This window comes from Callospermophilus lateralis, chromosome 5 (assembly GCF_048772815.1).
Source record: "Callospermophilus lateralis isolate mCalLat2 chromosome 5, mCalLat2.hap1, whole genome shotgun sequence".
Lineage (NCBI taxonomy): Eukaryota > Metazoa > Chordata > Mammalia > Rodentia > Sciuridae > Callospermophilus > Callospermophilus lateralis.
Genome location: NC_135309.1, coordinates 43,222,706 through 43,364,332, shown reverse-complemented (window position 1 = coordinate 43,364,332; position 141,627 = coordinate 43,222,706). Strand labels below are relative to the sequence as shown.

The following is a 141,627-nucleotide window of genomic DNA, read 5'->3' as shown; positions in this document are numbered from 1 at the left end:
GGGACACTCTCCAACCACTCCTAAAGTCACAAAGTTGCCCCAGTTCCTCAATGCTCTTCTGCTTTGTGAGTGAATAGCAGTCAGACCATGAGCTTAAGGGCAGGGACAGGAATCCCTGCCTCTCTTATTTGCCCTTTCAGGACAATGGTTTGATGTCATAAGCCAATGGCAAGAGTCCCACTTAAGAGATACAATCCACTGCCTTCCAAACCTGGTCCCCTGTACATTCACCCCAGGAGAAACCCTGGCTTTGTCCTGCTTCTTGAGCTAACCAGAAAGTCCCCCAAGATAGCAATGTATGCTGGCATGAATCCCATGGGAAACAACCAATATTTACTCTAGTAAGATCAGACCTGCCCCTAAAGCAATACAAGGCCCAAATGGACAGTGGCAGTTCACTGGGTGAGTCTCAAATCTTCAGTCCCAGTATCAGCCCATGAAACAAGAGAGACAGAGAGGGAAAGAAAGATTAGGGTTGGGTGCACTCAGGCTCATTTCAGAAACTGGACAAACAGCTGAATATCTTAGACACTGGATAATGCTGGAAGACTGTCCTTTAGGTTAGGAGGTATTAAAAAAAAAAGTTGAATTCACTTGATTCCTTTATTCTTCCTCTGGAAGTTCCTGAGGATGCTAGGAAAGGAACTGAGAAATCCAAGAAAGAAGCTGCTTCTATAATTCCTGTGGCCTCCACTCCAATATCTACAATGGGATCTGCTTTACAACCTAAGAATCAGGAATTAGCTACTAGGCCTTGTAAAGTCTACCTTGTGATCCTTCTCATCTATCTGGTCCTTGTCCTGCTCAGGTCACTTCAATTTTATGGATGATCTTCCTTTACTCACAAGATAAAAGACAAACTGCTTGGCCTAACAGGAAAAGCCCTCTCACAGTCAAAGCCTTTTGTGACTCAATCCAACCTTCAGTTGCTCCCAACCATTCACTCTCACTCTGGGTAACTTAGGGTCTCTCCACTGCCCACATTCCTTTCTGCTCCAGACTTTCCTCACCCCACTGTTCCTCCTGCCTGACAGGCCCTTCTTCATTTATCTACCTAGAAGCCCCATGCTGATTCTTTTTTTTTTTTAAGAATTTTTTTTAATATTTATTTTTTAGTTATCGGCGGACACAACATCTTTGTTTGTATGTGGTGCTGAGGATCGAACCTGGGCCGCAAGTATGCCAGGCGACCGCGCTACCGCTTTGAGCCACATCCCCAGCCCCCCCCATGCTGATTCTTAAAGGACAAACTCCAACATAGCCACCTACCATCTTACCCCCACCCTATAAGGTTCCCTTTTTTGTCTTCCCATGCCATCTAGTACTTCTGTTTAAAGCACTCACTTGTAATGACTTGAGACCCTATTTGTCAAACCAGGTCTGATTCATATCTGTGGACCCAACACAGGTCAGAGAGCAAAGGGTTTGCTATTTGAGTTAAAGGAAGGAATAGGGCAGTTCTGGCATGCTTTAAGTCACAAACCAGAGCTAGACCAATGCCTACCTTTCTCTAGAGGCAAAACTGCCAACCTGGAAGCCAGCAGCCCTGAAGCCAGGCCCAGGTCCCACATGCAGCTGAGAGGTGGACCAGTTGGACATCCTCACAGGGCTTCTGACTTACCCACCATTGTCCTGCGGAGGTGGTTTCCGCTGGGAAGGAACAGAACCCAGTCTTGCAAGTGGCCTGAGAAGGCTGGAATCCCTACAGATTCTCTCTTGCCCTCTTGGCTTTCTCTGGGGGCGAGGTGGAGTCTGGGAAAGCAGACTTGGGATAGTATTCCTCCTTTTGGAGAAGAAGCAGTGACCATTACCCAGGTGTATGTCATGGATTGGACATTCCACACACTTTCCCATGCTGTTCCTTCTATCCAGCTTGCTCATCCTACCAGGATCACATTCCCGTGGTGATCTCCTCCTGTGTTCTAAGAGCCCAAACTACTAGCAACTAAATTGAGCCCAGAATCCCATTTCCTCAGAGCAATGGAAACCCAAAGTCATTGCTAATGCCACCTGCTGACAAGATCCAGAACTGCAATCCCAGATGCTTCCCAGGCCCAGGCCACTCTGGCTCTGATGAGCAATTCAGATGACACTTTGTTTCCATCAGTCATTGCCCAAGACTAAGAGATGACTTCAAACTCCAGAGCCAACACTCAATTGCTACACTATCCTGAATTTGCTGCATGGATCCTTATACCCCTGTGTCAAAAGCACAGACTGCATCAGGAAACCGTGGAGGAGGGGGTTAGACACAGTTATAGAAAGGAATCCAGAAATGGAAATACTCCTTCTTTCCTTTTCCTTTCTTTTCTCCTACAAATATTGGTGGTCAATATTTGAATATTCAGCTGCTCTAACTACAGCACCTCAAAAGTGAAAGGTAACTAGAACTGTTATCCTCTCTGTGTAAGGCATAGTGACAAGGGTTTTACACATATGATCTTTAATCCTCCTACAGACTTGTAGAGTAGATATTATGATCCCCATTTCAGAGATGGAAGACTAAATCAGGAAGATTAAGTGATCTGTTTCTGGTCACTTGTCCACTAAACATGATTCCAGCTCAGGTCTGACTCCATAGGCCATGCCTTCTATTATATTCCTATTCATTTCAGCACCAAGTTTGGGGAAAAAAAGAAAAGAACCTTGGCCACTAAATTCTAGAGTCTTATGGCACCTAACAAATTTAAGACAGAAAGGGAATGAAGTATCACTCATTGTGCAAAGATCCACTAGCATGTATTCTGGGGGGATTTCAAGCCTGAACTGTGGACATCCCCCCAAAATGTAGGCAGTCAAATGGCTCTCTCCATTCTGCTTAATGGGAAACGTCATTAGCTAAGATCTGGGACACGCTCACACCTAACACTTGGAGCAAGCCCCATGCAAGTACAGCTGCACAGGAAATGAACTAACGGTTGTGTGAGAAGTGTCTAGTACAAGCCAGGCAGTGGCCAACCAGGCAGTGCATACGAAGCTTCTGTCTGGTATGCTCTTCTGGGCAAAGTATGGGGAAGCACGAAGAAAAGAGGGTAGGGCCTGAAGCTATGGGGCTGTAATAGGGGTGGCAAGACCAAAGAAACGGATTAAGGTCCTAGTAGGCCAAGAAAAACAGAGAGATTGAGATCCACTACAAGAAGTCCACCGAGTCTGAGACGCACACGAACTGGGAGATGGGCCAGTGGAGAAAAACACGAAAAGACATAAGAGACTCTCAAGGAGGGAAACAAATTCACAAAGGGAGGTCAATGAAGAAAGATAGAGGGAGAGTCAGCGACAGAGGGAAAGAGAGAGACCCATTGGGAGAGCCACAGACCCTCAGAGAAAGCCGCAGAGAACTAGACCTGATGGCCTCAGCCCCCTAAATTCCGCGGGTGGCCCGGAAAGGGGTAACACCCGGCGGGACGCGGCCCGAGCCGGCCGCCGCCGCTCACCTGCCATCCTCCCAGGGCAGCTGCACCGCTTTCCTCCGGGAGGGGAACATCGTGTGGGGAGGCGGCTGCACATGGGGCTCGAGCTCGCAGCCCCGCGGACCCGGCCTCCGGGTCCTACGCGGCGCCTCCGCCTCCCGCCCCGCCCTCCCGCCTGCCCCGCCTCCCGGTCCGCCGGGTCCGACACTCCGGCCGCGCCGTCTGCTCTCCGGAGTCGCTGCCTCCAAGGTTCTGCTGGCAGAGAAACGTGGGCGCTTCCGCCGTGGCGCTGGCAGCTACCTCCAGGAATCCCCTTGACGCCGGGAGAAACGGAGGCCCCAGAAGCCAAAACCCTACCCAACAAGTCACTGGTCTGGGACTGGATTTAGGCTCCAGACTTACAAACCGGCGCTTTGGGATAATGTGCATCTTCCTCTTCCCGAATATAGGCGTGGATTTTCGTGCCTCGTGTGCTGTCAGTCCAGGAGGTTAGGTTCTTCCGGCACACAAGGCCCAGCTCAGTCTTCAGTGTTGGGTTATATCGGCTTCCCAAGTGGTAGTTAGGGACTGGATTCTGAATAGAGACTGAATATGTTTGAAACCCCTCTCTACCAATTCAGCTGTGCTTGGGGGCAAACCATAATCTCTATGGGACTTTCCTCATCTGGGCATATAAAGGGTTCCTATTCTCTATGGTGGTTGTAAGGCTTAAGAAGAAAATGCAATCCATTTGGTACAGCGGTGGGTATACAGTCAACGCTATGTAACTAATAGCTGTCATCCAGTAAAGGGGTACTTCGGTGCAGTTAAGAACTGAAAAAGGGAATGAGAGAATGTGGAATTAAGCTGTCTCCCCCACCCCTCCCACCTGGAAAAATAGAGCAGTAGAGTTGTGAGACTTATCTCTTCTGCTCTTCCAAGCAAACTGTTTCCTAATAAATAGCTAACATCTAATAAATTCTTACTATATATAGTAGTAGTGATTGCTATAAATTTTTTACTATTGGAATCTCATTCTGTTCTTGAGTAGGTATTCATTATCACCACTTAAAAGGTAAGGGAACTGAAGAATAGAGAACTAAATCAAGTAGTCTAGTTGCATAATCTATCCCCCCCCCCCAACACACACACACACCCGAAACACAATCTGTGATCTTAAGCACACTGCCTCAGAGAGAACTTTACTATGGGTAGGAAATTAATCATTCCCAGCAATACCTTTCCCTCTCAAACCCCAAGGCATACAACCCAACCTTCCCCATCCTGTGACTTTCCCAGAACACTGCATCCTACATCAGGACGTTGGCAAATTCAGCCTAGATTTGACAGACCTGCAGAGACCAGTTAAGGTCAATCAATGATGGAAGCAGGAATATGGAATTATATAGAGTCTGGACCCTCCTATAGGGGACAGGAATCACTGCATCCTGCTAGTTATTGGCACATCAGGATGAAGTCCCATTAGTGTCAGATTTCACTCTCAAGAAATAAAATTTTATATAAAAATTTATTTTTTTAAAAGAGAGAGGGAGAGAGAGAATTTTCAATATTTATTTTTTTTAGTTACACATCTTTGTATGTGGTGCTGACGATCGAACCCAGGCGGCACGCATGCCAGGCGAGCGCACTACCACTTGAGCCACATCCCCAGCCCATAAAATTTAAATAAACTAATTTTAAGATGTAACATCTAGTTATTAGTCAAGTTGATAATAAGTATCCTTGGTATGCTGAGAATGACACTTCTTCTTTGTAGTTTTCCTCTCAAAAACCTATAACTATCTTGGAGAATCAAATTTTCTTGGGTGCAGTAGTACTAATGTGGCATAATAAACCCCACTATTATGAATAATTAGAATGTATCAATAATTATAACTAGAGCCCAGCATGATGGTGCACACCTGTAATTCCAGATACTGGGGAAAATAAGAGGATCAAAAGTTCAAGTACAGCTTGGGTAATTTAGTGAGACCCTATCTCAAAGTAAAAAAAAAAAAAAAAATTTTTTTTTTTTTTTTTGGTATTGGGGATTGAACTCAGGGCCACTCGACTCCTGAGACACATTCCCAGCCCCATTTTGTATTTTATTTAGAGACAGGGTCTCACTGAGTTGCTTAGCACCTCACTTTTTGCTGAAGCTGGCTTTGAACTTGGCAATCCACCTGTCTCAGCCTCCCAAGCCGCTGGGACTACAGGCTGAACCACCACGCCCAACCTCAAAGTAAAAATTTTAAAAAGGGATGAGAGCCAGATATGGTGGCCAATGCCTATAATCCCAATGACTCCAGAGTTTAAAGGCAAGGGGGTCACAAGTTTGAGGCCAGCCTCAGCAACTTGGTGAGAACCTGTCTCAAAATAAAAAAGACTTGGGGTGTGACTCAGTAGTAGAGGGCCTCTGGATGCAATCCCTGGCACCAAAAAACAAAATAAAGTGGAGGGAGGGGCAGAGACTGTAGCTCAATGTTGGAGAGCTAGCCTAGCACACATGAAGCCCTGGGTTTAAAAGGAAAGGAGGGAGGGAAGAAAGGGAGGGAGGGAGGGAAGGAAGGAAGATATAACCCCATCTAATCATGAGAAAAATGGGATAAATCCATGTTGAAGGAAATTCTACAAAATACTTGACCTCCCCAAACTGTCAAGAAATAATCAAAAAACAAGTAGTATCTGAGAAATTGTCAGTCAAGAGAAGTCTAAGGAGACTGGTGACTGAATGTGATGTAGAATTCTGGGTGGTTTCCTGGGACACAAAAAGGACATCAGGTAAAGAAATTTGCATGAGGCACGAACTTTAATTTAAAATAATGCATCAATATTAGCTTACTAATTTTAACAAATGTACCATTGTAGTGCATGTAAATAGGGAGAATTATGTTCAGGTTTTTCTGTAATTCTGAAGCTGAAATTTATTTTTTAATTTTTTTTTTTAGTGTAGATGGACACAATAGCTTTATTTTTATTTATTTATTTTTATGTGGTGCTGAGGATCAAACCCAGAGCCTCACGTATGCAAGGCATGTGCTCTACCACTGAGCACTTTACTCTTTTTTTAACTCAAAAAACTCAACACTAAACAAAAACTCATCAAGGGCTGGGGTTGTGGCTCAGTGATAGAGCCCTTGCTTGGCATGTGTGAGGCACTGGGTTTGATCTTTAGGACCACATAAAAATAATAAATAAATAAATAAATGTATTGTGTCCATCTATAACTAAAAAATATTTCTTAAAAACCAATCAATAAGTGGACAAATGAACTGCAGACTCTCCTCAAAAGAAATACAAATGACCAACACCTACAGCCAAACTCTTCAACATATAGCCATCCAGAAAATGCAAATCAAAACTACACTGAGATTCTATCTTACTCCAGTTAGGATAATCAAGAATACAGATAACAATAAATGCTGGCCAGGATGCAAAGGAAAATAAAAACTCTTATACACGTTTAGTGGGAATGTAAATTACTGTACCACTATGGAAATCGGTATAGTTTTCTCAGAAAGCTAGAAATGGAATTTCCCTATGATCCAACTATATCACTCCTTGATATTTATCAAAACGAAGTCAGAGGGCTGAGGATATAGCTCAGATGGTAGAGTGCTTGCTTCGAGTGCACAGGGCCCTGGGTTCAATTCCCAGCACCACACACACACACACACACACACACATATACACAGAATTAGAAGTCTGCCTACTTGGGGCTGGGGTTGTGGCTCAGTGACAAAGCACTTGCCTTGCACATGTGAGCACTGGGTTTGATCCTCAGCACCACATAAAAATAAATAAACAAAATTTAAAAATTGTGTCTCCCTCTATAACAACAACAAAAAAAGTCTGCATACTTTACCATACACCCATTCTTTTGCAGGGGGCTGGGGATTGAACCCAGGGGCCCTTAACCACTGAACCACATCCCCAGCCCTTTTTTATATTTTGAGACAGGGTTTCACTGAGTTGTTTAGAGCCTAGCTAGGTTGCTGATGCTGGCTTTGAGCTTGAGATTCTCCTGCCTCAGCTTCCTGAGCCACTGGGATTAAAGGCCTGTGCCTCCATGCCTGGCTTCATATGTCCATGTTTACTGCAGCACAGTTCATAACAGCCAAGTTATGGAATCAGTCTAGGTGTCCATCAACAGATGAATGATAAAGAAAGTATACACAATGGAGTTTTATTCAACTATAAAAAATCAAAATTATCATTTGCAAGAAAATTTACCTAACCTAGAGACCATGGCTTTGCTTTTTTTTTTTTTTTTTTTTTTTTGGTACTGGGGATTGAACCCAGGGGCGCTCTACAGGTAAGCTACAACCCCAGTCCTTTTTGTTTTTTATTTCAAGGCAGGATTCTACAAAGTTGCTGAGGCTGGCCTTAAAATTGAGATCCTCCTGCCTCACTCAGCTGCCCAAGTCTAGTGGGATGATAGGTATATGCCACCGCACCAAGCTGAATGAATGATTTTTGAGCAAAATAAGCTGGACTCAAGGTACTGTGTATTTTCTCATAAGTGGAAGCTAGATGGAGGAAAAATGGAAATAGAAAGGAGTGTGGGGTGGAGTGCCAAGAATGCGGACAGAGACTACTATGGTAAAGGAAGGGGGGTGGTGAGGGTGGGAGGTCAGGAGAAGCGGTTGGGGAGTAAAATTGATCAAATTGTTTTATGTATATATAAGTATGCCACAATTAAACCTACTATTATACAGAGAATATGCACCAATAAAAAAAATTAAATGTGGAGGCCTAGATAACATGAGCTCAGATTTCATACTCCCAGTAGATTCAGTTAACCCCCAAACTTGTCTCCCCATCCCATCTTTTTCACACATTGGCTTCACCTTCCTCAAATTTATCCTCAGGTGATTCTTCTACTTAGAACCTTGTTGGCAGATGAGAGATGTCCAAATCTCCTACTTGGGGATCAAGGCTCTTCCAGTTCAAATCCTTTCCAGTGACAGACTGTCCATCCATCTCCACACCAATTGCTTGCTTCTTTCAACCTCCTCTGCCCTGCAAGTTCCTTTCCTTAGAATCATTCTTCTTCATGCTTCTTGAAGAAATCACTTGTTATTAATAACAAGCCCACCAATATCTTCACCAGCCCTGGGACTCTCCTTTCCACACATACAGCACTTTTCCTTATAGTCACTTTCTTGCAGCAAGCATGACAATTCTACCTGCCTACTCTGCAAAGGAAGGGCACCTCACAATGGATTTGATGCAAAGGAAATGTTATATGAATTTGAGCCCCAACTTCATAATTTGATTGTTGGGTGGTCTTGAACAAACCCAATTCCCCCCTGCCACAGGAAGATATGGAGAGGTTGAAAAGAATAAAGTTCACAGCTGGGGATTCACCTTGGAATATGCTTTGTCCATTGGAAGAAATGACATTTCTGCATACTTTGCAGTGTCGTGTACACCAAGATTAACTTTACACTGGACACGAAATCAATTTTTTCTTTTATTGGGAAACCAATGTAACAAACCTAGACTTGTTGAAAATGAAATCAGTAACTAAGATTCTGCAGGCCCTGTCCCCAACCAGCACCAAGGCCTCTGCTTGGCCTGACACTAGTTCCTCATGCCCCAGAAAGGGCAACCATGTGACAAAGCCAGAGTCAACCTCAGAGCCAGTTCCTTGCAATGTAGCCCCCTCCACCCCACCATCAATTAATGCACACCCTGGATCAGCAGGCTGGGTCTAGGCCAAAGGAGAGAATTGACAAGGTTTCTGGGACAAGAAGTCACAGTCACATCCCAGCCTGCTCAAAATCCCAACTTAGCAAAGGAAAACAGAAGGCTTGCCTGCCCACCCATTTCCCTCCCCCCATCTATCCCAGACAGCAGCCTCAGATCCCTGATCAGTAACACTGTGATTCTAAGGTGCCAATGGGTTTCCCAGTGGCTTTACCAACCCCTGGTGATTACTGCAAAAGGTCCAGAGGCCAGTGGGAGGGGGCAGGCATGTGCCCCAACACCTGCTCAGTATTAGCCAGCCAAGCTGTTGCCTTTAGCTTGTACCTGGGGATACTTGCAGCCCCTCTCCCCTCCAGAACATCTATGGCTGAGAACCAGTCCTCCTGCCAGAGAGGAATCAGTTCCAGGAGGTCCTTTCCCCTCCCTCTTAAGAGGAAAGATAGCCTGTGAGGTATGGGACAGCTACACCAGCTTCTTGGCTTCAAAGAAGCTCTTGAGGTGCCTCATCTGCCAAACACCAATGGCCACGAGGATGAGGGTCTGCAAAATGGACCACCACAGCACCCTCTGGTTGGTGCTTTCACTGGTCTGCCTGAAGCGCTCCTCTCTCCACTGTGGGAAAAAACAAAAAGCGAGTGTGAGTTGGCTGAGGTTGCTAGAATGGTTGGGGTTCTAGCCTGCAAGGATTACCCATGGCTTGCCTCCTCTGCCTAAGTTCCAGCCAAGTACCTGCAAACAAAGAGACACTCTACCTGGGGATTCTTTACCTTCAGCAGTCAATGGCTTCAGTCAATACAATCATTTCTCCTAAGACTGTCTCTAATCTGTCAGGTGCAGTCCTCACCTGGTCCTGGTCCTACCCTGGTACATGGAGAAGTAATAAGGTGGTGGTGGTATCACCCCATGGGATAGAGGTAGCCTGAATTACTAAGGAGTGGGCTTGCTCTAAGCCCTCTGTCCAGGTCTCTCACATTGCTTCTTGAAGATTTTGGGTAAAAGTTACAAATTGGTGGCCTGGGGAGCTGGTTCTGGTCTTTATACATGTTTAGTTTGGCTCACACAGTGTTTTGCCAACATTTAAAACTAAGGAAAATTTCACATAAAAAAAACCCTAGATCTCTAGTTGCTCTTGAGAAAAAATGGAATATCTGAAAACTCAAGGCCCACATTCTGCAAAGGGGCCTCCAGTTGTCACTGAACGTAGCTATTCCTATTAAGATGGGTCACCATCTACTACTCTTTATGGTCACAGATTTATTCATGGTACATCTGGTTTCTGGTCACAAATGAACTTAAGGCTCTTGGTCCTAGGAGCACCTAGAGTCATTGGAACAGCACCCAAGGGCTGAGGATGTGGCTTAAGCGGTAGCACGCTCGCCTGGCCATGTGTGCGGCCAGGGTTCGATCCTCAGCACCACATACAAACAAAGATGTTGTGTCCGCCGAAAACTAAAATAAATAAATAAAAATATATATATATTAAAAAAAAAAAAGCGCTCGCCTGAAACAGCACCCAAGGAGTTGTTATCAACCCCCATCCTATCATTCTGTGTGTAACTGTGATTCAGTGCACTGATTTGATAGCCTCTTAAAAGGAAAACAGAAGGCTTGCCTGCCCACCCATTTACCTCCCTCCATCTATCCCAGACAGCAGCCTCAGGGCTGGGGGTATAGCTCAGTGGTAGAGCTTGCCTAGCATGTTAGGCACTGGGTTTGATCTTTAGCACCACATAAAAATAAACAAATAAAATAAAGGTATTATGTCCATCTATAATTTAAAAAAAATTTTTTAAGAGTCTATATTCTCAACCACAAGATGGATTTAGTAATAACCATCCCACCTTTTAGAACTGCAATGCAGCATAGGTAAGTTTCTTGAGAGTCTCACTGCCAGGCAACACCTGGCTGAGCCAGTGGGCACCCACCAGGCCTGGATGAAGCACTTACCCGCTGGTAGTTCTGCTCTTTCTGAATCTGCTCCACTTGTTCTACCAGCTGTCGCACACGCAGCTGTAATTCACTCAGCTTGTCTTTGGCAGCAATTTCTGCATAGTCGTTGGCATGTTCACCCACCTGAATGTCAAGATGAACTCTCTGGGGACAGACAAGGGAGAGAAAGGGAATCAGGCAGCACAGCCTCATCTTCCTGCCAGAGCCTGACAGCTGATCCCTTAAGTTTCCTTCATTTGTTCATTTAACCAACAGACAGGCTTCTTCAGTGTCCAGCCCTATGGGGCTCTGGGTGCACAAGTAAGAAAAATAAGCCAGGGCTGGTGCTCTAGCCAAGGCATATACAGTCTGATCTCTGTGTCTGTGGGTTCCCCATCCACAGATATAAACAACTGCAGATCAAAACTATTTTTAAAAGATTAGTCAGGCATGGTGGTGCCTGCCTGTAATCCCAGCAGCTTGGAGGCTGAGGCAGGAGGATTGTAAGTTCAAAGCCAGCCTCAGCAGCTTGGAAAGACACTTAGCAACTCAGCAAGACCCTATCTCAAAATAAAATATAAAAAAGTGTTGAGGACATGGCTTAGTGGTTAAGCACCCCTGAATTCAATCCTCTGTACAAAAAAAAAAAAAAAAAAAGATTAAAAATAAAACATGTGGGCTGGGAATGGGGCTCAAGTGGTAGTGTGCTCATCTGGCATGCACAGGGCGCTGGGTTCGATCCTCAGCACCACATAAAAATAAAATAAAGATGTTGTGTCCACCGAAAACTAAAAAAAAAAAATTAAAAAAAAATTCTCTCTCTCTCTTTAAAAAAAGATAATAAAATAAAACATGTGCATAGTGAGTATGTACAAACTTGTACAGACTTTTTTTGGTCATTATTCTCCAATTAATGCAGTATGACAACTATTTTACAAAGTATTTACATCATATTAGGAATTATAAGAATCTAGAGATGACTTCAAGGTAGGCATAAGTTTTATGAAAACACTACCCATTTTACCTAAGAGACTTGAACATCCAGGGATTTTAGTATCCAAGAGGGGCCCTAAACTGAAGGATGACTATACAAAAGGCCCAGTTACTGTGCCCATAATGTCCACTGGAAGCCCAGTATTATCAGGAGATGCAAAATGCAACATACTTATCCCTCACCTACAGTACCAAAAATTCCCAATCCAAGGGCTGGGGTTGTGGCTCAGAGGTACAGTGTTCGCCTAGCATGCGTGAGGCACTGGGTTCGATTCTCAGCACCACATAAAAATAAAGATATTGTGTCCTCCACCAATAACTAAAAACTTAAAAAAAAAAAAAAAATTCCCAATCCTGACCAAACGATAAAGGCTGAATGCTTTTGAGTCTCACATGAGTCCACTTACCAGCATGCCTCCAGCAAAGAGGGAGAACTTGGTGGAATTTGAGTGAAGACAAATCTGGTGTTCACCAGGGGTATGTGAGGTGAAAGTGAACCTGCCCTCGGAGCCATACTGACGGGCCAGGATGACCTGGAGAAAGAAGAGAGGCTTTAATCAGTGTTATGGTAGGGATGAGGCTGAAAGGAAATGGTGCTTAAAGCTATAAGTACCACAAAAGTTGACAAGCAGAGTCTTAAGGACCTCAAAAGATCCAAAGCTGCTCAGTGGCAACTGCCAAATGCTTGCTGAGAACTATCTGGGGCAGGGTTGAAGGGTCTGACATCAGTCTGGCAAGTGATGATTCTTGGCAAGGGCTTCCCTGTACTCATAGCTAATGCATTTTCAACCTTGTTGGTGCGATTTTTTTCTTCTCTTTTTAAATGAAAGGTGACCTAGGGTGACAGCGAGAGTTTTGTTTTTCTTTTTAATGTCCTTGTTTGTCAAAATTAAAAGTTGCTGATTTTTTTTTTTTAAGTGCTCAGTTCTGCAACTAGGTACTACAGTTTTAGGGTCAACAAAACTCACTGATTTTCATCATCGTAATTAATTTACCCATCACACCTATAAAATAAGTGAATTTCCATTTCATAGACTAGGGAAATAACACAGAAGATAAATGACTTGGCAGAGTCGTGCATCTGTCAGTAGGAAGTTGAAGGAGCGGCTAGGATCCCAGCAGCCCAAGTTTAGTCTGCAGAGAAAACCCAGGATTTCCCATAACTCTTTCCCATTTCAGCAGATCCGGAAACTAAGAGGGGCAGTACTAGAGCCTGCCTGGTGAAGGTCTCGCCGAGGTAAGGGGCCGGCTCACCTTGTCCTCTGGATCCTTCACCTCCACAAACATGCCAAGCCCCGGGGTGGCCGGCTGATACTCCTCGCGCTGCTTGTCATACAGCTGTGTTCGGTAATTTCCTGGAGACAAGCGAGGCGAGCCCATGTCAGAAGAGCGCGAGATGGCACTGGGTCCGCGGCCGATAGGACACGGCAAAGCCAGCTCCTCCCAGCTCCCAAGAGCCGACTGTTCCACATCCCCCGCCCCAAGACCACGGTCACATCCCAAACTCTCCCCTTCATTCCCGCACCTATAACCATTGTCTCGTCCGGAATCTCCTCAATAAAGCACTTCTTCTCTGTCTCCCCGATGTGGAAGTAGAGCGTACTCCCGCGGGCCGCAAACCACAGCAGCAGTAGAAGGGTCCGCATCATGCTAACCAGCCCGGTTCCGGGTCGGATCCCAAAGACCCGCATGCCAACCTCCGCAACCATCTTGCCCCACCTGCCCGCGCAGGCGCAGCCTGCCGAGCCACGTAGCCCTGCTGCTGCCACCGCGGTGCCTGCCGGGACCACGAGTTCGGCAAGGTGGACTACAAGTCCCGAGATGCTTAGCGGCCTTGGCGCGGCAGCACCTGATTGGGGCATCGTTTCTACCTTGTACCGAATTGGAACCCCCTAAATAGAAAGTTTCTTTCCTTTGATTCTCTTTAAGCAACTGGACGACTGGTAGTGATTGTTGGCATTCTACAGAGATGAAACCGCTTAAGATTGAGAACGCGGAACGAATTACGAGCAGAAGTAGGATTCGAACCGAGGATTCCTGACGTTCCTTAGCACAGCATCTGCCACTGTTTACCTCTATTTATTTCTTTGTAATGAAATTTTAGGGCCTGGATATGTACCTCAGTGGCAGAGTGCATACCTACCATGCATGAGGCCCTGGGTCCAGCCCCAGCACCGGGGGTGGTGGATGGGGGACGGGGTCGGGGGACAGGACGGGACGAGACTTTCTTAAAAATGGCAGAAACAATGTACGAATTCTCAAAAAAGAAAGAAAGAAAAAAGCCCACCTCTTTCTTTTGTCCCCGGACCATGTCCACTCCGAAATATGGTCAAAACACACACAGCGGATACGCTGCCCGTGCGACGTCTGGTCTCTGGCCGGGTTTTGGGCCCCAGAGGCTGGTGGGTAAAAGGTTTTCGTAGGAAGGTTGAAACCGAGTCTCCCAGACTAGAATCACTGCGTTTGTCTGAATTTTACCCGAATTTCAGCATATTTCCGCAATTCTTAGGAGTTAGCGGTTTATGGTTGTGACTGCCTCGCGGTTTCTTAGAAAATGGAGATTGTTCTCTTTACTTTTTGGTTCTCTTCATTTACATTTGGCCCTAAGCTGAGAACTTGAGTGGAAAAGGGTTCATGTTTCCCCTTCAAAGAAAGTTTTTACCTCGTATTTTTTTCTGAACAGTAATAATATAACGGCAATACAAATGTACTTTATTATGATCTGTTCCTCTCATGAAAGATCATTAAGGTTTCTTTCCTTGTAATTAGGGCATAATGAAAACTCTCATAAATTTTCTAAAAAAACACATTTTTGTATGACATCGCTTTGTTGGTAGGAAATCACAAAATTGCCCTTTCAAATTCTTTTGTACCAATTTACAAGCCCACCAGTAGTGTTTCCTTTCCCATGCCTTTATCAAAATGTTCAAAATATTTTTAGTTTTTTTATGAAAATAGCAGAAAAATTGCATTTCATTAACTTTTAAAATTTCCATTTCTTTGGTTACTGAATGTTTTTCCCCATTTGTTTTTCTTCTGGTTTGTTTTTCTGAGTACCATTATATCTACATGTTATTACTGCTGATGCAACTACTATTCAGAATTAATACAGAATAATATTTTGTAATACTAGGTTGGGTATGTTAAAATTAAACTTTAAAATTGAGATATAGGGGCTGGGGATGTGGCTCAAGTGGTAGCACGCTCGCCTGGCATGCGTGCGGCCTGGGTTCGATCCTCAGCACCACATACAAACAAAGATGTTGTGTCCGTGAAAAACTAAAAATAAATAAGTAAGTAAGTAAATAAATAAATAAATATTTAAAAATTCTAAAAATAAATAAATAAATAAAATTGAGATATAGATTTACATGCAGTTGTAAGAAATAATGCACAAAAATCCATTACTCAGGTTTCCCTCAATAGTAACATTTTGAGGAAGCATATTATAACCAGGATTAACATTGATACTGTTGGAACTAATAAATTCAGCAAAACAGCAGAACACAAAGTCAACATACAAAAACCACTTGCAGGGCTGGGTATATAGCTCAGTTGGTAGAGGGCTTGCCTCCCATGCCCAAAGCCTTGAAGTTCAATCCTCAGTGCCACAAAAACAAAGCAAACAAACAAAAAAACACAGTTGCATTTCTTAACACTAACAATGAACAATCTGAAAAACAATTACAAAAACAATTCCCTTTATAATAGTACTAAAAAGAGGGCTGAGCTTGTGGCTCAGTGGTAGAGCACTTGCCTCTCACTTGTGAGGTACTGGGTTTGATCCTTAGCACCATATAAAAATAAATAAAGATATTATGTCTATCTACAACTTTAAAAAAAATTAAAAATAGTACCAAAAAGAATAACCAAGGAGGTACAATGAAAATACAAAATATTTCTGAAAAAAATTGAAGACTTAAGTGGAAGTATATGTCATGTACATGGATTGAAGACTTAATACTGTTAAGATGTCAGTGTAAGGGCTGGAGTTGTGGCATAGCAGTAGAGTGCTCACCTAGCACTCACAAGGTGCTGGGTTCAATCCTCAGTTCCACATATAACTAAGTAAATAAAGGTATTGTGTCCAATTACAACTAAAAAAAGATGTCAATATTACCCAAAGCAATCTACAGATTTAATGCAATCCCCATCTAAATTCCAGTGATACTTTTATTTTTTTGTAGAAATAAAAAAGCTCATTCTAAAATTCATATAGAAACTCAAGGGACCCCTAATAGCCAAAACAGTTCTGAAAAAGAAAAGTAAAGCTGGAGGATTCACTCTTCCTGATTTCAAAACTTACTACAAAAATACTGTAACAAAGACAGTGTTCATGGGATAAAAACATATAGACTCTGGAATAGAGTCCAGAATTAAATCCTCCCATATATGGTCGAATAAGTTTCAATAAGTGTGCCAAGACCTTTCAATAGGAGGGGGGACAATCTTTCCAACAAATGGTGCTGAGAAAAACTGACATTCATATGCCAAAGAATGAAGTTGTATTCTTCCCTAATGCCATATACAAAAATTACCTCAAAATGGACTAAAGAATTAAAACCATAAAATTTCTAGAAAACATAGGGCAAAAGCTTTACTGCATTAGATCTGCCAATGATTTCCTGAGTATGACACCACAACAGAAGAAAAAACAGACAAATTAAACTTCGTGAAAATTACAACATTTTGTGTATCAAAAGACACTTTGAGCAAAGTGAAAAGGCAACCTAAAGAATGGAAGAAAATATTAGCACATCATATATCTTATAAGAGATTAATATCCAAAATGTACATATTCCTAAAACTCAACAATAACAACAAAAGTCTAATTTTAAAATGAGCAAAAGACACAGACATTTCTTCAAAGATCAACTAATGGCCAATAAGCATATGAAAAAATTCTCAACCTTACTAATTATTAGAGAAATGCAAACCAAAACTTCAAGGAGATATCACTAAGATATTTGTTATCCAAAGAGCTGGAGAAAGGTCAAGCATAATAGCACATGCTGGTAATCCCAGAGGTTCTGGAGGCTGAAGTAGGAGGATCTCAGGAAACTGGGATATTGTACTTCTCTCAAGGGACAACAATAAGGACCTAGTAAGATGTCATCAAGGACTCTGTGGGCCTGGCTACATGAGAGGTTTCTCTACTAGGGGTGCTAACATTTATCCTTTTGCTGAGGTATCAGAGAGTCTTGTATGGGGTTGCCTATCTCTTATTTCTCTTACTAATAGCCAACTTCTTATAATTACCTTCTCACTAGTCATATAATCTAATACCTATATATTCTCACATTCTACCTCATAAACATCTCAGCCAACCCTCCAGACCCCCTTCTACTATTAGAAACTGTAAACCATTACACAAACCTATTGACTGTATAGTAGAAGATAACCAAACTCATCATTTCTGATTATAGTGACAAAACTGTAAATGTAAGAATAGAAGCTAACTAATATATGGCTGCATGTTGGGTACATTGAGTGCTGTAATATTGATCTCTCCCTTAAAAGTGAGGTATTGGTAACCTGTAGGGACACTATAAGACAATAGGGCAAAAGCTGTAATACCTTGGATCTACACTGCAAGAGAGGAAGGCACATAGGTATCATGAAAAAACAAGCGAAGAAAGTGCCCCAGACAAACCAAGATACTACAACAATAGAATCCATAGATAGTGCAGTAGGTGAAATGTCAGAGAAAGAGATCAGAATATACATAACTAAAATAATTTGGGAATTAAAGAACAACCTAAGTGAGCAGATACAGGCAAAAATTGAACACTCCCAACAAAGAAATAAGAGAACAAATACAGGCAACCATCAATCACACCAACAAAGAAATAAGAGACCAAATATAGGTTGCAAGAGATTGCTTCAAGAAAGAGAAAGAGGGCTGGGGATGTGGCTCAAGTGGTAGCGCGCTCGCCTGGCATGCATGCGGCCCGGGTTCAATCTTCAGCACCACGTACAAACAAAGATATTGTGTCCGCCAAGTACTAAAAAAAAATAAATGTCAAAAAAATTCTCTCTCTCTCTCCCTCTCTTTCTCACTCTTTCTTTAAAAAAAAGAAAAAGAAAAAGAAAAAGAAAGATTCTGAAACAACAAACAAACAAAAAACCCCAGAAATCCTTGAAGTGAAAGAATCAATAAACCAATTAAAAACCTCAATAGATAGCATCACCAACAGACTAAATCACTTAGAATACAAAACCTCAGACAATGAAGACAAAATATACAATCTTGAAAATAAAGTTGACCTCACAGTGAAATGGTAAGAAACCATGAAAAGAATACCCCAGAATTATGGGATATCAAAAGACCAAATTTAAGACTTATTGGGATAGATGAAGGTTCAGAGATTCAGACCAAAGAGTTGCACAATCTCTTCAATGAAATGATATCAGAAAATTTCCCAAGCATGAAAAATGAATTGGAAAATCAAATACAAGAAGTCTATAGGACACCAAACGTACAAAATTACACCAGATCTACACCAAATCACATTATAGTGAAAATGCCTAAGCATACAGAATAAGGATAGAATTTTAAAGGCTATAAGAGAGAAAAATCAGATTGCCTATAAGGGAAGACCTGTTAAGTTCTGTAAACAAGTCAGGATGGTACCTGGCATTTTGCCAGAGAAATGTTAGGGTCTGTAAACAAGTCTGGATGGCGCCTAGCAAAATGCCAGAGGGAGTGGTTTGTAAAGTAATGCCAGCGAGCCATCAACTGTGGAGATTCCTTACTGGTTGACTGCTATATCTAGTTTATGCTAATTAAGATAAGCTGTGTGGAATGTATAAATATTGCTCCTGTCCTACAATAAACGGCTCCCATTCCTGCTGTATCAACGTACACAAGTTGTTCGTCATCCCCCGGTTATTTTGCCCAGCCAGCCGGACTGCGGCAAAGACCAATTCAGATTTCAGCAGATTTTTCAACCCAGACCCTCAAAGCCAGAAGATCCTGGAACAATATATATCAAGCTCTAAAAGATAATGGATGCCAATCAAGAATCTTATATCCAGCAAAATTAAGCTTCAGATTTGATTATGAAATAAAAACTTCCATGATAAACAAAAGCTACCAGAGTTTACAGCAAGAAAGCCTGTACTACAGAACATTCTCGGCAAAATATTCCACGAGGAGGAAATGAAAAAACAACAATGAAAATCTGCAAAGGGAAGAACTACAATAAAGGAAAAGCCAATCAAATGAGAAACCAAGTCAAGCTAAATACCAAAAATAAACAAAAATGACCAGTGATACAAATCATGCCTCAATAATAACCCTGAATGTTAACCCTAAACTTACCAATCAACTGACATAGGCTGGTAGATTGGATTTAAAAAAAAAAGACCCAAAAATATGCTGCCTTCAAGAGACTCATCTTATTAAAAAAAAAAAAAAAAAAAGATGTCCAGAGATTGAAGGTGAAAGGTTGGGATAAAATATATCATTCACATGATCTACATATACATATCAAATAAAACAGACTTCATATCAAATAAAGCCAAAGTTAATCAAAAGGGATAAAGATGGACATTTCATACTGCTTCAGGGAACCATACATCAACAAGACATAACAGTTATTATATGCCCCAAACAATGGAGCATCTACATTCATTAATCAAACTCTTTTCAAGTTCAAGAGTAAAATAGATCACAACACAATAATTCTGGGTGACTTTAACACACCTCTTTCACCACTGGATAGATCTTCCAAATAAAAGCTAAACAAAGAAACTATAGAACTCAATAATACAATCAATAAGTTAGACTTAACTGACATACATAGAATGTTTCATCCTTCAATGAGCGAATACATTTTTTTCTCAGCAGCACATGGATCCTTCTCTAAAATAGACCATATATTGTGCCATAAAGCAACTCTTAGCAAATACAGAAAAGTAGAGATACTACCCTGCATTCTATCAGACCACAATGGAATGAAATTAGATATCAATGATAAAATAAAAAATAAAAGCTACTCCAAACCTGGAGACTAAATAATATGCTATTGAATGAACAATGGGTTGCAAAAGATATCAAGGATGGATTAAAAAATTTTTAAAGGTAAATGAGAACACTGGTATAACAAAATCTCTGGGACCCTATGAAGGCAGTTCTAAGAGGAAAGTTCATTGCATGGAGTTCATTCCTTCTAAGAAGAAAAAGTCAACAAATAAATGACCTAACATTGTATCTCAAAGCCCTAGGGAAAAAAAAAGAACATATCAACACCAAAAGCAGTAGAAGAAAGGATATAATTAAAATCAAAGCTGAAATCAATGAAATTGAAACAAAAGAAACAACTGAAAAAATTGACAAAAAAGGTAGTTCTTTGAAAAAATAAATAAAATTGATAAACCATTAGCAATGCTAATGAAGAGGAGAGAGAAAACTCTAATTATGAACATCAATTTCAACCAAAGAAATAGAGGACGCCATCAGAAGCCTACCAAGAAAAGCCCAGGACCAGATGGATACACAGCTGAGTTCTACAAGAACTTTAAAGAACTAATACCAATACTTCTCAAACTATTTAATGAAATAAAAAAGAGGGAGCACTTCCAAACACGTTCTATGAGACCAACATCACCCTGATTCCAAAACCAGAAAAAGACACATCAAAGAAAGAAAACTTCAGACCAATATCTCTAATGAATATAGATGCAAAAATTCTCAGTAAAATTCTGGCAAATCAAATATGAAAACTTATCAAAAAGATAGTGCACCATGATCAAATAGGGTTCATCCCAGGGATACAAGGTTGGTTCAACATACAGAAATCAATAAATGTAGGGCTGGGGATATAGCCCAGTTGGTAGAGTGCTTGCACAAGGCCCTGGATTTAATTCCCAGTACCACCAAAAAAAAAAAAAAAAAAAAGAAGAAGAAGAAGAAAAAAAAAAAAGAAGTAAATAAATGAAATTTGTCACATCAATAGACTCAAAGATAAGAATTATATGATCACCTCAATAGATACAGAGTAAGCATTTGACAAAATAAAGCACCCCTTCATTTTCAAAATGCTAGAAAAATTAGGGATATCAGGAACATACCTCAACATTGTAAAGACTATCTATGCTAAGCCCCAGGCCAACATTGTTCTAAATGGAAAAAAAATTAAAAAAGGATTCTCTCTAAAAACTGGAATAAGACAAAGATGTCCTCTTTCACCACTTCTATTTAACATAGTTCTTGAAACTCTACCAGAGCAATCAGACAGATGAAAGAAATTAAAAGGATACGGATAGGAAAAGAAAAACTCAAATTATCACTATTTGCAGATAATATGATTCTATACCTAGAAGACACAAAACATTCCATCAGAAATCTTCTAGAATTAATAAATGAATTCATCAAAGTAGCTGGATATAAACACTCATAAATCAAAGACATTTCTGTATATGTGTCGATGTAACAAATCTACAACTCTCGTGAGGGATGTTAATATCAGGGGAGTTGTTGGTGTGTGGGGAGAGGGGGCATTATATGGGAACTATCTGTACTTTCCACTCAATTCTGTATATGAGTGTTTATATCCTAGAAGAAACTAGGTATAGAGAAACTAGGAAAACCACCCTATTTACAATAGCCTAAAAAAATAAAATAAAATACTTCGGAATCAACTTAACAAAAGAAGTGAAACACCTCTATATGAAAACTACAGCATGCTAAAGAAAGAAATTAAAGAAGACCTTAGAAGATGAAAAGATCTACCTTGCTCTTGGATAGGCAGAATTAATATTGTCAAATTGACTATACTACCAAAAGCACTATACAGATTAAAAGCAATTCCAACCAAAATCCCAATGACATTCCTCATAGAAATAGAAAAAGCAATTATGAAATTCATCTGGAAAAATAAGAGACCCAGAATAGCCAAAGCAATCCTTAGCAAAAGGAGTGAAGCTTGTGCATTACTATTCTAGACCTTAAACTATACTACAGAGTAATAGTAACAAAAACAGCATTGTATTGACACCAAAATAGACCTGTAGACCAATGGTTCAGAATAGAGGACACAGAGACTAACCCACATAACTACAGTTATCTTATATTAGACAAAGGCGCCAAAAACTTATATTGGAGAAAAGACAGACTCTTCAAAAATGGTGCTGGGAAAACTGGAAATCCACATGTAACAAAATGAAATTAAATCTATATCTCTCACCATGCACAAAACTCAACTCAAAGTGGAACAAGAACCTAGGAATTATACCAGAGACCTCTTGTGCCTAATGGAAGAAAAAGTAGGCCTGTTAGACCAGGACGCAAGAAAAGACCACTGACTCCAATTAAAATCAAATTAAAGCAAGCTTATTATTTCGACCGGCCGGGCTGCCTTGTCCATCAAAATCGTGGGAGCCAAGGATAGCCCCGAGGCTTCTTTCTGGCCCAGTTTTATAGCCCAAAAATTACACAAGGGGGGGTTACAGATAACAACACTCTGAGGAGCATAACAGAAGTTTACATTTTTGCTGGCCCCGGCATCAGAATTTATGGAGATCTTAGAGACTCAGAGAGGGTCATTATCCGGCCAGGGAAGGCCAGAATTTATGAGGCGTCACTAAGGTTTAGGAAAGGGTTGTTATCTGGTCAGGGAAAACCGGACATGGGTGAGTTCAGGGCACGGGCAGGCATTCCAATCAGCTTTACAACATCAACTAATGGCCAGGCCATACAGACATCCTGATATTTTTACAGAAAACAGAAATGAATCCTTCATAACTTGTGAGAAGCTGACTTCTGATCTAATGAGATAACTAGACTAGGTATATCACTAAGTCGCCACCAAGTCATCACCGACCTAACAGGGTCTATCAGGCCCAAAACTCCATCATATCAGATTAGGCCCCAACTTCCTTAATAAGACTCCTATAGCACAAGAATTAAAACCAAGAATCAATAAATGGGATGGATTCAAAATAAAAAACTATTCTCAGCAAAATAAACAATCAGTGAGGTGAATAGAGAGCCTAGAGAATGAAGAGCAAGTCTTTACCATAGCACATCAGATAGAACACTAATCTCTAGGATATATAAAGCACTCAAAAACCTTAACACCAAAAAAAAAAAAAAACAAATAACCCAATCAATAAATGGGCCAAGGAACTGAACAGACACTTCTCAGAAGAGGATATACAATCAGTCAACAAATATATGAAAAAATGTTCAACATCTCTAGTAATTAGAGAAATGCAAATCAAAACTACTCTAAGATTTCATCTCACTCCAATCAGAATGGCAGCTATTAGGAATACAAACAACAATAAGTGTTGGTGAAGATGGGGGGGAAAGGGCACACTCATACATTGCCAGTGGAAATGTAAATTGGTACAGCCAATCTGGAAAATAGTATGGATATTTCTTGGAAAACTTGGAATGAATCCACCATTTGACCCAGCTATCCCACTCCTCGGTTTATACCCAAAAGACTTAAAAACAGTTTACCCATATCAATGTTTATAGCAGCACAATTCACAATAGCTAAATTGTGGAACCAACCCAGATGCCCTTCAGTAGATGAATGGATAGGGAAACTTTGGTATATACACACAATGGAACGTTATTCAGCATTAAAAAAAGAATAAAATCATGGCATTTGCAGGTAAATGGATGGAGTTGGAAAATATAAAGCTAAGTGAAGTAAGCCAGTCCCAAAAAACCAAAAGCCAAATGTTTTCTTTGATATGAGGATGTTGACTCATAATGGCGATGGGATGTGTGTGGGAGGAATAGAGGAACTTGAGATAGGCCAAAGGGGAGGGAGGGGAAGGGAGGGGGCAAAGGGGTAGGAATGATGGTGGAATGAGATAGACATCATTACCCTAAGTACATGTATGAAGACACGAATGGTGTAAAACTACTTTGTGTATAACCAGTGACTTGAAAAATTGTGCTCTATATGTGTAATATGAAATGAATTGCATTCTGCCATCACGTATAACAAATTAGAATAAATAAATAATTTAATAAAAAAAAAAGAATATACAGTGTAAGGGTAAAATTTGTAAGCTGATTCTAAGCCGCAAAGCCTGAGTTAAAGTGTAAAAGACCAGGCATTGTAAAGCTACAAGGCTTGGGTTAAAGAGTAAAAGGCCAAGTATTGTTAAATTCCCCTGCTACCCCCAAGACCTGTAATCCCTGTAGCTGTTAGGACAATACCCGAACTGCCCAGTAAATATTCTCACTGACTCCTCTGGTTGCCTAATAACTTGGGACTCTGTGTAGTATGTCACGTAGGTATTGCGGGACCTAAAACCAATCAGTTTGAATGTGTACCCCGCTTAGAAGTGACCAATCACCCCTGCCCAATCTGTTCCCGCCAATGAATGTACTAATCATGTCTCAGAGTTGTTGTTCAATTTTCCCGTGCCTCATGATTTGTTCTGATGTATGCAAAGCCCCCAACCCTTCCAAAAAGTGTACTTAAGCACTGCTTGACCTCTGCTTGGGGCTCTGGGCTGCTCTCCCTTTTTGAGCGAGCCTGCCTGGAACCTCAGCACGCTGAAATCGGATCCTCAATAAACTCCCTCTTGCTTATTGCATAAAGTCAGTCTCTTGGTGGTCTCTTCCTCCGACGCTTCGCCGGACCCTTACGTTTGGTGCATGGGCCGGGAACTGCGCATTGCCGGACAGGGAGACCCCAACGGACTGCTTTAGGGGGTAAGTAAGTAAGACGCCTCTATTCCTTCTTCTTCTCCTTGTTCTTCCTTTGCGATCGCTCAGGTTTGGTTTTTGGCTCAATGGCGGGCGTGAGCTCCCAGAGAGCGTGAGCTCTCAGAGCCTTTTAGATTGGTTTGGGTTGGCAGCATGTGGCTGCCAGCGGAGAGCGTGAGCTCCCCCTGGCGGTGGCGGACAGATGTGCCCAGAAGCCACAGGCCACCCCCCAAGGGACGCCTTGGGGGACTCGGGGAGATGGAAGTGCCCCCCCATCAGGTAGAGGGAGGAGCCCTCGTCCGGTATATTCTGCTGCCAATTCTTCTGGCCGGCAATTCTTTTTCTCAGGATTGAATTCACTGCCTGTCTTTAATCTCTGCTTCTGAACTTGTGTTAAACGTTTACTGTGTGTCCATGTTTGTGTCACGTTTGTATTGTCCTGTCCCTATCTTTGTTCAAGTAACTCCCAGTATGGGACAAAGCCATTCCACGCCTCTGTCCCTGACCCTTGATCCCGCTCAAGGGCCCAGAATCTTTTTCAGTGAAACGCCGGACCTGGCAGACACTCTGCGCTTCAGAATGGCCCACCCTCGGAGTTGAATGGCCCCCAGGAGGGTCCTTCCACCTCCCTCTAATCCGCAAAGTCAGAGATATTGTCTTTCAGCCAGGGCCGCATGGCCATCTAGATCAACAGCCATGTGTTTTAACCTGGCAGGACCCCTGCAAATCTTTTCCTGCATGGGCGGGTCCTCGCAGTCCACCTGGAGGATTCAACTCTGGGGTATGGCGGACCACTCCTGCTCCTGTTCCTCCCGGCCCCTCCACCCATCTGTCCTCTCCGCCCCTTTGCCGTCTCCCCTCTCCGGAGGGGGGGGGTGCTCCGGTGGGCGCAAGGGACGGGCAGGGTGGGGGTAAGGTCGGCGGGGGACCGCCTCTCCCCCTCCTCCCGGCTGGCAACCGGCTGCCACCGGGTTCATTTCCACCACAGTGGGGCGGGCGGGGTCGGAGGTGAAGTTGGCAGGGGACTGCCCCCCCCCAGTCCGCCGGGCAAACGGGAAAGGCGGCTCCAGCCCTCTCCCTCCCTCCTGGGGAAAGAAAAAAAAACCAAGTCCCAAACCCTCCGAGTGTTACAGCCCCCGCTGCAGCGATCACCAAATCTCGGGCCAAAGAACAGGTTTTCCCGGAGTCGGGTTGCTTGGAAATGCAGCCCAAAGCGGATGGTAAACTTTACTCCTTTTTGTTAAATGAGATTAGAAAAGCAATGTTTTCTTTCCCTCCCGTAGTCGGCTTGAGTGCAAATGGAGATGCCTGCTGGGGATTTAACAACTTTGACATCTTGCTTTGACTTTTCTCAAAACCCTGTCCTCATTATTAAATTGGCGTTAATTGGCTTTGGGGATGGGAACCAAATTTTCAGTTGCAAATTTTGATACTCTGCTTTCTTGGGGAAGCCTAGCACTCTAAACAACTGCAAGCAGAGTATAAACTTTTTGGGAGCTGACTGCTAAAACGTTAAAAAAATGAGGCAAATGCCTGGTGCCTGGGGTTAGACCAAACCAGAGGAACAGAGGAACTAATCCTATAAGTAAAAGGCGGAACTAAGAAATTCCCAGCAGCTGCCAAAGCCATTTTGCTTTGGGGAACTCCTTATTCCTTACCTGCACTTTAAGGATTACTCCACCTCTGTTTACTTAATAAAAGGGACAATAAATGCAGTAATGTGTTAATATTATAGATTGTTTCTTGGGGATGATCTTGGCTGAATAAGTATCTAAAAGATGATTTTTTTATTGTAACAATCTGGTATCTGATTGGGTCTCTAAAACATTACACTATCTTGCAGTTAAAGGTTGGGTTTAAGCAATTGTTTAGTTTGATTTCAGATAAGTTCATGCTAGAAAACTTAAATACTTAGGATAAAAAAAAATTAAAGAGTTTCAATTTTGGACTGGGTAGTCTAAAAAGATTTCACTAGGTATTCCAGTGCATTAACTTGGGCAAAGATAGTAAATTATGATATGGTATCTGTTCCCCTCAGCATGTAAGAGCACTCAGCCGGGGACAGATCTCAGGCCCAAGAGAAGAAAAAAAAAAAGGGGTAAAAGTGTCTTTTTATCTGAACTCAAACTAGACCAAACCGAAGAGTAAATTGTATGGCATTTACTAATTACTGGCCAGTAATCTTTCTAGGACTCTTGCTTTTTCCTAGATTCTGTATTATTTTTTTTTAACCCATGATTTTAATCCTACAGGCAAGTTAATGTTTTCTGATCAGTTCTATTTTTGGTCAACTGTGGAGTTTTTAAACAACTTGAGTTATGTGTTGTATGTCTGTATGTGTGTATGTCCATATATCCTGCAGTGATATGACAATTGACAGATGAGGAGCGCTCATAAAAAAATTAAAAAAAAATAGATCCAAATGTCTTCGATTCCCATGATTCAAACGGTTCAATTTAAATTGGGTAAACAGATAAAATGTTGATGTCTATAAAACAATCTGCTTAAATTCAAAAATTTACAAGTATTGTTTCAAAATGTGAACAGAAGGAGGTTAACAGATGGAAAAGAGAGAAAAACTAAAAGGTTCTAGATATGGATTTAATAGAGGGAAAATGTGTTTCTAGATAAGAAAGTCTATGTGATTAGGTAATTAAGAGGGTTTAAGTAAGTGATAAAGAAGGTTTGTGTAAGTTAGGTATGTGTGTAAGTTTTTGAGCAAGTAATCTTAAAAAAAATTAAACAGCTGGTTAAACAAGTGCTATTATTTTTTAAAAAAAATTGGGCTGGGGATGTGGCTCAAGTGGTAGCGCGCTCGCCTGGCATGCGTGCAGCCGGGGGTTCGATTCTCAGCACCATGTACAAACAAAGATGTTGTGTCTGCTGATAACTAAAAAATAAATATTAAAAAAAAAAGAAAGAAAGATAAGGTCTTGGCTGCTCTTTTAAAAAAAATTTAAAAAAGAAATTGTGCTAAGTCATTTCTTTAAAAGCCAAATTTAGTTAATATAAAATCATCAATGTAATTATGGTAAGTTTAATATGTTCATATCTTCCAGGTATACAAGTCTGTAAGGTAGAAGCTTCAAAAGAGCATTATATCAACCTGGTGTCCTAAAATTGTATGGTAATTTTAGGCTTAAAAGAAAGACATGTTGGAGATTTATTTATATCATTTGTGTTCTACAACTGGGCTTGTTATCAATAAGATATGTACAGTTCTATGTTACCTTTTTACACTGAGATACAATTTAAGTGTATTTTTAAGTTAATGAGGGCCTAATCTGTGTAAAGGTTTTATTGTAAAACACAAAAATACTTTGCTACTTTTCTACAAAATGTTAAAAGCTTTCAGCTTTTCCCTTAATTCATGTTTTAGGTGTGATATTATGTTGTGTTAGCTAATGTTCATGTAAACTTGAGTAACAATTTATGTAGGTTTTATAAAATGATGTCTAAAAAGCAAAGATCGGCTTCAGAACTATAGTACTTGAGATTTATAAAGAGTCCCGCCTTACTTGAGATAAGGCTCTATGTCCCATCTCATGTGAAAAAAAGACTAAAAAAAAAAGAAGAAGAAGAAGAAGAAGTAGGCCAGATTTCAGTACATGTAAAGTTGTGTCCAGAAGTTGGTTTTTGTCACGATTGCCAGGATCTCAAACAGGGGATTATAATGTATAACTCTGCCAAAATTTAAGGTAACTATTACATAAACTAAATATGTTTCTGCCCTAGTTAGTTTTGTTTTGTAGTTTGCTTTTAGATGGTCTAAGGATTGACTGTTAATGTTTTAAAAAGGTACTGATTTAAAAACTTACAACCTGGGTTAATTTAAGATAAGGAGTTACCACCTACAGGATAGAGAGATAGACATTAAAGCCCAGTACTTTTAATATAAGGCTGTTAAAACCTATTTACTAGATGTTTAAGATTAAGTTTTAAAATTAAAGATTTGGCTCTTGCCCTCTGTGTCAGTCTGAATCAGGGAATAGGGGGACTTCTCCAAAGGGCTCTGCAACTCTAGGCCACATAACCTCCTGAACAGGGAGATTAATGAGACCAGTGGAGGACAGAAAGCCAATTGGTACATTTGCTGTGAAGAGGAGGGTCATCAGAAAAGGGAGACATCCCTAATGCTTCTGAGGGAAGCCACATGGTCAAGCAAGGCCTGGACCCATCTTAACGCAAATGGCACTAGCAGAACTGAGAAGCTGCTGTAAGTTCCCCGAGGACTCCCAGGGAAACTCAGCTGACTGTTAACAATAGATGGAAACAAAGGTCAGTTTGACTTGCTTCATCTTAAACACTTAGCAAAGACAGTCAAAGCCTAAATACAGCTGTTCCTGGACATTTTAAATGATAGTAATAGTTAAATGTAACTTCCATAAATAAGTAAACTAGAGGCTACAAAAGAGATTCTCAGACAGGAATGCCTGATAACCATCAAAAGGAACTGCCAGAGTAGTTTTAGCTTAAGGTTAAGGCCTTTATTTCTAACCAACACAGGTAGGCTTAAAGTTTGCTAGTATGGTTATCCAGCCCTAAGTAACAGAATTAAGGTCTCTCTATTAGACATAGAGGTCATGCTATCAAAAGGATTTTGCAAGATCAGATGGCATTAAATTATTAAACTATATCTTAAGGGAAAGAACATCTGTAACCCTAAAAGTTAAATGTTGTGTAACAAATATCCTTAAAGATTTACATGCTCAGATAGAAGCCATGTCCTCAGCAACTTTGTCATGGAAACCATATCTTAGCTCCTGGTTCTTGGTACTTCCTGGTAGAAAACATTGTTAGTCTCTGTCTTTGTCATCATACTCAATAATTCTGTGCTATGGCATTTATTGCTGCATCAGTCTGGCTCCAGTACTAATGAATTCTTGTTTCTCTTATAGACCACCCATCACTCAAATGACCCTCCAGTCTGTTACTTCTCAATTGGACTTTTATCAGGGACCACTCAATAGACCCGATTTTAAGGGGGACTCCAAACTGCTTGCCCCACACCGTCCCTTTTCAGCCTGAAGAAGCCAGAAAGATCCTCTTTGCCCCCTTTCCTTACAGCAGTAAGGAGTTCCCAAATTAGAGGGGGGAAATGAAGCCAGATTTAAAGTTAGGTAGTCAGTGTAGTTAGATTCGATCTAATATCGAGTGGGATCTAAAATGGATGCCATGCTGAAAATGATTCCAGAGAACACAAAACAACTCATAAAATGTGAAACCCTTCAATAATTATGATTCATTACTTTTAAGATTAAAAGTAGTCAGAAAAAGGAGTGGGGAATGTAAGGGTAAAATTTCTAAGTTGATTCTAAGCCGCAAAGTCTGAGTTAAAGTGTAAAAGACCAGGCATTGTAAAGCTACAAGGCTTGGGTTAAAGAGTAAAAGACCAAGTATTGTTAAATTCCCCTGCTACCCCCAAGACCTGTAATCCCTGTAGCTGTTAGGACAATACCCGAACTGCCCAGTAAATATTCTCACTGACTCCTCTGGTTGCCTAATAACTTGGGACTCTGTGTAGTATGTCACGTAGGTATTTCGGGAACCTAAAACCAATCAGTTTGAATGTGTACCCTGCTTAGAAGTGACCAATCACCCCTGCCCAATCTGTTCCCGCCAATGAATGTACTAATCATGTCTCAGAGTTGTTGTTCAATTTTCCCGCGCCTCATGATGATTTGTTCTGATGTATGCAAAGCCCCCAACCCCTCCAAAAAGTGTACTTAAGCATTGCTTGACCTCTGCTCGGGGCTCTGGGCTGCTCTCCCTTTTTGAGCGAGCCTGCCTGGAGCCTCAGCGTGCTGAAATCGGATCCTCAATAAACTCCCTCTTGCTTATTGCATAAAGTCAGTCTCTTGGTGGTCTCTTCCTCTGACGCTTCGCCGGACCCTTACAACAGATGACAGATAAGCTTATGAAAACATGCTCATTTTGATAGACCCAACTTGATCTTTTCTTAAAATTGGGAGCCATCTTGCCACAAAGCCATGAAAAGATAATTTCGGCTTTACTATAAATTACTGCAAATTCTGAACCTGCTTGGAATGCCTGCCTGTGCCTTGAACTCACCCATGCCTGGCTCTCTGACCAGATAGCAGCCCTCTCTGAAACTTTAGTGACACCTCATAAATATTGGCCTTCCCTGGCCAGACAATGACCCTCTCTGAGGCTCTAATGGTCCTCATAAATTCTGATGTTGGGGCCAGCAAAAAATGTAAACTACCATTAGTGTGATGCTTGTCAGAGTTCTGTTATCTGTAACCCCCCTTTGTGTAACTTTCTGGGCTATAAAGCTGGGCTGTAGGAAAGGTGGGGTTGCTGTCTTGTTCCCGCCGTTTTGGGAGGGAGAGGCAGCCTGGCCGGTGGAAATAATAAGCTTGCTTTAATTTAATTTTAATTGGAGTCAGTGGTCTTTTCTTGCATCCTGGTCTAACAATTTCATGTCATGAAGGGATTGTAAATGAAGATAACAACCACTACAAATCTATGAGAACAGCCAAAGTCCAGAACACTGACAAAGATGTGGAGCAAAAAGAACTCTTTATTGCTTGTGGGAATGCAAATTGGTATATCTACTTTGGAAGACATTTTGTCAGTTTCTTACAAAACTAAACATATTCTTACTGTATGATCCAGCAATTACAGTCCTTGGTATTTACCCAAATGATTGAAAACTCTGTGTACACAAGAACCTGCATGAAGCCGGGTGCAGTAATATATGCCTGTTATACTAGCAACTTGGGAGGCTGAGGCAGGAGGATTGCAAGTTTGAGGGCAGCCTCAGCAACTTTGTGAGACCCTGTCTCAAAATAAAAAGGGATAAGAATGTAGCTCAGTGGTAAAGTGCCCCTGGGTTCAATCCCCGGTACAAAAAAAAAAAAAAAAAAAAAAAAAAAAACCACTTTGAGCTGGGGTTGTGGCTCAGTGGTGGAGCACTTGCCTAGCACGTGAAAGGCTCTGGGTTCAATCCTCAGCACCACATAAAAATAAATAAAATCGGGGCTGGGGTTGTGGCTCAGTGGCATAGTGCTTGCCTCACACATGTGAAGCACTGGGTTCCATCCTCAGCACCACATAAAAATGAATAAACAAAATAAAGATATTTTAAAAAACAATAAATAAAATAAAGGTATTATATTCAGCTACAACTAAAAAATAAATATTAAAAAAACCTCTGAATGCAACCTATCAAATCATACAAACACAAAACACACAGCGAAAACCTTATTGCATGTAGTAATGAAAGAAGTGAATATAAATAGTGAAAGAAGCCAATCTGGAAAAGCTATGTACTGTATGAGTCTAATTAGATGATTTTCTGGAAAAGGCAAAACTACGGACATGATAAAAGATCAGACGTTTCCAGGAGTTGAGGAGAGGAAGGAATGAATGGACAGAGCACAGGATTTTTAGGGCAGTGACACTATATTATATGATTCTGTAATGATTTTACATGTTATATGACATACTTGATGATATAATGGCGAATACTGTTAGGTCGGTGGCAGCGACTTGGTGGCGACTTAGTGGCAACTTAGAACAAAGCAGCGCCCGATGAAAAAGAACATCAATCAGATGCCGTCAGAAACGCCTGTCAATCAGCCGGATCTCCTGACTAACGCTTGTCAATCAACAGGACCCCCCTGGCCAATCCTGGAGTTCAGCCAACTCCCCTGAAGAACTTCAAGGGGGCAAGGGACCCTAGAAACACCTTTTCCTGTCCCAAGCCCTTCCCTTCCTGCTGTAAGCCCCGTAAAAGTCCAGTCTGGTCGAGCTTCCACACGGTTTCTCCTCAGACCCTTCCCCTGTCCCCTCTGTGGGTCTGATCGAGTTCTGCCCTGGAGTGATATCTCAATAAAGCCTGTTCAGCGGCCCTTTTAAATCTGCCTCCTTTGGCCATTGCCTGCCCCGACTGATCTGACAGATACATGTCACCATACATTTGCCAAAGCTTATAGAATATACAATATTAAGAGTGACCCCTAAAGTAAACTAAGAAGTTTGGGTGATAATGATGTGTCGATGTAACAAATCTACAACTCTCGTGAGGGATGTTAATATCAGGGGGGTTGTTGGTGTGTGGGGAGAGGGGGCATTATATGGGAACTATCTGTACTTTCCACTCAATTTTACTGTGAACCTAAAACTACCCTAAAAAGTAGTCTCTCTCTTCCTCTTCTTTTCCTTTCCTTCCTTCCTTGCCCCACCCCTCCTTCTCTTTCATAGGTCTTGCTATGTTGCCCAGTCTGGCCTCAAATTCCTGGGTTCAAGTGATCCTCCAGCCCTCAGCCTCCCAAGTAACTGGGACTATAGGTGTGAACCACCACACAGGCTACGTTTATTCCTTTTTTAAAAAAGGCTATCTTTCCTCTGTAAAGTTGCTTTTGCATGTTTTAATGTGAGCCTTGTTAGAGATTTGTCAGTTTTCAAAGAATCAGATCTTTGTTTCATTCATTTTCACTATTTTCTGTTTTCAATTTCATTGATTTCTGTTCTTTATTTTTCCCTTTTTTCTGCTTGCTTGGTTACTTTTCTTCTTGATTTCTTGAAGTGGCAGTTTAGATTCTTTTTTTTTTAAATTCTAGTTGTTGATAGACCTTATCTTATTATTTATTTATATGTGGTGCTGAGAATCAAACCCAGTGCCTATACATGTGAGGCGAGTGTTCTACCACTGACCCACAACCCCAGTCCAAGATTCTTAATTTAAGATTTTTTTTTCTGTTGGGCAGGGCACAGTAGCACACGCTGGTAATCCCAACAGCTTGGGAGCCTGAGGCAGGAGGATCACAAGTTCAACACCAACCTCAGCAACTTAGCAAGGCTCTAAGCAACTCAGTGAGACCCTGTCTCTAAATAAAAAATAAAAAGGGAGTGGCTAAGTGGTTAAACACCCTTGTGTTCAATCCCTAGCACACACACACACCAAAAGACTTTCTGATGGGATTTTTATTGTACTTAACAGGAGGAATGGGAGAAACTATTTCTATTTCAGCTTCCTGGAAATAAAGATTGAAGCTGTTATAAACAAAGTTGAATCTTTATTCCCTCCTTTTTCTCTCCCTAGATGCACCTATTATATCTTTTCTATTAATAAATATTTTTAAAAGAAATTTTAGTTTATTCCTGTAATCAAATATTATTTAGCCATGACAAAGAAACTGGTAGGTCTCTAGATATTAATTTGTCAGATGCCTGTAATACATCATATGTAGAATGTAGCTTTAAATGTAGCTGAAACAAAACCAAAAATCAATGACCTTTCTGAAAGTAGCAGTACTGTCAGGGAAGGGGAAAAAGACATGAGAGAGTGGGGGAGAAAAAGGAGGGCAGGAGAGAGCCGTAGTGAGGTTGATGTGATTAAAATACCATATATGCATGTATGGAAATGTCACAGTGAAACCCATTATTGCATGCAAATAATATGACTTAATAATTATAACTTAAGAGAAAAAAATCCTAAAAAACCAAAAGCAAAATGTATATGTATTTCTGAACGCACACACACACACACACACACACACACACACATAGTGCATAAAACAGTTTCATTTGTGTAAACAGAGGTAGATACATGTACATGTATGTACTTATATACAGAAAAAAATATTTCTGAAATCATATGTAATATACTGGTATCTTGCTTATATTCTATTGCTTGCTTATATAGAAGATAAATGGGGTCGGGTGCAGTGGTGCATGCCTGTAATCCCAGAACTCTGGAAGCTGAAATAAGCATCCCTGGGTTCAATCCCCAGCACTAAAAAAAAAAAAAAAAAAAAAAAGAATGGGCAAGAGATAGGGATCTGGATCTGTGGTAGGAAATAAACTTATTTTTAAATTTTTATTGAAGCATAAAACACATGTAGAAAAGTGTATAAATTAAACATTTATATTTTGGTGAATTTTCACAATCTGAATACACCCACATGAGCAACACCAGATGTCATCAGTTGGTTTAATACAGTCATTGCCTCAGCATCTATTTTAGGTCTAACATAAGTTATTTGAAACCCAGTCATACTCAGTCACCTTTGGCCTAGTGAGAACATCCGCTCCCCGTGTGGTGGTTTGTGATACAGCCAAGCTTATTCCTCATCTCTCTGACCTAAAACTCAACATACCCCACAATAAAACACATATGTACACGTATGTACTTATATACAGAAAGAATATTTCTGAAATCATATGTAACATAAATGATAGGGCTGTGGCTGTGGCTCAGTGGTGGAGCGCTTGCCTAGCATGTGTGAGACACTGGGTTCAATCCTCAGCACCACCTACAAATAAATAAAATAAATGTGTAAAAAGTACAGTACCATTATTTAAAAAAAAAAAAAAAAAGAACATAATGATCAATGCCATAGTCATGTAAATAAGTTTCCACTTTCATGTGTTTTTTCTTTAAACTAACCAATCTGCAACCCCTAAGGGAAAGTCTAATGGACCATACCACAAGTCCCATAAATTCAATCTCTCTCCCTCCCTACCCCACTGGTTGAGCGCTCTGCTGTTTCTAGACATGCACCTCACAGGCACCCCGCTTCTCTTATGGATCTGTGAGTGATTCACTGTTTCTGTTATTTCGTATGTCTTGTCAGCTGCCTGTATCACCCAATCAGCACACACAAACCTAACTGTCCTCCTGATCAGGACTCCCTTAGAGAGTGACTGCCTTGGTAGGAATAAACAGGACACAGGTTAGACAAGAGCCACATAAACAACTTTCCTGGTCATAGGCTACACAATTAAGAATTAGATTCTCTGCAAGGATAAGGAACTATTCCATGAAAGGCACCCTGTAAACACCTCTCCTGGAGCTCCATCAGGGCAAAGGTGGAATTTTTAGTCAATCTTCAGAGAGTGACCTCAAAACCAAATTAGAGGAAAGTATGATAACAGATCAAGAAAGAGTTCGCTTTGAATTATATACTTGTTTCTGCTCTTTAAATATTTTCCATGTGCAGCTTTTATATTTTCAATGAAAATAAAATAAAATAAAATTTGAAAATCAAATTTTCAGCAGGTGCAATATTGCATGCCTATAATCTCAGCCATTTAGGAGGTTGAAGTAGGGCATGGAGGTGCATGGCTGTAATCCCAGCGGCAGGAGGCTGAGGCAGGAAGATTGGAAGTTCAAGGCCAGCTTCAACAACTCTGCAAGGCCCTAAGCAACTTAGCGAGGCACTGTCTCTAAATAAAAAATAAAAAAGAGGGTGGCTCAAGCGGTAGCATGCTTGCCTGGCATGCGCAGGGCACTGGGTTCGATCCTCAGCGCCACATAAAAATAAAATAAAAAAAGATGCTGTGTCCACCAACAACTAAAAAATAAATATTAAAAAACTCTCTCTCTCTCTCTCTCTCTCTCTCTCTCTCTCTCACACACACACACACACACACACACACACACACACACACAAAGAATCAAGTTTGAGGCTGGCCTGGGCAACTTAGCAAGACCTTGTCTCAAAATAAAATGTTAAAAAGGCATAGGTATTGGGGCTGGGGCTGTAGCTCAGTGGCAGAGTGCTTGTCTAGCATATGTGAGACTGGGTTTGATCCTCAGCACCATATAAAAATTAAAAAACAAAATAAAGGCATGCTGTCCATCTACAACTAAAAAATTTTTTTTAAAAAAGCCTTTTTTTACAAAGGGATGTAGCTTAGTGGTAGGGCACTTGCCTAACATGTACAAGGCTGTGGGGTCAATCCATAGTACCATATCCACACAGAAAAAAATCAAATTGTCAATGACTCTTGTAAAAAAAAAGTATAAACCAGTCTTTGAATATCCCAAGTCTTAGAGATAGACCTTGTATAAAATCATGTCAGAAAGAGAACCTACCTTAAGTTTCTGGCCCTTGTATTTCAAGAAATGTCTTGCAAAGACTTGACGTAGTAAGTATAAAGCCAGACTCCCGACTATGTCTAGGACCTATATTGGTCTGTTTTCTGTTACTGTATAAAACAATATCCAAGAGGGGACACTTTATAAAGTAAAAAAGTTGATTTCCCTGACAGCTCCAGAGGCCGGAAGTCCTAGAGTGGATAGTTGTATCATTTTGAGGGCCTCATGCTGCACTATAGAATAGCTGAAAAGCAGAAGGGCAGGTAGGTTTGTGTGGAAAAGCCAAGACACAAGGGGAAACCTTGCTTTATAACAACCCACTCTCACAGTAACTAGTCCAGTTCCAAGAGAACTGTATTTTATATCTCTTAATAACCTAATTAGCTCTTAAACATCCCACTACTTCTCAACCCTGTTACATTGGGGGCCGAATTTCAATATGAGTTTCAGAGGAGATAAACCATATTTAAATCATATTCTACCAGGCACGGTGACGCACGTATGTAATCCCAGCAGCTCAGGAGGCTGAGACAGGAAGATCACAAGTTCAAAACCAGCCTCAGCAACTTAGTGAGGTGCTAAGCAACTCAGTGAGACCCTGTCTCTAAGTAAAACATAAAATAGGGCTGGGGATGTGGCTCAGAGGTCAAGTGCCCCTGAGTTCAATCCCCAGCATGCCCCGCCCCCCAAAAAAATCATATTCTACTGGTCCTTACAGAAACCTTCCTTCCTGTCCTCAGACAGGGTGATTTAAGTGGAGAACTTCTCCCCTCAAGGGTAACTTCCCTCCAGATTAAACAGAAGATGCTGGCCCTTTCTGTATTCAACCTCAGATATGAGAAGCTAGAATCAAGAGAGTTTTTAGTTTCTGACAAACAATGTGCTATTGTTTAGATCTGGAATGTCACCTAAAGGCTTATGTGTTGAAGGCTTGGTCTTCAGCTTGGCTCTATCAGGAGGTGGTGGAACCATAGAGGTGGGGCCTAATAGAAGGAAGTTATGACACTAGGATGGGCCATTGAAGGGGGACTGGGACTCAGTTCTTTCCTCTCTTTGCTTCCCAGCCGTAGTGAAGCGAGCAGTTTCTCCTGCCATGTGCTCCCAAAACCACAAGCCAACAAACCATACACTGAAACCTCCAAAATTGTGAGCCAAAATACACCTTCCTCCTTTAAGTTGACTAGCTCAGGTATTTCGTCACTATAACAGAAAGCTAACTACAGTGCAATGAATGCACGAGTGTGGGCTGCAAGGCTGAATGTTCTGTCTTGCTCTACTATAAAAGTTAATGGCTTGGCACTGGTAAGATTTTACTGTGACTTTTTGAGCTCAGATACAAATTGAAATTGTTAGAAATGAGAAGAACTGTTCTCAACCACTGTTACCTGGAAATCAGCTTTTACTTTTCACTAGATAATGCTTCTTCATTAATTCAACCTAAGATTAGAAGGCAAAATATCTCTTCTCTTTGAAACTATATTAGGATAAGAGGTTGTGAGGGGAATGGGAAAAAATAAGGAGAGAAATGAATTACAGTAGATGGGGTAGAGAGAGAAGATGGGAGGGGAGGGGAGGGGGGATAGTAGAGGATAGGAAAGGTAGTAGAATACAACAGTTACTATTATGGTATTATGTAAAAATGTGGATGTGTAACCAATGTAATTCTGCAATATTTGTAATGTTTTGAATAACCAATAAAAAAATAAAATAAAATAAAACTATATTAGGGGTTTCTAAGACCACATTCAGCTTCAATGACTCACTAGAAGTATTCACAGAATTCTACAAAGCTATTATATTCATAGTTATGGTTTATTACACCAAAACAATACACATTAAAATCAAGAAAAAGTGAGTCTAGGAGAGATTGAATGCAAATGTCCAGTTGGCCTCTCCCATTGGAGTTGAACAAGCAGGGTTTAATTCTCTCAGCAATGACATTTGGCACACAAAGTATTCTCAGCCAAGGAAGCTTACTAGAGGTTTGGTATCCAAGGATTTGGGCATGGAGAGTCCATGTGGTTGATCTCTCCAGAGGCCAAAACGGAAGCAGTGTGGCCTACAACCCCCACCATAAATGAGACTATTAGCACCACAAACTATCTCTCATGGCCCAAGAGCCCAGGTAGAGAAATATATTATCAGTTCTCCATATCCACAGATTTTGCATTTACAGATTTAAGCAACTGTAGATCTAAAAATAAATGCGGGCTGGGGATGTGGCTCAAGCGGTAGCGCGCTCGCCTGGCATGCATGCGGACCGGGTTCGATCCTCAGCACCACATACAAACAAAGATGTTGTGTTCGCTGAAAACTAAAAATAAATAAAATATTTAAAAAAAATTTAAAAAAATAAATGCATCTGTACTAAACATGTGCAAGCTTTTTGTTCTTGTCATTATTCCCTAAATAATACAGTATAACACTTCTTATATAGAATTTATATTGTATTAGGGATTACCAATAATCTAGTAAGGAATTGTAACTGTACAGTATAATTGCATAGACTATATACAAATACTACACCACTTGATGTAAGAGACTTGAGCTGAGTATCTGCTAATTCTCCATGAATCAACCCTGTGCAGATACTGAGGGACAGATGTACTTTTGTGTGTGGCGGGGTGCTGGGGATCTAACCAGTGCCTTCATGCATTCGAGACAAGCACTCTACCAACTGAGCTATATCCCCAGCCCAGACAGCTATACTTCCTTAGGTATGAATATTCCAAAAGCTAGAAATTATCTCCCAGACTAAGATGTCTCCCAAGGGCCAGTTTCTTTGAAATATGCAGGATTTGGACATCCTATACCTGCTGGGCTAAATCTTTATTGCCTAGAAAATTACATTTCAGTAAAGTAATTTCTCTGACAAGTTACATTGTTTGAATCACAATGCCAAGCTACTTTATTCACTTCACCTGGTGCCAAAGGTTAAAGAAATGAGATCTCTCTAGTTCCACACAAATTTTCAGGATGTATTTTCCAAGTTCAAATACAGTAAAAAGCAGCATTTTCTAGGACCTGGACAAAAGTGCAAAGAAAATTTCTGTATTTCTAAATCCATTTAATTGTGCATTTGAGAAATTTCTACCTAACCTTAGGTTGGAAATGATTAACAGACAATGTAATCACATGCTAAAAGGCAAATATCAAGAGAAAAAAGTGAGTAGAATTCTAATCTGGATGCCTATAAATGGCTTCCAACGAATATGTTGAATTAAACTTGTGGATTGATATCAGTATTTGGCACACTGTATGAAAAGACAGTTTCAAAGATGATACACCAGGGGGCTGGGGTTGTAGCTCAGTGGTAGAGTGCTTGCCTTGCATGTGAGAGGCACTGGGTTCGAGCCTTAGCACCACATATAAATAAATAAATTAAATAAAGGTACTGTGTTCATCTACAACTAAAGACATTTTTAAAAATGTTTTTACAAAACCGCTAACCAATTAAGTAAAGTGCAATCCCAACAATTCCTTTGTTTTCATTTATTTATATTCAATTATCATTCCCTTTTGAATTTTGAAATAAAAAATTATGAAATATATTAAGCACCTATGTGTTCTCTTCCATTTTATTCTTGGTCTACAATATTTACTGACTCTTTTCTGAAATAGTTTGATGATCCCTGGTCTATTAAAAGATTAACATGTCGGTTTTATTTTTATTTCACCCAGCTGTCCTTAAGGCAGAAGCTCCCCAGGAGGGGACCCTAATATCAGAAGCAAAATATTTGTTTCACTTCTCCCTGTATACAGGGAACAGTCTGGAGGCTCCTTTCCACCTCTCCTGTGGTGACCAAGCCAATTCAATCCATCAGTATTCACTCAGTGAGGACCTGTGGGTGAGATGGTTGCTGGGGCCCCGGAAGAGGCAGAGAGCTCTGCTAGATGGGCAGTCCTCCAAGGGCGAAGGGTCCTCACCTAAAGCAACTCTGGAAGGCTGTACAGTCTATGGAGCTGGGCCAGAATCCCAGATTCTGGTTAGATTCTAGTGGATCACCACTAACACATGAAGAATACAGTGTGCTATGGCATTATGATGGCTACCACATCACCAAGCAATAGGAATTTTTCACCTTCTTAATAATCTTATATATATCCAGTCTGTCATTGACTGAAACATCGTTACACAGTACATGACTTTTCTTTTCTTTCTTTTTCTTTTTCTTTTTTTTTTAAATATTTATTTATTTAGTTATCGGCAGACACAACATCTTTGTTGGTATGTGGTGCTGAGGATCGAACCTGGGCTGCACGCATGCCAGATGAGCACACTACCACTTGAGCCACATCCCCAGTCCCTCTTTCTTTTTCTTTCTTTCTTTCTTTCTTTTTTTTTTTTTTTTTTTTTTTTTGTATTCTTGATACTCTAGCATCTGGGGTCTCACTGACTAGGAAGGACTGCCCCTTCTTTGAATTAGCTAATTCCTAGATAGCAAAGGACTCCATCTAAAGATCCAACCACTCCCTCTCCTTTATTGACCTCTCACACACCAAGCCAATGTTCCTCTGCCCTAATCAACCCAAAGGTACCAAACAATTCAGGGCAAACCCTACAACCCAGGGTCCACTAGAATTATCCCGAATAGCCAATCCTAAACCTTCTACCTTGCCTTGCAAATTCTTCTCCTATGTGGCCCTGCTCCCCCTTCTTGGAAAGTGACAAATTATCTCTTCAATATCAATCATCTTCTGATCTGTTGGTCTCATTATATCTGAGAGAGGTGAGGGAGGAGCAGAAGAGGGATACAGGATGTGGTATGGATTTTGAGGGGAGGAAAATAGTGGGAAGAAAGGGAGAAGTATTAGAGGGCATCTGGATCACTCTCTGCATTTGTCATCCTCCCCTCTCTTCTTCCTCCATCTCTCTCTTTCTCCTGTCACCTGTTCCTTTCCCTGGGTTTTATCTCATCCTAATGAATGACCTTTAACCTGAAGAATGAGACCTCTAGCATGCATGAAAACCTGGAAAGAAGGTCTCTCTTTAAAGGGCAGGAGGGGTTATCAGAGAATTTGACAAAGAGCACAGTGATTAACAGTAGTTGGTCTGAGATGCTGCATCCTGTGCCCAGGCATCAATCCTCAGATGTGAGGAAAGAGGATTTGCCTTTGGGGAAGCTAAACCAGAAAGGTGGTACCTATATCTCAGGCAAGTCACTGCATTTCTCTACTCTTCCTAAAGAGGTTTTTGGAAGACAGTGGAGGCCTTTGAGAAGACTGCTAACATTTCACTATGGTGAAATATAATGGCACTTTGGCTGGAGTAGAACTGAGACTTGGGTGGGCTGGAATGTGGCATTTGGCCACAGTTTCTCCAACAAGTCCTCTAATGACTTCAATCAGTGACTTCCTGACTCTCAGGAACCAACGTATGGCCCAGCCATTTCCCTTGATTTACCCCACCTATAGGAACCCCACAGCATGGAAGGGAGGCAGGACCAAGCCTCTTGTTAGGATTCAGTCAGGCACGCGTCTATGATTTAGACTGTCTGGAAGCCCTGAGGAGGGGTGGACTGGCAAGGGAGGCAGTAGGACCTCAGAAAATTCACCAGGAGAGAAGACAATTGTCAGGGGGATCAGTATGAGAACCAGGTTCTGAGGGGTGGGTAGAGCAGATCAAGTGACTGGTTCCAAACTGATAGTAGTGGCATTACCACCATTCTAGTTCTGGGTGTTCTGGAGCAAAAAGTATAGGGAAAAAATTCATAGGACACGCCTTTGTAGAGAGGCTTATGAAGAATACAAGGTGTTTTCCCACAGGCCAGGGAGAAGATGAGTGTAGAAGTCCAGGAGGAGCAAGGCCATGGTGGTGAACTTAGGATGCCACCAGCAAACAGACAGAATCCACCCCAAACCAGAGCAGAACTGCATACAAAACTGATTTAGGTGCAGAATATTCTATCCCTGATATATACCCACTACCACTGCTCCAGTTCAAGATGATTAATGGGAACAATGGTGGGGGGGGCATCACAAGAGAATCCAGCTTTCAAATATATGGAGATTTTTTATTTTCCTGTAATTAAGACTCGCCTACTTTCCTCCTCCTTTCTCTCTTCCACACTTCAGTCTCACATTCTTCTTTTGCAGGGATCCAGCTTGATCTGACTGCAGCTATTTTGAGTCATGGTTGAGTAACCATGGCCTGTTTTCCCTAATTGTTTGTCATACTGTAGATAAACAAAATTTGTAGGGTATGTGGAGCTTTACAACTGTATCCTATTACCATCAGCACAAAAAAGGTATCTGACGTCTTCAATGTTAGCTTGAGACAAACCAGAAACTTGGTCACTGTCCTGACTACTGTATAAGACCCCTCCCTCTGACTCAAGTCATGGGGGTCCACCACTCTTGCTGCTGCTCTTGGCCCTGGTTCTGTCCATAAGTCCCCAATAAAGATTGCACTCTGTGTAATCCTGGATTTGTCTGCCTCTTTCTTCAGTCTCTCAGCACCTTCTGCCTATAAAATTTGCTTCCTTTACACTGGATTTTTCTGGCACCACCATCCTTCTTTTCTCTCATTTTAGTTTTTTCCTCTATCCTCTCTTTCTATTCTCTCCTTCCCTGCCTCCCATTTTCTCTCCATATTCTCCTTCTTTCCTTCAACTCTCTTTCTCTAACCAAACATCCACTACACACCCATACTTTCTCTCATTTTGTGCTAGGCTTTGGGGATTATAGAAATATGTGGCAGAATCTCATATCTTAATCTCTTCCAGTTATAAGCCCCTGAGAGTCTTACTTGTGGGTGAACAAATACAATTCAGTGTGATTAACTCTGTGGTGGAGAGGTTTTCAGGCCCTGAGGAGCCTGAAAGTAAAATATTAGAGGGCTTCTGGACTTGGACCTTGAAAGGTGAATAGGAATCGTGTAGGGGAAAGGGGGCCAGAAGGGGGCTGTGGATATAGCCCAGTTGATAGAGTGCTTGCCTCGAATGCACAAGGGCCTGGGTATAATCCCCAGCATTGACAAAAAGAAAAGGGGGGATGGGTTGCCAGAATAGAAGGTGAGGCCATCCTTTATAAAGGACACCACACTTCGTGGAGACCAGCCAGAGTCTTGAGGAAAACACAGATGCAGAAATGATGTAGCTGCCAGTGTCTCCTTTGAATTCCACAAATGGAACCCAGTTTTGGTGGTCTTGGTAGCTAGTATGGTATGAGATCACTATCAAGTGGGAAGATTCCAGAGTGGGGGGCTCCCTGCTCTTTATTCCTAGCCCTGTTATGACTCAAAAATGGGTTGTTCTATTTTCCATATGCTCTTACTACTTGAGAAACCACATCCTAATGCCTGAGTTACTTTGCTTTGAAATATTGATGTGAAGCCTCCGGTGCTTTTCCACCTTATATACACACCACTCACTGCAGGCTCTAAGAATTTTCTATTTAGGTCAGTTTAAAGGATTTCTGTGGACAATCTGACCATAGAACAATGCAATATACAGTGTGGTCTGCGGGCCAGTGCTGGTCCCTGAAGTGTTTGTTAAGGTCTAAAATGAAGTAAGAAATTAGTAGTCACTTTTTAGAAATTTATTATAGAAATTTAACATGGGTGGGGCTGGGGCTGGGGCTGAGTGGCAAAGCGCTTGCCTCACACGTGTGAGTCACTGGGTTCAATCCTCAACACCATATTAAAAAATAAATAAAGATATTGTGTTCATATACAACTAAATATATTTTTAAAAAGACATTTAACATGGCTATAATATCTAAAAACATGGTCAGTTTCACTTATATTGTTTTTCACAAAAATATTGGTTCATGAGAACAAAGATATTGGGAATTTAAACAACAAAAACTTCACACACACACACACACACACATATTTACTACAGTTGGTACTGTTAATTAGAAGCAACCACCGTTCAGGACCATGGACAGCATCCAATCAACGTCCTAAGTCTTTGTGTTATTGTTTCTGCCTTTGTTCCCAGATCCAGCGAAGAATTCTACACACACATCCAATAAAATTCTAACTCCCAAATCCAAGGGATGCTTTTCAGTCCTTGTCTCAACTGGCCATTCTAAAGCTTCTGATTTTTTTCTTTTACACTCTGCATCTGTAATTTTTGTTTAAAAGTTATTTCCATTGAGGAATTTCAAGATGCCCCTACAATTATCAATGGGCCATACCGCTAAAATTTAGGAACAATTCTTGTTAGTTGAAACATATTAATCTTAAAACATTTTACTTACATTTCTAATTTACTTTTAGTGATTCTTAGAGGATAGGAGACAGGTTTTATTCCTCCCCACCCCGCTCCACTACCACCATGTATGATAAAGCCTAACCCAGACTTTGTATAAGTAAATGAATGTCTGCTGCTTACCTTAGGCAAGTTATTACTAAACTTTTCTTTTGAGATAGGGTCTTGCCATGTTTTTCAAGCTGATCTCAAACTTCTTGGATCAAGTGATCTTCCTGCCTCAGAATCCTGAGGAGCTGGGACTACTAGAGCACATTACTGTGTTTAACTGAACTTCTTTTTGTTACTGTTTCCCCAGTTGTAAAATCAGACTAATATTCATAGCATTATATTTAAAATTAAGTCAGCTAATACACTTAGAACTTAGAACAGTGCCTGGTACAGAAAAATACAAGGTATCATTATCAAACTTTGCTGAATAAGCTAATGAGCATCTTTAATCACCAAGCAATAGAAGGTGGAGGACTTCATCCCACCACATGGATAGGGCTACAACTTTATAGTGATGTATTTGAGTCTACACTATGAGTTTGAGTCTACACTGTGAGTTTAAGTCTACTATTCTCCCCAGTGCACTGTGAACTTCAGAATTTCTGAGGTTGTCTTTTTCCTAAGTTTACAATTTGTCACTTAGTCTTTCCTTTTAAAAAATCAATAATTTTTAAAACCATGGTAAATTAGACATGACCTTCACCATCTAACCCACTTTAGTAGAAAGGTTGGTGGTACTAAGTACCTCCACACTGGGTGCAACCTCTAGAACCCTTTTTACCCGCAAAAACTGAAACTCTATACCCACTGAGGAAGAAAAAAAAGAGCAAACTAAACTAAAACAAGCAAGAAGGAGGATGCAAAAATTAGAGTGGAAATGAATGAAACAGAACAGAAAAGAAAAAAACACTGGAGAAAATTAACAAAACCTTATTCTCACAGGAGTGGATTCTCAAAGGTCCTTACCCCATTATTTTCAGTGATGTCCCAAATGTTTGATTTTTTAAAAAAATATTTTTTTAGTTGTTGATGGATCTTTATTTTTTTATTTATATGTGATGCTGAGAATTGAATTCAGTGCCTCATACATGCAAGGCAAACACTCTGCCTCTGAGCCACAACCCCAGCCCCCAAATGTTAGTTCATAAAAAAAAAAAAGATGCTGTTTGATCTCCTGTCTTGTATCTGGGATCTTTTCCACACTGTCTCCATCTGCTATCGCATCTGTGAATCATCTGCTTTGTAGCCCCTGGCAGGTGGCCTCCCCACCAACTTGCCTGAAGTCACTCAAGCCCATGTACACCAAGGTGGCTCAGGAATTCAGGGGAAAATCTGAAGCCTCTCTTTTCACATGCTCAATCATCATCAAAACTTTTCCTACTTTACTTCTGACTTTATTCTTCCTGTCCCTCAAAATTTGTTGGCTTTCTCTCTTGTTTGCTAGACATCTCCAGATGGCCCTTGGCATTCTTTTTTTCATTGGGGTGCTGCTGGGGATTGAACCCTAATGAAGCACGTGTTTTACCACTGAGCTATATAGCCCCAGCCCCTAACACCTGCCTATGTCATCTGCAATTAAATGAAGTTTTACTTTTTTTTTTTTTTTCATTTGGGGGTTGGGAGTGATGATGCCATACTGGGATGGTTAGAACCTTTAATACAGTATTGAATAGAAATGGTCAAGCGAACCTTGCCTTGCCAGGTGTGGTGGCACATACCTGTAATCCCAGTGGTTTGGGAGGCTGAGGGAGGAGGAATGCAAGTTCCAAGCCAGCCTCAGCAAGTTGACAAGACCCTGTCTCTAAATAAAATATAAAAGAATGTTCTCAGTGGTGAAGCACTTCTGAGTTCAATCCCTAGAACCAAAAAAAAAAAAAAAAATTCTTGCCTTGTGTATTATTCAGGTTCTGCAGAGAAACAGAACCAATAGCTAGGCAAGGTGATGCATGCCTGTAATGCCAGAGACTCAGTAAGATGAAGCAAGAAGATTGCAAGTTTGAAGCCAGCCTCAGCAATGTAGTGAGGCCTAAGCAACTTAGACCTCGTCTCAAAATACAAAATAAAAAAAGACTGTGGATGTGGTTCAAGGGTTAAGCACCCCTGAGTTCAATCCCTAGTAATAAGAAAGAGAGACAGACAGACAGACAGAACTGATAGAAGATATAGATACAGACACAAAGATATTTATTTTAAGATACTAATCCACATGATTATGGAGGTTGGGAAATCCCACATCTGCAGATGGTGTTCTTCAATGGCATGAGAACAGGAGAACTGATGGTGTAAATTTCAGATTGAGTCTGAAGGCCTGAAAATGACAAGCACAGAGGACAGGAGAAGATTGATGGAAAATGTCCACAGACATTGGGGAGGGCTGTCTGCTTTACTCAGTCCACCAATTCAAATGCTAATCTCTTGTAGAAATGCCCTCACAGACAAACCCAGACATAATGCTTCATACATGCGAGCATCTCCTGGTCCATTCAATTTGATCCTCATAAATTAACCATCATACCTTGTTCCCAATTATAGAGGGGAGGCATTCATACACTGGATATGAGGTTCGCTATGGAATTTTTGTCAAATAGAAGAAAGTTCCATTTTATTCCTTGTTTGTTAAGAGTTGTTTTCTTTAATTTTAAATCATGAATGGATTTTTTTCTAATGCTTTTTCTGTGTCTATTGAGATGATAATGTAACTCTTTTTTTTTTAACATTTCACTTCTTTTTTATTTATATATACCTTCATTTAAATTTTTTATGTGATGCTGAGAATCAAACCCAGTACCACATACATGTGAGGCAAGTGCTGCACCACTGAACCACAACCCCAGCCTGATACTTTGGTCAATTAATATTATACTAGTGATTTTTGGATATTAAATCAAACTTGTTTTTCTGGGATAACCCATTTTGTCATGATGTATAATCCTATTTAATTTGCTGGATTTGGTTTGTTAATATTTTGTTAAGGATGTTGGATATATGTTCATGGGAGATATTGTCAGCAATTTTCTTGTCATGTCTCTGGCTTTGAAATCAAGGTAATTCTGGGCTTCGTGGAGTAAGTTGGGAAGTACTCCCTCCTCTATTTTCTGGAAGATTTTGTCAAGCATTATTATTTTTTCTTTAAATATTTCATAGAATTCTTGAGGAAGTCATCTGGGACTGGGTTTTCCTTTAGGGATGATTTCTTTATTACCATTACATTTTATTAACATTAGAGTCTATTCAGATTTTCTTGAGCCAGTTTTTTAGTTTGTTTTTTTAAAGGAACTTCCACAATGTTTCCAAAATGGCTGCACTAACTTATATTCACACCAATAGTATGTAAGCAATCCTCTTTCTCCACATCCTTGCCATGACTAATTATATTTTATTTTTAATGCTAGTTTTTCTAGTTGGAGTGAGGTGATATCTCACTATGAGTTTGATTTACATTTCCCTGATAATTAGTGATGTGAGCATTTTGTTTTATTTAATTCTTTACCATTTGTATGCCATCTTTTGAAAAATGGCTATTTAGATCTATTGCTCATTTTTTTAATCCAATTATTTTTTGCTGTTAAGTTGCTTGAGTCATTTCAAAGTTTTAAAATTTTACTTGAGAAACAAAAAATAGAGAAGCTCTCAACTGAGATGGGAAAGGCTGTGAACAGGTTTATGAGAAAGGGAGGGTCAAGAGTTTGACTTTGGCATGTTGAATTGAAGTGCCTGTTAGACCTTTGAATAAAGAAAAGAAACCACTCAAATGCCCACAATATTAGAATGAGTAAATGAACCCTGATTTGGGCATACAATGAAAGACTAAACTGATAAGAATGATCCACAAATACACTTACAATATAATATTGATTGAAATAAGCCAGATATAAGAGCCAACCCTATGCTTCCATTTAAATAAAGTACAAACTGAGCAAAACTAATTTATGCTAACAGAAATGAAGATGATTTTACACTTGACCTGAAGTGAGAAGGAGTAACTAACGCAGGAACACAGGTCTTATAAGGATCTGGAGATGTTATTTTTTTATTTGGATCCTGATTACACAGGTGTGTTTAGTTTTCAAAAATTTGTCAAGGTATAAACTTATGTGTGTTGTAAGTCTATGATAGTTTAATAAAAATTAAAATTCAACCACCCAGGCATTTTTTGTACTTCCACAGCCTCTTAGCTTTTCTCCATTGCAGCCCTTATCACATCTTGGTTACATAATTAATTGTCTGTTTCATATAAGGAGTACCTCCAGGAGAAAGCCTGGCATATTCTTTTTTTTGGGGGGGGGAGGTGCTAGGCACTGAATCCAGGGGTGTTTTATTACTGAGCTGCATCCATGAATCTTTTAATTTTTTATTTGAGACAGAGTTTTTACAAAGTTATCCTTTGAATTTGTGATCCTCCTTGCCTCAGCCTCTGAATTAGCGGGATTATAGACATGCACTATGATGTTCACACAATGGTGAAATTGCCTAATAATACACTTCTCACAACCAGTTCCTGATGTTAAATGACACACAACTGAATTTAGACTCTTTGAGAGGTACTAGGGGTTGAACCCAGGGCCTCAGGCATGCTAAGCGAATGCTCTACCATTGAGCTACATCCCCAGTTCTTTTTATTTTAATTTGAGACAGGGTTCTACTAAATTGCCCAGGCTGACTTTGAATTTTCAATCCTCCTGCCTCAGCCGCCTAAGTAGCTAGGATTATAGTTGTGCACCATATGCTTGCTGCTTAGACACTTAATTCACACACAAACCATAGTTATAAATGGGGATATAAGTCTAACTTCCTCATGAATTTCTTTTTTTCTCTTTTTATTGTTCCTTTTTAGTCATGCATAACATAGTGTCTTGTGGATGTACATGATGGTAAGATTCACTGTAATATTCATAATATGCACGTAGGAAAATTAGGTCAGATTTATTCCACTGTTCTTTCCTTATCCCATTCTTCCTCCCTCCCCTTCTATTTCCTTCATCTACTCCACTAATCTTTCTTCTATTTTTTTTTTAATCAGAGAAAAAATTTGGCCTTTGACTTTTGGGGACTAGCTTATTTCACTTAGCATGATAGTCTCCAGTTGCATCTGTTTATCAGAAAATTCCATAATGATATTCTTCTTTTGGCTGAGTAATACTGCATTGTATGTATGTATATATATCTCACATTTTCTTTATCCATTCATCTGTTGAAGGGCACTTAGATTGATTTCAAAGCTTAGCTATTATGAATTGTGCTGCTAAAAACATTGATGTGACTGTGTCACTATAGTATGCTGATTTTAAGTCTTTGAGGTATATGCAGAGGAGTGGTATAGCTGAGTCATATGGTGGTTCCATTCCTACTTTTTTGAGGAATCTCCATACTGCTTTCCAGAGTGGTTGCACTAATTTGCAGTCACCAACAATGTATGTACCTTTTCCCTCACCTCTTCACCAACATTTGTTGTTATTTATATATTGTATTTTTGTATTAATTATTAATTAATAAATTATTATATTATTGTATATTTTTAAATTATTTTATAAATAAAATTTTAAATTTTATAAATAAATAAATTATATTGTAGTATATTTTTAAAATTTATTTAGTTGTAATGAACACTTACCTTTATTTTCTTTATTTATTTTTATGTGGTGCTGAAGATCATATCCAGTGTCTCACACATGCTAGGGAAGAGTTCTACTGCTGAGCTACAACTTCATCCCCCTCTTATTATTTGTATTCTTAATAATTGCTGTTCTGACTGGAGTAAGATGAAATCTCAATATATTTTTAATTTGCATTTTCCTAATTGTTAGAGATTTGAACATTGTTTCAAATATTTGTTGACTGTATTTTGTCTTTTGCAAAGTGTCTGTTAAGCTTTTTTGCCCATTTATTGATTGATTATTTGTTCTTGGGGTGCAAAGTTTTTTGGGGGTTCTTTGTATATCCTGGATATTAATGCCTAACTGAGAAGTTGGTGGCAAAAATTTCCTCCCATTCTGTAGGTTCTTTCCTTACGTTCTTGATTGTTTTCTTTGCTGTGCAGAAGATTTTCAATTTGATGCCATCCCACTTATTGAGTTTTTATTTTATTTCTTGCACTTTAGGGGTCTTGTTAAGGAAGTTGGTTCCTGTGCTGGCATATTGGAATATTGGGCCTACATTTTCTTTTATCTGTTGTAGGCTTTCAGGTCTAATGCTTAGGTCTTTAATCTACTTGGAGTTGAGTTTTGTGTGGGGTGAGAGATAGGGGTTAAATTTAATTCTACTACATATAGATTTCCAGTTTTCCCAGAATCATTTGTTTAAAGGCCTATATTTTCTCTTTCGTCTAATATCAGATCACTGTATTTATGTCTGTTTGTCTCTGTCTTCTATTCTATTCCATTGGTATTCTTATGTGTGTTTGGTCCCAATACCATACTGTTTTTGTTACTATGCCTCTGATATAATATAATAATATAATATAAATATAAATATAATTTGAGGTCTGGTATTGTGGTCCTCCCTGCTTTGCTTTTCTTGCTAAGGATTGCTTTTGCTATTCTGGGTCTCTTGTTTTTCCAAATGAAATTCATAACTGCTATTTCTAGTTTGGTGAAGAATGTCATTAGAATTTTGATGGGAATTACATTGAATCTTTTTAGTGCTCTTGGTAGTATGGCCATTTTGACAATATCAATTCTGCCTACCCAAGATCATGAGAAATCTTTCTATCTTCTAAGGTCTTCTTCAATTTTCAATTTCTTTTTTTAGTGTTCTATAGTTTTTGTCATAGAGGTCCTTCACCTCTTTTGTTAGATTGCTTTCTAAGTTTTCTTTTCTTTTCTTTTCTTTTTTTTTTTTTTTGAGGCTATTATGAATGGGATAGTTTTCCTAATTTGTTTTTCAGCACATTCATCATTTAAGTACAGGAATATGACTGATTTGTAAATATTGATCTTGTATCCTGCTATTTTGCTGAATTCATTTATGAGCTCTAGAAGTCTTCTGGTGGAGTTTTTTTGGGGTCTTCTAAATACAGGATCATGTTGTCAGCAAACAGAGACAATTTGAGCTCTTCTTTTCCTATTTATATCCCTTTAATTTTTTCCCTTTGTTTAATTGCTTTGGCTAGAGTTTCAAGGACTATGTTGAATAGAAGTGGTAAAAATGGGCATCCTTGTCTTGTTCCTGTTTTTAGAGGGAATACTTTTTAATTTTTCTCCATTTTGAATGAAGTTGGCCTTGAATTTAATGTATATGGTTTTTACAATGTTCAGGTATATTCCTTCCATCCTGTTTTTCTTTCCTAGTGTTTTAAATGTAAATCAATACTGTATTTTGTCAAATGCTTTTTCTGCATTATTGAGATAATCATGTGATTCTTGTCTTTGAGTCTATTTATGTGATGAATTATTGATTTCTGTATGTTGAACCAAACTTGCAACCCTGGGATGATACCCACTTGATCACAATGTGATCTTTTTGATGTGTATGCAATTTACCAATATTTTATTAAGAATTTTTGCATCTATGTTCATCAAGGATATTGGTCTGACATTTTTTCCTGGATGTGTCTTTATCTGGTTTTGGTATCAAGGTGATACTGGCTTCATAAAATGAATTTGGCAGTGTTCCCTACTTTTCTATTTTATGGAATAATTTGAGGAGGATTGATATTAATTCTTCTTTAAAAGTCTGGTAGAACTCAGCTGAGAATCCATCCAGGCCTGGGCTTTTCTTTGTTGGAAGGCTTTTGATGGCTGCTTCAATTTCATTACTTGATATTGATCTGTTTAAGTTTCCTACATCCTCCTGGTTCAATTTGGGTACGTCATATGTCTATAGGAATTTGTCAATATCTTCAAGATTTTCTAGCTTATTAGAGCATGACTTTTTAAAATAGTTTCTGATGATCCTCTGTATTTCAGTAGTGCTTGTGGTGATATTTCCTTTTATCTCAAATTTTGTTAATTTGAGTTTCTCCTTCTTCCTTTTGGTTAGTTTGGTTAAGTGTTTATTGATCTTGTTTATTACTTCAAAAACACACTTTTGGGGGCTGGGGACATAGCTCAGTTGGTAGAGTGCTTACCTTTCGTGCACAAGGCCCTGGGTTCAATTCCCAGCACCAAAAAAAAAAAAAAAAACACCAACTTTTTGTTTCATTGATCTTTTGTATTATTTTATTTTATTCTTGATCACCTCTGATATTAATTATTTCCTATCTTTTAGTAATTTGGATATTTTTTGAGGTGATATGGTGGATTGAACTCAGGGGCCCTGGACCACTGAGCAACATCCCTAGCCCTATTTTATATTTTATTAGAGACAGGGGCTCACCTTGCTAAATTGCCAAGGCTAGCTTTGAGTTCATGATCCTCCCCCTCAGCCTCGTGAGCCACTAAGGATTATAGGAGTGCGCCACCACTTCCGGCTCTATGAACTTTCCTCTTAGAATTGCCCTCATGGGGGACCTGGGATTGTGGCTCAGCAGTAGAGTCCTTGCTTAGCACGTGTGAGATCCTGGGTTCGATTCTTAGCACATAAAAATAAATAAGTAAAATAAAGACATTGTGTCCAACTATACCTAAAACATAAAAGTTAAAAAAAAAAAAAAGAATTGCCTTCATAGTGTCCCAGGGATTTGGATGTGTTGTCTCACTTTTCTTATTTACCTCTAAGTAGTTTTTTATTTCACCCCTTATTTCTTCTGCTATCCATTCATTTTTCAATAGTGTGTTCAGGTGTTAGATTAGTTTCTATTTTTATCCTATCATTGCTTTCTAATTTCATTCCATTATGATCTGATAGAATGCAAGCTATTATTTCTATTTTTTTTTTTTTTTTGGTATTTGCTAAAGATTTGCTTTGTGTCCTAAAATATGGTCTACTTAAAAAAGGGTTCCACGTGCTGCTGAGATGAAAGTGAATGCAGTCATTTCATGGGTGAAATATTCTATACATGTTTGTCAGTTCCATATTATTAATTGTAGTTTTCAGTTCTGTAGAATCTTAGATTATGTTTGAATGATCTGTCTAGTGGTAAGAAAGGTGTATTAAAGTTATCCAGGGCCTGGGGATATGGCTCAAGCAGTAGCGCACCCGCCTGGCATGCGTGCGGCCAGGGCTCGATCCTCAGCACCACATACAAACAAAGATGTTGTGTCCGCCAAAAACTAAAAAATAAATATCAAGATACTGATATTTTTTAGTCAATGTGTGATCTCTCCTGATCCCAATATCAGCACCACTTTAAGAAATGCCACTGAACCCTATTTATTATAATCACTTCAGAACCAAACCTCATACTCTTCAACCTTAGAAGAACATAAACTTGTTGCTATTGTTTTCCAGAGTTACTCAAATTCAGGTATTGTTATGCTCAAATTCAGGGCCCCCAAAAGACCACCAGAGACCCAAGATCGATGTAAGCAGCAAAGAGGTGTTTATTGCGAGCTAGCTCCGCCCTCCGCGCACACACAGCAACTGGTGACGCTGAGAGGCCCCGAGCCCAGGGTTTGCAGCAGTTTTATACATTCTTTGGAGAGGGCAGGGACTTCACATACATCATAGCATCTCTTAGCAAATCATCACACACCGCGGGAAAATAAAATAACAACTCTAAAACATGATTAGCACATTCACTGGTGGGAACAAGTTGGGTAGGGGTGATTGGTCAGTACAAAAGGGGTATTCATTTGAACTGATTGGTTTAAGCCTAGAGGGGTGTACTTGCTGAACTACATGGTTTCCCAACATGCTATCAACCACCATAAACTACTGGGAGGGTTATCTGGCATCCCAGGTATTTCCCTGTCTCATGCTGTTTGGTGGCTGCTAAGGGGTTACTATGGATCCCCACCTAGCCTGACTGAGTCAGGGACACCTGGCACAGCAGATCTCTCCTGTTATTTGTAGATAAACAACTTAGCAGGGTGGGAATGTGCCTAGGAGTGCTCTGTGGGTCTTTCCAAGGACAAAGGTCATGTCCCTTCCTTGGACAGGCTTTGCTCTGAGGTAGAGGCTGGGTTTTCAGTATAGACTTATGATAAATAAAGTTCTATCAATTCTGTTTTTCCTTCACTGCCTCCTTTCTCTATTGTGAGGAGATCAGGACTTGCTGCCTCTCTCCCTTCTGCCATTTTCCAGTGCTCCTCCACATGAATTCCAAACACCAGTGTCTTCAACATCCCTGGAGTCATGCCAAGTCAACTAATAGTGTTTTCTGGAATACATTTTCTACTTCTTATCAAGTAGTTTCAGATAAAACACTTTTTTCACTAGGAATTAAGGATGTAATGACAGTGTGTATATACAAAATTATTTGAGAATTGAGCTGTAAGAGAGTAAAAAGATAGTGAACTATGTAGGGGGACAGAAGATGAAGCTGGCTTTACCTTGATATAGAGAGAAATATAATAGAGCTATAAATATAGTCCCTGGCTATCCATATGTGATTGGTTCCAAGACTCCCTGCAGATTCCAAAAATCCAGGGATGGTCAAGGCACTTATATTAAATGGCATAATATTTGCATAGAACCTACACACATCCTCCCATATACTTTTTAAAGTATTCTTAGTTATACATGGACACAATATCTTTATTTTGTTTATTCATTTTGATGTGGTGCTGAGGATTGAACCCCATGCCTCGCATGTACAAGGCAAGTCCTCTGTCACTGAACCACAACCCCAGCCCACTCCCATATATTTTTAATCATCTCAAGATTACTTATAATCCCTAATGCAACATAAATGCTATGCCAATAGCATGTGCTGCTTGAGCCCCATCCTGACCTTCAGATCATCTTCCTCCAGTTCTTACAACAGTCTCAAAAGGCAGAAATCACTACCTTGACACCTTCAGGAAGAAGACAAGGCTGAGAGAAAGCACAACCAAGTCAATGAACTCCTAGTTCAGAGAAATGACCCTTAGTCCCAGGTATACCTCAGAATAATCTGAGGAGGTGTTGAAAATTAGCTGTGTTTGTGCTCACCCCAGAAGAATTCTGTGGATGAGTGTGAGGCTAGGGATGGCTAGATATAGGTGATTTTCCTTTTTTTTTCTCTCTCTCTTTTTTTTTCTTTTGTGTGGTGCTGGGAATTAAACCCATGCCTCATGCATGCTACCTAAGTGCTATACCACTGACCTACATCTCCAGTTCCACCCACCACAGAGGATCTGTTTTTATTTGCTCTCATTTGTGCCTGCCCCTACCCCAGCCAGGCATGGGGATATGTCAGAAAGCTTCCTCTTGAAAAGCGCGTATGGGAGGAGACCTTATCTCTTCCTCTCTAAGCCAAAGTAAAGCCTCAGAAGATGTTACAATAGGGTGATAAAGGGGAATAGAGGATGTAAGGGACCGGCGAACGATGGAGGAAGAGACCACCAAGAGACCGACTCATGCAACTGCAAAAGGGGGTTTATTGCAGATCCAGCGCGCTGGGGCTCTGTGCTCACTCAAGAAGGGAGAGCGGCCAAGAGCCCCGAGCAGCGGTTAAGCAGTGCTTAAGTACACTTTTTGGGGAGGGCGGGGGCTTTGCATACATCAGAGCAAATCATCATGAGGCATCAACCACTGAAAATGTGTTCCATATGCTTAAAAAATTGACCACTTAGAAGTAGAGAAGAGAATGGAGGTCACTAAAAGAAAGAGTAGAGGGTAGGAGAGAAAGGGAAAGGGTAGGTAACAAATCACAATTACAGGAAGAGATACAGTTCTAATGTTCTGTAACACAGTAGGATAATTAGTCTACAACAATTTATCATCCATTTCAAAATAACTAGAAGACTTTGAACATTTCCAACATATAAATGATCATATCTGAGGAGATGGAAATGCTAATTACCCTGATTTGATCATTGTATAATATATAAGTGTATTGAATTACTATACTGTAGCCCATAAATCAGTCCAAGTATTATGTCAATTAAAAATAAAAATCAAGCCAGGCACAGTGGTACACATCTGTAATCCCAGCTACTCAGGAGGCTGAGGCAAGATCATAAGTTCAAGGCCAGACTTGACAACTTAGTCGGAATGACACCTGGCATTTTGCCAGAGGGAATGGTTGAAAGGTGACACCAGCGAGCCATTGAGATGATGATGGTTAGTTAAACTGTGTATTCAGTTGTATTTTAGACCTTTGCTGTCCTGCAATAGGGCGGCTGCCTCAGGCGCCCCCTACTTTGGAGTTCCCGTTGAGTTCTCACGGGGTTCGGGTTTGAGAGAGTTGGGGTGGAGTTGGGTGGAGAGCTGGGAGAGCTCCCGGGGAGTGTGCGTGGAGTGCTGGTGGAGTTCGGGCAATAAAGCTTCCTGTATGAACATACAAGTGCTTTGTGGTGACTCTTGATTTGTGCCCAGCCAGACTGCGGCAAAAAAGGGCTGGGGAGGTATCCCTGTAATAAAACAACCCTGGGGGCTGGGGATGTGGCTCAAGCGGTAGCGCACTTGCCTGGCATGCGTGCGGCCCTGGTTCGATCCTCAGCACCACATACAAACAAAGATGTTGTGTCCGCCGATAACTAAAAAAAATTAAAAATATTAAAAATTCTCTCTCTCCCTCTCTCACTCTCTCTTTAAAAAAAACAAAAAACAAAAAAACCCTGGGTTCAATCCTCCATATCAAAAAATACCTTATTAATTCAATAAAAATCAAGGAAGTAAGGTGGGGTATAGCTCAGCAGTGTAGAGTGCTTGCCTAACATGCACAGGACCCTGGATTAGATCTCCAGCACTAAGAAAAACAAAAATAAAAAGCAAAAAAAAAAATTTTAAAAACGTGTTCCTATTTGTCATTTATACACAGAAATTCACATTTCTAATGAACTTTTTAAAACTCTTGATGCTTGGGCTGGGGATGTGGCTCAAGTGGTAACGCACTCATCTGGCATGCACGAGGCACTGGGTTCAAGCCTCAGCACCACATAAAATAAAATAAAGATGTTGTATCCACCAAAAACTGAAAAATAAATATTAAAAAAAAAAAACCTCTTGATGCTTGGGATATAGCAACAGGGTAGAGCCCAGAGAGCAAATGTTTTTTTTCCCCAAAAAAATTTTTGCAAAGCTTCTCAACAATTCCAAAATAAAGCCAAGCATGTGAGTCACCATCTTAAATGGTTAAGAAGCATTGATTTGAGAAAATGAATACCCAAGTACAGACTTGAATTGGCATTTGGACCAGACGTGTTTCATCTGGGTGTTAGCCGGAGTCTATGTGTCTATGCCTGGGCCCAGGAGGGGAGCTCCTACTTTGTGCCTGGCCCTTTACAGGACTCTGGGATATAAAAGACTGAAATACCACCCTTACCTAGAGGGTGAGGAAAGCAAACAAGTCAACAGAAATATATTTCTGAATAAGTCCCCAGTAAGTAGAAAGACAAAGCTGAGAGAGGAAAGATATGTGAGGAGTGAGGGTGCTGTGGGTTAGGTATGCTTCCTTCCCTCCAAAACTCATGTTAACATTTGGTTCCCAATGTAACAGTGCTGAGATGTGGTGGGAGCTTTAAAAGGTGGTTAAGGTGTTAAAAGGGATTAATGCCTTTTTCACAAAAAAATGGTTTAGTTCTTATGAGACTAGATTAGTTCCCAGTATAGCGGGTTGTTACGAAGAGGAGGCCTTATGTTTCATCTCTTCTGCCTACATCCACTTGCTCTTCCTTCCACTTTTTGCCATGAGTTGGAGCAACATGAGGGTCTCACCAGAAAACAAGTAGATCTGACACTATGTTCTTGGACATACCATCATCACAGGGCAAACAATCTGGCAGTACCACTGGGGACCAAATACACCACTAACTCATGGCTTTTCCTGATTTCCACATGGTCTGGGGGAGGGTAGTAACAATAGGCTGAAAGGGAAATAAGGTCCTGGGCAAGTGCCAGGTCTTGTTCAGACAAAAGATGGCAGGGCTATCTAGGTGGAATTAAAGATGGAACAGCACTTGTGACCCATGGAAGGGGGCTCCCTGGCTCATCAGGAGAATGAAGCAGCGAGAAGCACAGGCAGGGAAAGAATGTGGAAGGGACAAAAGGGGCAGTAATAAAGGTTGGGCCTTCAAACCAAGGAGGAAGAACCTAGTATGGCCATGCTGCTCCACAAAGATACCAGGCAGGCCTGGGCAAGCTCAAGTCTGAAGCTTCAGGCTTCATAGATCATGATGACCATGAGTCACAGGTCTAGAACTCGGAGGTCCAGAAATTACTCATCTCAACCTATTTAGCTGATCCTCAGGAAACATTCAAAAGTTTTCTTTGTCTCACTCAGTTTAGAACCTGGTAGGAACTGGTGAAAAATAGTAATAAGCAAATAAATATGACACCACTACCAAAGAAAAAGGTATATTCCAAAAAGGTAACTGTTACCTTTTGCTTTGGTAGTGGTGACTGATGTATTTGTTTGTTATTATTAATAATAAGCTTATCGAAAACCTTAGAAGGTAATGCTGGGGAATGAGATGCTTTGAGGAATAATGGATTTAAAATTCTCTAATGTTTTCCTGAGAATCTAGAAATTCACGTACATGCGTGTTCCTGTTCAGAACATGTGCATATTCAGAAAGACTAGGAAAGACCTATGCTTCCACTTCTAGTTGACTTTCAGGCTTTGAGCAAGCAAGAAATAAGAGTTTTTTCATCTGTCTTGCTGAGTATTGAAAGTATGCACCAACCCATACACAGAGCTGATGTGCAAAAAATGGGAGATTTTTATTTTTAGTTCCAGGTGTGCTATGGTTTGGATAAGGTTGACATTGTTTGAGTAGCCCTCAAGACTTTGTTGAAATTTAATCCTGACTGTAAAGTATTAAGATGGCAGAAATCTAATCCAACTACAGTACTTAGAGGTGGGGCCTTTGGAAAATGTCATTTGGAGGAAGCCTCCATGATTGAATTCTGATGGTTGATAAGAGGAAGGGAGACCAGACAGACACAGACACATGCACAGATGCACATTTCCCATCTTTTGCCATATGATACCCTGCATCCCCTGGAGACATTGGGCCACATCTGGTAATGCCAAGAAGGCATGGAAATAGCTGTAAGACATACAGGGAAAAAAGACCTTAGATAACCTCACACAGATTCCCACGGGCAAGAATGTCACAAGGAAGGAAGAGAGCTGTTGTCCCTGGCAAATATGTAGATGAGAATAAGCCAGGACTCGGCACAACCAGTGAGGATAAATGGTCTATTCATAAATACCTGGTGGACAGATGACATTCAGAACTAGATTCCCTCCAACATCCCTGAGTAGAATAATGCCCCTTCATCCACACAGGGATAGAAGACCCTCCGTGGATGCCAGAAATCACAGACAGTACCAAACCCTATGTTTAAGGTATTTTAAACATCTAAGCTATGTTTAATCCTATACCTACATACTTATAACAAAGTTTAATTTATACATTAGGCACAGTAAGAGATTAAAACAATATAGAACAATTATAGCAATACACTGCAGTAAGTTATTTTTTTTAAAGAAAGAGAGAGAGAGAGAGAATTTTTTTTTTTTGTGAATGGACACAACACAATGCCTTTATTTTTATGTGATGCTGAGAATCGAACCCAGGTCTCGCGCGTGCAGGGCGAGCGCTCTACCGCTGAGCCACAATCCCAGCCCCTAAAAGTTATTTTTTTAAATTATGAATTGTTAGCCAGTGAAGTGGCACACTCTTGTAATCCTAGTGGCTTGATAGGCTGAGGGAGGAGGATCACAAGCCAGCCTCAGCAACTTAGTGTGGCCTTAAGTAACTTAGCAAGATGGCCTCAAAATATAAAATAAAAAGGGCTGGGGATATGGCTCAGTGGTTTAGAGGCCCTAAGTGCAATCAATGGTACCAAAAAAAAAAAAATATATATATATATATGACTTGTTTGTTTCTAGAATTTTTCATTAAATATTTTAGAACTGTGTCTGACCACAGGTAACTTGATTAAAGAAAAATTCTGAGATGTCCTAAATTGAATTACAAAGGAAAACAGAGGAAGAAGGAAGACAAGAGAATGAATTAGTTACTAGTCATGGCCTAAAATAACAAGATTGCTTCACATTCCTGATGTATGTGGAAACCTTAACTGAAATCCCATCGAGACTTTTGAGTAAAACTTTCTGGACTATTTGTTATCCTCAAAAGCAACAGGTATTCTTTCCCAGGCGTCTGCCGAAGATGGCGGAAGGGCAGGTCCTGGGGCTGGATGGCCCAGGCCATCTCCTGGGCTGCCTGGCGGCCATTGTGGCCCAACAGGTACTGCTGGGCCGCAAGGTGTTAGTTGTGCACTGTGAGGGCATCAACATTTCTGGAAATTTATACAGAAACAAGTTGAAGTACCTGGCCTTCCTTCCCAAGAGGATGAATACCAACCCATCCCGTGGCCTGTACCACTCCCAGGCTCCCAGTCGCATCTTCTGGTGGACTGTGAAGGGCATGCTGTCCCACAAGACCAAGCGAGGCCAGGCTGCCCTGGACCGCCTCAAGGTGTTTGATGGGACTCCACCACCCTACCACAAGAAAAAGCGGATGGTGATTCCTGCTGCCCTGAAGGTTGTGCGACTGAAGCCAACAATAAAGTTTGCCTACCTGGGACGCCTGGCTCATGAGGTCAGCTGGAAGTACCAGGCAGTGACAGCCACGCTGGAGGAGAAGAGAAAGGAGAAAGCCAAGACCCATCACCAGAAGAAAAAACAGCTTATGAGGCTATGAAAACAGGCAGAAAAGAACGTGGAGAAGAAAATTAACAAGTTCACAGAAGTCCTCAGGACCCATGGACTCCTGGTCTGAGCCCAATAAAGACTGTTTATGCCTCATGTGTAGCCTGACCTGCCCTTCCTCCATCACCACCCTGGGATATGGGGGACCCAGGACAGCTCTCTGGGTGCCACAGGCAACCTGGGACCTGGAAAGCTGAGAGAGAAGGGCCTAGCCTTGATCTCTGCTCTTGTTTCAGAAGGTTTCTAAGAGTTGTATGGTCAGAATTATTACCTGCTTATTCATGAATTTAAAAAAAAAACTGATAGAACTACCAGTTACTTGCAGTATTCAAAAAAAAAAATGAGCTGGAACACTAAAGGCCAGGGGGAGGGTCTCCCTGACTATAGGGGCACCCACCTGTCTTAACTGTGTGGCCATCCTATACTCTGTAACTAACGGAATGGGAGAGCACCTGCTGAAGTGGGCAAGTTTTAGAGGTGCAAAGAGTGGAAAATGTGACCAAGGGGAACAGCACTGCCCCTTTTCCTTCCCTCTGTTTTGTGATCAAAAGCAAATAAATTATTTTTGAAGAAAAAAAAAGCAACAGGTACTTCTTCTTATGGATGGTCCTCCTATCCCAAAACCTTCCCCCTATGGGGTTATCCTCCCCTCTTACCTATAGTCAATTTGGGCTTGACATACATGATTTAGGGTTTCCTTCCACAGATTTTGGTTATGAAATGCTCTTGCCTCTTGGACACAGTGGACATACTTCCATCTGCTCTCTAGTCTTGCTGCCAGTAGCTGTGGAACTTGCCCCTAAGGCCTTATCCTTTTTTTGCTAGCTTCTGTAATAGCTCAATAAACCCTTTTATTTTTGAGATCCCTTGGTCTCAAGAGTTTTGGTTTAACTAACTAAAACCTCAGAAAGTGAAATCATAGATAAGGGGGAGAGGCTACTCTATTAGATAAGGCTCCAGGGCCTTGTATACAACCTCAAGGAACCCTAAATTAGGTAAGATTAAGTTTCTGCCACTCTAGCAGAATGGGTTCCAAAGTAGAAATTAAGATGAGTTATAGAAAACTTTAATTATATTTCTTGCACATGTGGGTTATGAACAGAGAGTCATCCTGACTGCAGTAAATATTTTGAAGAGAGAACCAAGACTTAGAGATCAGATGGATGATGGGGTGGTAAGGAAGAGGAGGTCTTTCCTCCCTTTGGGACATTTGTTTTCCAAGCAAACCAGACAAATTAAGGTTCTTTGGAGAGAATATCTGCAATGTCTTATTCCTTCCTTTGATGGTCTTCCCTCATTGGTCATAACATTGATAGGTTCTATTGTTCTTGTTCAGTTAATTAATTCAGGAGCAAATACTATTTATTCTAATGAAGCAATTTACTTTACCAAAAATTGACTGTTTATTTTCTAGAAAAATAATATCTGATCACAAAATGAGACAGGAAGCTAGAGAAAATCAAGGGCCAGGCTTCCTCCTTTTTCTAACAGCTCTCTTGCAGGAACTAACTGGGATCCCATGAGAACTACATTAATCTCTTCCAAGGGCAGTGCCCTCGATGACCTAACATGTCTCACTAGGCCCCACCTGTTAAAGTTTTCACCACCTCTCATGCTGGAGACCAAGCTTCCAACCCATGGATCCTTGGGGGGACATACTTAAACCATATGTAAACCACGGCAGTTCTTGATCTGCCCCTGTCTGGTAGAATAAATTGTTCATGAAAGGCAGACCAGGATGAAGGTGATATGTTGGATGGTGCTCAGGAAATGCACCAGGGATGTGAGGCTGAGATAGTAGTCTACTGGCATTTCCCCTGTAATTTCCCCTTCCTTCCTCTCAAGCAGTCAGTCCTGTGCCCGTTTCCTTGGGGTGGGAGTGGAGAATAAATCACAGGATGAACTTGCAAACTGCTATGATTTAGCTGAATATCCTCCCAAGGTCCATGAGTTAAAGGCTTGGTCCCCAGGGTGGCTCAACTTGGAGGTGGCAAAGCCTTCAGGAGACAGGGCCTAGTGGGAGGTCCTTAGATCATTGGGAGTGTGCCCTTGAGGGGGATGGGGGAACCAGTCTCTTCCTCTTCCTGTCTCTCTCTGCTTCCTGGCTCATAAGGTAAGCTGTTTGCTCCACCGTATGATCCTGTCGTAACAGGCTTCTCTTATCAGAGACCCAACAAAATGGGGCCACTCAATCTTGGACTGAAACCTCCAGAACCATAAGCCTTTTCTTTTTTAATTGCCTCAGATATTTTCTATAGTGACAGAAAGTTGACTAATACACAAACCTTCTTGGATTGAGGATTCCAGAAGCCCAAGCCCTTAGATACCTGGAGATTTAGGTCAATGGCCTTCAAACATTTGTTTGTGTGCCCTCTATAAGCAGTTTTTTAAACTATGCACCCTCTTATGCAGGACCAGCTACAGAAATTGTAGCACTCAGAACAAACTGAAAACATGGGTCCTTTGTTCAAATATTTAGAATTTTAAGAAAGCAATGGATGGCACTAAGTGGAACATGGAGCCCTTCTGAGTGTGGGGTCCTCTACAGCTGCAAAGCTTACATAGCCATGAAGCTGGTCCTTCTCTCAGTTGTTTTTGTTATTAAGATATGGGGTTTCACTATGTTGCCTAGGATGACCCCAAACTTGTGAGTTCGAGTGACCCTCCTATCTAAGCCTCCTGAGGCTACAGGCATGTGCCACCAGGCCATGTCTTATTTTTATTTTTTGATACCAGGGATTGAATCCAGGAGTGTTTAATCACTGAACCACATCTGCAGCCATTTTTATTTTTTTTATTTTGAGACAGAGTGTCACTAAGTTGCTTAGGACCTCGCTAAATTGCTGAGGCAGGCTTTGAACTTGCAATCCTTCTGCTTCAACCTCCCAAGCCACTGCAATTATAGACATGTGCCACCAGGCCCAGCTCATTTTTAAATTAACATGTAAAAAATTATAATTTTAAACAATTGTCAAAGATGAAATTTCAGTATTTTATATATTATATATTTGCTTTAAATATATTTTCTTCCAGATTTCTGAGCAGCAGAACAAGTTAATGTAATGCATGAGAAATATTTGTCACAACTGCCGGTCCACATATATGGGTGACAAATCATGGTACTTCCATACAATGGATTAATACTCAACAAAAAAAAAAAAAAAAAAAAAGGAAATGAGCTATTTGTACATGTTACAACATAGATAACTCAAAATAATGATGTCAAGAGAAAGAAGCCAGGCAAAACAGAACACAGGGGCTGGGGATATAGCTCAGCTGGTAGAGTGCTTGCTTAGCATGCACAAGGCCCTGGGTTCAATCCCCAGTACCACACACACAAAAAAACAAACAAACAAACAAAAAACAGAACACATACTATATGAAAATGAAAAATATTCTGTTGAGACAGAAAGATCAGTAGTTTCTGAGACAGAGGGAAAAGAGTGGGAGGCAAGGATTCCAGCCAGGTGGAGCCAGTCATGTGGCTAAATTGTCAGCAACAGAATGTGAATAAAGAGGATGAGGATTCTTTTCTGGGTATGGTAGAGAAAAAAAAATGGTCCCAACAACCCTCACTCCCTCACTCTATCTTCATTTCCAACTTCTAGTTGAGTGAAAATGACTTTATAGTTAGATGAAGTCCAGCCACAAGATAGGAGCCTGGGTTGCTGCATGATTGCATGAAAAGTTCCCTTCCACCAGCGTTGGACCATGATATGAACAAGAACTAAGGTGGTAAAGCCTTGACTTTAAGGACTGTTCGTTACAACAGTTAACCAGCCCTACTACATAGTACTATGTAGTCATTCTACTACAAGATAGCTGGCTGGTCTCCTCAAAATAAGTCCCACACAGGATTTTACTGTGGTTCCCTGAGGCTTACACAGGGGGGTTCAGTACAGTAGATAGGTCATCCTTGGGAAGGGGAACAATCCCTACTGCTGGTCTAATTTTCTCATGAATCCCTGAGCGATCCCTGTGGTGGCCAGGGAAGGAGACAATCTAACATCACAGAGGGGGACCATATTTCCCCTGGACTTTTAGGAAGTTGTTTTGCTTGTTTGTTTTGTTTCTATTGTATTGGGGCTTGAACCCAGCACTTGCACATGCTACACCAGTGCTCTACCACTGGTGTAGAGCAGCTACATCCCCTGCCCTTGTTTATTTATTTTATCTTGAGACAGGCTCTAGCTTAGTTGTGCAGGCTGGTCTCAAACTTCTGATTTTCCTACCTCAGCCTCTAGGTAGCTAGAGGCTAGAATTATAAGCATGTACCTCAAACCCACCATGAGAGGTTCTTTTGGTGAATATTCATCTGGGACACAACCTTATGCTCTGAACCTATTCTGGACAATCTATTCACATTTGTCTTCCTCACTACTTCCTGTTGCTAGGCCTTCCATCTTGTTTCTTCTAGGTCTCTCACCAATTGACTAAATCATGTCCAATGCCCATTAATCCCTGTGTCTTTATTGCAAGGTCTCTCCACAAACTGTCCTTTTCTATGCCCTTAGGTCCTTTCTGAGGAAGACTAACACCCTAGTGGTCCACTTCTGACTGGAACTTGCACCACACATGGAGCCAATCTAAACAGACTTTTAGATTTTTCTTGCTCTGTCTACTCTCCTTAAATAACATCCATGAGACCATGAACATAGATTAAGGGAAGAGTGGCAAGAGGTGAATGTGAGCAACTTCTTCAGACAACCTACTTGTGCCTTAGGACTTGCCTGGACCTAATCCCTATATGTCACTTCCTTTTGATGATGGAGTCTGCCAGTCATCCTTACTGTTATGGCTGGGTAGATCAGAACACTAAGCTTAGGTCACGTGGTTACCTGGAATGTTTGCTATGGTCAGGCATCCAATTTCGCCAGATCCCTGGAGTGAGCAAGAGGCTGTTTCTCAGAAGGATTGTTTGCTAAAGGAATGCTTTACTTTGCTCCAAAAGCTAACGCTTGAGTATAAAGGCAAAAGGTAAAACTATTTACTATGCAGCCTGGTCCAGTAAGAAAATGTTATCTGGTCCAGTAAGAAAATGTCAGAAGCTGTCCATGGGCTGGGTATGTGAACCATTGCGCATAGTAGCCTCTTGAGGGGACAGGCCTGGCACTGCGAACTCCCAGTCAGGGATTGATCACATGATACAGGTGAGCCTCCCCCTCTAGCTCTGCCTAAGATCCCACCCAGCATCTGAGATTGGTGTAACTCACCAACATGTCAGTCAAAGAGATGTCACGAGACATCTTCAGCAAGACTCCACCCTTGAAACCTTATCCCTCTCTGACGTCCCCACTTTAAAATAAAGAAACCGCAGGCTCACAGATCTCTTTAACCAGTGTTCTCTTTCCAGAGTGGAAGCTGACCTTTAAGGTCAAATGTCTGTGTTGTGTGATTTTTCACCGCCTTCTTAGCTTAATGTTGCAGCCAGCCCATTTAAACGCAGTCTGTCTCGCCGTCACAGGCGAGAGTTATCTCCTTGTATGTTCTCCCCATTAAAGTTGGCAGCTTTCAAGTGGTCCAGTAACTGGCCAAAATAATGTAACTAAAATGTTATCTCCCAAGTATAAAGCTACCCGTGAAGTATTGTACATCCTTCTTAGAGGTAGGGAATGTGACATTCAGTACTTGTCTTTCACTTTGTAGAGAATATCTCGACACATCTGCTATGGTTTGAATATGTCCCTCAGGGTTCATGTGTTGGAAGCTGTGCCCTTTGGTTATGTTAAGAGGCGGTGAGATATTCAAGAGGTGGAGGCTTAGGGGAAGTTTGAAAGACTGGCTTCTCCCAATTCTCTGTCTTCCTATTGAGGGAGATGTAGAAGGGCGGCTGACAGCCAGGGCAAGATGGAGAGTGAGGAGGTCAGGGGCAGGGCCAGAACAAAGGAGCATGGAGAGGGTCTTCTGATGAGGTCAACAAAAGTGCTTGTGAACACAAGTAGGGGGGACCCAATCAGAAAGACACTTCCATACTTGTGCTCATAAGTGGGGGATCCAATAGAAAAACTAAAACAGATGCATGGGTGGAGGGGACACCAATCAATAACAGAAAGCATGGACAGAGAGGGAGATAAGGAAATGAGGAAATCCCAGCTCTGAGGCCCCTTCTCTTTGGAGAAGTCTGTCTCTGTCGCTTTTACAATAAACCTGCTGCTTGCTTGCTACCTATGTGTCCTGTTCTTCATCTCTTTGCTGAACAGAGACAACCCAGCATCCCTAGACAATAACACTATCTTTTTTGTTTAACCCTTATTTATTTATTTATTTTTATATGGTGCTGAGGATTGACCCAGGGCCTCACACGTGCTAGGCAAGTGCTCTACCACTGAGCCACAATCTCAGCCCGACAATAACACTATCTCTTCATCCTGCATATACTTCTGCATTTGTGGTGCCATTCACCATGAGGCCTTCACCAGAGCTGAGCTGATACTGGCACCATGCCTCTGAACTTTCAGAACTATGAGCTAAATTAGCCTCTTTTCTTTAAAAGTTACTAACCTCAGGTATTTCACTATAATAACAGAAAATGAACCAATACAACACCCAAGACTTCTAAATGGTTCACTAAGTAGACAGAACCCTGTATGTTGGAAGTCACCCATGAAATATGGGTGAATCCAATCAGCATGGAAGCCAATGGGTAGGAGAGTCTGGTATCTGGGAACTCCCAGCAGCACTCCTGCTGGTGAGACTGCCCAATACATGTGATATTCTACCTAGCTCTGCCAGGTTCAGCACTGCACTAAAGTTGGGTTGACCCACTGGAGCCACACAGACACACAGCCTCTTAGAGTTGGGTGTGGCTTGCCAAGATGCCAATCAACTGCAAGACACCATGAAGCAAGACTTCGCTCATTGAAACACTATCCCTGCCTTTGATGTACTCTCCCTTAAATAAAAGACCAGAGCCATTTTCTAGTTGCTCAGGTCCATCTCCTATGTGGACTGGACCTACCAGGTACTCTGCTCTCTCTTTATCTAATTCCTGGATCTGTCTTTTACTCCTTTCACTAACTATTTCAGTTATTTTTCTCAGGTAGCTCATTATCTCCTGAGCAGGAAACTGCCATGGCAGGGTGCTGGCAGCCCCACAATACCTGTATATTTGTAGGATTTATTATCCATCCTCTGGCACACATATCATGCCTCACCAAGTCATCCATGGAATCTGTTACTTCCTGTTCTCAAGTTCCATCAGGGTGATATCACCAAAGACATGGCAGATTAGCCATAGAGCCATTGGAATGGTGATTTGGTCAAAAATCCGGGCAAACCAAGTGTGTCCGGAGAGTGACATAGCCCAGAAACATATAGTGAAGGTCTACTGCTGCCCCTGTCAGATGAAAGCAGATTATTGCTGATGTTTGTTACAGTAGTCCCTCCATACCACATGCTTCACTACCCACAGTTTCAGTTACCCAAAGTCATCTGTGGTCCAGAAATATTAAATGGAAAACTGCAGAAATAAAATTTTAAATTATGAGCGTTCTAAGTAACATGAAATCTTACACCACCCTGCACTGTCTTGCCCAGGATGTGAATCATCTCTTTGTTCATCATATTCATGCTTTATACACTACCTGCCTGTTAGTCACTTAGTAGGCATTTGGGTTGAGATCTACTGCCGTGGTATCACAGTGCTGGTGTTCAAGTCATTCTTATCTTATTTAATAATGGCCCCAAAGCACAGGAGTAGTGATGCTGGCAATTTGATTATAGTATATGGCTATATTAGTTCTGTTACTGTTACTGTATCTAATTTGTACCATTTAATGGGCAATTATTAAACTCCTAGGCCATACCTTTATCATAGGTATGTACATATGTATAGGAAATATATGTATATACATATATTGAGAGAGAGAGAGAGAGAGAGAGAGAGAGAGAGAGAGAGAGAGAGTCTGTGTGCTCTGTACTATCCACAGTTCAGGTATTCACTGGAGGTCTTGAACCCCTTATCCTTAAGGATAAGGGGTTACTGCTCTATACATTGACTCTGGTTGATTGTTAGAAGTCAATAACTGTGCCAATCTGCTCCAAGAAGGACCATATCTGGAAGAATACCTACAACTGAAGTCCTAGCCAGAGTAAGTTTATCACAACATTGTTCTCCCACCCGCTTCCCCCAGTGCTGGGGATTGAATCCAGTGCTTCCTGCATGCTAGGAGAGCACCCTTCTATTGAGCTACATCCCTGACTTCTTCCCTTTCATTCTCTAAGGCTTTCTCTCTTCTATATTGGCCAAACTGAAGAAACAATGATGATATGATGAGAATTATTCTACATCTTTCAAATCTTTGGTAGTGACACTAATTCCTATTATGAGATGATATACTATTTTTGATTTATGTTATCATAGTTAAGGATACAGGGCTTTCCATTTAGTTCTTCAGGAAGTCAATGTCAGGATTCTGTTCCTGTTGGTGATATCTATAGCAATACTACACATAACCATTTCAGAATGTCACTGGACCAAACATGAGGCACACAGCACTCAAAACTTTTTTTTTTTAATTTGTACCTTGAATACGTATTATATATTCCCAAGAAATAGGAGGGGGGAAATCCTACTTAAATTTAAAATTTTTAATGTTCCTTTGTGCGCCACTCAAAATCCTTTCTTGCACATACCACTTTTTTGGAACGCTGAACTAGCACGTGCCCCAGTCATCTCATTTTTATCCCACTGGTTGTAATTATATATTTAACTGTCCACCTTCCATGTCACTCCAGGAGAAGGAGCTGGGTCTGGGTAGCAGTCCTAAGCACACTAGACTGGATTAGATATCCAGTAAACCATGCATTACGAATAAAGATACAGTCGATGCCTTGGTCTCTTTTTAGCTCAAGCAGACCACGAGCCCAGGATCTCTGGCTGGATGATGCTCAGCAATCTTTCACAGGCCGGCTTTAGCCTCTAGGTTTCTCCACTGCAAAATGGGAATGATCCGTACCTGACTCAAGTGCTGCTGGGAGGAGTCAGGAGACGAGTGTGAAAGTATCGTAGCAGAAATTAATTCACTCATCCATTTAACAGGCAATTATTAAACTCCTAGGCCCTCGCAGCGCAGCTGCCACAACAATACAAACGTTTCTCCGGCAAGTCGCATCCCTTAAGACCTGTGCGGGGAGGGCTGGGAGCTGGGGTGTCTCACAGGCCGACTTTCCTTCCACCGAACTTAGGGCGTGGACCTTATTAAAAATGGCGCAGAAAGCGTCGGGGACCAGTGCGGCGGCGCAGATTCTGAGTGCCCTCTGACCTCCTGGCAGCGGGCGGAGGGGGAGCCGGGCGCCGCCATATTGGCTGTTGTCCTGTGAGGGGAGCGGCGGCTGCGGCGGCGGCGGCGGCGGCGGCGCGAGTGGGGCGAGGGAGCGGCGCGAGCGGCAGCATGACTCGGAGGCGGAGCAGGCCGAGCGGCGGCGCGGGCCGGCGCGAGCGGGCGCGGGCCGCGGGGCTGCAGAAGCCCCAAGCATCCGAGCCCCCGCCGCCGCCGAGCCTGGATGCGGGAGTGGGAGCAGGGCCCCCGGAGGCGCCGGTGGAGCCCGACCACGACGGCCCCAGAGAGGAGGACGAGTCCAAGCTGGCGTCTGGCCTGCAGGTAGGAGCGAGCGAGGCGACTCCGGCTGGTCGGGCGCTTTCACCTCCCCGGAGCGGGAGTGGGGCGGGGTTGGGCATGGACCATCCTGCCCGGCTGGGGCCGGAGCCTTCCCCCAAGTCGGGAGTTGAGGCTTTCTCCCCCTGGGGTGGGAGTGGAAGCTGAACCCCTCTCTCCAAAGCCGAGACTTGGCCGGTCCTCCTGTGACCAGGCTGAAGCTGTCCCCTCTCCCGCCGCCTCCGGGCTGGAGCAGAAGCTAAACGTTCTGGCTATACACCCACATTGGACTGGGCTTTGGTCTTGAGGCCACAGCTCAGCTTTCTGCCCTGGGCCCACCTGCTCCCCAACCCACCCACAGGCCATCTCAGGGCGCTGGAGTCTGCAAGGCAGCCTCTGGCTTGTTCCCCTGCACTGCCTTTAGCCGCTGCCCCTCAGCAGCTGTGTCCCCAGCATCAGTCTCCAGGGACTCCCTCCTCTCCCTGCCCAGCAAGGCAGTTGGAGCAGCCAGCCAGGCTGTCCAGAGGACTGTTTGGTGGGGCTCCTGACCTGAGGTGGAAACCCAGAAAAACTTGCCCTTTCTCCCCTCTATACTCACGTCCCACAAGGCGTCCTCCGCCCCACCCCTCAGATCCCTGGTTTGGCGAATCCTGCTGAGAGTGAGCAGTAGGAGGATTCTCGAAAGCTTCCAGCTTGCCACCTGGCAGAAGGTCACTTTCTTTTGAGCAGAGGAGATAATAGGAGGTACCCTGCCAGTGTTCACTGAGAGGCGGGGGTGGCAGGGGCCACAGTTGCTCTGGGAGGGTTGTGGTACCTGGGGCTGGGTGGCTCGCCCTAAGCTTGCTCTGACAAAAGAGTTTTGAGTTGGTCTTTTGGCTGAGCCTGCCAAGGAAGGCAGGCCCCTGCAGGAGTCTTGGAGGGTCGGATGCAGCGCCGGATGAGGATGAGGCGTGGCAGAAGATGCGTTTGGCTCTGCAGACACTGCATCGGGCAGCAGGGGACTCTGGGAGGCTGGTGCAGCCAGAAGGCATGGCTCTTGACAGCCTTCTAGTAGAATCTCTGGAATTGTGCATGTGAGTGGGGATGCCATTTGGGGTACTATTCCCAGAAAGCCTTCCCTGATCTCCCCAGTTGCATCAGGTGCCCCCTCTGTGCCCACAGTCCTCTGTGCTTCCCTCTGGTAGCACTCCCCATTATGTGATGAAATGTTGTGTTGATCTGTCTATTCCCTGCACTGGACTGTGAACTCCACAGGAACCCAGACCATGTCATATATCTGATCTTCCATGCCTAGGCCAAGGCCTTGTCGACACAAAGATGAACTAACTAGGTAAATAAGAGAAAGAATGAATCAGCCCAGAACCTGTGCTTATTGTAACCTGGTTTTGGTGCTGTCTCCTTTGTATCTCAGATCACAGTGAGATTTTTAATTAATGAAGCTGTCATTGCTTATTGAGTTTCTGAAGCCCTACCTTCATCCCCACCTCCTACCCTCAGCTGACTCCAGTTCCAGAGGAAACTCCCTGGATTGGACTTGGAGACCTCCTGGGTCTGGCTTCCAACCCTGAGTCTGCTTTTTCCCTAATCTACTCTGGACCCCCTTTGGCAGTGCTGTTATCCAAAAAGGAGAGTGGAAAAAGAGAGAGCCTAACTGATGTCTGTCATCTTCTCTCCTTCCCATTCAGATCATACAGTACTTTAGGGTCCCTGACATGTAGAGGAGCCGAAAAACTTGATGATGGCTTAACCATTCAGTTTTATTGAGGACACAATTTTCCCAAGGGCTATAAGCTTCGTTAACTCTTCTGATATCTAGGTCTACCATGTTCTTATATTTGTGACCTGTCGATTCATTCATTTATTCTAATAGGCACCTGACATACCTTGCTCCTGATCTTCCCACTTCCCCTGTATTTCTCCAGAGCATTTAGCACAAATATGATGGGTTAACTATGGTGTAATTATTTGTCTGCTTTTATATATAAACTAAGATTGCAAAAACCAAGTCAGTCACCATCATGCCCCCTGCCCATTGATTAACAAATGTTAATGAACAAACTAAATGGGATATATTTATATATTTACCCTGTTTTTCAGATGAAGAAATAGAAACCCAAATAAATATTTTCCCAAGATTGATGATGTAGCTCAGTGGCAGAGTGCTTACCTAGCATGTGCAAGGTGCTGGATTCAATCCCCAGTACCACAAAAAATAAACTAAAATTGCCCAAATGACTTCCACTATAAGTATGAAGCCAAAAAAATTCACTCTTGTATTTTGGGGAATTTTTAATAGCCACAGAAATGAAACACATTGACAAACTGTGTTCTGATTGTGCTCCACTTATTTGCTAGAGGTGGAATCTGGATTCAAAAACAGGCTTTTGTGCGCTGGTGAAAAGTACTAGTGAGAGGGTGGGGGATCAATCATTGTTCTGTCCACAGGCTTGCCTTTGGTGAGGATTTCTGGCTCCCACCCCAACTTGAACATAGACTGGATAAGGAAGGTCAAACTTATGTCATATGGCAACCCCAGTCCAAAGGCAGCAAATAAGACCACTCCCAGTCCACACTTTTTTTTTAATCTGTTTTTATCTTAATGTGAACTAGTATTTTTAAAAAATCAAGAAGTTTCCCACAAATCTGAATTCTTGCTTCTCAAAACTAAGACTATGGTGATACCAGGCCCACATCTCCACGAGATAGTAATCTGTCTGAGTAGCACTGCTGCCTTTATGTGGCATGTTCTCTTTATGCCTCTCTGGTTCTTTCTAGGACTCTTCACTCATTTGCATAACTGGTACACATTTAAATGTAAGACTTCAAGGTTAATTGAAATCCCAAAAGTTCTTCCAATTTTTTCAGGCCTCTAAACTACATTGATCTGATCCTTAAGAGCATAAATCCTTTTACTTCATGAGCAAACTAAAACAGGTACTGCCTATTAGCAAAGGGAAAAAAAACACACAAAACTTAAAAACAGTTGAAGGAGACTATGGGGAATAGTGTTTACCAACTTGAGTTGAACTCCCAGCTCTGCCTTCTGCGTTGTGATTCTGAGACCATTTTTTCTCTCTTTGAGCCTCATCAGTGACTGCACAAGAGAATACGAAGCAGCATGCAGAGCACCTAGCACATAGAGATTCCTCTGAGGTGGCAGAACTGTGCCTACCAGCCAGACAAAGCCTAAATATCCTCTCTTGCTAGAACTACTAGCTGTCTTTGGTCTCTCTTAGACTACTCAGCTGTATTCCAGGTGTATACTCAGCCCCAGGAGACTTGCTAGAATGTAAACCAGCAATGAGGGGGGTGGGTTAAGCTCATGCTGTTCTTCCACCCCTCATGTACCTCTTCAATGCTGATCTCTTTACAGTGTCCCCTGAGACTTTGTCCAGTTTAGTTTTAAGGGACTCTAGAGACCCAGTTCTCCTTCTGCTCAGAGGAAACCTGTTTCCTCAGGATTTGGAGCAGATGATCAGTTGGTCTCTATTAAAACCATCTCATGTTTAATTCACTCAGTAAGCTCTCTGCAACAGGTTCTTTATTTGGGATTCACAGAAGGATGAGATAGTCCCTACCCTTAGGGACCTCCTGCTTAGAATCCCACCCTGCCCTGAACCACTTCCATACTAGTGGGAGGAAGTGATACTGAGGGGGCACACAATGGTTCTTTATAAGCTAGTAGACACTTGCCGTGTAAAAACGCCATCAGTCTTTGAAGATGAAGACTTAACCACCCAGGTTAATTTCCCTAAAATGTCCCAGAATAATAAGTTTAATGTCCATTATCAAATGGATACTTAAGATTCTAACACCTTTCCTTATTGTACCTAGAATTTTTCAGAGCACGGACAGTATTAATTCATCTTTGTGGTATTGTGTATGGTCTTTACAGGTCTGTTAAACTAAATTATAATTTAAAAATCAGGTTTCTATGACTTTGTTCTTAACCCCTGTCCCCCACTGGGCCATACTGATAGTCACTCATTCATTTAATTCAGCCTTGATAAATATGCTGTGATGCCCAATTATCCTCTCTTCTGGTGTTTATTCTGCAGACACTAACTGACCCCTGTTTTGTACCAGGCCCTGAACTAGCTGTAAAGACAGAAGTAAATGAGACATGGTTCTTGCCCACAAGGGGCTCATGGTCTACAGACCATGTATATAGTAATTGCAGTAATGCTAGAAGAATGTATTGTATCATCTTCCTCTGAGTAAAGATTTAAATCATATCCTCGTAAACCACATCCTCATAACTGGCCTTTGAAAGTGTTTCAGTCAGCCTCTTGGTTTGTTTTCTCATGTTTGAAATGACAGTGAGTTCAGGCTCGCAGGGTTAATGTTAGGGTTCTGTCAAGCACTTCGCACAAATGGTAGCTATGGTTATTGTAGATGCTTGGTGCTGAGAATGCCCAAGACATGATAGCCCAGAGGCTGGATCAGAAAGGGCTTCTCAGAGCCTAATTTTCACAGTTGAGAAGAAATTCTCCAGAAAGCAAAGTGGGAGAAGGAGGTCTAAAGAAGGAAAGGAGCACATACAAAGAGCCACAAACGAGCACTGACCGACTAATGGGTGAGCCTGGAGAGATCAGGCTGCAGAAGTTAGCAGGGCTCTTGTTTCACCACACCAAGTAGTTTGGTCAGTGAGGAATCAATGAAAGGTTTTAAGTAGGAAGTTGATCAGCATGTGCCTCAGTAAATCCTCTCTGATAACATGTGAAGAAGTAATTCTCAGTGGGAGAGGTACTGTGATTGCTTGATTCCACAGCTTCCTCACCCCTGCCTAACTAATCATTGGATCCCCTGTGCTTTTTTGGACCCTATCCCAGACCTACAAAACCAGAGTCTCCAGGTCTAGAACCCAGGAATCTATTGTTGTTAGAGTGCCCCAGGTATTCTGAATGTGGCTGGGTCTAGGAACTGCTGAATTGAGGAGGCCTAGGGTTTTGTTTAAAGAATGAGGCCACCCAGGGAGGAACTTTTTCATAAGCAGGAATAGAAACAGTTTTAGGGGGCTGGGGATGTGGCTCAAGCGGCGGCATGCGTGCGGCCCGGGTTCAATCCTCAGCACCACATACAAACAAAGATGTTATGCCCGCCGATAACTAAAAAATAAATATTAAAAAAAAAATTTAAAAAAAAAGAAACAGTTTTAGTTTTTTTTTTTTTTTAAAAGAGAAGCCTTCCCCTACTTCTCCAGTTGTTGCCCTATTAATGATATTCAACTGCTAATTTCCCATAGCATATCAAAATGCTTACCTATGTCTGTGATGTTCTATAGCCTCTGCTAAATGACTGGAATATATAGTGTCTCTTGGGACAAGGCTCTGCCCTTGGAAATCACACAGTATTGTGGAGAAGATAAATTTCAACTACTGGGTTATTGTGATCAGCTTTTTTTCTAGAAAAATACAAAAAAGCATTAGCTCATCCCAGGGTGAATCCCAATTCATTCTTCCTGTGGACTTAGGATGTGACACCTAAACTGAGGCAGGGGTACAGCAGGTGTGACTGCATTACATATTTGGAAAAAAGGAATGATTAATGGTGCTTCTTGGCAGGATGTGTAGAAGCAGAAAATTCTGAGCAGAGGCATACTTGTTTCCCAGGAAGGTCCTGCATTTGTGTCCTTTGGTTCTGTGCCCATGCTACCACCCTCATTGTTCAAACTCTAGGCAGCAACCAGCTGAGTAACTGCATGCAGCATGAAGAAAAACATGTGCCGTCCTAATGGCCATCTCCCCTTTATACTCTACCCAATACTCTTGGCGCCCTTTGTGATTTTCCCCCTTCATTCTGAAATGAGTAGATACCTCTATTTTGAAAAGTGATGTGGGGAAACTAAAACAGAAAGAAGGGGCTAGAGGGACGACAAACACTGAAGGTTCTTATTAGGAAATTACAGCCATGTTATATAATGTGGACTGGGGGTTCAAAGAGTTCTTGAAGGTTACTTGTCTAGTCCTCCATCCTGTGCTTCAAGTAATATATTTGGTTTGGGCAAGTCTCACTTAGTAAGTTTCCCTGTCATTTCTTCCAGGGCAGAAGAGGAAAGAAACTAACGGGTATTGAGCACCTACTGTGTGCCAGGCCCAGGCCAGGTACTTTACATAATTTATTTCCTTCTGTCCTCACAACTCTGTGAAGTATGGTGTTATTCCCATTTCATAAATTGAGGGACCCAAGGCTCAAAGACATTCCAAGATCATACTGAAAATGACAGAACTAGAATTTGAACTCATAACTGTGTCTCCAAAGTTCATGCTCTTTGCCCCATGAGAAACTTGGGCTGGGTTTAGAATAGGAAAGTGGCAGTTGGCCCAAGGATCCAGGTAAATCAGCAGCTTGGTTCTTTCTTGTAGCTACTTGTACCCAAGAAGAAAATTCAATAAGGTAGTAATAGAGGTAGAGGGTCACGAGGGTCGTATAACCTCATTGTCCTACCCTCAACTCAGCTTGTACAACCAGATTATATTTTCTACCAGCTGTCTTTATAATAATGAAAGCCTGTTCTACCTCCTAGAAGGGCTACAACCTGAGTGGGAGTTTGAGTAAAAGTTCCAGGCCACTGAGGTGGGGTTGGATTGGCTCCCTGAGAATTAACTGCAGCTCTGATTGCCAGCATTGGATTGGCCTGAGATTCTTATCTTTGATTACCCACTCATTAGAGAATCCTAGTGGTGTAGCCATGCCTTCAGCATAGCATGCTGGGAAAGGGGCTTCTTTGTGTCAAGCAGCTGAGGCATGAGCCAGAGGAGTTTTAAGTTTTCATATATTCAGTGGATATCTGCATAACAAATAGTCATTCCTTCAAGTAAAAATGGTGCTCCATGAAAAAGTGGTTTTCCCTTTGATGTTCTGTTTATCCAGGAAAAACTAGATTGTCCTAACTTAATGTGCTAGGTTCAAGCCAAGCCTAAGTTTCTGGACCTTCGTAAGTGACCAAGATCCACTCCCTGCCTCCAAAGAGCTCAAATTCTTCTAGGCATTTGGTGACAGAGAATATAGGTACTACACTGAAAGAATTAGTTCTCCTTATCCTGGTTCAGCAAAAATGTTCATTGGCTTTGACTAGGATCTTAAGGGATGCTAAGGAAGTTGCCAGAGAGGAGTAACACAATGGTTGACATGAGATACCAGCTCTGAGGAACCTTTGTTGAAGTAATGAATAGAAGAGTGAGCAACAGTAACTGGCCTGGTGAGTTTTTCTAGGTTAGGTAATAATCATTTTCTCTGCTTCTCAAAGGGAATTTTAGGTACTATTATTGTCCTCTGCCTGTCTTAGTGACAGGGAGACTCTTAGAGTTTGGTGCCTTGAGAGGAGAGTGCTCTCGTGGGCTGTTTCAGAATAGATTTTGGAACTTATTGCAGAGTAGCTGGTTAGATACAGTATGTATCTTGGGGAAAACCTATGCAAACATACTAACACTTGGGACTAAAGGAAGCCCCATGGGAGGAATGAGACCAGGTTCAATGCTGGAAATTTGATACAGCTTCAGAGCAATCCTTGGCAGTTGCCTGGTCTGGTAACCCAGATTATTCCCTGACACTTCCCAAATTGTGGACAGAAAGACCAAGGTGAAAGCTTCAATCATGCCCCCAAAGAGCTATCCAGATATGCCATGAACTATATCATTATTAATAATCACTGTTGCCTGACTTATACCCACTGTGTGACAAGCTAGAGAGGCTTTGCATCAGCAATTCTCAAAGTACTGGTTACAGACAGGATCCCTTTACGTTCCTAAAAATTACTGAAAGCCTCAAAGAGCTTTTGTTTATGTTGGTTATATTCATATTTGCCAAGTTAATTATTAAAGCTGTGAAAGTGTAAAAAATATTAGTCAACATTCATTTAAGATTAACATGGACCAAGAATGGTGGCGTGTGCCTAAAATTTCAGCAACTCTGTAATCCCAGCAATTTGTGAGGCTGAGACAGGAAGATCACAAGTTCAAGGCCAATCTGGGCAATTTAGTGAGACTCTGTCTCAAAATAAAAATATAAAATGGGCTGGGAATGTGACTCAGTGGTAGAGCGCCCTGCATTCAATCCCTAACACATGCGCGCGCGCACACACACACACACACACACACACGCACACACAATGCTCGTTTTCATTTTTGCAAACTTCTTTATTAGAGTAAAGCCAGTTCCTCATATATGCTTCTGTATCAAATATTGTAGTATGTTGTTTTCTTTGAAGTATGTGAAAAAATCCAGCCTCACATGGATATATGGTTAGAAAGTGTGGGATGTCTTAGTGGCCTTTCCAGGTAATTGTAGACATTTTTTGCAGTGTGGAATTTGACACCACTATCTGAAATCTTTGTACCCATTTATGTTAAAATTCATTGTCTGTCTGACACTTAGAATGAATATTTTACCAATGGATAATTCTGTAATCTCATGCTTTTGATCATTTGGAAAATAGATTCATTGAGTTTTGCAGATCTTCCAAATGTTTTTGTTTCATTTTATAATACCAAAAGATAACATTTGTTAATGTCATCACTGATTTCCTCAGAAAAGTCTTGGGAAGCCGTCAACCTCATAGTGATGGATACAAGTTTTCCCAAATTCTAATTTTTGCTTTAAAGCTTGAATTTTATCATTGACCACAAATACTGCCAGTTATTTTCCTTGAAGTGATAAACTCACTTTGTTCATTTGTTCATTTTTTTAAGAAAATGTCTGCCAGTATCTGTATCTGCATAACAAATTAGTCATTCTTTCAAGTAAAAATGGTGCTCTATGAAAAAATAGTTTTCCCTTTGATGTTCTATTTATCCAGGAAAAACTAGATTGTCCTAACTTAATGCTTCTCAGGCCAAGGCAGAAAAGTCTGGGCCTGGTCAGGTAAGGGAGCAGAGATAATGGTTTTAATGACTGCAGATGTCAGGCTCCTGGACCTTGCAATTGCCTCAATTTAGAGTTCACCTGTCTCCTTCCCTGCTCAGGGGATGTGCGTTCTACAGCATGGATCCCTTGTGAATTATCTTACTCTCTACAGAGATTTTGGTTTTGTTCTGTGAAGCAGAATTATCTTGAAACCTTTTTAAACAGATCCAAAATTACTAGAATCCCTAGAACTTTTCCCCTTCCCCATCTTTGTTAAAGCTAAAGCTTTACTCCCCAGAGACTGAAATTTAATCCAAGGAGAGCAGGAACTATTACAGGGATGTTGGTTTTAAAATCATTTCCAGGCTGGGAACACAGTTCAGCAGTGAAGTAGTTGCCTAGCATGCACTAGGCTCTGGGTTCTATCCCAAAAGCCACCAAAAAAAAAAAAAAGAGGAGAAGGAGGAGGAAGAAAGGTTTAATTCATCAGCCTTTTCGATGAAGAAAAATGTGGATTTATTCGATGAACATTTATTGACAAGGTTCAGTTTCTTTGTGTGTGGAATACTGTGCCAGGTGATAAAAATACATCTTGAGACCAGTGAATTAAAAGCCTGGGTTGAATGATTCTTCAAGGCATAAGGGGTCACTACTACCAGAATTTGAAAAATGGCTGGAGATTGCAGTCAAAGGGAACCCTGAACGAAGAACTTTTCTTTCCAAAGCAAAAATGTGAAGGAACACAGCTACTCATGAGGCTCAGGCAAAAAATTGCAAGTTCAAGGCCACGCTGGGCAACTTAAAAGAAGATTGTCTCAAAAATAAAGTAAAAAGAGCTGGGGGTATAGCACAGTGGTAGAGCACTCATGTGTGAGGCCCTGGGTTCAATCCCCAGGACTTCCTCACCCCTCACAACTTTTTTTTTTTTTAAGGAACAGTCATATTACTGACTGAATGTAACATCTCCAGGGTTTGGAATCCTCACTAACCCTGGCACATACCCTGATAGATGAAACTGTCAGAAAAGTTACAGCTCCACAGTGCATTCATTGTACCCAGAAGGAGCCACTCAGGGCCTAGGTTTAAGATTTGGCCCCTCTGAACTTCCTGGACCTGAAAGCAGGACTTTATTTGAAAGTGGGCAGGTTAATTTCTAGTGTAAATTTAATCAGAACAAAACAGCCAAGGGGTGCTCATAATGAAATGATTGCTCACTCCCTTGGATCCCTGGAGCTAAGTGCTTTGTATCTCTAATGTCACTTAGTCCTCTGGGCAACTTTAGGCAATACAGGTGGTATCCTTACTTCACTTAGAGCTTAATTAGCTTTCCAGGCCCTGTGTTTCTTCCTTTACCTGTGAAGACAGCCTGTCCTATAAAGTGACTTCTATTGATTGCTGATTCGCTTATTTTGTGTACCAGTTTGTCTCGAGAGATTTGCATCATTTCCATTAACTGGGGGCATTTCATTACTGTCCATTAACTGGGTAGAATCCCTGAAGAATACGCTACTTTTTCACTCTAGAAATTGGAACCATTCAGGTAGAGATACAGGGTTGGAGAGATGTGGGCCTTTCTCTGCAGTAATTTCAAGCACCATCTCACTAAGCTTCTTGGTAGCTCTATTGTCATGGGGACACCTCACAAATCTGATTGAACTAGTATATGCCCAGCTGAGCTGTGCTCTGAGCCAGGCCCTATGTTGCACTAAGAATCCTGACAGGAATCAGACCTGGTGCCTGTGCCTGGTAGAAGGAACAGAAGATACAGGTAAATAAAACAGAAGACCCTAGTGTGACCATGGCACAGTGTGCTAGAGGAGTGTGGGGGAGGAGAAATGAATTGCAAATGGGACTCTCCAGGAATGCCTAGTGGAGGCTGAATTTAAGTTGGGCCTTTCAGCCCTGCCTAACTATTCATTGGGAAACACTGGAAGGAAAAGCTTTTTAAGCAAAGGATCCATTTTAGCAAAGTTATAAGGTAGGAAAGTACATAGAGTATCTGGGAAATTTAAGGATGACTTCATGAGGACAAGGTCAGAGATTAAAATATTTTCTGACAAGTCACCTTACATTCATCCAATGTGAGAAATTCTCACGCTCCATAAAAAAAAGTGATCATTTTTTGTTTCCCATTGTTGCCATCATGTAAATGATTAGTGACGTATGTTGAGCAGAATATTATTACGTCTACCACTAGACTATCACATATATTTCTCAGCTAATCCTGCAAATTAGGACTTAATCTCATTTTACAGATGAGTATACCTAAAGGATAAGTAGAATTTAAAGTGATGGTAGCCCAGGATTAATGCCAAAGCTATTGTTTTTTCTACTACACCCCAGCGCCTCCCACAAGTACTTCGGCACTAAGTACAATCACAATGGTCACACACTTCACTTTTGAAAATTATGTTTGCTTTTAAAAGAAAATATACAAAAAAACAATTTTTTGTATATTGCCTTAAACATTCATTTTACCTGTGAATTCTTGGACATACCTACAAAACCATATATATTGTGTTTGACAGGCCATATAAAAAATTTCAGGGGTCTGGGGTTGTGGCTCAGTGGTAGAGCACTTGCCGGGCATGTGTGAGGTCCTGGGTTCAAATATCAGCACCGCATATAAATAAATAAAATAAAGGTCCATCTGCAACTAAAGTTATAAAAAAAAAAAAAAGAATTTCAGGACATGGATGTAGCTCAGTGGTAGTGTAGCACACTTGCCTAGCGGGTACAAGACCCCAGGGTTCAATCCCTAGTACTAAAAAAATAAAAAATCAAATGCATGAATTCAGTAACCAGCACCCCAATTCCCCTTTCATAAAAAAAAATTTCAAGACTAATTTTACTCATACAAGTATTATTTTCGTGTTTACATGACTTTAGAATCTAACATGCAAACGAAATGAAACTATTGTAAAATTCCTGTCCTTGTTTTTGCCTTGATATAGTTGCTATAATTACAGGGAAAGAGACATGCACCTTAGCTCCCCCCTTCCACCCAGAGTTACTATAGCATCTTGCAGCTGTGGAAAATATCCTGAGTACAGTTCTTAAAAAGGCTTCCTTGGCCCTAATTTCTCTAAATACCATCAACTTTCCACCTTTTCATGAGATACTTAACCATCAATAGGTCCATTTTGCAGCTTAACACTGAACAACTGCCTTTCTCTTTTGGATGTTCCTTTGGCAGAGTCTATTTAGGCAGTATCTTTTATGAATTCCACATGTAAAATTTTTGTCTCTGGTATTCCTCCCAATTCCATGTACTTCCCTAAATGTTTCATTATATTCCTGGTACTACTGTTTGAATTCTTTCTTTTTTGAGAAACCACAGACACAGGTTAGTGTAATTGTAACAGATTTAAAGATACCCTGATGCCAACTCATAGGCAGTTTTATTAGAGACAGATGATGGCATTTGTTTCATTGGTAGGGTGAGGGTGATGCCCTCTGCAAACACAATACTTAGTGGAGGGTAAGTTTGGAAAGTATATTTGTTATTTTTTCTGTTACAAACCACCCCAAGACCTAATGGCTTAAAATAACACTTATTTCTCCCGAGTCTACTGCCTGCCTGGGTGTTTCTGCTGATCTGGACAGGTCTGGCTGATTAGCCAGCAAGACTGTTTTCTCTACACGTCATACATCTCTGCAGCCACTCTCACATCCTAGGCAGCCAGCCTGGTAATGCCTTGGAGTGTGGCAGAGGTGCATGAGTAAGCAAGCCCAGCAATGCAAGGAAACAAGGAGAAACACATATACACTTATGCTGACAGCATCTTTGCTAACATACCATTGGCCAAAGAAAGTGACATGGCCATGCCCATGGGAGGGGACTACAAAGTTACAGGATAAAGAAAAGCTATTAATCAGGGCCAAAATGCAATTAGTCTTTCAGTTAGGTCCCCTCTATGTGAAACTTTCAGACTTAGATTACTTGATCAAGTTTTTCTAGAAGGGGAATAGAAAGGCCAAGTAATTTGTGTATTGGGCCTATGGGCCTGCACAGGGCTAGGCACTTTACCTGCTTTTGCAACAACCCTCACAACAATTCTACAAGGTAGGTAGGAATTGAAGTTCAGAGAAGTAACTTGCTCGAGGTCATCCTCCTAGTGGGCAGGAATTAGAATGCATGTCCATCTGACCCCAAAATCCAGGTTCTATGTGTCATCATCATTGCCTCTCAAGAGTACCATGGTTGAGCCAGGCAAAGTGCACATTCCTGTAATCCCAGCAGCTCAGGAGGCTGGTGCAGGAGGATCAAAGTCAACCTCAGCAACTTAGTGAGACCCTGTCTCAAAATAAAAAATAAAAAGGACTAGGGATGTGGCTCAGTGGTTATGTGTCCCTGGGTTTAATCCCTGGTACTGCCCCCCAAAAGGAAGTAAGTTCCAGGGGTCTGCCTTAACCTCCCTGCCAACATAAATTTTCAGTTGAGTTGATGCTTTCTGACAAGTTCTACAAACCCCTTCTCTAAAATGTTGCTGTGATCCTAAAGGAATTGTGCGACTCTCCTGAAAACCCACACATTCTCCCAAGTTCTCTGTCGACTGAAAGCATGCTTTCCTTCCAGATGAGGATTGGTCTGTAGGCTGCACAGGCATCCCCAGAATTGTGACCTCTCCTGAACATGCCAGAGAGAGAAGGGCTGTCTTTAACCTTTGAAATTCAGGGACATCAGGATATTAGAACATTTGAGCATGAGCTTTGGAGTCAGATTCCCTGAAGTTCACCACTCATTAGCTCTGTAACCTTGGGCAACTCATTTAACTTCTTAAAATATATTTCTTCATTTAAAAGGGGGAAAAATGGGAGTAAGAACACCTTGTTTGCAGAGCTGTTATAAGGACTAAATCTAAATTATGTCTATAAAGTGCCTAACTCCGTGCCTGGTATGTAATAAGTGGCATTATTAGTACTGTTAGTATTATTTCTAAGGAGAGTCTTTCCCCTCCTGGGAAACCCTGTATCTGTCTGTTGTGCAGGTCCCCCTTACCTCCAGCCAGTCTGTGCAGACTTGCTGCCTGCTCTGTCACCGTGAACGGAAAGGCTGGGAAGAAGGCCCTTCACAAAATGGACTGGTGTTGCAGGGTGAGAAGCTTCCCCCTGACTTCATGCCAAAGCTCGTCAAGAACCTCCTAGGCGAGATGCCTCTGTGGGTCTGCCAGAGTTGCCGGAAAAGCATGGAGGAAGATGAAAGACAGACAGGTCGAGAACATGCAGTGGCAGTAAGTAACCACTAAAAGGGGGTTCCTGAATGCAGAGCAGCCACCTCCCCAGAGACATCAGGTGTTCCTTCCCTGTATTCAGGTGGCTCTACTTGGGCCTTCCCCAGGCCCAGGCCCTGAAAGACTACTGGGTTACCTTGAATCAGCTTTTGTGGCTCAGGTTTAGATGTGGGGGAAGAGACAGGTTTCAGGTATCCCACCAGCCCCTCAACATAGCACATACACAAGATAAGGATAAGGACATAAGTGCCAGTAGATCACGATCCTACTCCTTACGTGACCCTGATTTCTTCAGCTCTGTTGCAGTTTGAAAGTCAACCAGTATGATGACACAGAGGGTAAAGGTCAGTTTGGGGTCTAAAATGTGCCTTTGAAGCCTTCCAAGATAGCTGGGAACCATGGAAGTCTGCCATCCCATGAGTCATGGTGGCCAGACTCTCCTCATTTCTCATTCCCCTCCACACTCTTTGACCCGGGATCCATTAAGTTTCAGGACTCCTGGCTTAAAGACCCTTTCTCTTGATAGCAGCCTCTCACCATTCTACATAACTGGAAGCACCACAGCCCTCACTTAGCAAAGGCCAGCCCTTGCTTATGCTTGTTGCCAGAGTTGTCCTGATTGTGTTTTGACAATGACACAGAGGCCTGGGGGAGAAAGGAATGCCTTTGGTATACACTGAGGCAGCAGAGGGTCTGCTCTGCTGTTTGATCGTGAGTCTTTTTCTTCCTGTTTTCCAGATCTCCTTGTCACACACGTCCTGCAAATCACAATCTTGTGGAGGTGATTCTCATTCTTCCTCATCCTCTTCTTCATCATCCTCATCTTCCTCCTCCTCTTCCTGCCATGGGAACTCAGGGGACTGGGATCCCAGCTCGTTCCTGTCTGCGCACAAGCTCTCGGGCCTCTGGAACTCCCCGCACTCCAGTGGTGCTGTGCCAGGCAGCTCACTTGGGAGTCCTCCTGCCATCCCTGGTGAGTTCTTCCAGCTCAGCGGAGAGCCAGGCCCCCTCAACACAGACAGCTATATTTTCCTATCCACTTTATTTAATAAGTCAGAGGATTGTTTATTAAAATAAGTAAAAATAGAGCTGTTCTCATGGTAGAAGGGGCAACTTAGACCTTCTATCTCTGTGAAACACCTTTCCCATGACTCTAAAGTTGAAAAATACTGCTAGTAGAAGAAAATTGCTCTCAAAGCTATCATTGATTCTGATAGCTGTTCATATTGAATCCAGGATGGGACCTCAAATGGTGAGGACCATTTGAGGAATAAATGGAGTAGGGGGGCTCTTAAGGTAGTAGGACTTAAGTCTCATAACACCTGCCCTGCAGCACCACAGAAAACCTGGGCTTCCTCCACTCCTGGGCCTCGTTTCCTTCACTTGAGAGATGGCTATAAAAGCACTGCGCTTACATCCACAAGAGATTGGCCATGCACGCTGCCATGCTTATTATAGTCAGCAGCTTCTATCTTTAGACTAGGATAATGCTCTGAGACTCAAAAAGAAGAATCTTGAGTTATTGATTTATTATATAAGTATGATTTACTGTCATACTGCTATATGGAGGGCAGAACTCTTCAAAATGGTCCCACCCGCAGGAATCAGGCATCCCCTGATTACTTGGTTTCAGAGCCTCAGCTTGTTGTAGGCATGCCTGTCCCAGGTCTGAGGAAAGCCTTTGAATAAGCAGTTCCTGGACAGATCAAACACACATCCTCTTTTCATGCTCATGCACAGTAGGGATGTGTGACCCTCTCTGGGGCCAACATTCCTAGTACCTTTTCCTTTGGGCTTGGGTTCCTAAATCCTATCCAGCTGAGCTGCTGCCCATATAGAATCTTCTCTAGCTCCAGTGTCTCCTGTACTGAGAGGATATGCCCTCTGGTAACAATAAGCAGGATGCTGTGGCAGTGAGCTCATGGGCTTTTTCCCGAAAGTCTGACCCCTCTCTTCTTCCTCTACCCACAGGTGAGGCTTTCCCTGTTTCGGAGCACCACCAGCACACAGACCTCACTGCTCCCCCTAACAGCCCCACTGGCCACCACCCCCAGCCAGCATCTCTGATCCCTTCTCACCCCAGTTCCCTTGGCTCCCCGCCCCACCCACACTTGCTGCCTACCACCCCAGCAGCACCTTTTCCTGCCCAGGCTTCAGAGTGCCCTGTGGCTGCTGCTGCTGTCCCCCATCTCTCAGGGCCATGTCAGAGCCCCCACGTACCTTCCACCAGCATGCCACTCCTGAAGATGCCTCCACCATTCTCGGGGTGCAGCCACCCCTGCAGTGGGCACTGCAGTGGGCATTGCAGCGGGCCTCTCCTCCCACCACCAGGCTCTCAGCCACTCCCTAGCACTCACAGGTAAGTGAACTGTGTGAAGACCACACTCCCTGCTCACTGGAACTCAAAAGAGTTTTGGAAAACTTTACCAAGGGTACCTTTGGAGTAGAAATTAAAAGGTAAATTGAAGTAGATAGTAGCTCAGTGGTAGAATGTATGCTTGGCATGAACAAGACCCTGGGTTTAAGCGCCAGAGATGTGTGTACGTACATAGTAGTTGCTCTTTTTTTTTTTTTTTTTTTTTTAATTGTTGTCCCAATTATAAAGAAATTTTTTTTTAATTTAGGAAAAAATGTCCTTGTAGCCTAAATTTCTTAAAAACTGTGTAGTTTTTCTTAATGTTTTAAGTATCATATCATGATCATTTCCCCAATTAAAATTCCTCCTTTTTTTAAAATTTATAAGTGTGCCTCACACAATGCTAGGCAGGCACTCTACCACTGAGCTACAACCCCAGCCCTAAAATTCCTTTTTTTTTTTTTTTTTTTTGGTACCAGGGATTGAACTCGGAGGCACTCTACCACTGAGCCCCTACCACTGAGCCACATCCCCAGACCTGTTTTGTATCTTATTTAGAGACAGGGTCTCACTGAGTTGTGTAGCGCCTCGCTATTGCTGAGGCTGGCTTTGAACTTGCGATCTTCCTGCCTCAACCTCCTGAGCTGATGGGATTACAGGAATGTGCCATCACGCCCAGCTAAATTCCTCTATTAAGGACCACATACAACATCTTACTTTATAGCTCCAGTATAGTTTATTTTACCATTCTATTCTTAAACATGTAGGCATTTCCAGTTTTTTAACCAAGAGAAATAAGGTTATAATAAATATTCTAAAACTGTATTTGAGTGTGTCCTTTAGGAGATCCCTAGAACTCAACATAATTAAGAAACTTATATTAGTATATATTTGAAGTAAATTCTTGGAAGAAGGTAGATATATTTTTTTTAATTTTTTTTTTTTTTTTTTTAGTTGTAGCTGGGCATAATATCTTTCTTTATTTTATGTGGTGCTGAGGATCAAACCCAGTGCCTCACCGGTGCGAGACAAGTGCTCTACCACTCAGCCCCAGCCCCAGCCCTAGGTGTATATTTTTATAAGCCAGATCTATGTTAAACCAGATCTATGTTAATATGTGTTTAGATTTTCCCAATCAAAAATCCCACTGCCCTGCTGCCACTACTTTTGAAAGATTTTTCCCTCATGTGTCTTTCACATGGTATTAATGGCATCTATACAGATTTGCTGCTTCTGGTTTTCACTTAGCATTACCTCATCAGCATGTTTGTGTTCCTTTGTGATGGTCTTAGCCCTCAGTGTTCAAGGCTGAAGAAAATTAACAGTAGTCACTTCACTGTTCTCTAGTTACTGAACATTCAGGTCATTCCACCATTTTTAACATTATGAATAACATCTTCAAAGATGTCTTGGCCAAAGTGTTTTCCCTTTTTTAGATTTTTCTCCACGGAAAATTCTTCAGAATGGAAAATTTCTCAGTTAAAGGGTGTTTGGGTTTTTTCTTTGTTGTTTTTGAGGAGGGGTTTTTTGTTTTGTTTTGGGGTTTTCTTTTGGTGTTGCTGGCGGAACCCAGGGCCTTTCACATGCTGGAGAAATGCTCTACTACTGAGTTAAATTCCCAGCCCAAGGAGGGTTCTTAATATGCATTGAAAAGCTGCTTTCCATAGGACTCTCCACGTTGATTCAACCACCAATAATAAGAGTCCTGGTCTCAGTACTCACAGGACCACTGGGTATTTTAATTTTCCTAAAATCAGTTTGCTTATGTGACAAATAAACAGTGGTCAATTTGGAGTAAACTTCTGTAAGCACCACTGATGACAATTCCTCCACACTCCTTTTTAAATGCTTGCTACATTTTTTCCTGTCCTTTTCAGCAGCGGAGAGAGGTTGTGTTGGACTGCCCTGAGAACTGAACTTCCACACAGCTCCTGGAGCTCCAACCTCACTCTGGCTCCCTGACCACTTGAGCTTCAATCTGTTCTTGCAGCACTTCAGCTGCTAATGGCCCAGCTCTAATTCAGCCTGTGTTATCCTTACTCTGGGGAAATACTCTCTACAATACAAGAGGCTCACTGGGCATGATGGAGCACTCCCAGCAGCTCAGGAGGCTGAGGCAGGAGGATTGCAAATTCAAAGACAGCCTTAAACTTAGCAAGATCCTTTCTCAAAATAAAAAATTAAAACAAAAAAAAAAAAACTGGACATGTAGCTCAGTGGTTAAGTGCCCCTGGCTTCAGTCCTCAGTACCAAAAAGGAAATACCATGCTGAATTTATAGTATCAGGCACAAGCAGTAGCTCTTAGTCTATGGCCCAGGAGACACATTTGCTTTTCCTCAACTCAGTACTGCCTCAACTGTATTTAAGGCAGCTCCATTCACTGCTGCTGAGACCAAACTCAGGTCATTAGGACCTTAGAAAGTAAAAGGAAACACCTCATTGATCACCTGTGGGTGTGCCAGGAAAACCATCAGTCTGCTGCTCGGTTCAGACAACTACTTACTGAGCACCTGCTATGTACAGTGTTATTGTGCTACACACTGGACCCACAAATCGAAGTAGCACTGTTCCTGTCTGGAGGGAGTACACAGTGTTAAGAGGCAAATAAGCAAACAGATCATTATAGTAATACATGAAAACAGAATAAAGGTGTCCACATGATGCCCTGAGAAGAATGCATATGGTGGGCACAGGCAGGGGAGGCACGGGGAAATCTCAGAGGTTTGTATTTTTGATGGCCCTCAAGAGTAGTTCTTGTGAGCAGTGCAGATCTAGCAAGTAGAGGACAGTTGATGTGGCAGGTACAGGTTTTGGTGCCTCCCTAGACTCCTGTTGCCCACTCCTGCATTACCTTCCCTAACCTCTTCACCTATCTTTCTCCCTTGCAGCAGGGAGCCTGGGTGCAAGGGGCACAAGTTTGCACACAGCGGCCTAGCCTGCCAGCTGCCCCAGCCTTGTGAGGCAGATGAGGGACTGGGCGAGGAAGAGGATAGCAGCTCTGAGCGAAGCTCCTGCACCTCGTCCTCCACCCACCAGAGAGACGGGAAGTTCTGTGACTGCTGCTACTGTGAGTTCTTCGGCCACAATGCGGTGAGTGAGTCTGCCTGGGCTGAACAGGGCTGGGGGCCAGCCAAGGTGAGCAAAGGAGTACCCTGTTCTTCCCAGAGACCCCTCATCATGGTGATCATCACTGCGCTTGGACCCTGTGAGTCCTGGTGCTTGCATCTGCTCACTTGAGCTTCAGGGCACATTTATGAGGTTGGGGTTTTTTAACATTTTGCTACTTTTGCTCTTCTCGTGGTTTCTCTTAAGATTGACTTTTTTTCTTTAGGCAAAAGGAAAGGAAATGGCAGAGAGAAAGCTATGATTCTGATGAGTATGTATACGTGTGTAATCCCAGAGAAGTGAACGCTTGTGCGTGATGAAGGCAGAGTGGAAGCAAAAAGGCTCTCAGTTCCCCAAGTGTGACAGCCAGCCGAGGGACAGGCCGTGAGCACAGACGGCGCCAGGAAGGAGACTCAGATCAGAGTACATGCTGTCTCTGCACAGGGGAGAAAGCAGTTCAGAAGTCTCATAAGGTGAAGAGGAAAGGGCTGCCGGTTAGGGCAGAGCAGCTGAGGATAGGAGGAATGAAAGTAATTCAGCTACCAGTTGCCTTTGAGCTAGGCGCTGTTATCCTCATTTTAGAGATGATAAAATTGAGGCTCACAAAGACTCAGTGACTCGCCCAAGGTCATACAACTTTCAAGTGATGAAGCCCAGGCTCAAACCTGCTAGCCTGGCTCCCCAGTCCGTGCTCGCCCAGCTCTGCCCTGTTTCCTCCCACTCCCTTCACCCCTGGCTGTCTCGGCTCAGAGCCCTGGCATTTGGCCTCTGTGGCTGATGGTAGGGAGAACAGCTGTCTCGCTCCTCACCACATACTTGGTGCCAGCGGGTGGGAGTGCTATGGGCCTCCCAAGCCCAGGGTGTAATGTCAGCGCCTCCCCCTCCCCCAGCCACCCGCTGCCCCGACGAGTCGGAATTATACCGAGATCCGGGAGAAGCTCCGCTCAAGGCTGACCAGGCGGAAAGAGGAGCTGCCCATGAAGGGGGGCGCCCTGGGCGGGATCCCTGGGGAGCCCGCCGTGGACCACCGAGATGTGGATGAGCTGCTGGAATTCATCAACAGCACGGAGCCCAAAGTCCCCAACAGCGCCAGGGCCGCCAAGCGGGCCCGGCACAAGCTGAAAAAGAAGGTGGGTGTGGGGGGAGCTCAGCTCTACTGCCTTTCCTCCCTGAGGAGTCCCTCACCCCAAGCCCCAAGACTTCTGGGGCATGAATGGTGCTAGCTGCCAAAGGCCTTGGCACAGCTCACTGCTCTGGGAAGGTCTGAATGAGTTTGGGAGGCATTAGGGTCAGAGAGTCTGGGGGCAAGTGAAGTGGAGGAAAAATGTTTCTTGGCCTCAGAAGCTGCTTACTGGATTCCTCCAAGCCGAGGACTTGCTTCATTCGGTCATTTATTCATTCAGCAAACACTTCTATAAACAATGGGAGCCAAAGTGTGCTGCATTTAAGTTCTCGTCTGGGAGAAGCTCAGTCCACTGGGGAGACACACAAAAAACTGGACAAGTACATATGTATGACAAGCACTGGAATGAGGGAAGCCCCCATCCTGCCCGGAAGTGGCTTTACAAGAGGCTGACTTGTGAGCAGAGTCATGGGGAGTGAGGACACATACATCAGGAGGGCCTCCTGGCAGCTGGCACAGCATACTCCACAGAGCTTGATAAAGCCAAAGCTGAAAACAGCAGAGAGGCAAGACACAGAGGAGGCAAGGGAGGGCCTCAGGTCCAGCTGAAGATGAGCTTTGCCTCCAGGTGAGGGAATGTTACTGGACGGTTGTCATCAGAGAGTGTGCTTGAGATTTGTACTCTGATTGTGGTGTGGTGGTATGGCAGGTAAATTGAAAGGTGCTAATTTAGGCAGGAAAACCTAGAGTTTGATGCCCCAGCCAGGAAAAGACAAGCCAAGGGAGAGATAATTAAGGGTGGGGCAGCAACAGAAGAGAGAATTGCAAAAGAAGCAGAAGTGACAGGCCTGGGTGATCTGATGGCAGAATGATGGTGGTGCCTTTCACTGAGCCAGGATGGCGTTTACAGAAGACTGAATGCAATTGGGTTACATTTTCTCAGAGGTTCCCATGAAACATCAGCATGGAGAAGGAGGTGCAGGGTTAGGAGTTGCCAATGCAAAGATGTAATTGAAGCCATGGGATTGAAATGGTCCTCAGGGCTAAGGTTTGAACCTAGGGAGCTATTCCCGAGCAGCCCTGCTGCCAGGTGAGTCCCAGAGCTTGGTGGAGTATTCCCTGCAGCTTTATTACCTCTTTGTCCACGTGTCCCCAACTGCATCTGCACAGTGCCACACCCAGAGGAGTCCAGCATCAAAGGGATTTAGGTTTGACAGTCAGCTAGTTCCTGTTCCTGGGTGGTCAAACAACCCTAGAGCTCTGGAAGGCAGAAGTGATTTCCAGCTTTCTGTAGCCCAAAGAATTACTAAGATCCTTCTGCAACTTGAAGTACTAAGCCAAGGAGTTCCACTGCTGCCTTCAGAAAATGGTCAGCACTTTTATGTTCCCATTCAAAGTTGCCAGCGAGAGATGTTCAGTAAGCTACAGTGGTCTTTCTGGCCTCTTAAGGCAGCTGTCCCCAGTTAGGTCCCCAGAGGGTTTCCAGGCCTAATGTGCTTCTAATGAACTTGTGCCCTTTCCCTTTACTCATCACACTGTTTACTCACCTTTTCTTCTTGATAAGCTGTCTCTGCAAGCTCAGTTCAGATGTTTCCCCCTCTGCTGACTTCCTGAGGGAATTCTGCTATGCTCCCACCACACCTTGGACATCTCTCTCAGCTACCATTTGTCATGATCTTTTCACTCATTCCAAAGCTCACTGCGCAGCCACTGTCTGCTAGGCCCAGCCTAGAGGCCAGAACACACACAAACCAAGCATCCCTGCCCTCTGAGATGTAAAATCATGGGGCCATAAGCAGGGACAGACATACATGGGCAGTTGCAATGTCAGGTCATTATCTGTTTAGACAGCAGCCTTCACCCTGAAGTCCCTCCACCTGCCAAAGTTAACCACAATCTGGCTGACCATCTCCCAGTTTCCCAGCAGCCAGATAGTGATGACTGCTTATTCACTCCCACTTTGGGAGTGTCTGTTTCCCATCCCACTTCCAGATCATGACCCTCTCACCTTTGTGTACTAATTCCTAATCCTTTTTTTTATTTATTTATTTTTTAGTGGTACACAATACCTTTATTTTGTTTATATATTTTTATGTGGTGCTGAGGATCAAACCCAGAGCCTCGCACGTGCTAGGTGAGCACTCTACCGCTGAGCCACAACCCCAGCCCCAAATCCCTAATCTTTTGAATCTGAATTCCTGGCCCCACCATTGTAACCTCCTCCACTGAATAATGTCACCTGATCCTTTCTCTTATGCCCACACCAATCTAGTATTCACTCTTAAACTGAGTAAGTAATGGTAAAAGAGCAAGTGAACTGTCCCCATATCTCTCTCTCTCTCTCTCTCTCTCTCTCTCTCTGTCTCTCTCTCTCTCTCTCACCAGTACTCTCAATTCCTTGTCCCATTGCCCTTCTGTCAACACCTTCTCAGAAGAACTGTCCCTCCCCTTCTACACCCCCAAAATAGTACATGACCAGATCTGCCTGGGGCTCCTGGCCAGGTGTTCTCCCTTTGCCTGAGCCCCCACATTGCCTGGCCAGCTTCCATAGCTCCCTAGTCATCTTGCTCCACCTTATGCCCATTTGTATAGCCTCTTTGTCAGAATTCCATTCTCCAGCCTCCAGGTCCTTCATGCCCCCCTTCCCCTTATTTTTGGTAAATAACCACTTTCCATGTCAACAAGGGAAAAAAAACATTGGACAGGCATTGATTACCCCACCTGCAAACTTAACTTTCCTCCTTGTTGGGAGAAGAGTAAGCCCTTTCTCACCCAAATCCATGTGGTCCTTTTTTGCCCCCTCAACCTAACATGAGGCCACCTACTCTGGAGCTGCAGCCTCTTCTGGGATACTTCCCATTGCCTTTCACTGTGTCCACTGCTGTCATTTCAAAGCAGACTCTTTCTCAAGCTTGTAGCCTCTCCTGTACCTTTCCTCTCATCAAAGCCACCATTTCTTGAAAAACAATGTCTGTGTTTACTGTCTTCACCTCCCCCTTGTCAGCTCACTGCAGATTGTTCTTCATCCCTTTGCAGAGTCACACTGATTTCTTTGTTGCCAAATTCAAATTCTGTTCATCCATTTAGCAACCTTTGACATTTTGTGTTTTCCTTTTCAAACTTTGTCTTTGGCTCCTCCGCCCTCAACCAAACAGGGCCAGGAAAGAAGCAGTGGGAACACCATCTTCTCCAGTTTTCTGACCTCTCAGACCACTTTCTGTCTCCTTTGTGAGCACCTGGCCCTCCCACTTGAGCACATCTCCCTGGGAGAAGAAAGCCATGGAGTTTGCACTATACTCCCTGCACTTCAAATTGACATCCCCTACTGCTACTGGGCTCCTCCTCACGGATGTCCCCCAGACACCTCAAACTCAGCAAACTGAGCTTGTTATCTTTCTCCATTATCTCGTCAGTGGTACCACCACCCACCCTGATTGCCGAACCAAAGCTCACCTCTGAATGCCATTCTGGAGGAGTGCATTATACTGACAGAGCAGTGGGCCTTGCAGTTGGACCTCAGTTTGAAGCTCTGCTATGCCACACTTGCTGTATGACCTTGGGCAAATCACTTAACCTCTAAGCCTCGATTTCTTCATCCATAAAATGAGAATAACAGGAGAACCTAAGTCAGATTATTGAGGATGAAATGGAGTGATGTACAAAAAAGGTTGGGCAGAGTGCCTGGCGCATGTCAACGTTTGGTCTATGGAGGCTGCTGTAGCAGCCGCAGTGGTTGGGCAGTGTTTTCTCAACACCTCTCATTCTCTCCCTACCCAATACCAAAAGTCCTATCCAGGTGGCTTTCCCAGTTGCTCTAACCAGTCACTTCTTTCCACCTACTGCCTCTACTTTCAAAGCCTTACGTGGCTGGCTGAACATTGTCCTCGGGCTCAAACCAGAACCCAGTGTGGCCTGCAGGCTCCTTGGGATCCAGCCCCAGCTTAGCTTGCTAGCTTCATTTCTCAGCCTCTCCTCTCTCACCTGCCTTCCCAGCCCCAGCCCCTGCCCTAGCCCCTGTCCCACACAAAAAATAAAATAAAAATAAAATCTAGACTCTGACTGTACCTTTGAATGGTGTGTGTTCCCTAATGATACACTTTTCCATTTCCCAGCTTTTAGGCTTGCTATTCCTTCTGTCTAGAAAGTACTTGTCTCAACTTTCTCCAGGATGATTTCACTCAGCCTTCAGTGCGTTCTCTAGGAAGCACTCCCTGATGACCCAGTCTGGGATAGGAGGATCATTATCTCCCTGTAGCTCTGAATTAAACAGCCTGTTTATGTGTCTTCTCCCCCAGCTGACCAAAGTAAGTGAGGCAGAGACCATGTATGGCTGCATGCCCATCGCCTAGCCCACTGCCTCACAGTTGATGGTTAGTTAATGGTTGGCAAATGGAATTGAAAGCCATGGCAACTTCTGAAGATCTTCCTGGTGTATTATCCAAACTCTGTCATTTTACTAGCCACATAACCTGAGCCAGTTCTGTATTCTTCCCAAAGTCAAGATTCTTCATCTATAAATTGCAAATCGTGGTGCAGCAAGGATAGTAATAAAGATTAGAGGAGTTGGGTTCCTGGTATGTAGCAAAAGATGTGCATTGCTGTGCTTTCTCCTTCTGTTCATATCAGAGTATGTGGTGCTAGTACGCTCCCTCCCCACCAGTACATTTCAGATATTTTGGTTCAGCAGCAAGTTTTTTCTCTGCATGAAATCTTCCATGGACTCTCCTGTCTATAACAACTGAAAGCAAAGCTGTGCTGGTATAGGGAAGCAGTGAGGGGAAAGGGCCTCTGGGCCCTTGGCCATCCCATGGCCTCCAGGCCCTACACACAGCTAGAAATCCTGCTTCAGGCTATACTGTTGCTCACTTGATCCCCCACTACCAAGGCACAGCCTTAGCACTGGGGGAGGAACTTGGCACAGACTTTTTCTCCCTAATAGATGTACATCTATGTAGTAGATGTACTACTTTTTCTCCCTAAGTCACAACCTGGAAGGTTAGGTTCAGAGAGAGTAAGTGATTTGTCCAAGGTCCCCAGGGACAGCTGACCTTAGTCAGTAATAGAGCCAGTGTTCAAAAGAGATGAGAGAATAAATGCCTGCCTGCTAGGACACAGGGTCACCCACTTTTAAGTTGATCCTTAAGGTGGTGGCAAGCTCTCCTTTTTTCTCCTCAGATTCATTTTTTGCTTTTCCCCTTCATTTCCAAATCAAAGGAAAATACTGAGGTGGTGCAAGTCATCCAACACCAGGTGCTCTACCACCTTGAAGTGGGGCTGATGGCCAACAAATTGATTATTCTCCAGATCTGAGTCCATCAAAGCTTATTGCAAGGTGTCAGAGCCTCTCTGGGCTGAGGGACTGCTTTTGCATGTTCATGCCAGGGCCTGGTATGACTGTCCATGTATGCCATTGGGCACACTTTGAGTGTGGCCTCAAGTCATTGAGGCCAGCATAGTCATGAGAAGCATTTCTGTTGGAAGGGCACTCAGATGTAGCATCAGGAGGGCAAATGCATTCCCAGCCACCCAGAACAATCACATCTCCTGTGACAGTCTCATAGCACCCACATCTTCCTTCCTTTAAGACTGTATAATATGACTTTTCCCCTCCCGCCTGCAGAATTGGAGAGACTGCCTCTCCAGCAGCCATGTTCCTCACATGAATCCCCATTTTGGTCTTCAGAATTATTGTCCCCATTTTGATGAGTCCACAGGGACCCAACTGGTAAGTATATGAATTGCTCAAGTTCACACACAACTCAGGCCAGGGAGGCATAACCTGTCTCTTTGAGTTCCAGCCTTCTTAGGCTGTAGGACCAACACAGGGGCTTGGTATGAACAAACTATAAAAACCTTACTCTCTGGGGAGGGCAAACCTGTCCGAAGACATTTCACCCTCATTCTGGCAGTGTCAGGGAGCAGGCCAGGATTGTGAGGCTGTGTCTCCAGCAAGTTAGTAGCAAAGCTGGGTCCCAGACCGATGTGTCCAGTGTCATATTGTGTCTGATAGCTGACAGACCTCTGCTGAAACTGCCTCTTGTATTGGCAGGAAAAAGAGAAGGCCCAGTTGGCAGCAGAAACTCTGAAGCAGGCAAATCGTGTTTCTGGAAGCCAGGAGCCAAGGCCTGCCAGGGAAAGGCTCTTGGAGTGGCCTGACCAGGAATTGGATCGGGTCAACAGCTTCCTGAGCAGCCGTCTGCAAGAGATCAAGAACACTGTCAAAGACTCCATCCGTGCCAGCTTCAGTGTGTGTGAGCTCAGCATGGACAGCAATGGCTTCTCTAAGGAGGGAGTTGCTGAGCCTGAGCCCCAAACTGTATCCCCCTCAAACCTCAATGGCTCCTCAGAGCAACGGCCTGACATCAACCTTGACCTGTCCCCTTTGACTTTGGGCTCTCCCCAGAGCCACACGTTACAAGCGCCAGGTGAGCCGGCCCCACCGTGGGCAGAAATGAGAGGTCCCCACCCACCATGGACAGAGGTGAGGGGCCCCCCTCCTGGTATCATGCCTGAGAATGGGCTAGTGAGGAGACTCAACACCGTGCCCAACCTGTCCCGGGTGATTTGGGTCAAGACGCCCAAACCAGGCAACCCTAGTTCTGAGGACTCAAGCTCAAAGGAGGTCCCCAGTTCCAAGCAGGAGCTGCCTGAGCCTGTGGCCACAGGTGGGAAGCCACGGAAAGGCAAAAAACAGGGTAGTCAGGCCAAGAAGAACGAGGTGAACCCGGCCTCCCATCCTCCAGCCAACATAGAGGTTCCCAGTGCCAAGAGCCAGATATCTGGCCCCAAGCAACCAGGCAAGGCCCCAGAGCTTCCCAACACAGGCAGCTGTGCTGAGGCTGGAGAGGGCAGCCGAGGGAGCCGGCCAGTATCAGGTTGGGCTGACAGCCCCAAAACTGAGAAGGAGAAGGGCAACTCCTGGCGGAACTGGCCAAGTGAGGTCAAGGCACGTCCTTCAGAGCTGGAGTCTGTACAACCCCCAGGCTCAGCAAGGCCACAGAGCTTACCCCAGGGCAAGAGCCGCAGCCGCAGGAGCCGCAACAAGCAGGAGAAGTCAGCCTCCTCGTTGGGTGAGTGCACCAGGAACCAAATGGCTGGTCCCGCACCCCCCAACCAGGCCACAGGGTGGAGGGCAGTCCTCGTGTATGGGCAGTGCTGCCCCCCAGAGCATGACCCCAGAGGCTTGGCTGTGGGCACTGAGCCCCCCTGGCTCTGTCTTCCTAGACGATGTGTTCCTGCCTAAGGATATGGATGGGGCGGAGATGGATGAGACTGACCGAGAGGTGGAGTACTTCAAGAGGTACGTGTGGGCTCATAATTCTCTCGCTTTGCAAGGGGAGCCCCTGCCTATACCCAAGTCCCATATTGTACCTTGAACTTTAGAAAGGCCTAATCCCTGGCTCTTTGGGGTACCTCACTATCCCTCCAGGCCCTGCCACCTAGCTGGTCTGCTGGAACCCAGGAAGCCACTTTCCAGAATGGAACATCTAGGAAGGTGCAAGGCATAGGGAGGATGTGACACATCAGGCACCCCCAGACCTGGGCTTTTTCCAGCTTTTATTCACTCTTTAGTCATTTATATTTCCTCTACCATGCCTGGGCAATCTAGACAAGGAGAGATCGAGAAGTATATAGCACAGTGATCAGTGCTATTAGAGGTGTAGGAGCATGAGGGGGTACAGGATGGGAAGAGGATGGGGGCTTCAAACCAAGCTGGGGGGCAGAGGCAGGCCAGGAAGCTTTCCTAGGAGAGGTGATACCCAAGCTGAAACCTGAAAATTAAGACTGAGTTGGCCAGGGTGTACCAAGGTCTGAGGGTAAGGGAAGCAAGCATACTTAGAGAAATAGAAGCCCATCCCATATGTTAGAGAATGAACTATGAGGTTAGGAAGGAGCTTGAATCTCGGGTGGGGGTGGTCTTCCTGTCCCCCTGGCCTCATGGGCAGTGATTCTTGAGCCAGCAAAGCGCCCATGCCTGCCAGACCCTGATACTTGGGAGCACAGAGGTTGTGTTACATCAGCTGGTTTCTTAGTGGAACACCTAGTGTCTGGAAGAGGGGTCCAGTGAGGAAGCGAGGGAACCTCTGATATGCTTCTTCCTGTCTCCCAACAGGTTCTGTTTGGATTCAGCAAAGCAAACTCGTCAGAAAGTTGCTGTGAACTGGACCAATTTTAGCCTCAAGAAAACTGCTCCCAGCACAGCTCAGTGAGGTAGAGACCCCAGGTTACTTGCATCCCCTGTTCTCTGACATCTTATGTTCCCATTCTCTGCTTTGGGCAAGGGGTTTAGATTTGGGGCTTGTTGGCCGTGGTCTCTGTACCTCTACAACAACCCCACATAAGCCAGTTGGCAGTGTCCAAATATCTAGACCCCGTCTCTTTTCCTGCAGCCACTCACCCCAGGCCTCTGTTGCTGCACTATTCCTTTCTGGCAGACCCTCCTCCTGCAGGGTCCCTTCATGGACTGCCATCCCTGGGCTATCACCACCAAGGCTTAAGCTCTCTACCAGCTGCCAGGAAGCTGCAGAACCCCTGGGGCTGCCCTCGCTCCTTATACAATCAGGCCTTGGGTTTGGATCCCACTTGCTTAGCCTGGTTCTTCAATACAGATGATGAGAGTGGCTTCCAGCTAAAGCAGTGTGAAAAGACAGCCAGCCCCAAGGGAGCAGTGAAGGGCAGATGAGTGAGAACAAGGATTTGTAGATTTTTCAGATATGGAGGATTTTACTGTGGGAAAAGTTCCCTGAAGAAGATAGTAACCAAGCTGCCTCCAGGAAGAAGAGACCCAGCCTCCAGATGGCTCTGGCCTTCCCTCTAACTCCCTGCATAGTTCCTTTTGTCTATTTTTTTATTCTAATTTTTAATTTTTTAATTTTTGGTTCTGGGATTGAACCCAGGACACTTTACCACTGAGCTACATCCCTAGTCCTTTTATTTATTTATTTATTTTAAATTTTTTTTGATTTTTTTTTTTTTTAATTTTTAAAAATTTTTTTAGGTATAGATGGACACAACACAATACCTTTATTTTTATGTGGTGCTGAGGATCGAACCCAGGCAGGTCCCTCCCATGCTAGGGGAGCACTCTACTGCTGAGCCACAATTCTAGCCCCAGTCCATTTTATTTTTTACTTTTAAACAGGGTCTCATTAAATTACTGAGAGTCTTGCTAAAAGTTGCCGAGGCTGGCCTCGTATTTGCAATCCTCACATCTTGGCCTCCCACATCTCTGGGATTATATATACCACCACATCTGGCTGGTCTGAAATATTGACGTTGGATGATATTAGACTGGGTACACACCCTAGGAGAAGGCATTTGTCTGGGAACTTAGTGCAGAAAAGGGCAGCTGGCAGGTGCACCTTAGTGCTGGGCTTGGGGCCTTGCAGTTGTGCACTTTCCTGTCTTAACCCTGAGTTGTGTCCCTGGGGTAACTATACACTTACCCTTCAAGACGGTGGAAAGCTGGGGTAGGTAAGCTGAGCTCATTACCCCCACCCCTGTTCTTCTCTTTCCAGTGCCAGAACAACTCTCTGGGCTGAAGTAACAGGCTTCCTGGACCCTCAGCTCCCTAGGGACAGCCGGGAGAACCTGAAGCCAAGGCAACCTTCAGGGCTGCACTCGGTGTGGCATCCTTGTGCTGTCTCTACATCAGGACTATCTTATTTAGACTCCCCTCAGCCCTCTGCTGGGGATGCTGTGCTCCCTGATCCACAAGATATCCATACCCTAGGATCATCTTCCAGGGTTAAGGTGTCTTCCTGCCTCTTTTCCACCTCCACAGAATCAGGAGTAGCAGAGACCCAGGCACTTCACCCGTTGTTTTCCTAATGAGAGAAAAAGGGTTACATCTCCCATAAGCCAAATTCCACTGTCATTCAGGAAGCCATATCCAACCATCTTCTCCCACCTTGGCTGATCTCTAAAACATGCTCTATGCATGAGAAAGCAGTGCTGGCATGGACTTGGGACCTAGCCCAGGCTGTGTCTCTAGAGTGTTAGGCAGGAATATGAGTACAGAGCTGGCTTTGTCTAGTACCTGCCAGTGGGAGAGCAGATAACTAGTAGCTACTTAGCTACTTAGTCCTGGCCCAGAAGGGTATTCTGCAGCAGGGGTCCTAAGATCCTCAGAAACTATCCCTCACATGCCAGAACCCCAGCCCAGGACTAGGGTTCTTTGCCTCCCACCCCCCAATAGGGTCTTAACCTTCTTCTTCTGCTCGATGTGATCCAGGGAATCTATTCAGCATTTTCAGCCTAAGGAACAAAAATAGGAGACCATTGTTCTTACCTCCACAGGGACCCAGAGTCCGTGTAGGTCGGGCGTGCACTGTTCTCACTGTGATCCTGCTCTTTTATTCTTTCTCAGCCCTGCCTAGGTCAAGCTTCTTCAGGGCATCCTGAGGCCCCAACTGCCAGCTGAAGGTCTACAGTTTTTCCTCCCACGTGTCCTGCCCACCTGCCCTGACCCCTCCCTGCTCCTGCCATCCTGGACCAACCAAACGCTGAATGGATGCTGTGCTGTGCTAGAGTCCCTCAGGACCTCGGCAGAGCCGCTTCCTGGTGCTATGCAGCCTCCACACTCAGAACCTGGGGACTGGGCTGGCCTGTGCTGTGGGCCAGGGGCTGATGGTACTGCTGGCCCAACACTGCTCTCTTTGTGTTCAGTTTTTTGTTTTTGTTTTTATTTTATTTTTTTTCAATTCTTTACTTTTGATACTGTGAAGATCTTTCATGCTGAAAGATAAAGCAACATTTGGACACAGAGTTGATGTGAATGGTGATTTGCTGGTCTTGGTGGGGGGTGGGGTGACAAATATACTCAGAAGCATGGGATCACCTTAGTCACTAATCCATTGTCAGCAGTTTGTCCTGGTTTCTATTAAATTTCCTTAGAATTCTTTTTTTTTTTTTTTTTAAAGAGAGAAGGGGAGAGAGAGAGAGAGAATTTTAATATTTATTTTTTAGTTTTCGGTGGACACAACATCTTTGTTTGTATGTGGTGCTGAGGATCGAACCCGGGCCTCACACATGCCAGGCGAGCGCGCTACCGCTTGAGCCACATCCCCAGCCCTCCTTAGAATTCTTCAAAACAATCCTAAATGGAACAGTTAATCCATTTTACAGTTGAAGAAAGTGACTCCACTGAACTCTGACCAAGCAGGACTGAGCAAAGGCCTATGTAACTGTGGGGTCGGTGCCCTTGCCTCCTGTTGGAGAGACTTTGGTATGTGAGTTGGAAGCAGCCCTCCCAGCTGTATGTCTCAGCTTGCCCCTTGACAAGATGGGTGATCTGCAAGTTAGATGTGGTCTTTCTGCATGCAAAGGTCTAGGAAAGATCATGGGCCTCTACGGACAGTGCCCAATAGCCTGGTAAGTTACAGATTCCTTACGCTGCCTTAATTTAGTCAGGGAAAGTTGAGGGTAAAATGATTTTTTATAAATTAGATCTGATTTCCTAGAGGGAATGGGACATGTAGTCTAAGATAATGAACCAGTCTGTAAAGTCAAGCAAACTGTCTCGTCCCCCAAATGGACGGAGGTGTTTTGGAAATTCAGATTTAAATATGTATATCCTAAAATGACTGTCATTTATATGTCCAAGTTCCCTGTCTCCAAAGTAGTTTTCGTTACTAAAGCCAACTCTTAACTTGAGCTTATGTGGGGTGTTCTGTGTCTAGAGGAGAGTTCTATAACTGGCAAGAAGGCTTATGGAGCTTTATAAACAGGACCAGAAATCACAACCTCCCCTCCCCACCCCCAGGTTGAGCCCCACCATGATATGTGTGAATGTGTTTTCTAAAGAAGGGAAACAGCATTTGACCACAGGCAAGCAATTCCTGGTCCCTATTTGTTCCAGTCTCTGAGGAAGTGTGAACACTTCCTTATGAAACCTTTCTCATATATTTATTTGTGTTCCTCTTCCTGCCATTCTTGCACCAAGCTCCTGCCTTATAAAGTTAAATTAGCATAGCTGTCCAAAATGTGGCTCCATCATGCCAAAAAATGAAGACCTGATCAAGTAGTCCGTTTGCTTACAGAGAAAAGCTTATGTGAGTGGCATTCAGGGTCTTTTGTGCCTGGATGCCTGATGCTTAGCACTCATCCCAGCCATGCAGTCTCTGGTTAGGTTTACTACCTGTAGGATTCCCAACATTTTTTTTCTCATCTTTCCCTCTTCCCCAATTATCTTCCTTCATAAATTCCTATTAATCCCACATCTCAGATGAGAAGCCATTTGTCCTGCCTTTTTTCCAAACATGGTTTGTTTTCTGTCTTCTCAACTAATCCACAAAACATCTCACATGCCAAGTGTATTGTCTTGTTCATCCTTTATATGCTTCAGCACTATGCACAGTGCCCAGCATTTACTCCTATTAAACATGAATGAAGGAAACCATGTTATTCCTCTTTACTAGTCCCCAGTGAAATTGAATTTATAACTTAACAGTCACTGCCCTGCATCATCTGGGCCCAGTATCCTTTTCCTACCATATCCCTGGCTACCCTGGCCTCTCACCAGCCATGGTGATCTCTTTATTCCCTGAAGAATGTATGTACTTGCACATCACCAGATCTTTACTCCTGCTGTACTCTTGCTCAGGAAGCCTCTATTTTCCACTCCCTGCAAGGAGATTCCCACACTTCCCTGGAAACTCAAATCCAGTGTTTGCTCGAAGTCTTCTAGGTGGTCACTCTGATCTCTATTATAGGATTTACAACAATCATTTACATATGTACAGGGCCTCAATTAAAAAACACTGTCATCAGGATTTTATTTATCCCTCATCACTACTGCGTGATCTCATAGATGAAACCAGTCAGAGCGGTTGTGGGTGTTCGGGGTCATTTATTCATCAAGCCCCACCCTGCTCCTGCGGAGACAGTAGCAGGATCCCAGCTTGCCAGATCCGGGAACCCCGGGTCACTAGAGGGCTTAATGTTCGCTGGCCGCGGCGTAAAGCATGGTGTCATGCTTTAGGTCTGGCTAGGTACCTGGCAGGCTGCCCTTCTCCCTTCCGGATCAGTCTCCACTGGGAGTCTTCTTCTGGATGCTCCAAATCCTCCAGCGTCCTACACGTCGTACCTGATGTCTTAGGCCCTGGCAACAGTGGCGTAGCCACTCACAGCCCCGCACCCACCTCATGAGGAAATTTGTCCCTCTGCGCGATCCGGATCTCCAAGATGGTTGCTAGGCGCCGACGTTCGCTTCTTCTCATCGGATTGGATCTCGCTCAAAGATGAGGCGTGGTTTTGCCGTGGCGCGCATGCGTGCGACAAAGAATGGAGGAGTCGGAACCCGAGCGGAAGGTGGGAACGAGGCTGGGGCCCACGCGGGTGGGGAGCGGGAGTGAAGGTGGGGGCGATGCGGAGTTCGGGTCTAATTCGCTTGTATCTGTAGCGCGCCCGCCCGGACGACGCGACCGCAGGAGGAAGCCGCTCCGAGGATGAGGATGAGGACGATGAGGATTACGTACCCTATGTGCCGCTGCGACAGCGCCGACAACTTCTGGTGAGGGATCGGGGTCGGAGGAGGAATGGGGGCGTGACCACCGGGTTTCATTGGGATTGGAGGAGGCGCTGGCCTTCCCCAAGTTCCGAGATGATCTGAGAACTAAGTTTCTGTACACGGGAGCGTAGCCCCGAGGCAAAGGAAGGACTGGCGACCTGGCCGGAGGAGTAAGGCAGTCTGCGCCTCCAGGCACAGGTCCCACACTCAAAAGCCCGGATCCTGATGCAGTCTCCCCGGGGACCATGCTACCCTCGCCCCGAGACAGACAGACAGACACACACACACACACACACACACACACACACCACTTTGGACTTGACTCTGAGAGACACTGGTGAAACCACAGCTCCAGAAACTGCTGCAGCGAAGACGCAAGGGAGCTGCAGAGGAAGAGCAGCAGGACAGCAGCAGTGAGCCCCGAGGAGATGAGGACGACATCCCTTTGGGCCCTCAGTCCAACGTCAGCCTCCTGGATCAGCATCAGCACCTCAAAGAGAAGGCTGAAGGTGGATTGGGCAACACTGCCTGGACAGGGAGGAGGTACAAACCAAGCTTAGTGCCTTATTTTGTTGTCTCACATCTTCGGGTTCTTTTCTCAGCCCGCAAGGAATCTGCCAAGGAGAAGCAACTAAAGGAAGAAGAGAAGATTCTGGAGAGTGTGGCTGAAGGCCGAGGTAGGGTTTAGCTAGGACAATAAGGAGGTGGATTGAACCATCTCCCTACAACCCCAGGCATTTAATATCTCATAGGATCTGGCCTCTGGGAAACAGGAGCCAGCCCTGAGTTATGTTTGTTTTCTCAGCCTTGATGTCAGTGAAGGAGATGGCCAAGGGCATTACATATGATGACCCAATCAAAACCAGGTATGTCTTTCCAGACTGTTCAGTTGCCCTTACTTAGGATGGTGTGTGGCTGAGACTAGCAGTGACACCCCAAGCCCAGCTGTTCCAAGGCCTCTGTTGAACCCTACCACCCACCCACAGTTGGACACCACCCCGTTATGTCCTGAGCATGTCTGAAGAGCGGCATGAACGAGTTCGGAAGAAGTACCACATCCTGGTGGAGGGAGATGGTATCCCACCACCCATCAAGAGCTTTAAGGAAATGAAGTTTCCTGCAGGTATCTGGGAACAGAGAGGAAATGCTACATTTTTCTAATCGAGTCTTGGTGAGGTGTGCCTTAGCCTCCACTGAGCTCAGCATTGTCAATGTTGAGTCCAGACAATAAGAATGGAGAGATTTAAAAAAGGGATATCCTTAGGCTTGTTTTTCAACTGTCCCAACTATTCTCTGTCTTCTGTAACAGAGTCTCACTGGGAAACTGCTATTGGGTTTAGATAGCTGTGGGTGTGAATACTGGCTCCAGCAAGCCCATTGGCACTGGACAAGTCTCTCTTCCTTTCTCTCCCTGAGCCTGTTTCATCACTTGCAGCTTGTGGGGTAGTGCTGATCTTACAGACTCTAGGACTCTGATAAAGCACTTGCTGTTTCCCACAGCCATCCTGCGAGGCCTAAAGAAAAAAGGCATTCTCCACCCAACACCTATTCAGATCCAAGGTATCCCTACCATGTGAGTATGGACCATGGACTTGGGGTCCCTGAGGAAAGCAGTGACAGGGAGAAGCAATAACCAAGTGTCTGACTGGAGAAGTAGTTGCTGTTTCCTGCTGGACCTGGCCCTCAGGCTATCTTCTCCTACAGTCTTTCGGGCCGGGACATGATTGGCATTGCCTTCACGGGGTCAGGCAAGACGTTGGTGTTCACTCTGCCCGTCATCATGTTCTGTCTGGAACAAGAGAAGCGGTTGCCTTTCTCTAAGCGTGAGGGGCCCTATGGACTCATCATCTGCCCCTCGGTAAGATGGGCTGGACTGGAGGGCAGGGTAGAGACTGGGATCACCTGGTGCCAGCTTTATCTTTGTGCCTACAGCGGGAACTGGCCCGGCAAACCCATGGCATCCTGGAATATTACTGCCGACTGCTGCAGGAGGACAGCTCACCTCTCCTGCGCTGTGCTCTCTGCATTGGGGGAATGTCTGTCAAAGAGCAGATGGAAACCATCCGACAGTATGTACAGGCACCCTTGCCCCACAAAGTCCCCAGAGAAACTTAATTTAGCCATTTTGCAGATACTCACAGAAATCTCCTGTTGGGGCCCAGCTCTTAAGGACCCTAAAGTCTAGGGGGAGGTGGATTGAGGTGAGACAGAGACATATGGCCAGGTACTGTGGGAACACAGTAAATGGAATGGCCTAGGCATCTTGAAGGTAGGAGGTCAGAAAAAGCTCTGCAGGAATGGTGATATTTGAATTTTGAAGAGAGGCAGTTCAAGCAGAAAACACAGAAGTAGGGATCAGGGGTGTCCAGAAAAGTCAGGGTTGTTCATTGCAGTCAACCAAGGAGGCTGGGGCACTAGATCAAGGATAGATCAGAGTGGCATGCCCTTTCCACACAGTTCAGACCGCATAGACGTTGCCAGATGCCATGGACCAAGCCTTGGGGTCACTGATGGGCCAGACCCCATTCCTATTTCTGAGGCATTTTCAGTCTTGGGGAAGATGCAGGCGCAGAAAAGATGAAGTCAGTACTGGGCAAGTGAGCCAAGCAAGGCCTCCAAGGGGGCTGCAGGAGCCTGGGATAAAGCCTCTGCAGGGTTTCAGTATAGCTTTCCTGGGGCTAGGAGAGTGACCTGAGAAAAGGAGGAAGGTGTCTCATGCCAAGGTCGCAAGAAAGCTGTAAGCCCTTTATTTTATTTTTATGTGGTGCTGAGGATCGAACCCAGTGCCTCGCGTGTACTAGGCGAGCACTCCACCACTGAGCCACAACCCCAGCCCCTGCAGGCCCATCTTATATGCCGTATGTATAGGGCAGAATATGGAGAGTAACAAGGAGAGGACAGGGGATGAGAGACAGGAGAGAAATCCTAGAGCAGAACAGAGGTAGGATGCCATCTCTAGGTAGGTGATAGGCAAGTAGCCCCAACCTCAGGGTCTCTCCTTGGTTCTCAGTGGTGTACATATGATGGTGGCCACCCCTGGACGCCTCATGGATTTACTACAGAAGAAGATGGTCAGCCTAGACATCTGTCGCTACCTGGCCTTGGATGAGGCTGACCGCATGATTGACATGGGTTTTGAGGGCGACATCCGCACCATCTTTTCCTACTTCAAGGTACCTCCCCCTACCTTTCCAGGAATTCCTGTACTGCCCCTCCCCCCGCCGCCCCATGCATACCACATTCAATTATGGAGGGCCCTGAGCCTCTGCACTGCCCCCATCTTCTGCTCCTACTTCAAGGGGGCCATATCCCAGCTGCTTAGTATCCCCAGAACCTATCCCCTACACATCTTGGCGCATCCCCACCAGCCCTGCATGCTTCAGCCCCAGCCTCCACCCTTCCTCAGGGCCAGCGGCAGACTCTACTCTTCAGTGCTACCATGCCAAAGAAGATTCAGAACTTTGCCAAGAGTGCCCTAGTAAAGCCTGTTACCATCAATGTGGGGCGTGCTGGGGCCGCCAGCCTGGATGTCATTCAGGTGAGCAGGCATTCTTGGTGAACAGTCTCTCACCTGTGAGGACTGCATCTGGTGAAACTGATTGGAAAAAGGGGTTCACTTCATGTTAATTGGAACCCCTTGCTCTTAGGGGTTCTGGCTCTTGGTGGCAAGAGGCATCTGGGTATCTCCTGGCTCAGATTAGAAACCCAGCCTTCTGTGGCAGGGTCGTGGCCAGTGACCCTAACCTTGAGATCACCTGACCTGGCCTCTTTCTGGCAGGAGGTGGAATACGTGAAGGAAGAGGCCAAGATGGTATACCTGCTTGAGTGCCTGCAGAAGACACCCCCTCCTGTGAGTGCAGCCAGTCCAGGCTAGTGCCAGAGTCCCAGGACAAAGAAGAGGGTAGTAGGGACTGCATGCTGGGGTAAAGTTGGAGGAACACCCTGTGACTAGCGTTGGCCTTCCTGCATAGGTGCTCATCTTTGCAGAGAAGAAGGCCGATGTGGACGCCATCCATGAGTATCTGCTGCTCAAGGGGGTTGAGGCTGTTGCCATCCATGGGGGCAAAGGTCAGGACAGTGCATGCATTAGCGTGAACCCTGATGCTATAGCAACCCTTCACCTATCCCTTCCCCTGCCTGACCTGCCTGCTTCCAAAACTCCCACCGTAACTCTGATAGCTGCTGCCTGATCCTCCCTAGACCAGGAGGAACGGACCAAAGCCATTGAGGCATTCCGGGAGGGCAAGAAGGATGTCCTGGTGGCCACAGATGTGGCCTCCAAAGGCCTGGACTTCCCTGCTATCCAGCACGTCATCAATTACGACATGCCTGAGGAAATCGAGAACTACGGTGGGGAACTTCAGGGACCAGGGGTGTGGGGTAGACAGAAGGACCAGGCCAGGTCCCCGCCCTGGTGCAGTGAGCTAGAGGCTCTGTCCTTCTCTTTTCAGTGCACCGAATTGGCCGCACAGGGCGCTCAGGAAACACAGGCATTGCTACAACCTTCATTAACAAGGCCTGTGGTGAGTCTGTCAGCAGAACCAACTCAGCTGTCCCCCAGGTCCTGCACCTGTGGCTGCCCAGGTTCTGACTGTGGGACCCAGAGTAGGGCTTGATGGTTCTTCTTTCTCCCTAGATGAGTCAGTGCTGATGGATCTCAAGGCCCTGCTGCTAGAGGCCAAACAGAAGGTGCCACCTGTACTACAAGTGCTGCACCCCGGGGACGAGTCCATGCTGGACATTGGAGGTAAATGCTGAGCAGGCGCAAGTTCTCTGGGGTTGGGGGCAGAACACCACAAAACAAATCCATACTAGATATTGGTGGACTGGGGGGACCTAATTGGGAGAGGGGAAAAGGTCCAGGGCCTGGATGTTGACCCTGTGACTTTGCTAACCCTGCCCCACCCCTCCAGGAGAACGTGGTTGTGCCTTCTGTGGGGGCCTGGGCCATCGGATCACTGACTGCCCCAAACTTGAGGCCATGCAGACCAAGCAGGTCAGCAACATTGGCCGCAAGGACTACCTGGCCCACAGCTCCATGGACTTCTGAGCCGTCTGTCTTCCCTTCTTATCTCCAAGAGGCCTCAGTTCCAGGACTCAGCCACCCTGTGTGCACACAGACACCAGCCCCGTGGACAAGAAGCCAGCATCTTGGCCCAGCTGGCCTGGGCTGTTCCTTGTACCCCAGCCACCCCAAAATTACTATTTTTGTTCTCTTTCCCTTCAGCTGTCATTAAAGCACAAGCCCCCTCTCTCAGCCCCAGCCCTGCCTCTGTGTCTCTGCCATCAGCCCTCTGAATCCTGGACAGCCCTTGCCTTCTAGCCTCCAGCAGCCCTCCTACTCCCCCTCCCAGCACCTACCCTCATGTTGGCTATGGAAGGAAATGCCAGTCAGTGTCCCTCCTGTGTGCTCAGAGGTGTGGGGACTATGAATCACAGAGGGGCCAAGGGGAAACAGCTAAGCCTCTGGTCCCCCTGGCTGGCTGGCTTAACTGTCAGCCTCTCTCTTCCTGTCAATTTATGTTGCTCTGGGGGCTTCTGGAACCCCTTGGCAGGCTGCTTCCTGCCTTTGCCCCTGCCTGCCTGTGCGTATTCCCTGTCAGAAATACTCAGTTCCATTCACCAAGGAGGCAGCAGATACCACAGGACTGCCAATCAGGCCACAAGCACCCTATGGGGGCTGCAAGGACCCAGACAAGCCTGGCAGAAACCTGCCTGGAAAGCCCACAGGAAGGCAGGAGATTCATATGCAAGTAAAGGTTGGTCTCCATCATAAGACTGCCAACAGATCAACCAGGATTTTCATATCTAGCAAGAAGAGGGCGGAGGAACAGTACAGCAGTGGCTGTGTATTGCACAGTTCCTCTGCCAGGAACTTCGTGAGCAAGGCCACATGCTTATTCCAGCAGGACAGTGCTTGCTCAACCCTGTTTGTTGCTTTGTGTGTGGCCTCCAACAAGTTACTTAATATTTTTGAGCCTTGATTTCATAATTTTTGAAATTGCGATGAGAATGCAAAGGATGTGGTGTTTGAGGCTCCTAAAGCTCAGGGCTATCTGGACCACAGTGGGCACAGAACCAGGTACTAGAAGGCCCTAGAAGATCTATTCTGGCCAAATGTGACCCCCAAAGAGCATTCTTCAGTGTGGTTACAGCATTCTTTCTGAAGGTTGCTTTGAATGACATGGGACTGTCCCTAGAATTCTGATGCACACACAACCCAATACTAGTCTCCAGCAAGGCAAGGCAAAAATAAAAAGCCAGGCACCTGACAGGAAGCAAAGCTTTAAAAGAGCATGTGACCTCCCTGGGGAGCCCACTGGGGGCCTACCCCCACACTCACATGGTTAGGACCTGTTAGGGGTGTGGATCCCATGAGGACTGGCTGCCTGATAGGAGGGCTGCTGTGCTCTCAAGACTAGTGACCAGGCAAGGCCGCCAAGAGGAGGAGGCAGAGCCTACTGCCCCAAGCAGCACAGTGGTGAGGGGTTCCCTGGAGGGGTTGGTCTGTGGGGAAATGAGGCTCAGGGGAAGTGAAGGCCAGAACACACAAGCCCCTGAGTGCTGGGGAAGAGGAAAAGCAGAGTTGGTGTGGGTTGGTGGAGAGTCAGGTGGGCCCAGGTGGAGCAAGGGCTATGAAGATGGGGAGTCAATGAAAATTAGAAATATTCCAGACAGAAGTAGAGAGGACAGGGTGAGACAGTCTCAGGCAAACCTAATGGTACAAACCAGGACTTGGTGGAGGGCCAGGAGTTCACCAGTCTGGTGAGAAGAAGGTCCCAGGCTAGGAGCAGACTGTGCAGCACCGGGTCCCAAGCTGCACAGCTGGCCCGATGGGGGAAGCATTGGAGCTCATGACTCAGGACAGCCAGGCTGTGGTCAGTTGCTCATACCCAGCTGACCCAGATGCCAGCATAGGGGTCACTTGCTCTCAGGTGGCCTGAGGCTCTCGAAGGCAGAAATAGACACCTTGAGCTGGCCAGAACCCCTAAGAAGAACGTACTGCCCCTCAATCCCTTAACTGAGGACGACTCCCCTCCCCCATGCCTGCAGCTGCCTCTCTGGACCAAGGGAGGGGGAAGTGGCCAGAAGGGGAAGTGTGAGGAGTTCCCCTCCAGCCTTTCACCAGTCTCCTCAGGTCTTCGGAACAGAAGGCCTCGGGCCCAATCGTGGCCATGGAGCCCGTGGAGACTCCCGTCAAGGATGGCGTTCTCTACCAGCAGCACATCAAGTTTGGCAAGGTGGGGACCCCTGGCTGCCAGATTGCTGCCCAGGACTAGCGGTAGGCAGAGAAAGGGGCCTCTGCCCCAGCCCTGGATAACCCACCTGGACCTGGGAAAACTGGGAAGGGAGTCAGGATGGGAGATGGAACCCAGAATTTCTTTTTCTTGCAGCATTAGGAATTGAGCCCAGAGGCACTCAGCCACTGAACTACACCCCTAGCCCTTTTTTATTTTATTTTTATTTTGAGATAGGGTCTCACTAAGTTTCAGAGGCTGGCCTCAGATTAACTATCCTCCTGCCTCAGCCTCCTGAGTCACTGGGATTACAGACATACCCTATGGTGTGTGGCTGGAATCCAGGAATTGGGGAGCAGAATAAAGTCTTGTTGTCTGCCTGAGAAGGTTGAGGCTGAACAGGCTTTTGAAACCCTGTCTTATTTTAGAGATGGAGTCACCAAGATGAGGGAAGGGTCTAAGAATCAAAACCTCTAGGCAAGGCAGAGCCAAGCAGCCTTCTGACCCATCTAATAGTGAACTGTTACCTATGGAAAGGGCCAGGGGCTGAGCTGAAGGAGCCCCTGGAGGTAGAGCCACGCCCTGCAGTCAGGGCTGGGCCCCAGCTCTTCAGTGGGCCTGGCCCTTTACCCCACAACTCAGCTGCAGCTGCTGCTCAGGCAGATAAGTAGTCTGTTTCCTTTGTTAGAAGTTATTTGCATGTTTCCTTCCTAGCCATCATGAGGCTCTGGCCTCCCAGCTTCACCCCAATGTCTTTTTTCTCTTTCTTTGTGTGTATATGTGGGGGTGGGGGGGTGACAGGTGGGCAACTAACATAATAGCAGTGTGCCCAAGACACTAGATACTCTACAGACATAGTCCAGTAAAAGACCAGCCTCACATTCTCACAGCCTCTTGAGAGACAAAGACACTGGGGCTATGGAGGTCACAGGAAAGGGCATGGTGGATTTGAACCCAGGGCTGACTGAACCCAAATACAGACTTTTTCCCCTGCCTGGCCCAGCCCTGGCAAGGTCTCCTTCCCTAGCACCTGAAGACTTGTGGGAGGGAGAGGCGAGACTGGGTAGACAGGAACAGTTGCTGGGTAGCTTGTGCTGAGCCGAGTGGTAAGAAGAATCTGCCACCTAAGAGTCTCTTCCCCAACCCTCTCTCCCACAGAAGTCCTGGCGGAAAGTGTGGGCTCTGCTGTATGCAGGAGGCCCATCAGGCGTGGCTCGGCTAGAGAGCTGGGACATTCGGGATGGTGGCTTGGGGCCAGCAGGGGACAGATCTGCAGGGCCTGGCCGGAGGGGGGAGCGGAGGATCATCCGCTTGGCTGACTGTGTGTCTGTGCTGCCCGCTGATGGTGAGAGCTGTCCCCGGGACACTGGTGCTTTCCTGCTCACTACCACCGAACGAAGCCACCTGCTGGCTGCACAGCACCGCCAGTCCTGGATGAACCCCATCTGCCAGCTGGCCTTCCCTGTGAGTACAGGATGGGCGGGCGAGCGGGCGGGGCAGTCCAAAGGCCGGCTGGTGGGGAACCACATCACCCTGTGCTTGCTTATCTCCTTTCTCAGTTTACATCCTGTCACTCGATAAGCATTGCCAAGCAACTGCAAGGCTGGGAAACAGCCCAGAAACCCATAGAAGGAATCTCCGATGTCTGTGCCAGTTTAGAGAAAATGAAACACTGGGATGGAACTGGAATAAATGAAGGAACTTTAGGCAGAATGGTCAAGGAAGGCCTCTCTGAAGAGACAGTGGGCCTGATTCTTCAATAACAAATAAAAGCCCACCAGGCAAAGGCCAGAGGAAAGGCCAGGCAAATACAGTAACATGAGGAGTGTTGTGAATGAGGGGGCAGTATGGGCAAAGGTCCACGGGCAAGAAAAAGTGGTGTGTTCACCACAAAAGGGACAGAGAGAAGACTGTGTGGCTGAAGGTAGAGATCAGGAGGAGCGCAGAGGTAGAGAGGTTGGAAAGCTCACTGGGAGCCAGCTGAAGCCACTTTGGGCTATGTGTGGGATTTGGGATTTGTGTCTGAATCAGAGAAGCCTTTGGAGGGTTTAAGCCAGACACTGATGTTTGTAAAGATTAGCTTTTTCAACTGATCTTGATGGACCAGAACAAAATGTCTGGTGATTCCTCAAAAAGTTAGTTATGATGCCAGGCATAGTGACACATGCAGGAGGCTAAAGGATCTCAAGTTCAAGGCCAGCCTCAGCAACTTACACCCTAAGCAACTTAGCAAGATAATCTCAAAATAAAAAACAAAAAGGACTGGAGATGTGGCTCAGTGGTTAAGCACCCCTGAGTTCAATTCCTGGTACCAAAAAAAAAAAAAAAAAGTCAGTCATGAAGTTATCATATGACACAGCAACTCTACTGCTCAATATATATCCAAGAGAACTGAAACAGCTATTCAAACAAAACTTACACATGGATGTTCTTGTCAGTATTATTCACAGTTGCCAAAAACAACCCAAATGGCCATTCCCTGATGAATGAATAAACAAAACATGTTCTATCCATATAATGGAATATTATTTAGCCATAAAAAATGAATAACATGCTACAACAGGAATGAGAATTGAACACATTAAAGAAGCCAGACACAAAGACCACATATTGTATGATTCCATTTACACGAGAGGTCTAGACTAGGCCAATCTGTGGAACAGAAAGTAGATTGGTGGTTGCCAGGAATTATGAAAGAGAGAAATGGGGAGTGACTGCTAATGAGTAAAGGGTTTCCATTTGGGGTGATGAAAAAGTTCTGGAATTAGGTAGTGGTGATGGCTGCACAATCTTGTAAATATAATAAAAACCACTGCATTGTGTGCTTTAAAATAGCTAAAATGGGAATTTTATATTCCATGTATTTTGTTACATTTTTACCTTTTTTAAAGGAACAGGATTAAACAGACAAGTGAGGAAGCAGTTGCATCTGACCCTAGCCATTCTCCCATGGGCCAAAGTGGTCATGGTGGAGGTGCCAAGAGTCAAAAAGAACATGAGGACCTGCTAAAGAACTGGATGTGGGATGAGGGATAGGAAGGGTCAACAGCCACTGGTTGATTCGCTCTTGTATGCTGCCCCTGAGGCTCTTACCTGTCACTGCTCCAAGCTATTAGAGACACCTACAAGCCAATCAAATCCAAGGCCAAGCTCAGGGGCTATGGGGGACATCTTCTTGTTTGCACAGTGATTTATAGCTGTCAGACACCTATAAGCACAGCTCCCCCTTCCCCAGCTCAGCACCCTCAAGAGAGAGCCCAGTGGGGACTGCCGCCCTATCATACAGGTAGGGAAATAGCCTCAGAGGGGTATCTAGAGTCAGGCAGTTTATCAAGGGCACAACTGGGACTATCACCTGGGGCCCCAGATACCCTTGCTTGTAGCAAAATCCAGGGGTGTGGACCCCTTGGGAGGGGTGGGGAAGAGAAGCAGGTAGACTCTAACCTCTGACTTGAGCCCACTCCCCAGGGCACAGGGGAATGCTCCTCAGGACCAGGAGAAGCTGAGTCGCCCAAGAGGGGCCTCGTCCCCATGGAGGAAAATTCCATCTACTCTTCCTGGCAGGGAGGTGAGTCACGGGAGGCCCTAGGGCAACCTCAGCCCCTCCCACCCAGGATCTTTGGGGGACTGACAGGGTACCCTCCTGCCTGCCTACAGCGAGTGAGTTTCCAGTGGTGGTGCAGAGGACTGAGGCTGCTGTCCGCTGCCAGCTAAAGGGACCCTACCTCCTGGTGCTGGGCCAAGACACCATCCAGTTGAGGGGAACTGCCAGCCCCCAGGTCCTCTACAGCTGGCCCTACCACTTCCTGCGCAAGTTTGGCTCTGACAAGGTGAGGTGCTGGGTAGCTTCCCCACTTCCGCAGGTCCCTACAGGGAAGGGCTGTAGGCGGTCAGCAGGCTGACCCCTCAGCCCCTGACCCCTACCCATGTCCCTGTATCTAGGGCGTGTTCTCCTTTGAGGCTGGCCGCCGCTGTGACTCAGGCGAGGGCCTCTTTGCCTTTAGCAGCCCACGTGCCCCTGACATGTGTGGGTCTGTGGCTGCTGCCATCGCCCGCCAACGGGAACTGCTGCCAGAACGGGCTGTTGCCAGGCCTTGCCCCCTGCCTCGCGCCACCTCCCTTCCCTCCTTGGACCCCCCTGGGGAGCTTCAGGAGGTGTCACCAGGGGCTGATCTGCCCACCTGCAGAAGGGCACCTGTGGTCGATCCCGGGCCCCAAAGCCTACCATTACTACTGGGCCCTGCGCCTGAGGAGCCGGTGTCCGATCTCTACGCCTCCGTGTGCAAGCGTGCCAGTGGACCCCCAGCCACCATCGAGCACCTCTATGAGAACGTGTGCCTGCTGGAGGCCAGTCCTGGACTGCCCAATGGGGGCCCTGAGCTCCAAGAGAGCCTTTCTGGCGGCCACAGCCCCGTAGCCAGCCCCATCTATCACAATAGCGAGGACCTGAGCTGGTCTGGCCCCACCCATGACAGCAACCTTGAGGCTCAGTACCGGCGACTGCTAGAGCTGGAGCTTGATGAGGCAGGTGGCACCAGCCGCTCCGGCAGTCAGGCAGGCTTCAAGGCCAAGCTGGTGACACTGCTGGGTCGAGAGCGGAGGAAGGGTCCTACTCACTGTGACTGACCCTGAAGACCTGGGCAGTGACGGCAGGATAGAGGTGCTCCTGGGACAGGAGGGTGGGCAAACTCCTGTCTACTCTGGCTTGCAGGAGCAAAGTAGGCAGCCTGGGAAGGATCCACACCCTGCCCTGTGTGTCCCCCAGTGTACAGTGTACAGATTAACCAATAAAGTACCAGCTACCCCTCAGTTTTGCCTGTGGCCCACACTCCATACCACCTCACTTCAGCCCCTGGCAGTGGCACTTGAGGGTCCCCATGAACATAAAGACCCTCACATTCATTGCACCAAACACCAATGTCCTGTCCTCCAGGGACACAAATGTCCTAGACCTGACTTCAGCTACCAGTGGGCTCAAATCCACTGAAGCAAATGGATGTGATGGCAATAGTTTGGGTTCCATTTGTGCAGTAGGAATGACATGAACAGTCAGGTGGAGGGAGACAGAAAGCTTGTTGAAGAGGGAGGTGCCCTCTGCCTTGAACTGGAGAGGCAGGCAGGGCCCACCAGGTAGATAGTGAGCCCAGGCCTTCCAAGCTGAGAACAGATATGCATGGGCCTGAGATAATGAGGAAGATGTGGACACAGAGGAAATTTGGGTGCCCTGTGGTGAGCTGGATTTCATTATCAGGGGAGGGACATGGTCAGACTCAATGTGGAGACTGCATTTGAGGGGGCAAAATTGGAGACCAAGATGCCCAAGCTGGGAAGGAGGGAGTGGGGTTCGGAGGATAGTAAGGAGCAGAAAGAAGGGATTTCAATGATGTATACGCCCAAACACTTGTTCCCTGCAGAACAATATACAGATACTTCTGGGGACTTCAGGCCTCAGTTTTCTCAACTGTAAAGGATCAAGACTAAATTAGGGGCTAGGTTTGTAGTTCAATGGTAAAGCACTTACCTAGCACGTGTGAGGCACTGGGTTTGATCCTCAGCACCACATAAAAATAAATTTATAAAGGTATGTGTCCATCCGTAACTAAAAACAATTCTATAAAAAAGATTAAAATACATGTGGGCCAGGGTATGGTTCAGTGGTAGAACTCTTGCCTAGCATGTGTAAAGCCCAGGGCCAGCACTGGAAAAAAAATACATATTAGACTTATTCATCAGAATTTTACTGTACCAGAACACTATGGGACAAGGCATGTTCACAGCTTTAGTCCTGTTCTCAAGGAGCCAACATTCCAGAGAGAGATAAGCACATTTCTAGAAGGCTTTAGTCCTTGCTTTCTCCTTCTCTCCTCTGCTACTCCTGCTGACAACCTTGGGACCATCCATGCATACAATGTGATACCAAGGATATGGCCTCTTTGTCCCTTGACTTCAATTCTATCTCAGCTGCCCTTGGCACATCTCGAATCTTGTCTTCAAACAGTAACACACCAGTCTTATTTCCACCAAAAGAAAGATTTTTAAAAAGGTGTTGAATAAGCTGAAAAGCTGAGGGAGTCCAGACCCTGGATTCAATCCTCAGCACCACATAAAAATAAATAAAATAAAAGCATCCTCTTCTGGCCACTCCTCTCCCTCCTTCCAGCTTACTTCCTCTAGCATAACCAATATTTCCTTTCCAGCCACAATGACCTACAAGGATTCTTTTCTCATGATCTGTAAGGTCCCTGTCTACCTTCTATCCTTGTCCCCTTTCAATTTCACCTGCAGAGTCATTTCTCACTCTCTTGTCTCCTTCCATCTTGTTTGACTGGCAAAGCCCCCAGCCTCAGGGGAACCCAACTTATTACCGTGCCTGTTCTCTGGCAGCTGCCCACAGTTGGAGAAATTCACATAAGCAGGCTGACTGCCTTGTGACACAATATTATCGCTGGCTCTCGAGGCTGCCCTCAGATCCTGTGTTATACACAGATGGCTTTTCTCTTCCCTGAGACCTTCAATCCTTCTCCTCTCCATTCCTTCCCATTTCCACCTCACTGATGAAGTGGGACAACAGCCATCAATAGAAGTGAACTTTCCACCACCTTCAGTCTTCCACCACTGCACCAGCAAAGGGGCCAGCATCTGCATCCATCTTCTCCTGTTCCTACAGTGGAAGAAGTATCTGTCCCCAGCCATGTGCTCTGCCCCCAGCTTTTCTCAGTTTCTCAAAGGCTGGCACACCAAGATGCCACCTTTCTCTTCCATAAAATTAGTCTCTCCCCCTTCCCACCTACTCTCTCTTTAGAGTTGGGGACTGAGCCCAGAGCCTCATACATTAGACAGTGACTCTGTGACTGAGCTACACTCCCAGGTCCCCTTTCTCTTCTGGAGCCATCCATGATTAGATCATTATTGCTGTCGTCATCGTCGTCATTGTCATCATCATCTCCAGCCACATGCAAACATGGTGTATCATTTCATAACTTAAAAGAAATCTTCCCTTGGGCTGGGGTTGTGGCTCAGTGGTGGAGTGCTCGCCTGGCACGTCTGAGGTCCTGAGTTCAATCCTCAGCACCACATAAAAATAAATAAAATAAAGGTATTGTGTCCATCTACAACTAAAAAATAAATATTAACAAAAAAGAAATGAAATCTTCCCTTGACCTCATATTCCCCTTTAGCCACCTCCCCATTTGCTCCTCCTCACAGTGAAACTCCTCAAAAGGGTTGTTGATTACTCTCATTTCCACTTTCTTACCTCCCATTCTCTCCTTAACTAACTACAATTTCCCTTTCTCCCCACCACTCCATTACACGGTTCCTACCACAGTTGCCAACCATCTTGCTCCCCAAAACAAAAGTACCCTGGACTCCCTCAGCTTCTCAGCTTATTCAATACCTTTTTTTATCGTTCTTTTGGTGGTGGTGTTGGAGATTGAACCCAAGACTTCACACATACTAGGCAAGCACTTTATCACTAAGCTATATCCCTAGCTTGACACCCTTTCCTTTTTATTTATTTATTTTTATGTGGTGCTGAGAATGAAACCCAGTGCCTCCCACATGCTAGTCAAGAGCTCTGTTGTTGAGCCACAACACCATCCCTTGACACCTTATTGAAACACCTTCTGTTCACTCAGTTTTTTCTCCTCCTATCTCATGGTCTCTCCTTCCTAGCCTTTTTTTTTTTTTTTTTTCAGTGCTGGGATCAAACCCAGGTCCTTGCACCATCTTGCACCCTGTTAGGCAACTCTCCACCACTAAGCTATGTAGCTGGTCTCTTTGTTCTTCTCTTTGTTAGAGTTCTTCCCCAGGGGTCTGGCCTCAGACACAGTGTAGCTCAAGTTTGGCTACACATGGAATCACCTGGAAACCTTTGACAAATTCCTACATTCATCCCCAGGGGCTCTGATTTCATCAGTCTGGCAACATGGGATCTAGGCATCAGTATTTGGCTTTTCAATTTCTGAGTGATTGTGGTATGAATCCTAGGTCAACAACCACTATCCTGAGTCAGTAAATCATGCATAGATTTCATATACATGAAATGTAGATTTCATATTTTAGGCCACCTAAGTGTAGATTACTCCCAAAGATATATCTTCAGTACACACCCCTGAGCTCCAGATTTAAGAATCTAATGCACATTAGATATCTGGATGTTTAAAAGTCATCTCCAGAGCTAGGGTAGAACACTTGCCTACCATGTATAAGAATCTGGGTTCTATTCCCAGCACTGCCAAAATACAAAAGGCATTTCCAAATTTAATGTATGGAGGGAAGTTTGGGGAAAGAGGTCTGCATGCAGTGCTGCCCCAGGATGGATTTAACCACAGAGGGTAAAGCCCAGGAGAATGTTGGAGCCAGGTGTAGGCAGATCTAGCGTCACTTATGGAAAATTTCCTGACAGGTAAAGGCTTCACATGATTGAGCAGGCTGCCATGGAGCAAGGTGAGGCCAAGAGTTGTGGCAATATCAGGGACCCCTCCTTTCAGTGACAAATTCAGGGCTGGGGCTGGGGCTCAGCAGTAGCACACTTTTCTGGCATGTACGAGGCACTGGGTTCAATTCTCAGCACCACGTATAAATAAATAAAATAAAGATCTATCAACAATTAAAAATAAAAAAAATCTAAGTCCAGGACTTGGCAGCTTAGAAAATCCCAGGATAGTTGGGCATGGTGGCACATACCCATAATCCCAGCAACTCAGGAGAGACCCTGTCCCCATTCAAATAAAAATAAAAAGGGTCTGGATATAGCACAGTGATAGAGCATCCCCGGGCTCAATCCCCAGTACTACCAAAAAAAGAAGAAAGAAGAAAGAAGAAGAAAAAAGAAGAAGAGGAGGAGGAGGAGGAGGAGGAGGAGGAGGAGGAGGAGGAGGAGGAGGAGGAGGAGGAGAAAATCCTAGAACACACGAGTTACCCAGAAAAGGTCATGACCACAACTGGAACTCAGGACTCTGGGTCTCTAGTCTGGCATCCTTTCCCTCATTACAAATCTAAGCCTCTTTGTTACTTGGCAATTTCTGTGATTTTCAAACCAGACTTAGGAAAAGTCCTTGGAAACCTCCAGGATTCTAGAAGCCTTGTCTTGGAGTTGCAGTTCTTCCCAGCAGGGGGCACTGTGTCCTAGTCCAGCTCCTGTTCCTACTCAAGGGCTGCCTGTGCTGGGAAGGATATGCTACTCCATTCAGGCCTGAACCTGGCACTGACCCAAGGAAGAGATCTCAGGGTCCTCTCTGCTGAAAGACTTCCAGGACCCACCACCCAGGCTGCCACTTCTTCTTTGCTCATTTGCTGTTTCACTTTTGCAATCCTTCTTTCCTTCTTTCATCTGTTCATTCACATTCACCATGTATAGGCAATAGAACAAGAGACAAATCTCTGCTCCCATGGGACTGACATTCTAATGGGAATAAAGGATGATAAACAATATCATGTGAGAGGGTGGAAAGTGCTATACAAAAAAATAAATCTGTGTAAAAAAAATTAGGGAAGGTCCCTTAAAGGTGGAAATATCTGAGCAGAGCACAGTGGAAAAGACTGTTGTTTACACATTTGGAGAAAAGTATTTAAGCAGAGGGAAAAGTAAGTGCAAAGGTCCAGGAAAGTGCAGGAATATACTTGGCATGTTGGAGGAACAGCAAGGAAGCCAGAGTGGCTCCAACAGAGTGAGCAAGTAGTGGGAGGGTTGACCTGCTTTCTTAGTGTTGTGTAGGTATAACGATTTTAGTTTTATTTTAAGTACAGTGTGATTCCATTGGAAAGCTAAAAGCTGAGGTGTGATTTCTGCCTTAAAAATATCACTTTGGGTTGGGTGTAGTGGTGCATTCCTGTCATCCCAGTTATTCAGGAGGCTGAGGATCGAAAGTTTAAGGCCACTGAGCAACTAACTTAGCAAAATCCTGTCTCAGAATAAAAAAAAGTGGGGGTGGCTAGGATGCAGCTCAGTGGTAAAGCACTTGCCTACCATGCATGAATCCCTGAGTTCAATTCCCAGGACTGCAAAAACATAATAAATATAAATAAAGATATCATGGGGTGAAAGAAGGGAGACTGTTAAGGTGTCCAAACACAAGATGACAGTGTCTGAAGCAACAGTGGCTACAACTGGGTTCCAGTGATTAAATGTGCAGACATATTGAAGGTAGAATTTGCAGAGACAAGAAGGGAAGGATAATTTTGTTTCTGCTGAACTAGTTGGATTATTGGTGGAGCCACTGCCAGGTGAGGAAGGGGTTAGAGAAAAATCACAGTTTTGAATTGGGACATATGGTTTGAGATATCTCAGTAGTCATCTTGACAGGCTATTAAGTATTGGAGTCTGCAGTTCTAAGGGAGAGGTCAGGGTTGGCCACGCAACTTTGGAGTCTTTGGCATTTAAGGGTTACTTGAAAGTCATAGGACAGCATGGGAACTTAAGGAATGAGTGTAGAGATCCACAGATGAGGAGTTGCTAAGGGAGATGGAAAATAAGAGGTTAATGAAGCCGCAGAGGAGAAGCTTTGAAACCAGGGGAAAAGGGTGATTCCAGAAAAGAAAGTGATCACCCCGGACCAGTGCTGCTCCTAGGCAAGGTATGATGAAATCTGAAAGCCACCATGGATTTGATGAAAGTTACAGAAGACCTTGAGAGCTCTTAGAGGACTGGTGTGGACAAGAGCTTACTGAAGTGGACAAGATAGAACAGGAGGAACGGAAGTAGAGACAGGAAGACAGATAAACTATAAAGGAAGTCTTCAAAGATGACAACGCCTACAGAGATTTGGATAGTAAGGGGAATGATGCAAAAAGGGAGATGTGATAATGGTAGAGAGGGAAGAACAGCAAGGGACAACATCCCAGATGAAGAGATAGGGTCACTCAGCAAGAGGAAGACAGATGCCTCCTCAGTCACCCAAATACTCACCTGTACTCAATCTTCTCATGGCCAGCCACAGTCTCCTGGCTGAGGCTGGAGGCAAAGTAGGGACTCTGAGCAGAACCCACTGGAGTCTCCAGCCCCGTTCTACCCTCACTGGAGGTGCTGTCAGGCTCAGGATGGACCAAGGGTTCTTTCTAGCATCATTCACTCCAGCGATATTTTTCTGGCTTCAGAAATGTTCTGCAAACCTCCATTTGGTTGGTGTAGGTACTGGAGAAAGAACCTAGGATCTCATACATACCAACCAGGCACTTTATCACTGAGCTATACACCCTCAGCCTCTTCAAACCTAACTTGAAACCCTCTTGCCCCCTCAACTTACCCCACCTCGACCTGCCCCACTCCTCGAGTCTCTCGGATTTAGAAATTCTGGGGCCACGGATACTGAGCCTACCATACCCGACCTTCATGGCACCCGGAAATAAGAGTTTTACTGTCCCATTTTTCGGAGGAGAAAACTAAGGTGAGATAAAGTCCAGGTCTGTCTGGTTTCAAAATGCCGCTTTCCCACCACTCCGCCAGCGGGAGGCGCACAGGGCTGGGCGAGACACTGGAGACGATAGATTAGAATCTCTGGGTCTCGGCGTCCGCAGCTCAGGCCCTGCTCCGGCCCCGCCCCACTTAGGCGGACTAGGGAGGGCAGAGCCCTCAAACTCAAGGGAAGTTGGGGCTTCGTGATTGGGTGGGGCGTCCCAGCGGCCGGGGGAACGCCCAGGGGCGTGGCTCTGAGGAAGGCATGGACCAGGGCTCCGCCCCCTCCCGCGGACTCAAAGCGGACGGCGTCCGCGGAGGCGGGGTCAGAGCGCCGGCGGTAGATCGCATCGCTTCTGCTCGGAGCCCGCCGCCTACCAGCGCCCCGGCGGGGCAGAGCAGGTACAGGTGACCGCCCAGGGCGTCTTGGGCTGGACCAGACAGGGCCCGGGAGCCTGCTAAGGGCCCTGGAGGGCATTGGGGCTCTTGGCCAGCGCTGTGCTTTCTCCCGCGAGCTGGGGCCCCTGCCTCTGCCCCTACCCCCGCCTTCCTGAGGCGATGCCGGCTGTCGCTGGGCGGATTGGCGCCTGCGCCGCTTCCTGCGGCCGGGACTTGGCCAAATCGTGGGGCCCAGGCGGGAGACTAAGGGGAAACTGAGTCATGTCGTGGTGGGAGCCATGCTGCGTGGGCGGCACCACTCCCACTCTTTTCCAGGGTAGATCCCTTTCCTGACCACGCTTTGGGATCCCAGCCGCCACCGATCTCCGGCAGCGCACCACTCCCGTCCCCCTCCTTCTTCTCCCAGGGGTCCCGCTCTGGCTCCCTGCAGCATGGACCAGTCCCGTATGGCTAGGACTTGCTCCAGCCGCCTCCTTTCCTTCTCCTCCCCTCCCCCTCGCGTCCTGAGCCCCCAAGTACTCCCTCCGCTGGCTCTCCGCACAGTGTCAGCTTACATGCCTTATATAGTCCGAGCAGGCTTCAGCCGCGGCCTGCCTGCCGGGACCTGGAGGCGGGGGAGAGGAGAGTGGCCCCTGACTCACCCCACCGCGCCATCCGAGGCTCCAGGCTGGTTTGGGGAGAAGCCGTGCCAAATTAGTCTCACAGTTCACCTCTGGATGGAAAGAATCTCTAGCATAAATGAGGGCTCCCAGTTCCTGGGCGGAGGGGGTCTGCCCTTGTGTTTATAAGTGAGGTCTACCTGACAAATCTGATAGGATACCTACTCATCCATTCCTTGTGTGTGCCCAGTGTCTTCCCCTGGTGCTTGGCAACTGTCCAAGGCTAGTGTCCAGCACTGGGCTGGCCTTCCTGCAATGCTAACCACTGATCTTCTCTTCTCAGGAACAGGCACCATGGATTCCTTCAAGGTGGTGCTAGAGGGGCCAGCACCTTGGGGCTTCCGGCTGCAAGGGGGCAAGGACTTCAATGTGCCCCTCTCTATCTCCCGGGTGAGCCTGGGTTGAGGAATGGATCCCCCCCGGGGGGGGGGGAATCTGTGGGTCTTAGGTCTTCAGTGGGTGATGTGAGGGGAGGAATCTGAACAGGAACAACAGGGCTCAAAAGACCAGGAGGTGTCCAGAAATATGGTGGACACCTGCCATAAGGGCTCCCAACTAGGTGAATCCTGGAATAGGAATTCCTAAACTTCCCTAGCACTGGCCTAACCTGATGGCATTCCACCCAGCTCCTGTGGCCATACCTGAGGGCAAACAGGAGGCCTCCTTTGCAGGATGGGAACCTGATGTCTCCAGGGAGTGTCTGAACCTGAGGGAGCATTGCATGGAGTCAGGCCTCAGGCACAGCTCTTTGACCATAGGATCTTATTTTAAGTTTGCTTTCACTCAGGGAATAACAGTTGCCATGCTGTTTTTCCAGATGAGACTACTTGGAAAGGCATAAGGGGATCATTCCGCAAGTCCATGGCAAAGCAAATTTTGAATTTAGGTGCAAGATGGCCTGTGCTCTTGGTGGCTTGGAGGAAAAGGTTTCTTCCCAACCTTTTCCAACTCTTCTCAGCCTATGTCCCCATCAAGTGGTTCTATTCAGGTTATGGTGGCCCTTGACCCTGAACAGAGATATTGTAAGACTGGGCTTAATAGCCCCTGTTGGGGGCTATTGGGGTTCTGACTCTTAATTCCTAGAGTCTGCCCTGGTGGGGCGGAGCTGGGGGCTGGCTCCTCCCTGTGGCAGGGGGATTGCCTTATAAGCCCAAGAATGCATCCCCAGCTGGCATAGCCAACAGTGGTTAGAGTCTACAGAGACCAAAAGGGCTAGCCTAGACCTGGACCCCTGGACTCCATTGGTGGGCACCTCACCTGGTCGTCAGGTGGCAGCGCCAGCAGTGGGGCCCAGTTGTGGTAGAAACTGTCTGCCCAGAGTGGGTGAGACCAGCCTTTGGACTTGGTGTCTCTAATTGTGGCCTGGGGGTCAGAAGGGGGTGGGAACTTCCTGCCCCCACATCCGCCTGCCCAAAGAGGCCCACCCAGCCCCCTGTGGGCAGACAGCTATTGGCAGGAAGCCCAGGGCAAGCCCAGCCTGGCAGGGGCCAGAGGTTTGTGGAGGCACTGCCCAGCCTAACAGGAGCCCCAAGGCAAGAGTCTGTCAGTGGGAGTTGGGCTTGGTGGTCTGGGCAAGCAGTGTTCTTTCCAGGGATCCTTCTATGTTCTGGAAAATGCCCTGTCAGCAGGATATCTAAGGGCAGTGGTCCTCCTACCACACATACATAGTCCCCTGCACAATCTTTAAGCCTATTCTATATTCCATTCCCCTTCCTTTCCCTGGGGAAAGTGCTGGCCAATGTGGCTTGTCTCAGCCTCAGTTTCTTCATTGATGATGACCTTTTATATGTGGCCTGTTGGGGGCACTCTGGGTCTGGGCTCCCTTGTCAGCAGCCTTAGCATGTGGGTGGGGCCACCAGCTGAGCCCAGCTCTGAAGTTGGATCTAGGCCCTGATGGGTGGCCGGGTGGGGTGGTCTTTTCTGAGCTGGGCCAGCCCCCTATCCCTCCCCTGACCCCAGAGTAGAGGGAAGAGGGACGGGCTAGGGCTGGCTGTGGGCCCAGGCCTGGGAGATGAGGTAACGTCTGGGACTGGGGGGTTGGGCTTCTCGTTGGAGCCCTTAGGCTGACTCACCCCCGCCCTGGTACAGTGTCCAGCCCCCTGGCTTTTCCCCTCCTTAATCCTTGAGGCCTCCTCCTGCTCCTAGCCTGAGTTCCTCCTGCTTTCCCCTCTAGCCACCTCAGAGCTCTCTCTTACTTCTTTCTCCACCTTTCTGACCACTCCCCTACTCCTCCTTCCGCCTCCCTTCCTCCAGGGAAGGAAGTAGTCCTTTACCTCCTCACACACCCCTTTTCTGGAGCCAGCTGCTCCTGTCCACCCCAAGACCCCGACCTCAGACTCAGCCTGTATAGCCTCCTGGGAGCCAGTTTGTGTGCTTAGAGAGTGACTGAACCAGGTTTCCCCTCCTGACTCACCATGACCTTAAGTAAGTCACTTCCCCTGAAGGTTGTTACTTCCCCATACCCATTGTAAGGGACTGGATTGAACTAAAGGTGAGGCAGGGAATCAGGGAGCCTTTATAGGTGTGTTGATCCCTCGGTTGGGTGCCCACACTCAGCAGAGGTGGCCTAGAGTGGTGGAGCCTTAGAATCAGGGTCAAATCCTGGCCCTGCCTCTTAATAGCTAGGTGATTTAAGGTGCTTAATCTCCTTGTCTGTGTGAGAAATGGGTATATTCTCAGATTCTTCCACAGGAGGATTCACTGTCAATGTGTGCTCCAAGTTCTTAGTATTATTATTTAGCAAGTAAAGAAGGGTCCATCATCTTTATGTTCTTTTAACCTTTGCAAGCATGAAATAGAGCCATTGAACCTAGCTCTCCCTTTTGTCCCAGTGCTGGCAGTCTCTGCATCTGGCCCACTGCCCCTGGCACCTCTCTGGAACCTCTCATTTCCCCTCTGCTTGCCTCAGCAGTTCATGTACCAGCCCACCTGAGAAGCCTCTTGAGGCCTCTGGCAGCCTGTACCCCACAATTCCCACCACCATCTGTGAAGTGTAAATTAAGCCTGCTCAATGCAGTGCCATGCCCCTTGCCAAATAGCTGGGTAGTCCCATGGGCTCAGACCCATAGACAGCCATCTGCCTGTGTTGTGACTGGAAGGACTCAATTTGTCAGGGTCACTTCTGCCAGGGGCCTGGGAAGTGGCCCCTCTACTCTCAGGCCTTTATAAATAGACTCTCAGCCCTTCAGCAACAGATTCCATTTTCCTTTGACCAAGATCACTGCTTTCCAAACAGCTAATGCTGGTGGCTGCCATTTCTCCCAGCCTGCTGTATCCCTCATTTACCACACAAACTGGGGATTTCTGACTCAGAGCCCATGGGGTTGGGGACATGGAAATGACATCAATTTAAAGCTATGAAACTCCTTTGGCATCATTCAGGCACCTTTCACAGGGAAACTGGAGATGACAAGACCTACTCCAAGTCTAGACATAACCCTACAGAAAGCCCTGGGATAGGGTGATAGTGTAAGAGGTCAGTGAGTACACTCAGTGGTGCCAGGGATGAAGCTGCCACAAGCACAAGCCAGAGGTTATATCTGGTAGGTGGAACAGCCTGAGAGGGAGGCCAGCAAGGGCCTCAAAAGACTGTGATCAAAACCTGAGGGTGACTGTTTGTTGACATTACAGCAGTGTCTGGGTTGTGAAGGAGGGTCCTGGAGGTGCTTAAATGAGCAGTGTGAGGGAGAAAATTGTGCAGTGGATGAGCACCACCTCCTCCAAGGTTGCTTTAGGATCCAGCAGCCGCCCAGAAAAATGTTGACTATAATAGCCTCTGGGTACTGGAAGTGGGGCTAGGCAAGATTGACAACTGTTGGCCTCAGTTTGGGTTGCACAGTCCTGAGCCTCACTGGGTGCAGTGACACATGTCTGTAATCCCAGCAACTTGAGGTTGAGGCAGGAGTATTGCAAGTTCAAGGTCAGCCTGGAAAACATACCTGTTTCGGAAAGGACTGGGGTATGTGGCTCAGTAGTAAAGCACCCCTGAGTTCAATCCCCAGTACCAAAAAGAGAGAGAGAGAGAGAAATCCTGGGCCTTTGTGACCCTTTCTCTGTCCACAGCTCACTCCTGGAGGCAAAGCTTCTCAGGCCGGAGTGGCTGTGGGAGACTGGGTGCTGAGCATTGATGGCGAGAACACAGGAAGCCTCACGCACATTGAAGCCCAGAACAAGATCCGTGCCTGTGGGGAACGCCTCAGCCTGGGTCTCAGCAGGTACTGCTGTGGCCTGCTGGTGGGTAGGGGCTGCCTCTGGCTGGGCCCACTGTCACTTCCTTCCCTTCTTCTCCAGGGCCCAGCCAGTTCAGAGCAAACCGCAGAAGGTAGGCAAGGGGAAATCTGGGCTTTGGGCAGGAGGGGCATGGACCCCTGAGCTGACCTGCCTTCCCTGGCACAGCCTTGGCACCCCATCCCTACTGGGAGCAGGGGGCAGATGCCAGAATGAGCAAGGTCTGGGGAAATGGGAGTGGAATCCAGGGCTGCCGCACGGTCCGGTCCCAGCACCACGCATGCCTGCCCGTCTGTCCGCCTGCCTCCTGTGCTGTGTGCCCACCCACACTTGGTCCTTCCTTGGCCCCATGTAGGCTGAGATTATAGCTCCCAAATGGGGCCCTTGAAATTTGAGTCGCCCCCTCCCTGATGCCTTCAGCCAGATGTGTGGGGCGGAGCAGGAGCTGCCACTGCCCTTTGGTGGGAAATCGCCCCATTCCCACCCAGGCTCCCACCCTCGCCCTCCCCGCTCGGCTCTGTCTCCGCCCAGGCCCTGGCCCCTGCCGCGGAACCCCCGCGGTACACCTTTGCACCCAGTGCGTCCCTCAACAAGACGGCTCGGCCCTTTGGGGCCCCCCCGCCTGCTGACAGCGCCCCGCAGCAGAATGGGTACGTCAGTTCCTGCCCGCCCACCGCCCACACTGTCCAGTCCTATGTTGGCCCCACACCCATTGTCGTTGCTGCTGCTCAGTGTGCACTGCGCCCCAGCCGGGCGGGAACCGTGCGGCAGCGACCCCTGGCGGCCGGGGTGGGAGCTACAGGCACCGCCCTTATGGGGGACTTTGAACAGAGTCATTGTCCCCCACTGGTGGCCTGGGTTGGGGTGTGGTGTTGGGCCAACTGAGCCTCAATCAGCGGCACCTCGCCCCCAGCTCCTCTGACCCTTCCCCATCTTTTTTCCTCCCTTTGTGTCTGTCCCTTTATCTGTCCATCTATTTCCTTCACAGGTGCAGACCCCTGACAAGTCAGTGAGCCTCCTCTGCCTGTCCCTCTCTTCCTTCTTTTTGTCACTCTGGGCGGTGGTCCCTCCCCACCCCAGCTGGCCTACTCCCCTCTCTCACTCACCCAGCCACCCACCCAGCAGGGCCCTTAGCCTTACCCTTCTCCCTCTCTCTCCCATCACGGTGACCCATTTATACCAAATTCTGGGAGGGCCTGCCCCTACTACCCATCCCCATTGTGAGGTTCTGAGCCATACCCTTCCCACAGACAGCCGCTCCGACCGCTGGTCCCCGATGCCAGCAAGCAGCGGCTGATGGAGAACACCGAGGACTGGCGGCCACGGCCAGGGACAGGCCAGTCCCGCTCCTTCCGCATCCTTGCCCACCTCACGGGCACCGAGTTCAGTAAGTGCCATCCCAGGGCAGGGTAGACTCTCCTGGCCCCAGCCCAGGCCTGACCCTCTGCCAAGGATTAAGGCTGGGTTGGCCCTCATTTCTCTCGGTCAATGCCTGCCTCTGCCCTCTCAGTGCAAGACCCGGATGAGGAGCACCTGAAGAAGTCGAGGTAAAAATCCAGGCACCAGCCTGTCTCCCACTTCCCACCTCTTCCATCCCAGCACCACCCCTGTGTCTGCCCTGGACCTCCCCAGCCGGGCTCTCCATTCTCCTCCTTTTCTTCTTTCCTTCCTTCCATCCTCCCTCCCTGCTTCCCTTCCATCTCTCCTTCCTTTCACTTCCTCCTTTCTCTGCCCCTCAGGGAAAAGTATGTCTTGGAGCTACAGAGCCCACGCTACACCCGCCTCCGGGACTGGCACCACCAGCGCTCTGCCCACGTGCTCAACGTGCAGTCGTAGCCCACCCTCTCCGGCCGGCTGCCCTCTGCCTCTTTCTCTGTTCCTCCTGCCCAAGGCACTCCCTTTGTGCTTCCAGCTTCTGCTTACCTTACCCACCCCTTTCCTGCCCCTGGTCTGAGCCTTCTGCTGGCCTGGCCCCAGAAGCCGGCCTGGCACAGGGCCTGACTTCATCTGACACTGCCTTCCCTCTTTTGCCCTGTGGTACTGCTGTCTGCCAGTCTGCGCTGCCCTGGGCACGGAAATAAACATTCTCAGGCCTGCTTTCTCTGCCTCTGTCTTCTCTCTTTATTGGCCTGGTTTGCATTTTAGGTACGGCAGTGTTAGATGGTTCAGGCTCAGTGTGGGCCCTGCCACTCTGCCATAGTGGGAGGGGGTACCTGGCAAAGAGGGGGCTTTATCCCGCCAACAAAGTAGGCTGGGGTAAGGGGAGCCCAAGAGTTACCCTAAGGAGCAGAAGCTCTGCTTCACCTCCCAGCTCTACATGACAGACCAGATAGCTGGGACCTAGCTAAAGAAGCAACCCTCCCCATCCCTACTCCAGAGGGACCTGGAGTCCAGCTCAGCAGCTTTCATGTACCCAGGGCATCTCCCAGGGGCCAGCAGGACTAAACTGGGGGGTGGGACATGCCAGATGCCTCAGCCATTCAGTGCCTTGAATGGCAGATCTTGCAGCCAGGTGTCCAGGACAGAAGCCCCAGTCCCAGCCTCAACTACAGCCCAGGAACCCTGGCCTGGTGAGAGAGTGGGCTTGGGCCTCGGGAAGGGTGGGAAGCCTCCAGGGATGTGGTGGTGGTAGGCTCCTCTGAGCTGCCCCAGGCTCCACCCTCTATTCTTTGGGATCCCTGGGCACCCCTCTGGAGCCATTTTCCTTGGCCTTGGCAGGCCCTACCACCCCTAGCCCCAGCAGCCGCCCACCTTGGGCTGTGGACCCTGCATTTGCCGAGCGCTATGCCCCGGACAAAACAAGCACCGTGCTGACCCGGCACAGCCAGCCAGCCACACCCACCCCTCTGCAGAACCGCACCTCCATTGTGCAGGCTGCTGCTGGAGGAGGCCCAGGAGGGGGCAGCAACAACGGCAAGACTCCTGTGTGCCACCAGTGCCACAAGGTCATCCGGTGGGTGACCCTATTTCCTTCCTACCCTCGCCTAGACCTGGTCTGTCTATTCACCTACTTCTAAGCTGCTACTGAGGGAGAATAAGGATTCAGTTCCCAGTGGAAGCTGGAGTAGGGACCTGGTCCAGGTCCTCAGATTCTGAATCCTATACCACCTACTCCACCCCACCACCCCACTCATGCCAATCTCTAGCAATATTTGCCCTGTTGAAATGAAGAAAGTCAAGTGACACCTTGAAGCTATACTCTGGGCAAAGAAGGGGCTGTCCTCTCCCAGCCCATCTGCATATCTCTCTCTCTCTCTTTCTGCTCTTTCTGTTAAGCCTCTGCTCTCAGAGTGGACAGGTCAGAGGCCCCTCCCTGTTTGCACTGCTCCCTGGGGCCCAGCAGAGTAACATATCCCCTCAGAGTCAGTGTGCCAGACTCTGGAACCTTCCTAGTTCTCATCTCCAGCCCTGCCCTGCTTTGCCTCCCATCAGCTCTTAGGCAGATTTGCAAAGTACCCTGCTCCTTCCTTTTTTTTTTTTTTCTGGTACCCGGGATTGAACTCAGGGGCACTCATCCACTGAGCCACATTCCCAGCCATATTTTGTATTTTATTTAGAGACAGGGTCTCACTGAGTTGCTTAGTGCCTCGCAGTTGCTTTGAACTCGTGATTCGCCTGTCTTAGCCTCTAGAGCCACTGGGATTACAGGCGTGCATCACCACCTCTAGGGATCCTCCTCTTTCTTAGACCCCTATTTATCTAAGACTTGCATGCCCCTCCCCAAGTTGGAACAAGCAAGCAGGACAGGGCAGGCCATGGGGTCTTCTCAAGTGTTCATCAGCATGCAGGGCTTCCTGTCCAATAGGGCACCAGTCCCTCAGGTGTGTCTCATTAAACTCAAGTCATCAGCTCCCACCATTCTCCTAGCTTCAAACTGACTCTTGTGTCATCAATTCTATGCAACATGACAAAGCTATCTCTCTTCAATCTTCATCACTTTCAGTGTGTGACCTTGGACTAGTCACTTCCTAAATCTGTACTCTGCTTTTTTGTTGTTGTTGATATTCATTTGATGGACCTCTATTTTTGTGCAGTGTTGAGAACCCTGTGCCTCACACATGCCAGGCAAGCACTCTACCACTGAGCCACAATCCAGCCTTTATATTCTGCTTTATTTGGGGGAAAAAAAATTAGAGTGAACTACCCCATCTAAAATTTCTTACTAGGTGCTAAATAAACCCACTTGGAGCTCCCAACTCATTCCCTTTCACTGCCCTACTTCCCTATAGGGGCCGCTACCTGGTGGCACTGGGCCACGCTTATCACCCTGAGGAGTTTGTGTGCAGCCAGTGTGGGAAGGTCCTGGAGGAAGGCGGCTTCTTTGAGGAGAAGGGGGCTATCTTTTGCCCTCCCTGCTATGATGTGCGCTACGCCCCCAGCTGTGCCAAGTGCAAGAAGAAGATCACAGGCGTGAGTGAGGCTGGCAGAGGGATGGCAGGTGGGAAGGCAAATCCTGAACATGTCAGCAATGAGGAGTACTGAGTACTGCCTAGCCTGTAGCTCTCTCTGCATGAGCCCGTTGGATCTTAAACAGCCTAGTAGGGGTAGAGGTGTAGCTCAATGGTATAGCACTTGCCTACCATGTAAGGCCCAGGGTTCAATCTCCAGCACCACAGAAAACAAAACAGGCAAAAACCAAACAAACAAACAAAACCCAGCCTAATAAATGGGTTGCTCTATTGACCTCACTTTATATCATCCAGGATCTTCACAACCAAAGACCATAATTCTGTTCAAAAAGGCTTAAGCAGCCGGGAGCAGTGGCACATGCCTGTAATCCCAGCAGATTGGTAGGCTGAGGCAGGAGGATCATGATTTCAAAGCCAGCCTCAGCAAAAGCGAGGTGCTAAGCACCCAGTGAGACTGTTTCTAAATAAAAGACAATTTAGGCCTGGGGATGTGGCTCAGTAGTCAAGTGCCTCTGAGTTCAATCCCCAGCATCCCTGCCGAGCCCCCCAAAAAGGCGTAAGCAAATAAAAAGGAGAAAAGAAATGTATTGGATATCTCAAGGCCTTAACTTCAAGCCCCACTAAATTCAGGTACCAAGGCCATGAGGACTCTTGCCTCACTCTCCCCAGGGCAGGAGTCTGACCTCACCAACCTGGCAGGTATTCCAATAGATGTTCTTACTGCTCAGTAGTTCCTTGAAAATTCTATTTGCCACTTACTTTATGCCACAGAATTGGCCAGAAGCTCTGGGGATTAAGGGGAGGTAGCAGAGACCTGGCCATTCTAGGTATATTCTGAAGACCCCTGTGCCACTCCCACCAATCCCTTATTCATGCTTTAGCCACTCTAACCTCTTCATTTTGACAGTGAATTCTGTTCCTTCCACCACAGGGCCTTTGTACACTCTTACAGCCCTTTTTTTACCTCTTTCCTTCCTTCATTTAGAACTCAACAATCACTTTCCCTCAGGAACATCTTTCCTGACACCTACCCTCCCCACAGGTCAGGCTCCCCAGTTTGCTCACTATACTCCAGTCATTTTGTCTCCTCTTATTTCCCTGGGTGTGAACTCCACTGGCTGAGAACAGGAATGTTTACGTCAAGCCCGTGCACTGTATATAGGAGGTTGTCAGTAAACACTTGAACAAGAAAGAAGTGACCTCTAAGTGGAACTTGACCATGAGTAGGAATTCATTTGAGAAAATATATAAGCAGAGGGAGCAGCTGTGTCACAAGGCCGCACCTGAGAAGGGCGTGAGATAGGCAGAAGAGGTAGGTGGGGTTGGGTTAAGATATGGAGCTGGGGCTGATGAGGTCAGATGTGCCTCAAAAGCATCTTCTGGGGCAAGGTTGGAGGTTGAGCTAAAGCCAGGGAACTGGGTGCTGCTGGAGTCTAGACCAAGACAATAGGAATGCCAGACACTAGGGAGACAGATGTAGCATGCCCTAAGGGGGAGACACACAAGTTGAGAACTGGTCCACAGGTGACTCTGCATACAGGCAGAAACCCCTCTCCCAGCTCTGGGCACTAGCCCTTGCAGTCAGCCCCTGTGGGTGCCCCCCTCCACTAGCTGGAGGCGTAAGTTCCTTCACTTTGGCCTGTTTGTTAACTTAGAAGGGGCAGCATCACTCTGTGGGAAAGGCCAGTTTTGGAGCCAGCCAAACATGGGCATAAAACCCATTTCTGCCCTCTATTGGCCATGTGAACAGGAGCCAGTTTCTTTCTCTGAGCCTCACTAAAGGAGTAGCAGTAACTCCTGACCAGTATGGTTTCAAGATTTACATGAAACTGAGTACAATGGCGCAAGCCTGTAATCCCAGCAACTGGGAAGGCTGAAGCAGGAGAATCACAAGTTTGAGAGAAAAAGAATTAAAACAAGGAAAAGGAAAAAAAATCATTATATAAAAAATTGCTATCTCAAAAAAGCCTGGGGATATAGCTCAGTGTTTGAGTGCCCCTGGGTTCAATCTTCAATGCCAAAAAAAAAAAAAAAGGAAAAGAAAAATTAACACAAAATATGATACAGGTGTTGTAAAGGGTACAAATGAGCCATCAAGAGCTAGGTGTCACCCATAATTATTTCTTCCTTGGCCACCCTTTCATTTCTAAGTCAATGGTTATCATTTAAAAATCAAGCTGAAACTGGGCTTGGTGGCACATTCCTTTTATCCCAGTTACTTGGGAGGCTGAGACAGGAGGACCACTAGTTCCAAGCCAGCCTGGACAATTTAGTGAGACCCTATTTTAAAATAAAATTTTTAAAGGCAGGGGATGTAGCTCACTTGCCTAGCGTGAGTGAGACTCTGGGTTCCATCGCCAGCACTGCAGGACAAAAATGAAAAAGGAGGTTTCACTTTCACACTTAGGTTTCAACCTGAGTCATCTGGGCATTCCTGAGTGAACCCATCCACACTGCCCCCAGAAGCAGAGCAGGTAGTCCCCCATAACACAGTCCCCGGCCCGGCCCTTGAGAGATTCAATCTGGACCCCTTGCTTCAAGCGTGGGGTCATTTTCACACCAGCCCTACAAGTCTAGTGTTAGGTTCCCAATTCATGAGGGAAACAACTGCATCTCCAGAGAAGGTAAAGGTATTGGCCACGCTGCCCTCTGCCTACTCCAGATCTGAGTGCCACTGTCCCTGGTTGGCTTGAGGGTTCTGGGGAAAACAACTTAGCCTGAGGGAGAGCCTGTACTGTGAGCCTGCTTCTTCCCACCTCCAGTAGAGCCTAGTTAACTCGACTCACCCTGATTGGTGAGGACCCACTGCAGGCCAGGCACTGTTGGGATAGATTAGTTAATAGAGCAGTTAATGCTTCATGTCCTCCTGGCCCATGATTTTAGCCAGGAGAATGGGGGAGAGAAAAACAGTAAGTAATAGACAGAAAAAAATGTTATCTGGTAGATACAGAAAAAAGGAAAGGGGAAAGTAAAAGGTACCGGAAGCATGGCATAGAGAAGGTGGATTAGAGTGACTAGCGCGGACCACATGGAGCAGGTGACATTTATGTAGAAACGAAGGAGGTGAGGAACAGGGGAATCTTGAGATATCTGGGATGGAGTAATCCAGGCAAAGGGGACAGCCAGTATATAACCCAGGACAGTGGTGTGCTTGGCATGTCATGTTAGTGGCAGGTAAGAGTCCAATGTATTGGGGTCAGTGTGAGAGTGTGATAGGACAAGGGAAGGAATTTGGCTAGAGCAGATAGAAGAGTGGAATTACTAAAAATTGTGGGAGGAGCAGGTTTGTGGTGCAGAGTTGGGTGCTGAATTTTGTACATGGTGAATCTGAGGGCCTAGTGGACATGCATGTGGAGACGTGGGGTGGGTGATGGAGTAATGAGGGTCCTGGGTGAGTGGATGTAAAACTTAGCAGGAGAAAGACTCTAGCCCAAGTCCAGCCTTCCTGCGTCCTATGTTCTGGTGGAAAGGGCTGAGTCTGATGAAATAACTGTGGCCCCCTCTCAGGAGATCATGCATGCCCTAAAGATGACCTGGCACGTGCATTGCTTCACCTGTGCTGCCTGCAAGACACCTATCCGCAATAGGGCCTTCTACATGGAGGAAGGGGCACCCTACTGCGAGCGAGGTATGGGGTTGCCCATGGAAGGCAAGGGGGGCAAAGTGTGGGGCAGACAGGAATCCAGGCCCCTTTCTTCTCTGCCTCCATCCCTAGACTACGAGAAGATGTTTGGCACCAAATGCCGTGGATGTGACTTCAAGATTGATGCTGGGGACCGCTTCCTAGAGGCTCTGGGCTTCAGCTGGCATGACACATGCTTCGTTTGTGCGGTGAGAGCCCGCACCCCTGCCACCCTCTGTTCTTCTCTAGCCCCATTCCTATATCCTACCTGTGGGATGCATGAGAGATTGGCAAAGGGCCTTTCCAGCTACCTGTGACCCCATGTAACTAGACCTTTCCTGTCCCCAGATATGTCAGATCAACCTGGAAGGAAAGACCTTCTACTCCAAGAAGGACAAGCCCCTTTGCAAGAGTCATGCCTTCTCCCATGTGTAAGCCCAGGACTCGCTCAGCCTAAAGAGTGAGAGGTCTGGAGTCATTGCCCCCAACATTTCTGGGAAGGGCTGGCAATGGTTGCCCCAACCCCAACTCCTGGCCAGAGTCTGGGGTTCCCTGGACCCTGTCCCAACCTCTTCACTTACCCCATACACACTTCCTCCACCACCATCATATTACCGGTGCTGGCCACACCAGCCCCTGTTCACCTCCAGTGCCACAATAAACCTGTATCCAGCTGTGTGCTCTGTGCCTTTCCCTGTGCTTCAGTAACGGTGGGACTTGAGGCATTTAGCAGGACACCGGTTAAGATGGTTTTCTTGGAGTTGGGGATACGGAAGGCATAAGGTTACAGCCTCTAAATGTGAGGGGAGCCACTGGTCTGGCCTGGCATGGAGGTGAGTGTAGAGGAAATAAGGGCAGATCTACAGAGATGGGGCATGAAAGACACTGACAGCCAGAATGAGTCCCACAGGTGCCACCCACCGTCTATATGCCTAAGAACTGAAACAGAAAGTGGGGCTGAGAACCACATCCCCAGGTCCTGGGAGGCCACAAGTGCCAGGCTCAGGTGCTGGAGCTCTCTTTAGGAAAGGGAAAGGCAGGACAAAGAGTTTGAGATAGTGAAGGAACCAGTTTGGATTTGTGTTCTGGAAAGAGGCCCCGATGTTAGTGAGAAGGAGGAAGGAAACTGGAGGAAAGGTGGGACAATGATCAGAGGGCAAAGGCCAGGGGAAGAAAGTGGCAGAGATGGGACCCAGTGACTGGACCCAGGGAGTCCAAAGTGAGGGCCCAGGGAACAAGGGGCAGGAAGAAGAGGACCAAAGCTAGTATAGGCATCCAGTATATACCGTATGTTGCTTACATCATCCCCACAATCTCCCCACCAACCCTAGGAGGTACCTGCAGTTACTTACTCCTTTTCCAGATGAGGTTAGAAAGGTTAGGAGACCTAGCAAAGGTCACATAACCTCTAGTCACAAGCCAGACTAGAAGCCAGACCCGAAACCAGCTGCCACTTGGTCCCAGTCTGGTATCTCAAGGACTGGAGGTTTTGTTGGTGGCCCATCATTCCCTGGGACTTCTTGCTTCCCATTGATGCCTTCATCTTTCCTGTCCCAAGCATGGACTGGAGAGGGACTGAATGAAGAGAAGACTCATACTAGGACAGTGTGACAACTCACTGTGCTCATGGTCACTGGTTCTTTGGGGCTCTCTGGCATGAGGACTTCAGCATATCTGTTGGCCCCTTCAACATGTCTTTGGGCTCTGGATATGGTAGAGCACTTCCTTATCATGCACAAGACCCTGGGTTTGATTTCCAGCACCACACACCCAAAATCCTTGGGCCGGTCCTCTTTAAGAAAAGGGTCTCTGTTGTGTTCTGTATGGGACCCTTGGAGAATGAATGCAGGGCTCTGTGTTTTATTTACATGATGTTCTGCCAGAGGCTAGAACAGTGCTTGGTATATAGTGGATGCCCAATAAATGTTTGTTGAGTGACTGAATCAGTTACCTGTGGGTCATTTAAGAGACAAATCTACAAGCACCTGAAGATTCAAGTCTAGATTCACCTCGGATTCAATTCAGGAATGAATTTAGGACAGGTTTGGGGCACTCAACGTTAATGCTGATAATTGATACCTAGACAGAGCACGGAAGCAAGACCTGGGCAGGTAGTATGAGGAGTAAAGCAAGTGGGATGTGGCTTTCTTTCAGCCTAGACATCTCTGGCATTTTAACACTGAGTACCTCTCACTTCACAAGGAAATGTACTCTCTCCCACTTCTTTTGAACCATGAAGCCCTTTCAGTCCATCCTCAGTTTCCATGGATACAAGCGAGCAAGAGTACAGTGGCGGATGGCAATTGCTGATGGGAGCCGTCTGGGGGTAGCCACCCCTCGGCCTGAACCAAGGGCTGCCGTGTGGGAACGCCAGGCAGTGAGTGCAGCCAGATCTGCCAGTTTATCGACAGTATCTAGAGGTTCAGATTTTATGTGAGAGCTAGATTTTGAATATTGGCAACTATGTTTTTTTTTTTTTAATCCTATTTAAAAAATAATAAGTATGGGCCAAATCCAGTGTGAAGATGGCTAGGGCCTCAGCTTAGAGAACTGACGAAACCTGGAACACCAACATCACAGCACTGGGCAAAGAAAGCAGACGGAGTCGCCAGAGAGGAAGGATGACAGCTTCCAGAGAGCTCTGGAGCAGGGAAGCCAGGGCCGGGCAAGAGTGTTTCCAGAAGTTGCCAACAATGTCAACCAGGCAGATAAGGCCTAGGAGTCCCCTTGGTGTGTTGCAACAAGGTGACATTTGCCAGATCAGTTTAGCTGAGAGCTGGGGCGCCTGCCAGGGTTAAAGAGGAACAAGGAGGGGGAGAGGTGAGGATGTGGAAGGAGAGTGCAGACAGCTCTTTTAAGAAGCTGGCTGTTGGCGGTGGTGGGCCTGAGGAGGACATTGTCAGCTCAGCCATCAGTATCTGGGTGGAGGGAGGCAGCTGGGAGACTTCTGCTAAAGGATGGTGGTTGAAGAGGGGAGTTAGTGGAAGGGAGGGCGTAAGAGAGAGTAAGATGAAGAACAAAAAGGCATGGAATCAATCTGGGAGCGAGGAGCTAGATGGAAGTGAAAACAGGCACCTCCTCTGAATGGCCACCTCACTGTATGCTGGGGAACAAAGCAATCCCTGCATGCCACTTAATCCTCTGAGGCCTTCCTGTACTCTCCTGCCCCACAGTCCCCATCTCCCCATCACCACAGGGCTGCAAGGATCACAATGCTCCAAGGCAGGGCTGCAAGACTGTGCGGGCGGAGGCCTCAGGGACTGGGAAATAAATGTCATTGTGCCAGGCAGAGGGGATATTAGCACCCTTGGGTAGTGCAGTGTCCCCAACCAAGGAGACAGAGCCCGTGGCAGGGGGCTGAGTGGGCAACCGGAGAGGCAGCAGGCAAGGGAAGGGTTTTTCCAGCTCCCAGAGACTTGAGCTCATTTGGAGTCAGCAGGGAGAGGCGGTGGAGGGCGAGGGCCTGTTTCACCAGAACTGATGATTCTGTCACTGCCTTCTCAGTACTGGGCCCCATGTGGCCTTGGTACACACATAAGGTACACACAATCCCTCACTCTCCAAGCAGCCGTGCTATAGGGAGGGAGCTAAAGGACCTGGCTGCAGGTGGCCTAGTGAGCAGCAAGTGCGCTGGGATTTGTACTTGAGTAGGCCTGAATCCAAAGCCAACCCTGAGCAAACTGGGAGGAGATCAAGCACTTTGGATTCTGGGGGGTCATGATGGGACAAGAAGAAGCTTGCCTACTGGAGCCTGGGGAGAACTAGGAAAGCCAGGAGCTTGGGAGATTATACAGTAGGAGTCACTTCAGAGGCATCAGTGAGGACCCCAGGACCAGACCGAAACCTCTTACTCAGGGACTGGGGGCACTAGAATGCCAACTCATGTTTCACCCATGTCCCTTGCCACTGATAAAAATGACCAGTACTTGGGAACCAGATAAATGAAGAACTGTCAGTACAATTCAAAATGTTTAAGCAAAAACAGGGATAATGTACCTTAAATAGTTAACAGTTTTAAGTGCCCAGGGGTGTCTCTTGTGCTCTCTCCATCCCTCTCCTCTTCCTTCAGTGCCCATTTTGTTCTCAGGAGGCACTCCCTATTATTGGCAGAGACAGCCCCCAGCAGCTCCAGGTCCATATCCTGCCAATGCAGCAACCCCAGTGGCCAGAGAAAGTCTTTCTTAATGGTTCCAGCAAAAATCCCAGGGCTGATGCCCACTGGACTGACTTGGGTCATGAGTTCATCCCTGATGTAGTCACTGAGTCTGATCCACCAAGTCTGGATCACGTGCTCCCTCTGGAGTTTTTGATGGAAAATCAGAAGACAGGGGCAGATTGTTGATCAGGCCTGATGGCAGAGGGGGTGTCCACTGCACTTCCACCCCTCCTTGACACTCCTTCCAGAGCTTTCATCTGTAACCATAGGAACTGCCTGTGACCAAACCCCAGGCCAGCCCATCCC

At 45.2% G+C, this 141,627-nt stretch overlaps 6 protein-coding genes and 1 pseudogene across 23 annotated transcripts in view; 5 read left to right on the top strand and 2 right to left on the bottom strand.

Moving 5' to 3' along the window:
- B4galt7 (beta-1,4-galactosyltransferase 7) overlaps positions 1–3,565 on the bottom strand; it is an 11,727-nt gene extending 8,162 nt beyond the window's left edge. Inside the window, exon 1 of the mRNA XM_076855852.2 lies at positions 3,435–3,565. Coding sequence (XP_076711967.1) covers positions 3,435–3,484 — 50 coding nt within the window. The 5' untranslated portion in view covers positions 3,485–3,565. The remainder of the gene's footprint in view (positions 1–3,434) is intronic.
- A 5,287-nt stretch (positions 3,566–8,852) lies between these two features.
- Tmed9 (transmembrane p24 trafficking protein 9) lies at positions 8,853–13,780 on the bottom strand. Its single transcript, XM_076855851.2, has 5 exons — positions 13,549–13,780; positions 13,278–13,378; positions 12,431–12,556; positions 11,049–11,195; positions 8,853–9,713 (listed from the first exon to the last, which is right to left on the bottom strand). The coding sequence occupies exons 1-5, from the start codon at positions 13,730–13,732 to the stop codon at positions 9,564–9,566; spliced, it is 708 nt and encodes a 235-aa protein (XP_076711966.1). The 5' UTR covers positions 13,733–13,780; the 3' UTR covers positions 8,853–9,563.
- A 47,125-nt stretch (positions 13,781–60,905) lies between these two features.
- Positions 60,906–61,439, top strand: LOC143399133 (large ribosomal subunit protein uL13 pseudogene; annotated as a pseudogene).
- A 9,317-nt stretch (positions 61,440–70,756) lies between these two features.
- Positions 70,757–102,473, top strand: Fam193b (family with sequence similarity 193 member B). 9 transcript variants are annotated; one of them, XM_076856627.2, is made up of 12 exons: positions 71,787–72,116; positions 77,087–77,147; positions 78,122–78,244; positions 84,879–85,121; positions 85,860–86,094; positions 87,093–87,480; positions 90,367–90,568; positions 91,474–91,713; positions 97,756–98,776; positions 98,931–99,006; positions 99,820–99,917; positions 102,076–102,473. In XM_076856627.2, the coding sequence occupies exons 4-11, from the start codon at positions 85,008–85,010 to the stop codon at positions 99,914–99,916; spliced, it is 2,373 nt and encodes a 790-aa protein (XP_076712742.1). In that variant the 5' UTR covers positions 71,787–72,116; positions 77,087–77,147; positions 78,122–78,244; positions 84,879–85,007; the 3' UTR covers position 99,917; positions 102,076–102,473. The 9 variants fall into 9 exon arrangements, with proteins under 9 accessions (XP_076712738.2, XP_076712739.2, XP_076712740.2 ...); XM_076856626.2 differs by lacking the exon at positions 78,122–78,244; XM_076856623.2 differs by lacking the exons at positions 71,787–72,116; positions 77,087–77,147; positions 78,122–78,244 and adding an exon at positions 70,757–71,049.
- A 2,497-nt stretch (positions 102,474–104,970) lies between these two features.
- On the top strand, positions 104,971–110,472 carry Ddx41 (DEAD-box helicase 41). The gene is made up of 17 exons (XM_076855850.1): positions 104,971–105,017; positions 105,109–105,219; positions 105,566–105,725; positions 105,819–105,893; positions 106,022–106,082; positions 106,203–106,339; positions 106,717–106,789; positions 106,921–107,074; positions 107,149–107,285; positions 108,227–108,389; positions 108,623–108,754; positions 108,995–109,066; positions 109,188–109,284; positions 109,417–109,566; positions 109,668–109,739; positions 109,853–109,963; positions 110,130–110,472. Exons 1-17 carry the CDS (start codon positions 104,991–104,993, stop codon positions 110,264–110,266), a joined length of 1,869 nt encoding a protein of 622 aa, XP_076711965.1. The 5' UTR covers positions 104,971–104,990; the 3' UTR covers positions 110,267–110,472.
- Positions 110,473–111,662: 1,190 nt separating this feature from the next.
- On the top strand, positions 111,663–117,226 carry Dok3 (docking protein 3). The gene is made up of 6 exons (XM_076855849.2): positions 111,663–111,694; positions 112,270–112,457; positions 113,613–113,918; positions 115,923–116,022; positions 116,112–116,284; positions 116,397–117,226. Exons 2-6 carry the CDS (start codon positions 112,392–112,394, stop codon positions 117,078–117,080), a joined length of 1,329 nt encoding a protein of 442 aa, XP_076711964.2. The 5' UTR covers positions 111,663–111,694; positions 112,270–112,391; the 3' UTR covers positions 117,081–117,226.
- Positions 117,227–124,163: 6,937 nt separating this feature from the next.
- Pdlim7 (PDZ and LIM domain 7) lies at positions 124,164–137,833 on the top strand. 10 transcript variants are annotated; one of them, XM_076856612.1, is made up of 14 exons: positions 124,164–124,251; positions 125,191–125,297; positions 128,970–129,121; positions 129,198–129,228; positions 129,666–129,784; positions 130,123–130,143; positions 130,385–130,521; positions 130,645–130,681; positions 131,643–131,704; positions 131,853–132,087; positions 133,364–133,544; positions 137,051–137,171; positions 137,259–137,374; positions 137,514–137,833. In XM_076856612.1, the coding sequence occupies exons 2-14, from the start codon at positions 125,202–125,204 to the stop codon at positions 137,598–137,600; spliced, it is 1,395 nt and encodes a 464-aa protein (XP_076712727.1). In that variant the 5' UTR covers positions 124,164–124,251; positions 125,191–125,201; the 3' UTR covers positions 137,601–137,833. The 10 variants fall into 10 exon arrangements, with proteins under 10 accessions (XP_076712727.1, XP_076712726.1, XP_076712732.1 ...); XM_076856611.1 differs by having other exon boundaries at positions 131,634–131,704; XM_076856617.1 differs by lacking the exon at positions 129,666–129,784 and having other exon boundaries at positions 130,123–130,139.
- The last annotated feature ends 3,794 nt before the right edge of the window (positions 137,834–141,627 follow it).

Coding starts and splice junctions, on each gene's coding strand:
- Tmed9 (XM_076855851.2), bottom strand. CDS start 13,732: ATGGTTGCGGAGGTTGGCATGCGGGTCTTTGGGATCCGACCCGGAACC. Junction 12,557..13,277: donor TGAAGGATCCAGAGGACAAG/GTGAGCCGGCCC, acceptor TTCTTTCTCCAG/GTCATCCTGGCCCGTCAGTA. Junction 11,196..12,430: donor TCTTTGCTGGAGGCATGCTG/GTAAGTGGACTC, acceptor GTCTGTCCCCAG/AGAGTTCATCTTGACATTCA.
- Fam193b (XM_076856623.2), top strand. CDS start 70,840: ATGACTCGGAGGCGGAGCAGGCCGAGCGGCGGCGCGGGCCGGCGCGAG. Junction 86,095..87,092: donor GAGTCCTCCTGCCATCCCTG/GTGAGTTCTTCC, acceptor CTCTACCCACAG/GTGAGGCTTTCCCTGTTTCG. Junction 99,007..99,819: donor GAGGTGGAGTACTTCAAGAG/GTACGTGTGGGC, acceptor GTCTCCCAACAG/GTTCTGTTTGGATTCAGCAA.
- Ddx41 (XM_076855850.1), top strand. CDS start 104,991: ATGGAGGAGTCGGAACCCGAGCGGAAG. Junction 105,220..105,565: donor GACAGCGCCGACAACTTCTG/GTGAGGGATCGG, acceptor GTGAAACCACAG/CTCCAGAAACTGCTGCAGCG. Junction 108,390..108,622: donor CCATCTTTTCCTACTTCAAG/GTACCTCCCCCT, acceptor ACCCTTCCTCAG/GGCCAGCGGCAGACTCTACT.
- Dok3 (XM_076855849.2), top strand. CDS start 112,392: ATGGAGCCCGTGGAGACTCCCGTCAAGGATGGCGTTCTCTACCAGCAG. Junction 113,919..115,922: donor TCTGCCAGCTGGCCTTCCCT/GTGAGTACAGGA, acceptor CCCACTCCCCAG/GGCACAGGGGAATGCTCCTC. Junction 116,285..116,396: donor GCAAGTTTGGCTCTGACAAG/GTGAGGTGCTGG, acceptor CCCTGTATCTAG/GGCGTGTTCTCCTTTGAGGC.
- Pdlim7 (XM_076856611.1), top strand. CDS start 125,202: ATGGATTCCTTCAAGGTGGTGCTAGAGGGGCCAGCACCTTGGGGCTTC. Junction 129,229..129,665: donor TTCAGAGCAAACCGCAGAAG/GTAGGCAAGGGG, acceptor GTCTCCGCCCAG/GCCCTGGCCCCTGCCGCGGA. Junction 130,682..131,633: donor GAGCACCTGAAGAAGTCGAG/GTAAAAATCCAG, acceptor CTTGAATGGCAG/ATCTTGCAGCCAGGTGTCCA.